This window comes from Nesoenas mayeri (genome assembly GCF_963082525.1).
Source record: "Nesoenas mayeri genome assembly, chromosome: 2".
NCBI lineage: Eukaryota > Metazoa > Chordata > Aves > Columbiformes > Columbidae > Nesoenas > Nesoenas mayeri.
In genome coordinates, this window is record NC_137543.1 from 132,902,016 (window position 1) to 133,023,911 (window position 121,896).

The window sequence follows — 121,896 nt, forward strand, 5'->3', positions numbered from 1 at the left end:
AATGCTTTGGAAGACTGCTTTTCCCCAGGAAATATTTCATGTAATTTAGGTTGAGTGAGCAATCCGTCGTATTGGGAGCAGGCAGATCTGGAGCATTGACCACCTACAAGTGCACTGTGGTGCTTCTTTGCAGCTGTTTGGTGGGGTTGTTGATGTGAGTGATAATAGATATTATGTCTGTTAGCTGGTACAAGTGATATTATGATAGAAGCAGGCCAGCAGAAGCCAGGTAGGCTTTATGGCCCTCTTCTTGTCAGCAGCAGGGCAGTATTTGTTTCCAGCCTCAATTTTGACTGTTGGTACTTAGAAGTATTTTTCTGAGATGACCAGGAGGAGTGGGACCCCTGGTCTCTCTCATCTACTTCTCATCACTATATCTGTGTTGAGGCTGAAACTCCATCACTTCATCCCCATAAGTGTCACTTGTGCAGTATTTCCAAGTATCTTGATGTCTGCCTTGAGTGTTGTCTCCTTTCCTGAGGCAAAGGACAGGAAGGTCACAAGTCTGACAGAACAAAGCAGAAGATCCCTCAAAAGTACAGGGTTTACTCCAAACACTGGGTAAGTCCTGCAGAAACTGCTAAGACAGTTCTTTTAAATTGTATGCTTGTTTTGTTTGACTTTCCTGTGTCAAAGGCATGTGCCCTGCACTAACCAAATGCTGTAGGCACCTCTGCATTTGGGCAGTAGAGGATATTTGATATTTTTATTCAGTCATCACGTTTTGTTTTTCCCCACAGTGCTTTATCAGATCTGTTTAATATTATTTTATGGAGTTGGCTAATTTCTGACTTTTTATTTGCCTTTGAAGAAGAATGTATTTCTGCATGTTACAGGGTAGCACAGCAGTGAAAGATGGCTGGGGAGAGGAAGGTCAGTAACATAATTATACTCCCTTCAAACACCTTTTCCAAAACTAGATGGAGTTTCTGGTTCTGATGCCTGCATCTTGGGGGAATATATGGATTTTCCAACATTTCCATTTTATGGCGTGGAGTAAGAACCCTTATAAATTCCATAACATCTCCAGGTTCCAGATATTTTAAGTGACTGCTTGTGAGAACAGTTACCATGAATTTCATAATGGAAATAAAATTCCAGCTTAAATGTCATCTACAGAATGGTTCAGACCCTCTCACAACTGGCAGGTTGTTGCTCTGCCGTCACTCTCATTTATGTTTGCAGAAGGCACTGCGTTTGTGCTTTTCCTCTAGTTTATTTTTACGTTCCCATCTATACTATTAAAGTTGTCCCTAGTGGTTTCTTCCCTTGATATGGGGAGAAGCTGCCCTCCTTTTTCTTCCTCTCTGAGGATTAGAAGACTATACTTATTCTCTGTGCCTTTTTCATGTTAAAAATTAAGGGTTGCTTTGAAACATCAGCACCACCGTGTGTTCCTATTCAGTCAGTTGTCTATATCTGCTTACAGCTTTCAAACTTGCCCAGGCTCTGTGGAAACCGATTGCTTTAGGACTTCTTTAGTAGATATATTCATTTATCTTTGGTTTATCCATGCTGATTCTTCTTGCCCACATCTGATTCTTGCATGTCATCGGTCCTACTCAAGCCTAGTGGCGTCTAAAGGTGTTTGCACCCAGGCAGAGCATAAACAAGTGGCCATTTGATTTTCTAGTCTTCAAAGGGAGGAATGTGTTATCTAAGTTTAAGTCATCCAGATGTGTGCGTTTATCATTTGAGCTGCATTTTGCCCTTAGAATTCTTCAGTTAAGGGCGCACCATCAGCTACTGTTTCAGGTAGTTTTCTTTAAAAAAAGAGTCATGACACACTGAATTATAACAAATATAATGACATAGTGCTACAGAAATCACTAAACCTTAACCAGTTGTTATGAAACTATTAAAACTCACTCACACAAACAAAAATAAGAAAATAGGTAAAGGAAACAGTGAGTGTGAATATGTACACAATGTAGTTGAAAGCTGAAATAAAAGGAGAGAAAGGGAGACAAAGTGGTCTCTGCTGAATGTAACAGGGACCTGAGTGTGACTGGAAGAGCAGCAGCACGGAGGGAGCACTACAGATGTGCTCTTTGGTGCAGAAGTAACAGCACGTGACCTTGATTTCTGCAGTTATTCTGAATTATTTTTCTGTCCTGCTTTTTGTATCCCATACTTCTCTCGGGACTAGTACTGAATACTCCTCCTCTCCCTCTGTCTTTGTGGTGTTTCCAGGTGCTGACAAGCTACTGGCCTGTTTGGGATCTCCAGAGACTTCGTCCCTACAAATCTGGCTGCTGTGATTATTTTGGGGCTCAAAGCAGTTTTCCCTGAGGACCAGAGGAACTGTGCCAGCAGATGTGGTTTGTGCACTTTGCACAGGCTGCAGGGGGCACCAATGGGGGGTCTGAACTCCCTGTGGAATTGGGGATCCCCTGCCCTCCCTGAGGCGAGGGGCTGTGGGAGATGCCGCTGCACAGGGGCTTCAGCATCAGCGGTGCGGGAGGGCAGATGTGTCTGATTGCAGGGCCAGAAGCTGAGCCGAGGGTGATAAAATGTTTTCCCCAGCCTTTTTGGAAACCTGGGCTAAGCTGTGAAGGAGAGGGAGGTGAGATACCGAGTTAAGTGAGAGGTGATCTGTCACGAGGCAGATGATGTTTCTGTGTTGGATTTATTTAATTTTGTGTGTTTTGTGAGAGGAGAAAGAATTCAGGATGTTCTCAGCTGGGTGCAGGGTGAGCCTTAATGGTTTCTTCCGGAAGAGTTTTACAGGTTCAGAGGTTTCTGAATTCACTAATGTCTTATGCTCAATGCAAAATGCAGGAGAGATGAAGTCTGTGGTAGCAAGAAGAAATATAACATGATTTCTATTAGTCCCAGAATCCCACTGCCTCAATAAAACCACAGAAAAAATGTTTCTACAGGGTGTTTAAAAAAGATAGACAGACTCAATTTGACATCACTATATCTTTGAAATTTGATCCATCTTTTTGAAACACCCTGAATATTCAGAAGGTGAGAGAAGTGTGATCTTCCAGGTCTATCCATATACTGCTTCCATCTCTTGATGCAAGAGAAATTTCTGGTTGTGGCAGTATAGTCTCATCTCCAGGCTCTTTCAGAAGATGTCTTTGCATTGGCATTATCCCAAGGCCCTGGATGGTAGGGACAGACTTGGTGCAGGGATGGGTATCCAGCCACATGGTAAATACCATTTTTTTTCCCCAATTAGTGTAGTGCTGTCTGTGGCCCTTGAGTGAAAGTGGAAAGTCTCAATCTCCTGTATTTGAACTTCTTTAGGTCATCGACACAGTGAGAGAGAGAGATTCTGTGACATATTTTAACTTTTCTTCCACTGACATGTCCTGTTTATTCCACAAACTATAAATTATCTTCCTGCCCACTTCCCTTTAGAGTATCCTTCAGTATCATAAATACCATCTATTTCCTCTTGGGTGGTCTTGTTGATACAAATCTAACTAAATTTTAGAGTAGTTGTTCTCAATTGGTTTTTATTTTTTCAAGGCTGCTGCACCTGGAGAGGGACCGATTTACTTGAAAGGTTATTGATCTTTTTCCCAGCTAGACTAGTGGGTCTAATAACATAGGTCTGCCTACAAACCTTATTTTGGTCATATGCTTGGATACTTGGAAGCAATACTAGTTTGTTATTTCTTCTGGCATAATTTATGGCTGTCAGCATTATGCAAATATCCCAGCAATAACTAGTAATGATATGGAGAGAGTTGTGTTGGCCTGTCAGCAATGTTCCAAAACTTCATCAGGGAAAAATAAACAGAAAATTCTCAGGCAACCGATGTGCTGGGAGAGACTGCAATGCAGATGCATTTTATCATTATGAAGTTGCCATGATACACGAATTTGTTCATTCTGGGTCAAATCTTTCTCTTTTTATTCCTATATGTTTTTAAATCAGATAAATTGGGTGTTAGGGGAGTTCTGGAGCAGTTTGCAGTTACCCTGCAGTCCCATGGGGTGAAGGGTGCAGACACTCGGGTCTTGTAACGCCATCAACACAAGTGCCAGGGATGACTGTAGGAGGCAGTGGCAATCGTTAGCATTGAACTGTTAAATGAGACACTTGGACTGAGGTAATTGAGTTTCTGGCAGCCTGAAGTCATGAGAGTGACAGATCCAAGTACCAAAATGTTACCCGTCAGTCTGCAGGTGTGTCATATTAGGAGCTCCAGCACCGGCCTCTTTCCTCATGCTGACTGGGAGATGATGATGGATCTTGGCATATACAGTCCACCAACAGCTCTCCAGTGCATAGGGGACATGTCCTGCATGTCTGCAAAATGGAGCCATCCATGTGGTCCTGCTCAGTGACAGCTGAGACTGACAAGTGCATTTCTGTCTTGCCCCTTGTGGGACAGGTGGCAGGGAAGCAAGCACGTACTCCTCACTCTCCTTGTCTGCATTGCCTCTGACTGGTACTAAGGATACTGCTCTCTCAGCATGGACCCGGTGCCCCTGGGCAGCAGCAGGGAGGTGAGACTCCAACCTGCACAGCTCCCACTCAAGCTCCTGAGGTCCCTCATAAGCTCAGGACTTCCCTATTGCAGCATGAGTAAACTGGAGAAGAGAAACCCAGAAGGGCCTGAGCATCTGAAAGCCTTGTCAGCGCGTGGTGTGACATGAGCAGCCAGGCCTGCTGTGGGAGGAAACCATGGCCGCCATCGTGCCAGTAATCAGATTTCTGCTGGGAAGAAATAGCAAGTGAGCAGGTCATCTGTGCCAAGGGCCAAACACAGGTTACACACACAGCCTGGCAGCGCTCGCCTGCCTGAGTCACGAGTCACGTCTTCTGCAGGTGACGGCATTACTTGCCTGCCCTGGATTTGTTTCTGTTGACGTGAAGGTGCAAAGGTACATGTTGCTGGTAAGGAACTGAGGATCATTTTTGCTTTCATATCACAGCACAAAACAAAGAGCATGATGAGGAAGCAGAAGCTGACCCCGAAGGGATGCTTTATCCCTCCTCCATTTTGTAGCTGGGATATTTGCTGAAAAATCAGAAAATGTGTCTTTTTTTTTTTTTTTTTTTGGAAAGGATGTACTTATGTAATTTGACCTAATTTTGGTTCTGAAAAACCGACGCAGCTCAGCCAGCACTCAATGGTTGGCTCTAATGAACCCGCGTAATACTATTTGTGGTTCTTTTTGAGGGCAGACCAGTTTGTCTTAGCCCACAAGCCTTATTTTAAATAATCAGAAGCCCCTTTTTTAAGTGCAAATGTGATTTTAAAAGTAGTTATTCTTGCCCGTGAACATGATGGGAACTTAACGCTGAGCCTTTGAGGTGCCAGAGGAAGCACGTTACAATTACCAGGCAGTTTACTAGTGCCACAGTAAGGGCGTTTGAGAGTGACGGGTTTTGTTCTTTTCCATGTGCTGTTCAGACAAACCCAGCAAGGCTGAATTATCACGTGCCCAAAGTCTGTCACCACTCCAGGGCTGAACCTGCTGGTTCAAAAAGTTCACCTTTGGAGCAAACAGAAACCAGAGTTCAGCAACCCCACACCCTTACATCACTCAGAGTAAGGGATGGGGACACATTTTCTTGCTGTCTTTGCTCCTCTCAAAGTGCTGCTCTGTCACTGCTCAAGTGCACAAGCTGTCCTGAAATAAAATTGTGCTGCTCAAATACAAGAAGCTAATACACTTGCTTCATGCTGTGCACACACACACATTTGAGATCTTGTTGAATGCTGCCTCACGCCTTTAAATGGATTGGTGGGGGGAAGTTTTTAAAAACTTGAGAAAATGTCACTTGAACCCTTGATGGGGGAACCAGCTGATGATGCAAGAAGCAAAAGGTTTTTGGTGTTTTCAGACAAAATATTTTATAATTGTATAGTACTTGAGAAAAACAAATACATAAGTTTTGTGAAAATGACAAAAACCATGGGAGCTAGCTAATATGAATCCAGGGGAGTGGGAAAAGCTGAACTTCTGTGTTGTCAAGGACTGTATGTGGCTCAGAGATGCTATAGCGAGTGCTGTCTGTGTAGTACTGAGAGGCTGGAGAGGTTCTGTTGTAGCACTGTTTAGCATAGTTCATGCTTTTTGTATTTGTGTATTTGTATTTGGCCTGCTCTCAGGAGTTGGAAAATGATGAGGCAAGTTCCTTACCTGTTGCTGTTCATGTGCCCAACTCTCCATTTTATGCCAAACAACAGGTATTAACTGTTTGGTACCTGAAAGTCCTACCTAAGAGTGTGGCAAGGTGGGTCACAGGAGAACCCACTACCTTGTATCTCATAAGGAAGACTAGGAGCCCTTCTGGAGGGTGTTTCTCATGCCCCAAAAAGAAGTGGTAAAAGTAGAAGCTTCTCCTGTGCACATGTGCATCCATATAGCAGGGTTTGCCCTGGGCCATGACTGGCTTTCCAAGGCATTCCTACCTTATAAAGTTGTTAAGAAAATGAATGTCTTGAGTTAGGCTTGAGATTAGATTTGACCTTTTCAGAGATTTTTTTAAAAGACTTTGCATCTCTTAATGCAAAAAGCTGCAGAAGTAAAGCAATGCATAGCTTAGAGGTATTAAAGGAATCTAAAATCAGTTTTAATAGCTAGATGATTGTGTGTGTTTTCTTAAAGCAGTTGCCCAGACATGACGTACAGCACAGGAAGGAGAAGGCTAAATCACTAGTTTGTCTGTTTGTCGCCTCAGGTACTAGGTACTGAGTAGGGTAAATTCCAGGTAAGTGATTGCATTTCAGGCTAAAAGCTTCTACAAAAAAATTCTTCAGAATCCCAGTGTTTCATATTTTCTGAATATTTTTATTAAAAATAAACTTGAGTAAAGCAACTAATACTTGCAATGAAACTAAAATATATTCCAAAAGTTTTGAAGTTAGAAATTAGATTATTCACTTAGAAAGAACTCTCATGGACTGAAACTGAGTTGCAGTCAAAATATTCTGTGTCTAATTATGTTCCCTTTAGTATTGCTTGAATCACATCCCTAGAGGTGTTTAACAGACACGTAGATGAGGTTCTTAGGGACATGGTTTAGTGCCAGTGTTCTTGGCTGGACTTGGACCACTTGGCTTGGTTGGCTCTTCCAACCAAAATGATTCTATGATTCTATTACACCCATCTTGTAGTAGTGCAGTAACTTTCTCACATGTGAACATTTTAAACAGCTTTATTCAAGAATAATTTTACATTTTATAGAATTTTATTTATGTATTTAAATATATTTAAATGTCACGTGATTCTAAATATTTTGCAATAGTATGTTATTTATATTAAGTATACTATAGCAAGCATCTTAATATATTATTTAGAATTAAAACTAATGTTCAAAAATAGTTTTTCATTTTTAAATCTGTTTTGACAGCAGCATGAATGGACAGGGCCCTAATTAGAAAGAAGTCATTACTAGAGCTCAGGGTTCTTTGTTGAGTGAACACATTCATCGTTTCACCCATATCTCCTGTGTTCTGAAATTTTTAAATATTAAGAGTAACTAGCCCCCCTTTTGCATGAGGCCCTACAGGCTTGGACACACCAGCAATGCAGTTATCCAGTAGATGCAGCAAGAAAAGGGGACTGTAGCAACAGCTTTCAGATTTCTAACCAGTGCTTTAACTGAGGGGCCTAGAAATCCCAGCTCACTGCTGCATGCCAAGGACCATGCGATCCCTCTCATAGAGAGCACCTGCATGCCAGAAGAATGTTTTACAGCAATATAAATGGGGGTCAGTTAATACCTCTGCTTGATTTCAGGAGGGAAGAGTCACCTTCGAATTCAGTAATTCCCATTTTAAAGTGCATTCTATTGCAATTTATTGTTCAGTAAGAGATACAAGTATAGTTCTGACATTTAGATTCCACTGATGGAATATATTATGTGAAGTGTATTTTCTATGAAGTATATTTTTATAACACAATTGGCTCCAGATTTGAAGAATATATTTAGCATTGACTGTAACTTTCATTTCTCTGGCAGAGAAACATTATTTCAAGGGTTGTGTTAAAGAAATGCTTTGGGCTGGGGATGTTTTTAACTGAAATGAAGATGGCGTGAAGGCTTCCAGGGAAGGGTACTTCACCTGAAGAGACTCACATCAAAAGCACTGCCTGGCCTCTAAACCACAGGCTTATTGCAAAGCCTGAGCATTACATGCATTTGTATTGAAATTCAGTCTGATGCAGACCAGGTCTCTGTGTATTCATACTGCTACCTAGTTCAGTTTCTGGCATATATTCAGAATACCAGATGAAAATACACAGGTGCATGAGAAGTCTCCATCTGAATGGATCTCAAAGGAAAATTCCTGAAAACCAGAATCAGAAACACTTACTGCCTCAGCAAAATACCAGGTTCTTTTGCTGGGTGAGGGCAAGCAGAGGGAGGTTTCCAGGAGCTAAACCTGAGACATGATACAAACACAGAAGACGTTGGGCTTTGGGAGTTGCCTGACTGAAAACTGGACAACTCCTGTCAGTCCAGAATGCAACTCCTCACCCTGCTCTGAATGACAGGTCTCAGCGTCACCAGGAGCGCCATCCTAAAAACACCTGTTTCTCTTGAACACAACAAGGATAAAGAGAGCCTGGGACAACTGCATGAGCGATGGGCACCTGGCCTGTAGGTACCTGAGCTTCAGTGAAGTGGTTCCCAAGAGAGCACTTTGCTCGTACCCGCTGCACGCCAAGGGCATGGCTGCAGCCGGCATCCCGGACTTGCTGCCTTTTGCCACCACGTGCCAGCTGCTGCCAGTGGTTTTTCTCTCCAGCAGTCTCACGGCAGGTACATCTCGTGGTGTCCTCTGCATGTTATTCTAGATTGGCACCTTTGAAATCAGTCCAAGTTTTAGATTATATGGAAAAGTAGTTTTACATGCATCCAACTGAATATTCATTAGTACCTTAGAAAAGCATGATTTTGAATTTTAAATGTTTCTAGCGATAGTGGCTCCATATCAGTAAAGACTCACTGCTACCACTTCACAGATGCAGAGTTTGTGAGCAGAGGGCCCCAGATCAGTAGTGCCTGAAAAAATGTGTTTTCTGTAGTAAAAAACACTGAAATGGAAAGCATGCAGCTAATGAACCAATTGTGCTTTTTAATACAACTGTCTTACTGTCTCCAAGTTACTGGAAATATCCACATTACATATTTCCCCTTTCAAGGATCAATACCTGTTATAAAAATAAATGCTGTTACAGATGGAGAGCTGGAAATCAACAGCACTTGATTTTCACTTGTCCTATGCTGTTGTCAGTAAAGCTAGATACTGAGACGAGACTTAACCATATGATGGGTGGTTTGCATGAAGTGTTGACTTTTCCATAGAAAAATCCATAATATCCGTTAGCTTATTGGTTCTTAGTGACAAAATACACCACTTCATTAGTTAATTATGCTCTTTCATGCTTTTTCTCCTGTAAGGATACAAGCCTCTCTTTTCTAAACCTTACTAATCCAACTACTCAGTTATCATGTGGCTTTAACTCTGTTTAAAGGGAAGGATGCAGAGCATTAAGTAACACATTCTTGAAGGGAAGATTGCTAAAAAGAAGACTCTGGGCTTGGGTTTGAGCCTTGTGTACATGTACAAACCTTTGCATCACGTCCGTGCAACACCATAACCAGGTCCCAGGCGATGGAATTGTAAGTGGCACCAATCAAGGCACAAGGTGAATTTTAAATTATGTAGGATGGGTCTTGAAAAGTTTGTATATTAATTTACGTATTTCAGTCAAATATCTGTTTGTAACATCACGCCGATGTAAACAGATTTCAGATTTCACATGTAATGACTTTCTAGTCATGTATGTTTTGAAGCCAGTACTTCTAAAATGAGATGCTCCTTCTTGCAATATTTAGCCATCACCAATAACTGAGTGGCCTGAACTGAGAACAGTGTATTACTCTACTTCTCATTTGCATAAATTTTGTACCTGCAAAATTAGGACTCTGCAAATTTTTCTTTGAATTAATTAATGGAATGAATTAACATTTGCTGTGGAATCTGTCCAAAGTTATGTGAAAATACAGGCATAAAGATTAGACAGTGATCCCAATTAGCTGTTGATGCTGATTTTGTGACAAGTATGAAAACAGACTCCTGACATTCTTGTAGATTTTAACTTGAAGAATCATAAAAACTTTGGCAAGCGCAATTTAGAAAACATACTCACTAACACCAGAAAACTAAGATATAAAAGCCATTTATTCAAAAAAATGTGGTGGTGTCAAATCACATACACAAGCCAATATTGAGCTACAAACACAGACCAAACAGTTCTATAAACAGAAACTGGAGTGTTCATATACCATAGTACCTGAAAAAGACCGTTAATAAAAAGGAGTCCATAAGTATTTCATTTCACTTTTTCTATATGGCTCCTTGCTGAATGTCTTTGCCTAAGTTAGTGTACAATGAGCCAGAGGTAGAGTCCCAAGTAAAGTATCTAATGCCTCAGGGCTCCATTAAAAACCTTTATTCTTCTAAACAAAAGGAAAGCCTAGCCTATAGTTTTCTGTATGACGCTGAAGTAAAGCCTCTTTGCTTGAACAGTACGGCATTCCCAAGCGCATTTGGCATTAACCTAGATTGAGACTGTGCTTTGTTGAACCGTCTCAGTTCTCCTCCCCTTCAGACTCCGACTCTAGAAGAGAACAAAGTAAAATACTTCACGTAGGTTGCACAAGGACAGTGATGTAATTCAATACAAATAAGAAGATATCCTTCCAAAATTCAAATGAAAATTCTCTTCACACCTACTACTTCCTAGGAAAGGTTGACAGATTAAACAGATTAAGCCAGAAAGAAATGCGCAGCTGCAGAAGACGCACATCTACTCTGGGCCCTCCGCGGTGGAGACCTTCGTTTACAGATCTGTCACTAGAGTTTTCACCAGACCACTGTGAATTATTCTGGTCCTCACCTGCAGAGCCATGCAATGCCTATCTGACCCGAGTTTAATAAAGGATTGGCTTTATTTGCTCGCTTTTCTAATCTCTATGAGTAGGCGATGCTATCATCCAGGAAGCACTCTGTAAACTCTTTGCTCTGCAAATATCGATCAGCATCACCATCCAGCCTATCTAGGATGGTATATGTAGTGTTACCTTACAGCAGGTATTAAATATCTATAAACAACATTTTTTTATCATTTGTATAGAATAAGATAGAAGTAATTAAGAAGTAGAACCACGAGAAGTACAAGAAATTTAGAAGTAGGAACATACACAGTGCCTTTTATCACGTAAAGCTACTTTGCATCATGCTGTATTTGTGTGTGTTCACCTGACAGGAAAGGGCTTGCTGCCAGCAAATATTACACATTAGATCAGCTTTCTCAGAGCAAACATGGTCTGTGTGTTCTTACAGCAACATTTGGTCTCCATTTGTACTGGACTTTGTAATCAAGGACAGCTGGCAGAGGGGAGATGCGGGAAAAGGATAAAAGTACAGAGCAGCAGAAAGGCATACAAGCAGAAGATTAAAAGGTGAAAAAATGCTTAATTAGACCAAGATTGCTAGTCTGAAGTCTTAAGTGTGAAAGGATCTACCACTTTATACTGCTACATGCACATGTGAATTGCTGGAAAGTCTTATCTTGTAATTACTACTAGGTATTCCCTCCAAGTTTCTAAAACTAATTCCATTAAATGTATGCAAATGAGCACTAATAATTATATCCCTTTCTATTACACATGGATTGATCTTCTCAATTGATGTGGAATTCCTTTTCCATGCAAAAAACGTAACTTAATTATTCAGGACAAACTGATGTGTCTTCCTATGCAGAACAGGAAACTAGTTCTCCTCCACAATAACCATTTTAAAGCAGCAAACACAGAGCACGTATCTCAGCCTGCCCATTCAGCTCACAGCGATTTCAGCTGCAGTGGCACAGGCAGGTTTACGCTGTGTTCACGTCGCCAGTGCAGATGGTATAAGCAGAAAAGGCAGCAATACAGAAAATGTTGGGCTGCCATGCTAACACACCAAGGTACATCATGTCATCATCGGTGCTGCGTTCCTCCTACAGAAGCTTAAAGAATTTACCTCCAGAGAAGTGGTACCTGATGACTTCAGGACTTCACAAGGACATCATAAACATTAAAAAGCAGCAAGTGTTTTGGGCTCAGGCATGACAAGAAACAATATGGAGCAGTCATGCCTGCTGTCTTCTAAGCCTGTGTACTTCATATGCTGTGCAACTAAAATCTGAAAAAAGAAATTCTCTTTGCCAAGAGACTACCATATTTCTTTAAATGAATCCGTACCTTCTTCAGCGTTTTGCAGCCACTCCACAAATTTCTTCATCTGGTCAAGAAAAACACTTTTGCCTTTAGCAACGTGTGCTTCTTTATACCACTTGAGGATAGCTTCTTCACTCAGAACATCAGCTGAAATACAGATCAGAGGTTAGATGATTTTGAACATCTGTGTAGAGATTTTTTTTTTCTTCAAAAAGGCAGCCTAAAATAAGTTAATATAATCATTGTGGAACAAGCTTTGCATGAACTATTTTAGGTTACGACTACAGAATATCTGATTCATATAAGGGATTCCAGATGCAACAAAGCGTGTAATGTATTAGGGCTTAAAATGAAGTACCAAATATTGCGCTTCTGTAAAGGACAGTTCTCTATTCATCTGCTTTAAATACACTATGTAAGACAGTTGGATTAAAAAAAATTTAGTCTGCACATCTTAGAAGAAATACCATGCCTTTTCTTGCTGTTGAATCACAGAACTGTGCATGGTTCTAGAAATCTGAAGTGACAGACACCTCCTGATTAAACAGTGAAAAGACAGCCAGGAGGGATTTTTTGCAATCATCGCCCCCTAAAGGCTTTATATTGTTTTAGCTGATAAGTTTTAAGGCCACTATTCAGACCACGCATTCTAAGGGACCAAATCAGATAGCCCAGCTGACATTTTTCTGTCAAGCATTGAGAACAAAATAGCTGTCGGTGAGGGAATGCGAGGCTGAGGGAGATTCAGAATACAGAAATCCTAATAAGCAGCAACAACACTTATTGTTTCCAACAGATGCAAAGGTAGGGCTAGCAACAGACCTCTAGCCCCAGGAAAAAAGCTCCCACAATCCAGCCAAGCCAAATATCTCAGTAACTGATGGCTGCGGAAGCAAAATCTGGGATCCAGAATGGCATTTTGGCAGTTATATAATGCAAGAGGCAAGAACAAACAAACAAAAAAACACCAAACTGTACTCGTTCTATAAAAAGACCCAAGACAGCTTTCTACATCTCATTAAAATTTCCATTCTTTTTTTCTTTGAACAAACAACCCTCCCGTGCTCTACAAAACCAACACATTTCAGCGAAGTTCTTCATGGCTTCCTTGAGCTCCTTGGTGCCATCCCACCCACTGGATATTTGGCTGCCAAAGCACCGACCCCAACCATCACCTTCTGCCTAAAGGTTTTATTATAGTAGATGTGGCAGGCAGGAAGAAGGCAAATTCAGATAAATGACACCAAAACCGCAAAGCATCTGATAAAATGAGATGGAGAAGACATATTTCACATATGCTGTTGAATAATAAACAGATGGAAGCAACCAGAGATACATTTGAACTTAACCAAGACTATCCCAAGACATCCAATAGTAACTGAATATGAAGTCTCCCTGAAAATTTGGAATTTCGTGAGTGCATGTGGCTAGAAGTTACCTTGTCTCAGACACTCTCCAAAACAAAACCTCTTCTGCAGTTTGCTGCAGCTGACAGTAAGCCGAAAACAGGGGGAAAAGGAGAGGGTGCTGGCTCTGGGCTTTTCCCAGTACGTACAAATTTGTGTTTAGTGAATCCTACAAGTGGCATATAAAGCTGCATCTTCCTGAAATCACAACCCACCACAATGGACTTTTTCTCCAATGCAAGAGAAACACTGGAGCTAAGAAAAAGGTTTCAAGCATGTTGCATTGAATACTTGCCAGTAGTCTTTAGCAGCAGCTCAAAGACATTACAGCATTTAACAACTCAGGCTTTTAATTTAGCAAACCTGAAAATATTTCACATGGACTCCCATGAAACTGCACGTAAAAGCTTATGTATACCACAGAGTCCTACAGTTCACACAACCACATCCGCAGAATTACTCAAGGTGTGACACCTATTATGATCCTTAGGAAGAAGCAAAGAAAATCAGGAGAGATTTCAGGAAAGGAAAAATAAACGTAGAACAACCGTCTCCCAGGGCTCAAGCTAGAGCTCTTGGGTGTTGTGGACATTTAAAAACATGAAGTTGCTGTATAGAATAAGCTGCAGAAGCCCATTGCTGCATTACAGTCCATATTACTATACTGTACAAGGACACGCCTCCAAGTAGGCACATATCTCAGTCCAGGAGTAATAGGATTTAAGTTCATTTATTTTATTGGCAGACTGTCGGCTTGATGTGTTTGTTGCCAAAGAAGAAGGGGAGAATCTCTCCCCTCCCTCCCTAAAACCTGAAACCTGATAATAGCAGCATGTAATCTCACTGTGTGCCTGGAAGATTAAAACATTCTCGAGTCAGGTGGATGGAAAATTTGCCTGTATATAACTCCATAGCAATAAGCCTCCTACACTAATAGGGAAGAACAAGATGCATTGAACTACAAAAAAGGCAACTGCAACTCTCCTTTCATTTCTGAGAAATATTATTTGTAATACATTCATGCCTCCAGTGCTCCTAAGAGATGATACTCTCCTGTCAGCACAGAGATGCTCAATTAAACAATCATGCAGGACAGGCTGAAGTTAATCATACCTCGAGGTTGCTTTGAAGCAATGGGAACACTCGGGGATACGGGAGGAGGAAGAGAATGATTCATTTTATATAACTATATATATACATAGTTATAGTTATTCGTTATTAAAGTTGATTTTTTATATATATATATACACATATATATTTTAACGGCTGAGGCTGAACACCGTGGTTTGTGGGGGTGTGCACATCATTTTCACTACAGTCCCAGGTGCTGTCAGCCCCAGAGAGCTGGTTTTCCTGCAGGTACAACCCAAACTACCCACGGCCAGAGCCTCCGGGGACAACCCTCATGGAAGGAAGGAGCTGCAGAGCAGAGACTGAGGAACCCAGTGCCTTTACTGCAGGGTTAATTGGAAAGTTGCTTGAAGTTCAGGTCTCAGCTTTGTATTGAATCACCCAGTTCAAATGAATTTCTGCTTTCAACTCAAACTGCATAGCCGTTGGCGATAAAGGGAAAAGCAAACCCTGTCAGCTGCCAACATGGTCAATCAATCTCCTAAATTCAACTCTATTGCAGCTAACCCAGCTGCGAGGACAAAGCCTTAAGGCAAGGGCTCTTTCAATGCCAGGAATGTCTCTCACAGTACAGTCAGGGTCTTTACGGTATATTTTCTTTTGCTGGGAAAATTTTGCATCCAGTACCAAAAGGAAATACTTGAATAATGACGATATTTAAAGATAATTGTGTCACACTGAAAAACAAAACCTGTGTATTGAGTGGAATTTGAAGATTCAGTCCTTGTAAGCACAGGATTCCTGCAGCATTTGAGAAGCCAGTCTGCATCTTTTGGTTACAAGATCTCTGTGCTGCAGAAGAGTATCTCTGAGGCCTAACGACAACGATGAGTGCTACTACACATGTACTTGTGTTCTGCTCCCCTTCCATATTTTGTAAATGTTGTCTTGAATTCTAATGCAAGAGTACACAGACACTTTGTGCCTGCTAAGGGTGTCTGCTGTTCAAAGGGTGAAATTCCTCATGAAAGGAATGGTTATTAATTTCAATAGCATCAGTATTTCACATTTGAAATTTCCAGGTCGGACACAAACTAAAGGAGATTCTGCAACTGAATACAATTTATAGAGTGTAATTCAATGCTTATTTTACCCACAATTAAGGGACACACTGAAACATGGAATGGACTAAAAACCAATATACACCTTAGAGCCCATGCATAACTAGCAAGAAGGCTGGCAAACTTAGCAGATGTCACTCAGGAGAATTCAGTCATTCTTATTCTGCAACTGGCTTTTAAATTATTGGTCAAAATGCAGTAGGCAGGTTTATAATTGCACTGGTTTTAAGTAATAACCAGAGAAGCAACATCATAGCCAGGGATCAGTACAGAACTGGACAGCTTGTTTTCCTCTGTAGTGTACCAGGAACATAAAGATATAATAATAATAATAATAATAATGTCAACAAGCTTTAACTGACTATAGAACTGCTTTTGCAGATTATACCTACAAGCCAGTAAGAAGCTGCTACCACATAAGGAAAAACAGGGATTGGACTTTCACTGGGGGAAAAGTGGATATTCCTCCTTGTTAGAGACAGAATTAAAACAAACAAACAAACAAACACCACAGGCTTTCAGGCCTTCTAGATGCTAATGAACCTAACCATTCCCATCATGTTTGGTGTTTCCATGTAACTCCCAGGAAAGTAATCCAAGGGCTATTTTATGATGGAAACATGGGAAAGATTTAAATGCAAGATGTTGGACATGCTGATGAGAGTAGTCATGCAACTAAATTTGTCAAAGCATGGGTGGCATTTGGTGCCTGTCATCACTGATGACTATCTTCATGCCCAGGAAGCACTCCCTCATAATGAGTAACAAGCAAATAAGCTGTCCACATTCATCCTGGTAGACAGCTGAATTTCTCGCTGCACATCCACAGATACTTCAGATCTCTATATTTGTCACTAGAAAAAGCTCATTAGGTCCCCTGAAACCTCTCCAGTTCCTGTGCAGGTTCCAACTGAAGCACAACAGAAAGGGGCTGCTCCCATCTGCTGCTCCCTCATCACCAGCATAGCCAGTAATCACTTTTGGGGACTGTTCTCCTTGACTAGGAAAGAGAAGATATGCTGTTATCAGCAACTTATCTACAATAAAGTGTATGTCTCTAAATAAAGACTTGATGGCTTCTTTCTAGTGGATATGTATGAGCTGGGGAGAGGACAAGAGTGAAATCCACCAGCATGGAAATGAAGCAGAGGCAGGCAGCACTCGGTCCCGGCTTTCGGCCATCAACTTCCTCACAGCTCTGGACAAGCCAGAGCCATGGGTGGTTAAAGCACAATAACAGCACATGGGAGAAACAGGAATGGGAGGACTAGCACTCCTGGAACCTTCCCTGGTTAACGCCATAGCATGTCCTCACCTAATGGACACTGTTTGACTCCAAAGCTGCTTCAAATAGACTTCCTTACCGTGTCCAGCACTCAGAAGGGCCCTACGGCTCGTGGCCATACAGTCAGGCCAGCATTTGCCAGCAGGCAGCAGTCAGTCTGCCAAATGGGGCAGATCAAACTTCAGCCTGCCCGGGGCTGGGAAGGGCCGGCAGCCGTGCTGTGGCACGGCCACAGGCAGCAGAGAGGCCGGGGCTCCGGCGTGCTTACCCCAGGTATTCCCGGTATGAACACAGTATCGCGTGTGCTGGACATGCTGAACTTATGGCTTCCACTGACAGGCCATGCGGTTGCTCTTGCAGGCTAATACAGTCATGAATTTACAAAAATTCTGAAGGAAGTCCTACACAGAACTGTTTCTGCTTTAACCATCACTTGTTGTCTGAGCGTACAGCAGTTAGAGCAGTCACTCACTGTGTCTGAAGTGAATTTTCTTTTTCCAAGAAAACTGAAAAAAGTGTTTGCTGCAGGTTGCAGTTTGAACTTTGTCCTCAGTCATTAGCAGTCTTTACAATTTGCAGAATTTGCAGGCAGAAGAACAAGGTGTATCACCTTTTCATTTGATCACTGAAGCCATGCTATACTGACACAAGTAGAAAATAAATCCATCTGATTCACTTCTGCCTTCTGTAGCCATTATTTTAACAGTCTGAACTTGTTTGCCTTGAATATGCACCTGGACACAACAGGGTGACCAAAGATCAATACTGGGTTTCTACTCCTGCTGATTTTTCTCCTTAAACCATTTATAGCAAAAAGTCGGAACAAACTGGCACCCACCTATCACACGCTGTGCAAGACCATTAGTCTCTATGACAACTCAATCTGAGTTAACTTGCAAAGAAGTCAACTTCACAATAAAGATTAAATCCCTCAAACTATGGCACCTGCAAGAAACCAGCAGGGAAAGTAAAAGGGAAAGAATAATAAGGAAAGCTCCTCTGGCAGGGAAGAAGTAACAAAATCTTCCTGCCAAAAAGGTTTGCACTTTCAAGGTTTCTTAAAACCAAGCTCTAATTTACCTTTTTAAAACTGCCAGGAATTTACAGAAATGTCTTCCTAGAACTGGTTTTATACAAGGATTAAACTGCACTTGACCAGACTGTGGATGGTGCTTGGATCCTGCACATGCTTCCGGACTACAGGATAAATGCAACAAAGACAGAAAAGCTTGCTTCAGCTTTTCCTGTTGCCACATGCTCCTTCGAACTACCAAAGCATAAGTTATTCCAGAGTTCAACCTCCTCATATGCAATACCTGGAGAACATCTGATTCCTATGGCATCACAGGTGAGTGACTGGCACAGAGAATCCATGCACAGTATACAAGAATGGATATAGACTCTTACCTTTATAAAAGAGTACCACTATCTTCTGAAAGGCTTTCATGAAGTGGATGTTGTCATAACAATACTCTTGCACCTTCTGGAGAAGAATCAGCTCTGACTGGCCTTGAGTGCTGAACACAGCAAGCAGGGGGGCATATTGCTGAAAGGAAGACAGGGTAGGAAACAAAATGCATGTCAGTATAATGAGAATAAAAATAAATAAAAAACTTTTAATGTCTGTATCATGAATTTCATCCTTGGAAATCTGTTTCACTGAAACTTTAGATTTACGTGCCAATTGCATTTACTTAAACACATATACATAAATATCAATGAGCTTTTGTAAGATTTGCTGCATGCTGCGAGTTAAAATTCAGTACCAGTTTTAGATACTGAATTTTGTAAAATCAATTTATAAAGCCCACATCTCAGAGTACTGCTGTTCGTACACTTCACAAGGCAGGATGATGCCGATTCAGGAGTGATGATGCTTTATTGATGTTCATAACGTAAGGCATCCAAGGATGAAGGCTGTGAAAATACAAAACCCTAGTTTCACAGGGGTTTCAGAAGTCCCAGGAAATTGAACTAATTTAAGTTATTTGAGATAACTGTGATCAAGTGTCATTCTTTTTCTCATTATCACCACCAGAGTATCATGATAACCTTTGCCTTGGTAAACGGCAATGTTTTCAAAGCACAGAATTAACTGCTAATGTTATTCGGACAAGAGAGTAGCAGTAAAAACTTTGCTGTTATGCAATTTTTTTCCTCTTATTTCAGATTTTAAAATTAGAGATTATATTAAAGGACCATATCCTGTTCACTCTTTCCTTAAAACCTGCAGTGTTTATATCCATCTCTCCAGTCTCCCCTCCTCTTTGCCTGTGACAAGTCCAGGTAAGACTGCAATCTTAAATGAAAGGTAATTATTAAAAGCATTTTTCAGAGCTGAAGGGAAGACCTTGATCTTCAGAGCCCCCAGCCAAATATATGTTAAGTTTACCATTTAAATTGTTTTTGTACTGCTCAGTTCAGCCTTGCTTCATCATTTTCAGTAACACTTATCAGTTTGGCATTTTTCAGCTGGATTTGCAATGGCCTAATGCAGCAGAGTTCTGGTCTGTGCGACCGGGGCTGTCGATGGACACCGTCAGGTACCAAACCACCCGTCACCAGCAGCACTGATGGGCACTTTCAGAAGAACATACATTTCAGGACTTCTTTACAAGAGGGTAAATTCTGAGGGTTTTACTCAACATGATCCATGAAAAAAAAAATATTAAAATGCATGAAAATCAACTAAAGTTTGAAAGTCTTTTGCAAAATTATTATTAGCTATTAATTTAAAGAAAGAGAGTGCAAAAAATCACAGTGGAACTGTAACAAGAGCAGCTAGGCAGGCAGACAGTACTATTACTTGTGGAAGAAAACCCCTTACAAAGTAACTATGAGAAATTACTAAATGTAGCCAACACCAGAGGCTGAGTCCTCCACTTCTGGCAGGTATAGCCACACCTCTAGAAAAAACGCCACTGTTTTATAAAAGCATTGCAGCACTTGTGCAGGCTTTAGGTAGCAGACTCGCTCTTTTCCCCCTTTTGGCCCTGGAAGCATCCAGCTGGTATCTAGGTAAGTTGCAGGGAGGCAGGGCAATATATACTGCTATTAAATAAATAAAATGCACCAGCAGAACTCACTCCCATCCACAGGTTTCTGAAGTGCTGCTGTCTCTAAGTGTTAAGCAATTTATAATAAAAATCCTACCTTTAGGGTTTGCCACATCTGACCGATTCCCTTTGCTTTCCTCTCGCTCCTCAACTGGCACAGACTTACAATTACAAGTTTCACAAGTGTCTGACTGACTAAGAAACCATAAAATCAGTGTTCTCTCATTGCTGGCTGAGTTAAGTGGCGTTATTTTCCATTTGCCTCGGGTTAGGTAGCAGCAGGCCAGCAGCTGCAGCGTCATGAATCTCACATCACAGGCTTGCTAGCAGCGCAAATTGTCTGGAGGATTTTCCCCACCGATGGGGAACGTCTCTTCCCTGCACTGGAGGTGGCCTAGGGGCTAAGCCCCAGTGTCATGGTGAGGTTACTGGGGCGATGAAGAGCTTATCCTGTAAGATTCTGGGTTTAACAGCTTGCCCTGTCTCCTCCTGAGTTCAGCTCCTGCCGTGTGCACGGCACATGTGGCATTGACTGCTTCATGGCTGCCCACCACCTCCACTAGGAAGCCACCCATCCAAGAACAGCTTGTTAAGAACTGTAAACTAGGTTAATGTTCTGTGTCTTGATATGTCTTTTCAGGGGCCCCTTGCATATAGTTTACTAAAAGAAATCTAATAAATTCAAGAGACTGGTACCCACATGTCCAAGCTTTGGGAACTGTGCTTTGTGAAAGTTACATGTCAGGTACAGCCATACAAGAATAAATCCCACCACCTGGCATGTCCCATGTCAAATACGTATTTAAACACATCCTGACGTGCACCACCAGGACAAAACAACTCTATGATTGTTTCAGGGCACATTGACAAACAGGAGGGCACAGAACCAGGCTCTGTGTCACACCAACAGTGTTAATCTGATTTCTGGAGGAGGCTGACACATTGGGTCAGACGAGAGTCCAAAGAGAGGAATCCGAGATCTGTCTCTACAGAGGATGTGAAACAAATGCTGTTCGTTTTTGAAAAATTGAATGTAAAGAAGCAGCTAGCAAAGTCTAAATTTCTATTACTACTGTTTTTGTTAAAATCCTACCTGTAGCTGCAGATAGTACAAAGTTGTCCTGTGTTTTCAGACAGTGCTAACTAGAAAGACGCCTGTCTCATATAGGCAAAATGCCTTACCTAATTTAGTGGGGTTACATACATAGCTGATGGCTTGGGACAGTGAGATTCATATGACTAAGCATCCAGTCAACAATATTTGCACAAAGCCGGCTATGTTTCTATTTTTCCCATGTTCAAATATTCAAAAAAATATTTGTTAATTTGCCCTGCAGTACTAGACAGTAAATCTCAATGAATACTCTGTTACAACTCAAAGAGATATGATCAATTTTTACATCAAAAGAACAAGAAAAACAATGTCTCTCCTCCTCTGGAAACTATCTCATCCCTCTAATGCTGTTTGGGTCACTTGAGAAGACTTCAAGGCATTCAATTTTACCATCAAAGACTACAAAAGATCGCAAGCCACTGCATTTCTAGGATGGCTGGTGTTGCTCTTGGGAAACCAAATTCAGATGAAAGGACAGCAGTAGTAGGAGCTAAACCAATGTGGGAACTCCAACAGAGGCATCCAATATGAAGAAGAAAGGAATTCAGATCAAGCTTAAGATCCATTTTACCATAAAGAATGAAGCACAGATTGCTTCTAGCCTAGGGCAAATCTTTGCAGCCCTGGCTGTGAGGGAGTATTCTCTTGCTCATGGTTTACTAGCTTAAAAGGACTAATTCTGCTGAAAAGCCTTTTTGCCTCTGTTCTCAGTTCAAGTGTCTTGCACCACACAGTTCCTTCAGACTTAGATGAGGAACACCAACCACTGCAATGACTCCAATGCCTCTGCATTGTTTTCAGGTTTTGGGTTTTTCTTCCGCTTCAGGGTCATAAGAGTTTTTCTACCACCATAAAACAGTGACACTGTGATTTGTCATCACTTAGCAAGCTACAGCCCGTCTCTCTATGCATTCAGTTCTCTTAGCCATAAGGACAGTACCTGGATCAGAGAGTAACAACCCTACACAATGCACATGCTCTCAAGCCAGCTCCTGGCTTACTAGTTGACAAGTCAACGAGTATCCAGCTCCCACAGTCAACATCAGTGAGACTGTTTCACAGATTCTGAGCTCAGCAGCCCTGCCTGGATCTAACCAAGCTCTGTGCAAAGCCAGCACAGGTGCCACCTCACCATGCTCCCAAAACTTCTTTGCTTCTGGCAAAGACATTGCAAAGGCAGTTCCTGCAGGCTTCCTAGTCAGGTCGCAGCACAGCTGAGCCTCAGCACTTGCTCAGTGCTGTCCCCAAAGCAAGGAGTCTCTTGGGATCCGGCACGCCGAGAAAGTGCAGTGCAGAGGTGCTCAGGCTGTGACCACCTCAGCTTGCCCTGGTTCTCCGCACTGTGGCTCAGGGCATTCGATAATCTGAACTACCTCAGTTTTGCATTAATTTGACTACAGGACTAGACACAAGACACTCCAATGCTTAGTGTGCTCAGTGTCAGCCCTCAAGACTCTCAATCTCCTGGATTTAAGCAGGCAAAAACTTGACAGATGTACAAAGTATTCTCTTAGTTCACTGCAGCCCTTCCCCTCTTCACCCACACACGCACCTTTAGGTGTTTGAGGGCTTGCTCTGCAACCAGCTCTTCCTTCTTGTTCCATTCCACAGCATTCATGACACAGGTCCACAGGAGACCGATCACTGCTGGCTCTGGCAGCTCATTTCTCTTCATTTCCTCTTTTACATAAAGCACTACCTGCAGCAGGAAATAAACCAGGAATGGTGCTGCCTTACCAAATACTTGCAGTCATTTACAAATAACACCACAGCACAGAAGTAAGAAGAAACAGAATTAGAACAAGAATAACAAAAAGGAAGCATTTAGCATTAGCAACATTACTACTACTTGACTACAAGTTTTGTCCCTCCTCTCCAACCTAACAGTTAATACAGTTAAATGAGAGAGATTCTCATCAAGCATAACTGAAAAAAGCAAACAAAACAAGAACAACCAAAAAAGGTCACAGTAAGTTGCACTTGTAAATCCAGAGGATGTTTTGTTGCTTTCTTAAGCACAGGGTGAACTGATGAATAAATTAAAATAATTTTAAGAAAAGCAGGAAAACTATGAGGTGCTCATATCTGTTCCTCTGTACCTACTGTTGATTCAAGTCTTTCACTATGTTCGTATAAACAGAAGTTGTAAAAAAACCCACTCTTTACCTCTTTAATTGGGCATTCCTGAGAGAGACGTTCTTGTAGCTCTTTTTGAAGTTCTTTACGAGTCCCCAGTGACTGCTGAACTCTAAGGAAATCTGAGAGCTCTTTTAGACCTGCTTCAGTAAAATACTTGGCAAAATGGTCCACATTCTGCCGGTTGGCTGGAAATAGTTCCTAAAAAGACAGAAATGCTCACTGTTAAATAAATAACCAACTGTGACTCTTGACAGAATGGAAGGAACATTTTTTAAGAATGAACAATGGGAATCACCTGGTACTGCACTTAAAAAATTCAATGCTTGTGTTAACACTGGAAAAGTCAACACTTTGTTCATAGTGTTGTTTCATTAAAGTGGAAGGCAAAACGATGGAGCCTAACACCCTCTCCACATGAAATGCATGTACTTACAAAGACCTGTGACCCTAAGATGTCGCTCAAAACAGAGAAAATACACCTTTTACAGATTCCAAGAGTTTTGCAGGGAAAGTACAAAAGAATAGATGGTAAAGCCATTATATGCAAAGCACACATACCAAGCCCTCCCAGTGTGTCCATACATTTACCCCTTAAGAAAAATACATTTGCAATACACATATGGCCCCGGCACCCTGGCCTGATGTCGCTACTCTGCTGAGCAACCATTACCACTAATGCATCATTCAACAAACATCTCAAAAGCCACTATGTACTGTTAACATTAACTCCTGTAGGCATTTCTGACTCAAAGACACCATCAACCTATGATTTATGGAAGTCCAGCTACTTAGAAAAGTTATAATGATTCTTAAAAATTGCTACAGCAAACGCCCCATCTTGGTAATGAATCCACGGCACTTGCCTACCATCCAGTTCTTGCTGTCTAACAATGATTTGTGGGATAGATAACACTTTTTTTACAAAGAAGCTAGAGACCCTCAATCTGTTTCCTTACTGAAAATGAGATTAAGAAGAAACTTTCATGAAGACAGCTATGCTAGGCAACATTATCTGATACATTATAGTTGTTTAATATAGCAGCATAATGAAAGCCAACAGCTGAAAGTTTAAGTCAGTCAAGTTTGAAACAGAAATAAGACGCAGTTTGCTTTTCTTCCCCCTCTCTAATAAACAGTGTAATTAGCCCATTTCACAGCTTTATCGCAAATTACTTATGACTTGGACTCTTCGTATCAAATACAAATTGAAGAGATGAAGGGGTGGCGGGTTTGCTTCACTTCTGAAAGATTCTTGCCGAATCATAAATTATAGAGGTAGAAACAGGAAATGCTGCTGAAATTCTCCAGGCAGCGCTACACAGGATGTAGCACATTTGATTGGATTATCACAGCAGCAATCTTTTTGAGGATTAAAAAAAAAAAAGCCCTATTGATCTTCAGAAAGACACTGTGAGAGAACGGCACACAAAACTGCTGCATATTCATATATCCTCTAAACAGCTCAGGCCACTGCTACAAACCCAGAACACAGGTTTCGAGTTCAAAGGCTGACAGCCTTCCTGCATTGCTGCTACCAGGTCTGCTGGCACCACTGCAGGACCAGTTGTGCTGCCCAGATGGCTGTTGCTACAGAAAATGAGCTTACTGTGCTTTTGCTATACTATTTAAACACTGTCGCTTTGGAACCTATATTATAATCACAACCCTTTATAGTTTATTATTTACAAAAGTAAAACATGTCTCAAAAGAACCACAAGTCCTCATGGACAGTTGCAAGTGGTGTGTGTTTTGTTAGCAGTGGTTAGAAAAAATCCTATGTAATTAATGCCCAATCCCTATATATGTAGTCTCTCAGAAGGCATATAGCTATAGAAAAAATAGAGACAGAATGTAAAAACATGTGGTATTTAATATTCCTGAACGTGTATCAATGCTACAGCCATAACAATACTGCTGTTATTCAAAATATTTAAAAAATTTAAGTCAGTCTGATGGGGAGTTAACAGGCTTACAACAGACTACCATCTGCATTTTATTTCCTTCTTGTTGAAAATACGTTGTACTTACTAGCAATCTCTTATCGAGGTTGGCTTTTCTTAAAGCAGAGGTAACAGAATTGGCATCTTTCTCTGCCATCCATGCTTTAAAAAGCTTTACAGCAAAAGAGGCTGCAATCCCTGTTTGAGAAAAAACACAAAACCATGCTTCAGCACTTTTCAACATGAATTAGAGATGGTTATAAGAAGTATAAGGTTACAAAATGGTTACAAGCACAAGGAATGAAAATACATTTATGACAACAGGACCAAACACGTAGAGATGAAATGCTATTTTTTTTCTTTAATCCAGTATTATTTTTCTGAAGTATGCTAGATTGTTTGAAAAATCTTTTCGTTCTGTATTGCCCACCACTATTCAACTGTTCAAAGATTTTCTTTGCAGTTGTTTTTCCTACCCTCCCTAATTTACAGACTAAGTCCAATGGCAAAAGGAAAAATTGTGTTAAATCAGGAAATGAAGGCACAAAATAACAAAGAATAATCAGAAATAAGAACTGAAAAAAAAACCCCCATATATTCAAACAGCATTTAGGAAGCCCTGGAATAGGGTTAAATAACTTTGCAGCTTCAAGGTAACTGATTGTACCCTGTCCTCCTAGTAGCTGGTAGAACCAGGCACAAATGCTATTTTAAATTAAAAATTCCTTCCTCAAGGCACAACTTAATACTTTCTGCATTGGATCGAAAGAACTCCTCTTCCCCTAGCTGTAGCTTTCCCGAGGGAGCTAACGCGCCATTAGCCCCACACCTCCTGTTTCCCCCCGGCTCGCGTTCCTGGAGCAGCACTGGTTCCTGGAGCTCTGCTCCGGCATCTCAGCTGCAAGTGGCAACTGTGGAGAGCTGGAGGAACCTGCAAGGTCCGGGAGACCCAGCTCACCCTTGAGGAAGGTCCCCTCTAGGCCAGCTACACTTCTCCATACTACACTCATCTCAAGATTTACAGTGACACTGAGGGTGAGGATAATGATACCGGTATACCATACTACACTACAGCCGGTCATCATAATTTTCTGCTTCACTCCCAAACAGTCCTGAAGCTGCAAGAGCTAGATGAGACCTACTGGTAGGAAGCAGCTTCGTCATTCTTAGCCACTTTATAGATAGAGATCCATTCTTCTTATTTCTAGGATACACTGGCTAAATGAGTCATCAAACAAGAACAGCAGAGCAGCATTAAGCTTCATTAACATTCATTACAGATCTTGACTGTTACGACAGTTTTGGCAACCTTATTGCAAGAGCTTAGTCATAAGGCACAGCCCTTACAGAAGCACCATATGGAACTATAGGTGCACAATGCCATGCAAGAGAGGTCTACAAATATTACTTTGGGCTTTTTTCACGTTGTACAGCAGGTTCCAAGTGCAACCAGCAGGATGCAGCCATCACAAGTAGTGCTGGCTGACTAGTCAAGACTGACAAAGACTGGTCTACCAAGAGCAGACCTAGGTGTAATGCCCACCTGTAACTGCTAAACCTACAAGAACAGGTCAGCATATCCGACATGCTCGTAAGTTCAATACCACCAAAACTGAGTGGAACACTCTGGTCTCTGTCACCAAGCACTGTCCCCAAGAGCCATGTCCTAAACCGTTTTTCAAGTTTTAGCTTAAAACAAAACAAATTTTATACCTGTACAAAGAGGGAGGTTGTTCTACAGCTTCCCTACCCACACGTTTTCAAACTTCTAATTTACAGTCCAAATTTATCATCGGCCACTTCTTACGCTCTATTCATGTGCTGCCATTGCCTTTTCCTTTAAGCAGCTCTTTTCTTTTTCCTTTTTTTTTTTTTTCTTTTCTTTTCCCCCTGTTTGCAGAAAGCTGCTCCAGCCATTCATTTCATTGATTAACCCCATTAACCGTTCTTTGCATTTGCACTAGTTTTTCAGCATGGGTGACAATAAGGGCACACACAACCCTGCTGAGGTTTCAATGCTGCCTAGACCTTTCTGTGTCTCTGGTAGAAATATGTCAGCTATCCCCAAAAGACATTTTTTTCACATCTATATATCACAATAAAAGTAATGACGACACTGAAAAAAGGGTAATCCTAAAATAAATCAGGTATTTGTCCCCAAACTTGATGGATCTCCTACTAGCACTATCTGTCCTCTCTCTCTTTCAACCAGTTCTTTGCCAACGTTACAATTGCCATGCTGATCAACTGCTCCCTCAGATAATTTTTTCCTTGTGGATTTTAACCTCACTTGCCTGCAGTATCGATTTTTGTAAATCAAAGTATAAAGCTTATTTTTATATGATCTACCTGTTTTAAGCCTTAATCTTTTTCCCGTTTTTCATTTATCTTTGCATCTTTAATTATTCTTCCACAAAAGATCTATTCCAGAACACTGATTGACCAACCTTTTCCTGAAATGTGACACAGGTACATTTTAGTATAGATAAACCCAGAATCAACAGTATATGTAAACTCCTGACAAAAGTCTAGAGCGCCTAGAAACGTAAGTGTATAATGCAAATACAATTTGTTCTAGGATCTGTATATAACAACTGTGTTCTTTTAATGTTAAATTTAAAATATAACAAATTATGTGTGTTTTAAAATTTGGAGGTAACAGATGCCTCTTGTCTTCCCATAACTAGACCCATAATAGACTCTGATTTAAAAACACTGCAGGCCATCACCCTAAGACATGGATTAGTGCTTTTGTTTGAATTTTCTCCCAGTTCAATTCTGATTCCGAAAGCTGTGGGTGATGACAGAGCAAAGCTGCAGCTGTGGCTTTTCTTTCTGCAGCATTTAGAAAACAAATGTAATGGTTAGCATGCTGCAAATGACAACATGAAGTTAGAACACTTCTTTTTTTTAAATGAAAGTTAGAATACATTTTAGCTAACATATAGCTCTTTAACAAAATCAAAAAGATTTCAGGAAAACCTGTTTGACACTGACGGTGCATTTGCAATTATCCCAGGTAGTCAGTAACTAGTGGAGAAAGACACTGGAAAAATCAGGACTCCAAGGTAGCTATAACTAACTAACTAAAGAAAAACTCTCAAAAAAAAAAAATCATCTCAAAAAAGCATTATACCGTAAGACTGAAAGAACAGTTACTCATTATGTGGTAAATGCAAATCCATGGGAAAGTGTATCAAACACTGATCACTACTGGTATGAAGGCAAAATGGGGGCTTGAATCCTTTTTTACCTTCTGCAATACCCAGCTGGCCTGCATGTGCTCTCTGTCCCTCTTCACGCTCAAATGCACAAGATATTTGCAACACTTGAAAAAAACACTAGTAGGCATATATCAGGAATAGATGTTACAGTTCACACTTTTGTAGTACCACTATAATGCATATATTCTACAATTCTGCACACATGTGTATAACTTCCAGAAAACATAAATCCTTTAGGATTTATTTTTGGTTTTGTTGCTTTTTTCCTATGTTTGACTGCCCTCTTACTAGATTTCACAAAGTATGTTGGTTGTTGCTGTCTGTATAGGCTTCTGCTTTAAAATACTGATTTCTGTTGCACAGTTGAAGGCTTCCAATGTACAAAATATGTTGCAATAAAATACAAGATAAAGTAAGAAAAAAAAAAGATTGTATAGAACATTACCTTCTTTGACTATATTGTCAGTGAAGAGGCTTGTTAAAATTGTAGCAGGAAGAGTCCCGTTGGCTAACAGGATGCCAGAAAGCATTGCCAGCTTTGTCTGTTCTGTCTCAGTGAAGGCTTTAAGAAACAGCAGAAGCTGTGGATCAGACAGGAAGGAAAAAAAAAAAGATATATTTGAGCCATAGGCAATAATAACAGGTAGAGATGAATATTAGCAGACAGTTTAATTTCTTATTTCTCAACAAGTCCCACTATAATTAATAACAATCACATCAAAATCTGCCCTGAAGCATGGCAGTGCCATTTCACTGATCACTTAAAATTTCACTTTGCATAAGGATGCAAGCATGTGCAATACAGCCTTACTCAGGGAGACGAGGCCTGTCTTCTCCAAATATACAGATATATGTGTAAAAATAAAAGTGCTCGCTAAAGGCTTGAGACCCACAGAAATTACAGGATCACAGACCTGCTCATTTCAACAGGCTGACAGGCGCCTGCACATCTTCAGACCAGACTAAGCCCCACACAGTCACAGTTCCTTTTCTAGCTTGCAAAAACTATTACTCATGTGAACAATAAAAGGATGAGAAAGTTTCCTGTTTTCCTTTCGGGGAAGGGAACAGAGTGCAATTACAACAGATTTTCTATTGGCTAAAATAAGAAATATATTTCAAGTTCAGACATTCTTGATGCAGCTGGCAAAGGACAGACAGGAACAAAAGCTGCTCTAAGACCTTGCCATTGCCACTACTAATTACAAGAGGAAACAACCAGCCTGAGAAAAAATGACAAACCTCTCCATCTTAAGCACTAGAAAATCTGAACTACGCATTTACCTCTTCAAGTCTGAAACCAACAACCGAGTCTATTTATATATCTTAATTTCATGTTAAAATAAAACGAATGACTTGAAAGTGTATTGATGCAGCACAATTTCTTTTCCTTTACATCGGGAAAGAAGTTCCGCGAAAACAAGATTTTGTTGATAGCATTACTGTTAACAGTAACATTTTCTTAACATGTTGTTAGCAATCACAGTATGGCTGATGGGAAAAAGGAGGTTAGAGAGCAAAGGGCAGCTTCATTCATTGCAAAAAGCTGCTGACTCCATCAGAAGCTGGCTTACAAACCGACCATCAGGGAAAAAAATATCTGCAGACATCCAGGTCTGAGTTGAAAAGGAATTCTCACTTCCTTCAGCTACCAGAGCTTTATTCAGCTACCTTCTGCTGTCATGACACCCTTTTTCCTTCTCCAAATGAGCAATAGATGCAATCAAAGCAGAGCAGCCCATTCTGATGGAAAATTCCCACCCAGTCTCCAAATCAAGGGTATTTTTTAATTACCAAAACCTACTCGTAGAAAGGGACAGAATACCAGATATGTCCCTGTGCTTGTTCATTACCACAGACAGTGAGAGCTCCTCTCCAAGATATCTAAGCAGCTTATCACTAACTGTAAAGCTCTCTGAACGCAGTGACATTTTTAAAATCCGGATAACTAATCAAGTAAATTATTAAAACTCATGCAGTGTTTTATGAATAGCTCTGCTCTGTATCAGTGAACAGAACTGAAAAAAACCCTCATTCATATGGTAGTACTTACATAATAACATCAGCTTTAAATTACAGCTTGCACAGGCCTGAATGATTCAACCACAGTCAAACCATTTAGTGATTTTTAAGTGAGCTTCAGCCAAATGATTGCAACATGCAGTTTTAGCTTAAAATAAAAAAAATATAAGATCTCCAGGTGTAATTTTATTTCAACAAACTGTGACTCACAGCCAAAAATGTAAGGAAATTTGGGATGCAGATGAATGGAATTATTATTTCTAAACATATGGCTGAGAAACAAGTGGTGTGCTGTACTTCTAAATGCAGCAATTAACTGGTATACATAATGGTGCAAGTAAAGGAACTCCAGGGCCACATTTAATGGGAAGACTGAAAACATTTTTACAGTATTTCAGTATAAGCCTAGCATAAAATGGAGGCCTGGGGAATTAAAGTTTTCTCTATACAAGCCTTAACAACAACACTGTATCAAAATGAGATCTGCACAAGAAAAGAGAAAACAGCTTTAGGTTTCTGTGTAGCCTCCTTGACTCTTTTTCCTTCTGCTCCCATATAAGCAACAGATGAGCATTTTGATTAAAGTGGTCCCACTGACTACCGTAACGTGACAAACCAGGTTTTTGGCATACTTCTGAGCTGCAACCTCCCTAGGGTTTTGTCAGTAATTAATAAATCATGAACAGTTATACCCATTTATGTCAGACTTGAGTCATGAAAGCAACAACAGCAGTAAATGCAGCTGCAAGACCAGGGCAATGCAGTTCAAGGTGGAGAAGGATCCTAAGAGAACATCCAAACATTTATTGACTCTTGTTTCAAGAAATCTGTGTTTGTCCAAATGTTTTGCAAGGTATGAGATGATGTGTCTGTGAAGTTCACAGTCTCGTCCTCTTCCCTTTCCTTTGAAATGTGCTTCTTGCAGGTCTCTTGGAATGAATCTGAACTAGGGTGTTCTTGAACAGTACCCCACTGCAGTATGTTTTGAGCAAGAACCTGGGTTCTACACATCTCCTACTGCTTAAAGTGCTGATAGTGTTACTGCATAATTTGTTTTACTAATATTTTTTTTAAAAACTCTCCAATAAACTTAAATATATCATTTTCTGCTCTTCAAGGATATTATTCTATATTTCAAGCAACTGTGAAACATAGGCTAATTTAGGGGGAGACTGAATGATAGGAAAAAGACAAAACCTCTAATAAACCCATTTAGAAACCATCAAAAAGAACAAAATGTTCGGTTCGAAGCTGTCGCTTCAGAATTTTATTGGCGATTACTTTAAGAGCTCTTCTTTTATCGTCACAATTACAAACCTCAGCAGGGAAGTAACAAAATGTTCAAGTCACTTCAGAATAGTACCAAACCACCCACAGAAAGTTCTCCCAGCCGATGCTTCCCTGCTGTGAGCCAAGCACTGCCATTACTGCTTTTGTTACAGATACAAGCTGATTCCAGGCATAAAATGCGCAGTTCTGGCTCACAATTTTGTATTTCTATCATAGCTATAAGAGCCCCCAAGTATTTAAGTGGGAGTTCAGAATGCCTAATAAGCACAAGACCAGACTTAATGTGCTGTTCCATGCTATTTTTGTCTTTAAAAGAAAAGTCTTTTAGGCACAAATTCTGGGCATAAAAGATAGGCCCAAGTAAAGACATGCACACAACATTAAAAAGCATACTAGAAAAACAAGTGCTTCTGCTCTCCCTCTTGCAATCTGGAAGCCTTAATAGTGAATATTAAGGAATTTCATCTACACAGGGAGTGTGGTGCCTTTTATATCTTGATTATCTGAAGTGGTCTGTTGCTTTAGCATCTGACAGTCTGTCACATCTGTAGACAGCACTGAACTGTCAGCAGTGGAGAAAGCAGTAGAAATCACAGATACTCGCTGACTGATTCTTGCCTTTCATTTAGCTGACTTAAAGCATCGCTGTTTACTCCCCATTTGATCTCAGAATGTTAGGCTCCTCTTATTTCGTAATTTTCAGCTTTAGAGTTCTTCCATTAGGAAAACAGGAATATGAACAAAGGATCTCATGACATCTCCCAGTACTTCACATGCCCTCATATGACTCAGTAATATTTACTACTGTTAAGACCAAAAACATACTTATCTGCACTTTATCCCAATTTTTTAAATAAAAAAACCTATACAGAATGCTCCTTAGGCTCACAAAAATACTACACAGACAAATAATGCTGCATGGTTCACCCACTGACCTGGGCAGAAATAGGTATGTAAGAAAGATGAACAAAAATTTGGAACTGAGAATTTTACTCAAATTATTGCAAAATGTTGTCATAGGTCTATGCAGGCACACTGGTGTGCTGGTTTCACTGAAAATGAGTTAATTTTCTTCATGCAGTTAGAAACCTTTCTTTTTCATAGCTAGCACACTCATTATTTGGACTTAGTTTGAGAACAAGAGATAACACCCCTGGACAGAGTTAATGTTTTTAATTGTTCTGGTCTGAGAGCCAGGGACACTCTGAGTGCTCTGCGCACAGGTGTGAGGCATTGAGGAAGAGGGACATGGATGGGGCAGAGCTTGACTGACATCCTGAATGATCAATAAGAGGATTCCATCCCATTAGCGTCATGCTTCCTATTTAAGGAGAGTTGGGATCTTTGAGTCGCTCTCTCGTTTCTTCACCTTCTTCAGTCTCTTTTGTCAGAGCCAGGACGTTTTGGGAGGGTTCTGTTCAAGGCGTTTAGTTTGGCCTTTCCTGCCTTTTTTCCTCTTTTCTCTCTCCGGGATCAGTTGTTGAGACCAGGTGCTGATTCCTGGAACTGGCTGCTCGGTGTGGATGGAGTTTGTGAGGAAATGCATTGAGTATCTTTTATTTTATAGTCTATTTCTATTTTATATATACATATATATTTACTAGTAGTGTATTAGTATTTTGTTATTTTATTAAACTGTGTTTATCTAAACCCAAGTTTCTCCCTTCCCTTTCGATTCGCTCCCCTGTCTGGGGCATAGCGGGGTGAGTGAGCAGCTATCATGGTTGTATTGCTAGCTCGGGTTAAACCATGACAACTGGGCAGCACTCATGCAAACGTAAGCTGCCTATATTAAAAAACAGTAGGTGAGTAATGCACTTAAAAATCCTCGTCTTCTATCGAAATTGCGTGCATGAAACAATTTAGATGTAAAAATGTAGATGTAAGGTTTGCGTATGTCACTAGAAGAATAATTTGCAATCTTGTGGGGAGAGAATTAAGAAATAAAACATTTGAACGCTGGAAGCACACACGAAAGGGAAAGATTCTGGGAAATAATAACAACAAAATATAATCATGACAAAATGACAAAATTATGAGCTAGAAGATATAAAGCAAATACTTGTACAAATACTGCCATCTAAGACAGTCTTTCTTTAAAGAGAAGTCCCCCTGGTTCCCATCTGGTTCTTTAGAATGAAAATGCTGGTATGGCCTTGTTTTTTTTAGTGTGACTTTCCAGAAGATGAGTTAATTTTCCCCCAAGTGCTCTAGCTGCCTAATGAATCTACCAGAAAAACCACGATTGCTGGGACAATGACCCATGAAACAACATCGAGGAGTTGCTCTCTGGCTTTTCTAACCATCACCTAACTGCAGTAGTCTTTGAACGATTAAATCGTGCAGAAACACCTTCTAGAAACATTAATGTATCTATGTTGTGACCCTTTTCATGGGCAGCTGCTCTCACATGCATTACTGCACACAGTGATTAAAGTATTAAATAGTTAAAAACCCAGCAGCCTCATCAGTGAGAAGACAGCCACCTGAAGTACAGGCCCACACACAGAGAGGGAAGCAGAATCACAGAATGTCAGGGATTGGAAGGGACCTCAAAAGATCATCTAGTCCAATCCCCCTGCTGAAGCAGGAACACCCAGACGAGGTTACACAGGAAGGTGTCCAGGCGGGTTTTGGATGCCTCCAGAGTAGGAGACTCCATAGCCCCCCTGGGCAGCCTGTTCCAGTGTCTGTCACCCTCACTGTGAAGAAGTTTCTTCTCATATTTAAGTGGAACCTCCTGTGTTCCAGTTTGCACCCATTGCCCCTTGTCTTATCATTGTTTGTCACCGAGAAGAGCCTGGCTCCATCCTCGTGACGCTCACCCTTTATATATTTATAAACATTAATGAGGTCACCCCTCAGTCTCCTCCAAGCTAAAGAGACCCAGCTCCCTCAGCCTCAAGCACAAGGCAACTACGACCAGTCCTCAAGGGTTTTTGAGGCAATGACAGCACAGGTGCAACACACAGGCCCAAACTTTCACAACCACCTTCCCAACTTCTACATTTTCAAATAAACTGCATTAGCCAAGGAACAGAGTGCACCTGGCACCCACACCACAAGTCCAGGCCGAGACTGGCACCAGCACTAAGGGTGACGATGGAAGAGCAGATGGAAAAGTTACCCCCCAGCCTAGGACCACGATGCAAACCTCATCTTGTGATTTCTCATACCAGATGTTATCTGACACTGAAAACTATACAAAAAGCCTGTACATAAAATTGAGATTTGCAGTCTGCAGGGTGAACAAGCCCTCTCTGGCCCCATGCTGCCAGGGCTAGGATGCATCCAATGGCTCTACATGAGCAGCATGACTCCAGTCACGCTGTATCTCAAACCATTGCTTCCTCTGAAGCTACCATATAGTTAATCTTCACATCAGAGGCACTTGTTCCTCAGCTGAAGAGTCAAATTATTATATATTAATCATAGTCTCATCTTGTCACTGAGTGTGCCAAGAGAATTCTTAGAAACTTAAAGGATTCAAACCAAGCAAGTCAGAGAAGAGAGAAGAGGCGGCTTGAACTGACATGGTATTTGCTTAATATGCTGAACACTCTCTGCAACTTGAATGCTATGAGTCAGTGCTTCTCATGTCAATGATTACAGTAATTAACAGCAAGAACACTAGATTTGAGAGGGCGACAGAGGTAAATTTAGGTCTTTAGAATGATGTACTGAGCAATCAGCACCAGTTAATAGGCATGCTGGCCACAAGCACAAAAATAATTTCCTATATGAGCAAGAATGTATAAATCAGAGCCAAATTTACTCAGCCACTAGAGGTGGTGGTGAGGCATCACACTCCAGGCTTATCCTCACTTGACCCTCGCAGCAATCTTTCAAACATTTAAATAATATAGAAATACACGTTTATTCTTCTAACAAACATGGCATTTTAGTCACAGGACAGGTTTTGCCATTATCAGCATGTCTGTTAACTTAGAGTGTAGCAGTGTTTATTATGTACTCAGACCATTAGAAAAATATATTTACATCTGTTACTAGGAGCTCAAAATAGACAAAATAAATCTGTGTTTTGTTTTTCAAAAACTTCTACCCATGTTTCTCCTATCTCCTTAGAAGTCAGCATCACAAAACAAAACAGTATCCACAAATATCCACTACAGTCTAACCAGCAAATCCTGAGTACTCTGCCAGTGGTGATGACTTTTTCTTGCATATATCTATGGCCTCAAGTACAAAAACTTGTGGCTAGGACTCATTCCACAATGTAGGAGCAGTTTAATACTCATACATTGAGTTACACTCTGCAGAGCAGATTTGCATTTATTCTGTGGGAAAAACCCACAGTAAGCGGTTCTATATCAGGACAGTAACATCTTCCCTCATTAAGAACTATATCCCTCCAAAGCACATTGAAGTTCTGCACAGAAAAGCCTGGGATAGGAAGGTGAGTTTGGTCAAAGCCATCAAAGGAAGCATTAATTCAGAAGCACTTTACATCAAGTGCTGCCAGCAGTATTTCCACAGAGCTAAATTTGCAGACTACAGCTGCCACCTGTAGATTCCATCATCTTTTCCAGCAGAGCTAAATAAAATACACGAAAGTGCAGCATTTGTACATATGCAATTATATTAGACACAGGATTAAAACTATTAATGTTTAAAAGGAGACTGCCACCAACTTTACCTTTTTGATTTCATCTTCAAATGCTTTCTCCAGATATTTGTATCTCCTGATGAGTTTATTGAAGACCTAAAGATAAACACAGATTAACAGAAAAGGCAAAGGGAAACATGACTGCCACTACTGAATCCATAAAGAATATCTTTGATTAATCCATAAGACAACTTATCCTTTTTATCATCTCCACAGCAGGAAAGGAAAAAGAAATAGGAAGCACTGATGGTTTCTCACACTGTAGTTTTAGACAATGTTTCTAGGAAATAAGCAGCCAGCAGTATTATATTTCTGCAGTCATCTGTTGCGTTGTCTCTCTCAGGACAGACCATGAAACATCCCTCTATTAGTTTATTTACAAGTGTAGCAATTCTTGCTTTATAAAGCAACGTTTGAAACCGAGAATTGACTGCAGTTTGAGAGTTTTCTTTTCCATACTTCTCAAAATGTTATTCCTACTCTACTTTTCACCCTGTCCATGGACTGAAAGCAGGGGAAAGGAGGAGGAGGTTAACTCTGCACCCTTCCCTTGGCAATGCAGCATTCAGGTGTAACTCAGAGTGAGGCCGTCAGATAACACTGCTGGGCATCTTCAGGAGATGGAGGATCTTTGTCAAATCCACTAACACGAACACTTATAACAAAACACGCTATCACCAGGGAAAGAGGAAAAACATTTGACAAAGCTCTTTTTACAACAAGTATGTTCTTGGAAACACTTGTTCTCCAGTTTTCACCATTTGTTTCCCATCATGCGGCTACAGATTGTGAAAGCAGAAGCAGCGCAGGTGCAGGCTGCGTTCAGATGGAAGAAGAAATTAAATAAACAAAAATCACTGCTCTCACTACTGTACAAAGGGCACAAAACATATAACTCACTGTCACAAGTAAAAAGGCTTATATAGGGAACAAACGACACTATTGTCAGGCTGGATGGGGCGGGAGAAGGGAGAAATTAAGTTTAGAAAGTTTCAACTTGCTTTTCAGAGAAAGTAGAATACATCCAGACATCCTAAATGGTATTATTTTGGCTCAGAACAAGAGAAAAATTGACTTGTGCCCATGCTGAGAGGCACAGCAACACAGAATTTTAATAAAATAAGGCATAAAATAGAAGGAAGATGAAAATGTAAGCTAGCACCTTGTTCATATTTCCAAAGAAAATTTTGCATATTTTTAAGTCCCTGTAAATGACAGAAGTACAGTTTATAGGCAAATCATTTGCTAAAATATCAACGGTAGCTTTAGTCTTTTTTCTTGAAGACTTTTCACTCTTTGAATTGTTTCCATGATTAAAACCACAAAAAGCAGCCACATTACCAGTTCATTTGGGACTCAAAGTAATAAACTACCTAGAAGATAAAGAAGCTCTAAATGCTATTTTAGCTTAACTCCACTTTTTCATAATACAATATGCATTAAAAACCTAGTAAAGTCAATAAGAGGATACATCTCTTCATTCAGGCATTAACTACAAAATGTTCACTTATTTGGTGGCTTTTGGCTTGAAATGCAGCTAATACATTGAAAATTCCACTGCTTCAAATCCTGAAGCCTTCTTTTCCATTTTCCAACACGCAACCTTTTATTTTAAAATTAATTTTCTCCTTGGAGGACTGGTACTGCCAATTTTTTATTATTAAAGTATTAACATTCCAGAAGGCAGAATCAATGCTTTTACTAATAACAGAGATTTCCCTACGGTAGAATACCTTGTTTTAAGATAATATACAGCTGATACACAAGACGAATCGATTCTCTTTCCAGAAAAAAAAAAAGTATAATTCACTTCTTGAGCTTATCAAATACACGTGTTTAAAGGAACTTGCCGCTATTTAGCAAAAATTCGTTACCGATGCAGATTCTGATCCCAGCTCCTTTTAAATCAACCGGGCACCTTTTCAGCAACTTACCACCCTCAACACCTTAGCAGGGACAGTGGCTTTTATGTTTTCAATTACTGTCCCCAGCACCCTAATAATAGCTAGTTATTTAAAATCTAAATAAGCTACTTAATTAACGATAAACTTTTGACATATGGGAGTCTCAGTAGTATTGCATTCTTATGCAATCCTACTTGTATCCAGAATTGTCTGGTGGCTTTGAACTTTCAACAGAATTCTTACTGTATTTTCTCATTTAATCATTATCTTCCATTAAAGAGTTATGTCATGTTAGCTTCTCTTCAATAATGTTTTAGGTTTCATTGCTTTTTGTGTTAACTTCACATAGGCCCATTTGTGCCTTATTCCTGCAAAAGGAATTATATATCACATATGTAACAGAAATGAAAGCTCTTGGAATATATGCCCAATTCCTAACTAGTTATACAACTAAAGGTCGTAGGCGTGAATTTTATAGTTTTTGTCATTCATACACTTCACGTGTTTCTAAAAATGTGTTCACACAAATCTTTCAGGCTGCATACAGAAAAGGTCAACAAAAATAAAAGGATGGTGTCTAAAAATATACTGAACCAACAGCAGCCTGAAATAAGTATGAACGCTTTCTGTAAAGTAAAGCATTGCTAGCTGTGATCAGATTATCTTAGACATCCTATTTTCTTACCTAAAATTTAGAGGTTAGGGCAGATCACTGGTTAACTGGATTTTCAATTGCCCTGTAACCAGCCTACTGCTGCCTAGACAGTCTGCAGATGTTCCACTGTAGTCCTTCCATAAATGGAAAACAGTAATCAACCATGCCTTTACTGACCTGAGCATAATTTCGGATGGCATCATGATCTTCATCTGCAAAAAATACACAGTGGTTGGTCATCTTGGTCTTGTCATTGTCATCAATACGTGTGCCTCCAGGAGCTAAAAGAAAGAAAGAAAGAAAGAAAGAAAAAAAAAGCAAGAAACGATTTCTCTTTAGAATATATTCTATAATTGTAACATTTAATAAATCTTGTGTTAGTATCACTGAGGCAGAAGGCAAGGGTAAGAGCTAGCAGGGGAGAGGGGGGAACAGAGAGCCCGAGCTGTGCGAGGCTGTGGTGTTATCTGACAAAAAGGGACAGGCTGGCTGATACGCTGCTCCTTGGATCACACAGACCTCACAGGACTGAGAGATTTTGAATATCAGCTGGTTTTGAGAGCACTGAGTGTGATCAAATAAGTATGGGTTGAAGCATAACCCTCACACATATTTTAATTACTGCTTTAAGTACCACAATAAAATAAATCCTTTCCAAAGAGAAGAGTATTAGCACGCTCTTACTAATTTGAGGACTTCCCCTCTAACGCTTACCAGGCCTGTGTAAACATTCAGAACACTGCTGCCAAAGTTTTCTCCTGGCTTATTTTGTTGAGAGCTTTTTTCCTAGATATTTCCACTGGCTTCTGCTTCCTGCATTACCTCAAGTTTTACAAAAACATATTTTCTTCTTACATACTAAAGAGCAGGAAGCAGGAATCAAACCAATGTGACCAGTAAAAAAAGCCAACTTATTCAAAACACAGAGGAAGGTGAAAGGTATGGTTTTGCCCAAGTAATGGCACATGAACATGCACAAAGCACTCCTTGTTATCCTTCACTTCTCTCGAGCTAACCTTTGTTGCAACATATAGAAAGCAAGCTTTGCAACAGCTAATAACCTGGAAAGTTATATTATACTTTTTTATGCTAACAAATTCCTGTTTCCCCAAGTTAGTGTGTCTCATTTTTTGTTTGCTGTTGCATTTATATGCTATTTCAGCTCAGACTGAAGGCTTCTCAGAGCAGTATCCATTTGTTGTGATATTTGCAAAACACCTCACACAACCAAGCCCCCAGGTATTACTGCACTACAAACAATAAACAACATGATGATATGAGATGCAAGAAGCATCTAGATAAGTGAAATTGTAATACAGTTTAGAATTTGCACTTTCTAAAGGAAGACAGTATCTAAAAAGGAGCAAGGCTGATCATCAAAATTCTAGATCAGGTACACTGCAGGTTACCTAGCATGCTGCCAGCTACCAAAATATCAAAGAGTGTGTCGGCATAGCGGCGATAATCAAGCCGGGAGCCTGTTGCATCCAGAAACTTGGCTATAGCCTCCAGGTCACTCCCAGCTTCATTGAGGCCTTGGACAATCGTATCCCTGAAGACTGTGGGTTCAAATTTCTCCTTTTCATCTGGAACAGAGATAAAGGAGAAGGAAAAGGAGAGAGAGTCAATTTTTAAATTTCCTGTTAAAATCCTGTACCAGCCAGCAATTGAAATGACCATGGCACATAAACATATTCTTACCATTCACACCCAAAGTTTTTTTGTTTGGCTTGTATTGTCTCTGGCAATTTTGCAGTGTTTACCCTCGCCTCCTCTCCTCCTCCCCCCCCCCCCCAATACCAAAACACACACAAACATATGGGAATAAATAAAGGGGAGGAAAAGCAACTACTGAAATTGTTTTCAAATTTCACATTTTTACTTTTCTTGTTAAACATATTATTGAATGTGTGTATAATCACGCATTGCTAAATCTGATAGCAGAATAAAGGGAATGTCAGTTATGTGCACATAATCTCACTGTAGGAACACTCCATTTTTCATTTCTTGATATTTTTCTTTAAACAATTGTGGTCAGATATCTAAAATGTTTTAAAAAAGGCAAGACTTCAGGAGAAGATGAGATCAGGGTAGCCGTAAAAATAGTTTTTGCATAAACATTTAGGACCAGGCAAGATAGTGTAACCAAGAATTTATCTTTCATATTCACAGACCTAAGCAGCGCAAAGAACACAAATACAGCAGTCACACTGCATTTTCTACAGCTGTCCCTGGCTGAACTCAATCAAGGCACAGTCTGACCCCCAGACAACATCCCTATGTCAAGACCTTTAGTCACAACAGATGTATAATAACTGCAACCTGCAGATAAAGCTGGGCAGATTTACCCCCACCTCCTGCTGCTGCTCCTTGCAGGCTCTTAACAGCTCACCACAGACACTTGAAGTTTCTTAACAAGTCCTGGCTTTATGTAAGGACACATATTATGAAAAGCTTGTTAGCATCAAAGTAACTTTCAACTTCAGAAACAGACCTGTGAGTTGTTCCGTGACACTTGAAAAACAAAACTGGTTTGTTATCACCTGCTAACACAAATGTTGACACAAGTTCTTAAAAACCTGCACATACTATTATCCAGAAGACAAATGCAGAGATTTTGAGTTACTAAGACGAATGAGGATTGGTAAAATTCCTGTCTAAACATGTGCTAATGCAGTCTGAAATGCACCAGCTGTCCCAGGCTTTTTGGGAGAAGATGCTCTGGATATTACACATTGTCTGGCTGCAGGTTTCCTTTTCCTGCAACTCACAGGACAGCTTTTTATCACAAACATTAACCAAAAGCAACCCCCAAATGACTTTGTTTTCTGCTAGCCTTTCTTCCCCCAATCTCTTTTCTCCTGCCACAATAGCCTTAAGGCAATTGAACAATTATTTTACACACAATGCCAAATTTTATCAGTTTTATTATTTCTAATATAGACACATTTCTCTCTTGTTGTTCTTGCACGTACCTGGAGTGCACTCATTCTACCTTCTTCAGGGCATCACTTGCCCATTCTCTCCTTCTTCCAACACAACCCCTTACTCCACAACCATTTTATCTGGAAAGCACAAGCAGTGCCTCCCCACTCACTGTCCAGGCCACTCAATGGACTAGTTAACTGGTGATTCCAAGGAGCCAACAGCAGCTCCACGGTTGTCAAGCACTCAAGAGATACTGGAAAAATGAGACATCACCTTATTTTCCAGAAATTCCCTGCTATGCCTAGTTGTTAGTGCCTTGCTGACTCTATCACTCGTCTCCAAGCAGCTTGCTGACCCATCCCCTGAAGCTGACCTCCTCAGACCAAAGCTGAGGATTACTCAACAACGTGGGTACCCAGGTACACACTGAGGAAAGCACTGGTTCCCAAACATAGCTCGCCCCAAAGTGATGCACACCATCACAGTGCCAACCCAGCTTCTCCCGCCATGCTCAGCTCACTACAACAACCTGAAACAAGCAACAAACCAACCAACCTCCAAAAAAAACAAGTATGTGCACTTCAGGCAGTTTTATTTGCAAACCAGAAACGCAGCTCCACCCATAAACAAGTATCTGAGCGTAATTATTCTCTTTTGGGTTACCAAAAAAATATGTATTATTTGCAGGATAAAAAAATAAAAGCCTGATGACTCATTAACTAGTAAGAAGACAGAGTTCTGTCTTAAGAGATGTGTTTAAAAACTAATCCTATTTTACTTTTTCAACTCTATTTTGTCTAAAAATGTACAATGCCCACATCTAAACTGAAAAGTGTTATATGCTTAGTATCATGGGTACACAGTGCTTAATACAAACAAACACCATGATTAATATTTCTTAGCTATTTTAAACAGCTGCTTCTCGCGCCCCAGAAATTCTCCTCTCATCTGGAGTATCCTACTATTTTCTTGTCTATCACAATCTAAAAATTTACACAGGAAGAGGAGGTAAACTCATTGCACGAAAAATGATTTATAATTTCACTGGAACATTTTCCTACCAAGCTAATGTACTGAAGAGGAATATGCTGATGTAGTACAACAGGGTGAGTAAGAAGCCATCATCAGAAGTGGTGACAGTATGTTGAGCTGTCAAGTACATAATTACTGAACAAGCACAGTTTCAATCACAGGCTAACGGAGGCAGGTGTACCTTGCAGATGCGACTCATACAATATCCAGTGCAGCAGTGCTATACACAGCTTTTCATTTTCATCATGTTCCCAGATCTTTATTTCCTTTCTTTTGTGTCCAAGGAAATCACAAAGTACATTTATACACCCCTCCTTACAAATAAACATTAACTCCTCAGCAGGAGGCCCACAACTATATTTCTGTAGAAGAAAAATTAGATGCCCTTTTTGGCCCCTCTTCTTACTTCAGGTTAATGTAGAGGTGTTAATATTGACTTCTTACTAGATAATTTTCTTCCTGAAAGTAACATGCCTCATTTTGCTTAGCTTCTTTTTTAAACTGCCATTTGCTTTTCAGCACCAGTTTTTTAGCAGATATTAACTGTATGTTATCGATACCATGGGAACAAACCTGGGTCTCAGCTATTGCCTGTCAAGTTACTTTAAACAATACACACTGTTTGTTCCTGTTAATGCTTCGGGAAGCTTTTTGCCCTGCAGGTATTTGTCAGCTGTCTGGATACATACATTTTCCTTATTATCTACTGGCAGTTCTGCTATTCTATTTCAGAAGACACAAGGACATCAATTTGCATGCATGCAAGTACAGCGCAGTCAATACAATCCACATTCCACGTATCTGCACCATAAGCACAAATCCCAGCCAGATGCAAACTACCGCTGACCCCCAGCAAAACGTAGTATTCAACAGGTACGGAGACTATACTAAGAACGAACAAAACTATTTTCTTCGCCTAGATCGCTAAAAACTCGACATGGAACTGTGAGATGTCTCCTTCCCTTGGAAGGTGCTTCCCTTTACAACATCATTTTTCTTCCTTCAAATCTTTTAAAAGCCATTTTAATGCCTGATGCTATATATGCTGGAGGCAAGGTTTGTACCTTTTATTAGGTCAATTAATGAAGCTGGAAAGAGTAGGAATTACAAGCTTCTCCTTCATAGTTCTCTCCAAAAAATATTTTAGACACTAAGTACCCTGCCAAACTTTAAATAAAAAAAAAAACAAAAACCAACAACAACTCTATTTCCTTTTTTTGCTCTCTGAAAGCTCAAAAATTGTTCAAATTCAGAGAGTAGTTGCAGCTAACTGACCAGTGACAGAGTTCATATAGACAATTATTTTTCTTAGGCTCCCCACAGATCTGCACATTTCAGATCCTGCTCTCTACCTGGTATACACAACAAAACAGTCTCCGAGGACTGAAATGTCATGGCCAGACCACAGCCACTGCCCTCCCTTCCACCTGCGTGACATTTCGTGACTCCCCGAAGTACAAAAACCTAGCAGTATCTTCTAGTTTAAGTCTGTGACACTGCTACGATACATATACAAACAGAAGGGAATGAACATTCTAGGAAGCCATTTCTCTTCCTCAAGCCCTCTGCCTCTAGAAAGATAACAGGTATCTACAATATTTCTAAGCAGGATCCTCAAACGTTAAGGCAACCAGAATTCTGCAATTTTTGAAGAAGAGATTTTATGCTTTAAGCACAAAGAAATGCCTCCCTGTTAAAATTTCTATACTAAAGCCATTTAATATCCCCAACCTCACTGAAGTAATCTCTCAAAAAAAAAAGAAAACAACACCCCACTGAGTCTTTTCCTTTTTCCAGGTAGTCAAAGAGCATCTAGTGTCACTTCCCATCACTGTGACAGAAATTCATAGACAGGCACAGAATTACAAATACAAGTTCTTTATTTATTCTAACTATTACTTTTATTAAATAGGGAGCCAAAGACCAAATCAGTATTAGGACCCATTATGCCAAATACATTGCAATACATGGTCTGAAAAGGAAATCTTTATGAGAGAATATTTTCTAGGACAATTTTAGCAAAAAGTATGTACCATAACTGATCAACATAGATTGAATCACACATTGATCAATCCAGCAGGATGTATATCCAATTGCTTTTACTGGTTGATCTGACAGAGGTTTCTCTTTAGGGATCGTTAATTCTACTCCTCTAGTTCCATCTGTGCTGTTGCTAGTTAATGCAGCACACAGCTCCTACTGCACAATGTTCTGGACCATGCCAACACAAAGTTAATCCTACTAATTACTGAAGCATTGCGACAACTAATTACCAACAATATAGGTTAATTTTTTTAATTAGTTATACCTGCAAATGTTGTATGCACATCATGGAAAGGACGTTTGCAAATCAAGAGACCACATCAGTCAAACAGAGGAAGCGATGTGTGCAAGGGAGGAAAGATGGAAGAAAGCTGGCACTGGTTTTTAATATGACTGAAAACAAACTATTTTGCAATTCTCATCCAAACTTCGTGACCATTCTAGATTTCAAGACATGCACTCAGCTCCTCAGACTCGTGACAGAATTCATAATTTTCTGGGAAAGGCTGTGAAGTCTTTTTGTTTCATCCACACTGAGAAAATGCTCGAATTTCTTTTACAACAAGTTAAGACCAGGTGTTAAATTTTCATCAGAAAGTCAAGACAGAAAAAGTTTGTTACATGACAGACAGAAACCCCATGTATTTGTGCTCTAATCATCTGCTGTTGAAACAGCAAAATATCTAAGCCTTCTTTCCACAAACCAGACAATCATTTATTAAAAATATTTTTTGCTCTCTAAAGCATGACAAAAGCACGCTGTGTACAGTATGAACAAGCATCTGAGAATAATACTCACTGTACAGAATATGTGGATGATTGATATAATTAGCACTACTTTGCTTTCTTTAAAAATTGACGCAGTATTGTACATAAAGAGAGTGCTGTCCATGTTTACAGAAAAATAAATATCACAATTAATAAAACTGGACTTATGGTAATTGTTTTATTTTAACAACAAAGAAAAAAACCTACACTAACAAAGCAGAAATGATATTTATGAAAAAGAAGCTTTCTGACCTCTATTGTTACAGAAAGCAGGGCCAGTGAGATGATCTGACTGTCTCATGGAGACAGAAGGTGAGAGCATTCCTTTTTACATGTGAAAAGTTCATTTATAGATATGGCATAGATTTGAGTTAAAGTAATAAAAACCAAAAATTTTTAAAAAAGAAGGCCAGATATTTTTCTTTATGCAACCTTTAAATAGAAGCTCCTATTTTGCTTTTTTTTAGTTGAAAGGAATATTTTACAAAACACCCGAAACAAACATCTTACAAGTTTTCTTCCTCATGTGTAGATATACTACAAACTCTGTTAGAACCTGATTTTTAACTGAAGTTTCTACAAGACTTAATAACTAATAAACTCAAATTTTCTGAAAGTCCTAAGATACCTAGAAAAAATAACAAAATTCACAGCATAGTTAAAATTATCATCTGTACTCTTAACATGGCTGAAGAGGAGATAAACCTTAATCCTACTGAACTTTCAGTTATTCCATCTGCCCTGTTGCTAGTACTTTTAACAAAGAGGAAAATAAAGTAAAAAATGTAACAGAACCTACCCCTCTTCCTAGTTTTGAACCGCTGGCCTGTTAGCACCGGCTTCTGATTCTTATTCATAAAATTTCTGGAGAGGAAAAGAAAAATAAAAAGAGAAAAGTATATTTTTACTATGGCATTTACAGACAACAGTTTAACTTAAAGGCAAAACAAACATTCAGTGTAGTAAAATCCCAACACATGAAAATTCTTGATGTATACTCAAAGAATAAATCACATTCTCTTACAAGACGAAGAGCACTATGATCCCAAGAATAACTGTGATGAGATGTGCTTCTCTCAAAACCTGGCTCTTAGCATCCCTGTACAAAACCCTGAAGGCTCAAACTGGGGCAGGAAAGCGAAGGCGCCTCTGTCCTTTCTGCTGGGCAGGGGTACAGCAGAGATGCAGCAGCATCTCATGGGGATGCTCGGGGGCACAGAAGCCCCCAGGACACAGGACTGGAACCATCCTGGTGGGGCTGGGCACAGCACGGGTCTCACCATCATCAGACAGACCCTCAGGGCTACAGGCCATCCTGCTGAAGACATTACTAGGGTCTAACCACAATGTTTTCACCAAGCATTACTATATCATAGTAACTTCTAGTTCTTAAAAACATGTACGTGTTGTAAAAATAAGAAATGATAACCATATCTCCACACACCAATTTTGTGTATAAATACACAGTTGAGGACATACACAGCACATCATGTAACAAAAACAGTAAAAATGCTGGGCTTATATTACTTCAGATCTTAACAGTGAATCTCAACATGCAACATTAAAAAATTTGGGAAGTTATCATATATTAATGCCATTTTATCTAAAGAAAACAAAACTATTTTTCAGCTTTGTATGTAATCAGTTTAATCACACGAGACGCAGCTTGTGCAATGAGCAGCTAAGCAAACAGCTGAATGCAAACAGCAGCGAATACAAGAAGCTTTGCAGCACGTGGGAATTGTCATGGGTCATTCCCTGTCCTGCCAACAGCAAATGCCAGTGCTGGGACTTACAGGCCACCTATTTCACAACCTGAAGGTCTTTAGGTCACTGTTACATACAATTTGCTCATCCAGAATAGTGTCTTACCATGCAAGAAGCTTTGTCCTTTGGGCACGTTCTTCTAATAACTTTAGTTTTGCAAAAATGTGTATTATTTGTATTTCTTCACTGCGGACTCAGAAGGTCTAGTTTAAAAGTACACACGCATTTACCAACACTTCTTCCTAGCATAAGGGAAACTCAAGCTCTGTGGCTAGAAAGATGCCGACCCCACATTACTATCCAAGTTAATGCTCTCCCTGGCCCTGCAAGTTCATTTAACAACTCTGTTAACAATGCTCTAGCTACCCAGTATGTTCCCATCCAGCAGAAAACCTCTTCTAGCTGCAGCATCACTATCCGGCCACTTTTGCAGCATTTCAAATGTTTAACTTGGCAAACCACTGCTTTCTAGTCAAGGTCTACTATTTATCTGCAATCAGAAACTGCCCACATGCACTGGAAATAGCCACTAAAGTTCAAGAGTCAAGATCGGTTTTGCTTCCTGCAAGTCATCAAAAATAGAAAGATGCAACAAGCAGTTAAACTGAGATTTAAAGCTATGGTTTTAACAGACCAAGAAGCGTTTAAAAAAAAACGCAACACTAAATAGCCTTCTGGAAAAATGGTTTGTCCATCTGCAAAGAGAGTTAAAAATGGCAAGCCAAGCGCTGTAGGATCCAAACCTCCCATCCGAGCAGAGCTCAAAAGCCTCTTTCCCCCACTGAGCTGTCTCAGTGGCACAGGAACAGGAGGTGCTTTTAAAATTAATTAGGCAGATAATTTAGCAGTCAACAGGGATAAGCAACAGCCCAGCCTCTAGCCAGTGACCAGCTAGATTTGACGTATTTATCTGGTTTGTCTTTCTGGCCTTTGGTTATTTGTAAGAGACTGATCTATAAAATATAACATTCGCCGAGGTTTTTCTGATTGTATTTACACCTGATGCTGATACCTTACTCCTTGTTCTGGGTTTAAAAAAATGTTAATTTCAATAGATTGCAGAAGGAGACCCTAAGGTTCAAAAACAAAGTGTCAAGCAAGCCACACAGCAGGTAAGAATTAACCCTCTTGTCACAGCTCTTTCAGAGCACAAACATGCCATCGGGCTGGCATCAACACTGCCCATCTCCTTCATGGGAGGAGGACAACAAAATGAATGACACCTGACACTCAACCCAGTCATACTGGTACAGTTTCATAGTTGCTATGAAATATATAAATGCATATGCTAGATTTCTAGTTCTAGACTACTCCTTTCCTTTGATACAGTGTCTTTTTAAACTGCGAGAAGAGTTGCACACACATGAAGCTTGACTATCAGATTTTACAACTGTTCCCTGTGAATATGCCCTCTAAAACAGCTGGGAACAAGATTAAAAAAAAAAAGCAAGCAGTTACAGTAAGACTCATCACTACTGGCAGATTTAATGACTACACAGGTTCAGGAAAACAGAAGAGACTTTTGAATAGTTAATTACTGGGAACACAGGATCTGCCGCCTTCTATATTTAACTTTAAATGCACCGTGCTCTAATCTGCTGGAGAGAGAGTCAGGCTTTATGAGGCGCCCCCTCAAGCACTGGCCCAGGGACAGCACCGGCACTTTCATCACGAAAACGCAGCGCGAGCCTGCGCAAAACCAACCAGTGATCTGTACCACAGCCCAGGATGCACCTACACTGCAAATGACACCAGGTACTGTAAATCAGATTTTGAAGTGCTGTTGCCAAGTATCTGTAGTTTAAAATCTACAAAAGTGAATGCAATGAAAAAAGTTTTGTTTGTTTGTTTTAAATCAAGAACACACCAACAACAGCACAGAAATGATGGCTGAAAATCATAAATTTAAGGTGGCAGCATATAAACTTGCACAGTACATTTGATTGTATTGCTGTGCGGCCTGCCTCTCAGGTGTCACGTAGCCAGAAAGCCTTGAAATCATAAAAGACCTTGAACTATTACATATATTCTCCATTTTGAAAGGTACAGGATCTGGGTAGGTCAAAGCCAAAGGCAAATTTTGAAATGCCGGCTAGAGAAGTAATACTGGCTTCAGAGAAGTAAACATCCTAAGGATGGGTAAGAAGGAAATAGCCTCAAAAAGAAAAGCTAAACCACCAGTCAAACTTACATCTTGCAGCCCAACATCCTATACGATTTGCAGGAATAGCCAGCGGGAAAGAAAGCAAGAGGTGTGGAAATGATAGCTCCTGAGCACACTCCGTTCGCAGATTCCACCATTCTACAGAAGACGGGAGAGGCTCGGCAATAGATACTTCACTCTGGAGTCTCCTTTGGGATCCAGAAAACCTCTTGTAAACAACTCGTGTTCAAATATCCATACCTGAATACCTTTTATTTTATAAGCAGGGTGACCCAAGCGGGAGATGTCAGACAGCAGTACAGAACCAGGCAACACACTCCAGAACAGGCTCATTTTCCACACAAACCTGAAAGTATCTAAGCCTGATGGTAACAAACTTGTATCTACAAAATTCATCAGAAAAATTAAAAAATGCATGACAGAACAGTTTCCCAAATTTCACTCCCACTCTTGTCAACGGGCTTCTACAAAACAGATTCATACTTAAAAAATACGAAGTTGTTGATTTGGTACATTCTCCTGAAACTGCTTGAAGTCCACAAGTTCAGTTTTCTCTGCAGTTGCTTCTCATTTACATGCTAAAGACCCTAAACAGCTAAAATAAAACTAGGGGTCTTCTACAGTGGTATATTAGATCTAGACATGTATGATATAGCAGTTTCTGTAATTGACCAATACTTCTCACACAACTAATTCAAATGGTAACAGTATTAACTAATAAAATTAATTTACAAAACCAGCAACAGATTAAGTAGCAGTTACTTCAGAGCTCTGCCGAGCTTGAGCTTGCTCAACAAGTCAGAAAAACGTAGCCTTTTATCTATACCACAAGGAAGTTCTTAAAATGATCAACTCCTAAATTATTGAAAGCCTTGGTAAGGCTGAAGTTTCTAGCAAGCTAAAATACTGCAAACATTTGTTCTTGGAAACGTATTGCTCAAATTGAAACAAAACAACACAACAAAAAAAACCACTGAAACCTTTATCCAAACGAATACGATTTTTCTAAGCATCATTTTACACTTCTTTTAACGGAAGTCTCAGAATCACCTAAGACTCTTCAAACATTAACACATTCACGAATTCAAGAACAGTTGCTTCACAGCAGAGAAACCTCACTGCCCTAGTTATTTATGGAGAGAGGGAAATCAATGCCAGACAATATTAAAAAGAAAAATCACAAACAAAAAACTGTTCACTACAATTCTCTACCAAGATTTTAATGGCTCTCTGTTCACATGGCACTGTAAGAATGGGCAGGCGGAGACCCTGTGTGCAGCCCACCAGTGGGCTCCAGCATCACTGCTCCACGGGATGCTGCTGATGCTGCTGCAGGGACTCGCCGATGGCATTTGACTGACAAGGTGCTGGAGAGAGCTGCCAGAGCACCACCAACACAGCACCACCAGCTTTCACAGGAACAGATGCTTGGCAGGATTTATTTCCATCTCTTTCCCTTGCTCAGACATCATGCAAGACAGGAACACTCATCACAAAGTCAAATACAATAAAGCATGATGGGGAGAATTTCTTTGAAGGAAAAATCCCAACCCACATATAAGATCAATCTTTTTTCCCTGAAGAAGTGGGATATCCAGGACATTAAAAGGCTTTATTGGGTCTTTTTCATTCAGCAATGTTACTAGGCATTTTCATCCTCTCACTGTTACAGTTCCAGGCTTCGGATGCAAACCTAAAGAGGGTTTTCCTCTTCTTTCAGCAACAAGCCAAGGAATCATGTTAAAAGCATATTACCGGATTTGAACAGCATGGAGGAAGAGCTGCCCTTGAGCTTCTGCTGGAGAGGAAACATGTCAGCACACAGCCAGCAGCACTCTGCTCCCCGGGAAGTCAGCAGGCAGCTAGACTGCGAGCTAACAAAACCTTTAGGTGGAAAACTCCGATATCATTACTGGTAGAGATTAACAGAGTGATGTAAGGGGACGACAGGCCGGAGCGGACGCAATGCAGCCACCAGTTCTCGCCCAATTCTCGCCAGGTTTCCTGCTTTCCACCCGGACATGGGTCCCCCGTGGGGACTCTGGCAGCTCCTGTGTTTGCACAGGCGCTTCCCAAGGCCTGGCAACACGCATCGGTCATGCAGCCCACACAGCTCCTGCAGCGGTCACCACAACAGCTGTGAAGCATTTTCTGCTTTAACACACTTTTAGTGCTCTCATAAAGCTACAGAACCCACCCCAGCTGCTGACATTTCCCAGGTCCAGTCAGTGTGAAGGAAAAGCACTTTATTTTACACACCCGAGGCAGTACTTTGGCTAGCCCACAATGTGAAGAGCGGTAGCAACACTCCCTACATTCTGCTAAAGCTCACTTTGATACTGCTGAAAAATAAGGTGATCAAAAGCTCTGTTTGCTGCTTCGCAGGGTCCCAAGTGCTGAGGACGAGACCAGAGCAGCACTAAGAAGCCGCCTCTCTCCTCTGTACATCTGGGGAGCCAGCAAAACCAAGCCCTTACACTTAGTGAGACTCACCGGGTTTTCTTTATGCAGGTTGACTTGTGCTATTTCATCACCATTTTCCATCTCTTACCCTCTGTTCCTAAAACACAGGGTTTTTTTTTAAGAAGTGACTAATAATCTGGAGGTCTGTAACTTCAGACGTGGTACAAATCAGCAGGAAGGGCAGCACTGGCAGCCGGAAGGTTTATCTTGCCATTTTGCCCACAGAGGCCACCAGCAGAGTTAAATGTTTATGAAACCTTTACCCCAAAGGTTTCACTCATTACAAACAGTAAAGCCAGAGCGAGGCTCTTACCACATTAAAATCACCTCACTGATTTTATTGCACAAACAACCTCAACGGCAACATGCATGGACTAAGCAGCCACATAATGATGCGCAGGGTAAATACAATCAAGCTTTTAGTATTTACATGAAAAAAAGGATACTGCTAATCCACATGTTTATTACTGAAAAATACATCTTCTGTTAGGAGTTAATTTTGCTTATGACATTACAGCACACGACGCAACTAGATATTGACCTTTGATTTCGTACTTGGAAGCATGCCCTAGTACCCGTGGCTATCATGTGTAGTATCTCAAGATAGTGTTGGAGCAGGTTTTAAGCACACACCAAATGCCCTGTCTTTCCCAAAAGAGCCTTCCAGAAGCTCTTACAGCACCTAATATTTATTTATTTATTTTTAAAATCACGGGACTGTGCTTTTCCACAGTAAAAAGTAAGTGTCCACTCTAATAAAAGTAATTGTCCTTTATTAGCATGCCTTGTGGGAGAAAGAAAACAAAAAGATTAATCAAGTGGAATTGGTTTAATTCTGCAGCAAGTACAAACAAATACCAAAAGAGAAAGAAACTTGCCACACATTAAGTAAAAAATTGTGCTCATGCAAGATTCTCCATCCAAGAATTGTGTAACCTGTGAGTAGTCATACAGCTGAGAAATAAGTAAAACCAACTAAAAATGAGAAGACAAACACAGTGAAATTTGTACCATAAATCTTGTCACCTAACTGCTAAACTGAGATGCACGGGAAGATGTTTCTTGAAAAAAAACTCAAAAAACACAAACAAACAAACCATCAAACCCCAACACTGCCACCAATTAAAGTACAATCACACACTGCATCACAGATCTAGCCCACTACATGTATTTCAGGACAGCAGATATTTCTTAGGTCCCTCACCAAGAATTGCTACAGAAGTGCCTCAGCTGAATAACAAGGTAAAAACAAGACAGAAATCTCCCATGACCAAAGCACTCGAGATGCACTTCACAAGGTCAAGAGATCTGTAAATTGAACAACCAAAGCAATGAATTTCCATGTCTTGCAATCAGCAACCATATGAAATAGGCATGAGTCAAGTCACAGTCAGTGGGGGAAAAAATCTTAATTATTGACAGATAAAAATACAAGTCAAGAAAATGAAATAATACCTGAGGTTGACACACACAAAATCTTATCTTTCAGTAACAAGGTTTCTTTCCACAACTAAGAGGAGAAAGGTGTTAGTAAGGAGCTTTTCTCAGACTGCTGAGAGCTCTCTTAGGCTGTTGTGCTCCTCACTGAAGTACCTGAGATAATGGAGATGGTGTATTGCTACATACCCAATTAACATTCATTTTAAGGTGATGGCTAGCCATCTAATTCCAAGCTTGCATGCCCTGCCAGCGGGAAAACCTCTTAGAAAAAGAAGGGGGGATAAAAAGGATCTGCAGAGATCAAGGTCAGGTTAACTTGAAAAACAAGCAGTACTCTTTCAGCGCTTACAAGGTTGTGGTTTCTTTTTTCCTTATGCAATATACCACTTTCAATGGACTGTGCAGATGTTAGAACAGGATTCTTGAATCCAGAGGGACACTGGATGTGCTGTTTATCCTGAAAAAATATAACTATCTCAGCAATTACTGTAAGAGATGGTGTTCCTATAGGAAAAACAGTGCAGCTGAAACTCTGCAAAAACATGATTATAAAGGTACTGCTGCAGCTTAGCTAAATTCTTCACTAATGTTTGGCAGAGAGAGTAGTACCAGACACCATTCACAGTGCACTAGCAAGAAATCATTAATGGAGGCACTTTATAGGGGTCCCCTGAGACAGGTCTCCAATAAACCAAAAAAAAAAAAAGCAAGTATTTGGAAGAAAGCATGTTAAAAAAGAGTTCCAGGCAATGAAATCTGTGAGACACGAGACAATAGAAGAACAGCTCAGTAATGACAGCCAGTGGCAAGAAGAGCAGCTTTCTTATGCAGGGTACCACTCCTCTGCTCAAGTCCACCCTGCTTCTCTTTTTTAATGTACCAGCCCACTGAAAGTTGTATTTTTACATTATCGACCCTAGTCGATATCAAATATCAAAACAACAAAATCAGAGGTGTGTTGCTTCCATTTTTCTTGCTGCCTCAAAGTTCTGAACAGCAAAAGCAGAGGAGATCACTGGTGTCTCCAGGATACAGCACTGCAGCATTTGAAAACCCGTAAGTTGCCTTCAAAGTTACACAGGCTAAGCTTAAAAATGAAAAAACCCCAAACCCTAAGTGTGCATTCTCCAGAAAGTAATGCCTCCCAGTTGCTAACAGTTTATTATTACATGAACTAAATACAGTAATCAGAGGAGGGATGTATTAATAGCCAGCACCTCTTACACACTTGCAAGCAGTGAAGGCCATGGCTTTAATAAAATGACAACTGCTGTAAAAAGACAAGCAAATTTTAACTCAGAATTCCTTACTTATTTCTTCAAAGCACATACAAGAGAAAGGAGTTAACACATGGCTTTTTACCCACAGGATAGTTAATTAGCTTCTAGATGCTTGGATTTTGATATTTCTGGCTAAAATGAGATGGCACAAAGAGCCAGCAGTGGAAACGCACAACGCTTTGCACCATGTCAAGTATTCTAAACACACCAGCTAATGCTGATTATGCTGTTAGCAGCATTCACTTGGCCAGAAAAAGAGTCCATAAATGACCCACATGGAAGCCTGAAAGCTCTTAGATGGATTCACGGAACAAGAGTCTAGCAGGGGCTATTAAACACAGGGATGATACAACCTTCTGAGCTGAAAATTGCTGTAAGTATGACAAGAGCATGAAAGAAACAAATGTAGTATTCCCATCTACCTACCTATATTTTTATAACGTCCTTCTCGCACACACTTTTTTACACCTACGCAACTCTACAGGCCACTTTGAGAGACCAGGCTCTGGACTAAAGGCCAATTTCTCCCAGTAAGTCAAGCTTTGGTCTGAGATCAGGTAACTTAGAGGCATCATGTATCCCACACAGCTCCTTCTCACTCTGTGCTTTGAGAAAGGCTCTCTTAAGTCCATAAACACATCAGGCAAGCTTTACTCACCCACAAGAACACTCTCCACTGCGGAGTATATGACAACAACACTGAGAGCTGGGTGGGAATTCAGGACGGGCAGGTGAGGAGGAAAAGTAAACAAAAATCCCAAGAGGGCTGACCCAGGTCAGCCTATTGTGTTACTGATTTTGTAGGAAGACTTTAGATTGCTTCTTTTTGAGATTACAGCAGACATTCAAACTAGTTGTTTTCAGTGTGTATACATACATATATATATATACACACACACATTGAAATACACAGTTGACCAGAATGTCAGAATTAAGAAACATTGCCATGAAAGGAAATCAAATAAAGTAACAATATAAATCACCCGAGCTAGAAGAAAACACAGTAATTAGCCTGTTGCCTCACGAATTTGTATTAATTTTCCAGTATTAGTGTCATGTGCTAACAGCATAATCACATTACAAAAAGCTAGTAGGAGTTACTGAGTGAGAGACATCTGCCTCACCCAGATGTAGCCCAGGGCAGATATACAATATTTTAAACGACTCCACTGGAGAGGCACCAAATCCCACCTGTGGTCAGTACCTTTTTACACTGCAGCAGTTCCTGAAGTGCTTCGTGTCCACACACTGGGAATAGACGTATGGACAGCTGTCAGTCAGCTCAGCGCAAAAAAAATGACAGTTTAATGGATGCTATTAGTTGTAAGGACCACTGCCTGTTTCACTGTCAATCATTTTAGGAGGCAATTAGCAAAGCCAAAACCGGTATCCACTTCTCCTGACCAAACACCCAACTGTCAGAACCCAAAAATGGGGAACGTTTGACTTAACTTTAGACATGAATTGACGGCAGACACCTAAGTCTGCCCCTGCAATTTTTGGCTCTTTTCACAATCAATGGAGAGAAGTGAACATCTCCAGAAAATAGCTTATCTAAAATATTCTGCTTGCCCATCTCCAGGTGGGATCTTAAGGGAGTCTCTTGTGAACCGTTTCACAGCTTCAGGCACTTTTTAGATATTTGAAGCAGATCAAAACTTCCTCCAACAGTTTCTACAACACTACAACAGAAATTCACACCTGGAGATTGGCAATCTGTGTGAGAATCTATAGCTCAGTGACACCTAAAAAGAGTTTAATCACACAGCCAAAATTAACAACAGAAGGATTACTAGTGGTATATTGTTCAGTTCTATAGTTAATTCAGTAGACCTGCTTGCTTATCTTTCTGAGATGTTTCACAGAGTTTCCATTGTTGGACAAGAAGTTTCAAAATCCAGCGTACCACAAATATGCTGAGAGAATAGGCTCAGCGTTAGACCATAACCACCCACTCGTGCCCAACCCAGTTTCTGAAGCCAAGCATTACTGCTGGAGTTACGGATTTCTAACCAGAAGAGGTTTAAGATCTTTTTTAATAGGCATAAAACCTCACTATGCCAGCCAGTCTGGCTTCCTTCGGCAGAAAGAGCACACAGCCGCTTTTTGTGGCTGTTTGGGCTGGATCAATGTCAGCTCCACACAATGATATTTGACACTGTTAATAGGGAAACCTATTTTCCTGTTCACAGCGTTATTGTTCATGCACTGGAAAGACCGATGTCAGCAACCTACTTTTGCAGATAACCTAATAAAGGGTCCAGGGGATGTATGTCTGTCTGTAGGTGTATGCATACAAAAGCACATGTAAGAGAGTAAGAATGCCAATAAAAGCTATGTTAGATTTCTACAGCTCACCTCCAACAAGGATGCAAGAGGTGAATAAATTAAAAGGTTTATCAACAAGATAGCTAAAGATGTTTTTTCTTCTGGACTGAAAAAACACAATGAAAGGCTTGGCTGGTTTCTCTGAGGACTTCAGAAAGATATGCCAGTTAACCTAGGGCTTTTGAACCTCAATCTAGAAAAGGATTCTACAAAATACATTAACTTTCAGTGAAAAAAGGGCAAATACCTTTCACTGATATACTTCCTGTCCTTTTGAAAGAAACAAGCCTTTCAAAAGCCAAAATACCATTAACGGCTACTGCATCTATTGTACAATTACGAAAACAAAACAACAAAAAAATTATTTCTAATTTTAAGAAGTGAACTGATGCTAAATCCCAAAATGTAGATCTGTATTGTCATGGATACAGTCAAACTCTCAAAGTCAATGAACTGACTGTTAAAACCCATTCAGACCAATGCATTTGCATCCCACATAGAATGTTTGATACACTCTGTGGCATTGAAAAACTAGAAAACCTAGCATACGTTCTCTGCTAATGGAAGATAAAATGTAAAGGCAGAAGTGCCAAGCTAAATTTATTTTTTAAAAATCTAAAATGAAACAGCAGATGTTTAACCCGACTCTCAACCAGAGGCTTTGCAAAAGGTGGTAATTTTCCTTTAATCTTGACAATGCTGCAAAAACAGAGTTGATATTTCAGATTAAGAGTATGTTGATATGAACCTTCATTAACCAATTCTTGAGAACACTAATTTTGGTAGCTATTCAGTAATCTAAAAACCTAGTTATTAACAGAAACTGAGTAATTTATTACAAAGAACAAAATAAAAGTTAAAATGATATTACAAAGAACCAATGGGGAACATCTTGCTCTGTGCTAGGAAGACAGTGCCATTTTCCCCATCACCAACATCTTGCTCTCCCTCAGCTTCAAATGATTTTTTTGTGTTGCCTCCTCATATCGTAACACTGCTTTTGCACCACTGATACCTACCAGGTCAGACTGAAAAGGTCAACAACTGTTTAAACTGACAAGACAAAGGGAAACAGGAAAAGAATCGGGCCTTCCCATACCAGGGAACAAAAGCAAATCAGAGAGAGCACAAAGCTACTAAACTAACCCCAGCATCAGACAGGTCACCTGTGAAATGCTCTGGCTTGACGCATTTGGCTTCAGAGACCTGTGGACCACTGCTTGCAGGTGACAGTTAAAGAATCCCACAACTTCATCACAGGAGAGACCAGATAGTCTGATGCCTCAATGATTTAGCAACATAGGTCACTAAACAACCAGCCCACTGTCACAACAAAGGATCTTGGAGGCACAACAGCAACACAAACTGACACACTGATGACAGGGCACACTGGGAAGAAGGCACTTTTCAGCATAGACCAATAGAGACTTTAACAGAAATAAAACAATTTAAAATATAAAGCCCTTCCTTTGTCTCCTTTGCAAGAGTAGATTATGAGTATTTTTTTCCTTCCTCTAATCCAAGGAAAAATCTTGTAATAGAGTTACACAAAACAAAATAGCCCAACTCAAAACTCAGCAAAAGACCTCATCCAGGTGTTTGAGCAGAGGTGAAGCAGGTTCTTCCCTGTGCTGGGAAGTGACCCAAGGCTGACACGCAGGATAATGGACTTTAAGGGCAGAGCCAAGGATTCAGGCAGCCCTGGGGACCTGCTGACTGGGGCCTCTTTTTTGCTGCAAAATGTAGGGAAAAAAATACAACAAAACACTATATTGGACATAATATGGGATTCAACAGCGCAACATGGGGCTTCAAAAGCACTGGCTGATGGTTTGGGGATCCTTAGGTCCCAGTCACAAGAAACTATGCATTAAGATAATATAGTCAAAGCAGACCTAAACAGAAGGGAGACTACCAGCCCAGGTATCAGGAGCAATCTCAGAGAGGTGCAGAGACATGGGACAAATCCAGCAACAAGACTCTGATCAAACTCATCAATACTGGCTCATACACAGAAGGTTGCAGATCAAGAAGAAACTTGCTATCTGTTCGTCTTTTGGAAGGGTTGACTTCTCATTGAGGGTTTACTATTGGGTATTATTATTGAGTAATATTATGAAACAAATAACATACTTTGTTTTCCTAATTTCATATTACTTTAGGCATGAATGGCAGTGAAAATAAATGACTAGCCCTGTATCTGCTAATGCTCAGTAACACATTCCCAAGATTTCACCTCCTGTGCCTTATCGGAAGAAAAATGACTAATGTATAACTTGAATGCACTGAATGAATATTCCCTCTTTGAAAAAAAAAAAAAAAAAAAAATCTAGACAAGCAGGAGTTTTTATCTAAGGAAACAACCTAAAATGAAAGGATCACTTGCACATTACAAACTGTCAAGCTGCTTAGACTTCTTTTTCTGCATGAAAATACATTTAAGGAAAACACATGAAACAGTGGTTACTACAATGAAGTACAACCCCAAAGGCATATTTAATTGTTCTTCTCGAAGTAGCTGAAGGAGCTGTAGATGGGTGTAACTGGTTGGGATTCAAGACATCACAGGAGGTGCTTCCTTCTTGTGTCCCTGACCGACCTGTCTGTCCCAGACTGTGTCTAGCATTTTCCTTGCCTGACCTGTCTGTCCTCAATTCTAGTTCCCACCAGAAGTAATTCATCCTTCTTACAGGCTGACTAAAAGCAATAATCCTTGTCCACTACTATGAGTCTGCAATAACTGCAAGCAATTTCTATACAAAACTTCTCCATCTGACCTAAGAATAACTTGGATTTTGCAGAGCAAATTGTTATACAGGACTCCAAAACATGGCTATGTATGAAGTACTCAATGGATTTAAAAATTCCTATTAAAAACTCTATGCAAATTCTACTGCAAAACCATATTTCTAATTTCAAAATCTCTTAGATGCATAGCAACAAACAGCTCTTTTAGACAAAGTCCCTATTATGGTAGGAATTACTACTGATTTACTTCCTAGAAGTATTTTCGTGACTTCTGGGAATTTAAAAACCAAAATACATACTTGACAAAAGATTATTTGTTCTATATGGCACATGTAAGGAAGTTTTTTTTACTATATTAAAACATACTTAGTGTTAAAGGTGTATCTAAAGATGGAGTGGGAACAAGAATGAACAATAGGAAAAAAACCTGTCATGTTAACAGCCATTACCCAGGTTTCATCTTCTGTACAGACTCATGACTGGCTCACCTCTTAACTATAATAGTTTCTTTTTGCCTATGAAGTATGCACCAGGCATGTCCCAGTCTTCCAGCCTGACCTACACAAGCTGCCACTTGCACTGGCCCAACCCAACTGCAAAACTGAGCCAAGATGGAAGGTTTACCAGAAATATGTTACAATTATACTATTTCCCTTTATGGTGCTTGCACTACGCAACCTCACTTCCCACAAGAACAAAGCTGTACAATCCTGAAACTCAAGCGTTTTGTTCTGCTCTTGGTTTTATAGCATGTGAGAACCTCGAGGAGCACAATGCTGCTGTAAATAAGGCCATCACAGCATTGTACTCTCCCTTTGGTCAGTGGACTGTCTCGACTTTGCTTTTTGTTTTGATTTTTGCAGTTTCTTACAAGATCTACAGCTAGATTTAAGCAGTATGGTATGGCAAGTTGAAAAGGGTTTTCAGGTGTGGCAGAATATTATTGCACTCCACAGACTTCTCTCTTGACGGATAAGCAATAGATTTTTTTTTTTCACTTGTTAATTTTCCTCTCACACACCAACATTACCTCTGAGTGATCCCTGCATATTCTAGTTATCTTTGAACGGATAATTACTCTTTTAAATTAACAAGTAAGTACTGCTGCAGTTGAGAGGAGCACTCGTATTTAATCAACAACAGGTCACATGGAAAAAGAAATCAAATCCACAGGACAGCCATGGCAGTGCACAAGTGAAATTTATTGCATGTGACGTATCAGAATGGAATTACTTTTCCTGCAGGTTCAGGCAGTGAGATATAGGTGACGGCCTATTGCCTTATGTGCAACACAGACATAAGAATTCTTTAATTTGAATAGGAGGAATAAGGACAGAAAATAAGCTACGTAAAAAATGATGTCTCTTAAACTGATGTGAACTTAATAGCACATATCCATTCAACACATAATCTTATTCCTCTGTCCTAAACAATTCCCTTAGGCCCACAAACAGATACATATATCTGTAGATGACTGCATTATTTAAGCAGCATTTAAATAATCTTATCATGCATTGAAAAATTACTCATGGATTAGATCTAATTAGATATGTTTAACCCAACTGCCTCCACCATTCTTCACCAGATAAAAGGTTTGTCACTAACTGCTGACACATACGCTCCCAGAGACTTCATTTTTCCCAGCATCACACTCACGATTCCCAGAAGGTGGAGTGGGGTCTGTATGTGCTGTTAAGTTTCTCAACATCCTTCTACATGGAGATATATTTGCTTTACAGCTTTATGTAATTTTATTTACTTTACATCTCTTAAGCTTTTAATTTATTTTAGCAACACTCCTCTGAAAAGCCACTGCACATCAACTCTTGCAGAAGCCGTGCTAATGCATGCTTGGGTTATTGCCACCACTGGCAAAGCTTAAGTGGGGAAGAACTTAGTTTTGCAAAGGTGCTCAGCTGGGCCTCTGATACTTATCGCTCTGCAGTCACTAAACACATCTCAGTCCTTCACCAGCAAAGAGCTGCTTGTTCTATTACACTTACAAAAAAATTAAAGTACCTCCCTTCATGGAATTCATCTGTGTGAAACAATTTGTTTAAAGCTTGGATTTTTCTTATCAAATAGAAACAAAATGATTCAAAGTCTCATACGAAAAACCAAGTAGATGTATTGTCTGAGCAAGTGGTTCATATCAGGACCATCTAGAACAAACAATTAAGAGAATATGAAATCAAACTGGAAAAGAGCATTTTTTTTCCTAAATTACAGATCCAATGTTGAGTATATAAATGGAGCAAGGCTTACACTTTTCTGGTTTTGTTATGGAAGCAATGCTGATTTATTTTCTTTTTAGTTTTTAATCACATAGAACAAATGCACATTTATCTAAGGCACTCGCATTGCTCTCATCATCACAATACCTGAGCACTTGAAAATTCCTTCTTTGCACTGTTAACCCTCATCATTTGTAGGATGATTATGTGGGTTGGCCTTGCATGATTACCAGCTGAAGATATAGCGAAAAAAAAGCGCATATACTAAAAAATTTACTTTGCAGCCTATAGAAATAAACTTGTGAGCAGTTTTCCCTACAGAAACATCTATAGAGATCGTTGCTATGCTGGCGATATTCTAGGTGTAAAAATATGAAAGCTTGCTCAGCTCAGACAGATCAGGTCTAGGAGCAAACTACGAACACTTGTGCTAAATCAGACTAATAAACCCTGTGAAGAGAACTATACCATTACCTGAACCTTCAAGCCCCAAACTGGGTACTTTCATACTGCTCTGTCCTGTAGTTCCTGCTGGAGAACACTGCTCACCTCTACTCTGCTTACCCAACGGTCTTTTGGGAGATGCTTTGATGTCCTTCTGCCCCATAAGCTTTAGAATCCTTCAAGTCAGTGTTCAAGAGAAGATGGAGTGAGTACAGGTCTCACTTTGCCAGACCCTGGATATGGCTGGAGTCAAGTGTTGGGATTTGCTCCTGAATTTGAAAGTGTAGAGAAAGCCTAACTTGGTGCAAGGTCAACAGGGAAATGGTAGCAGATGTAGATCTACACCCATGTCTCATATGAGCACCCTGACTATAGGAACACACTGGCATTCAAAGAAAACACCTATTGTGTTCAAACGTGTATCGTGCTCACCAGCCTCTGTCTACCTTCAATTATTCTTTTGCAGTCTTTTTATAATCTACCTTTGGGTATAAAACAAGACTTAGCGACACCGACAGATCATATCACAGATTCAGTGACTATCCTGAGATCCAAAATGAAACTTAAAAAAAGCCCCAACACAGTAACATAAAAGTACTTAAGGAAGTCAAAGAGTTATACGATACAAATTAATAAGGTAGAGGGGAAAGTAATCTATCCATAGATCAGTATCTGTGAGATCTGAGAGGAAAAAACAGAGGATGTTTCTAGCAATAAAAGCCTTGAACTTGCATGAACTTGAACTGATCTAAATGAATAATCCTATTAAACACTCCTCACTTTGGCCAGGATATAACTATCAGGACTGGAGAGAGCAGGATGAAAACCCAGTGAAGGTCTTTATTAAAGGCTCAGCTGCACGTGAAGGAGATTCTCATAGCCCAGGCCATGCAGATCACAGAACCATTTTACAAAAATGCACTTGAGAGCCACCTGAAATGGCTTTCACATAGAAACTATTAAACAGACTTAAGACTTCAGCTTGGCAAAAAGGCAGTGGTGGGGGATAATACAGGTCTGGCAAGCCATGGTTGCATGTCAGGGGTGAACAAGGAACAATTCTTCATCGCCTCCCAAAACAGGAACTGGGGGCTGAGGGTGACGAATCAAATGAAACTGTGAAGTAGCAGGTTCAAAACCAAAAAGAGGTCTTTTTCAAGCAGCTGTGGCAGTTATAACCACAGGATGCTGCAGATAGTTTACCTAAATTAAAAAAAAATCCACTGCAGGTAATCCAATACAAAGGTTCAGCTGTGAACCAGTGGGATGGGAGATAGGAGAATAAGTAATAGGAATATCAGTACTTGTTTGATCTGTTATTTTTCCCCAGAGAAAATGCAGTGAGTCAGACCAAGTATCTGATCATGCTAAGCCCTGGCATAGAAAGAGGCTACAGGATCTCTGACCCCCGCTACCATGAGCAGAGCAGCAGAGTACAGGGCTGTAATTCAAGCAGCCTCCAAGACACACATGAAGCTTAGTCATTTGACAGAAAACAGCCTGAAACCAGTGAAACCAGCTCAGCATCTCCTTTGCGTCTCTTCCACATCCAAAGACTGAGAGTTTCATGGTACAGTTTCCAAGGAATAAGGCAGTCCCTCTCCCCTAGCTAGACTCAAGAAAAGGCATTTATTGTATTGTATATTGTATTACTAATACTCAATGAAAGAAATCCTTGTTATTTTCTTGCATGGACCTTGCTCTCGACAGCTGCAGAAAACATCAGGTGTTTAGGATCACCTACACATGGATTACAACAGCCATCGTAAATTCCCAGGAACAGAACTGCACACAATAGAAACAGCAAACCGGAGAGGAAAAAATGTCACCCCAAAATTTGCTTCACAAATCAAAAGTATCAGACGTATAATCTGATGAGGAAATAAGGAATATTTTATATGTAATACTTATCATTTGAAACATAAACAATATTGAGTCGCAGTGAGGTTAACGCATCTTTTTCCCTCTGCAATAACCACAACTTAAATTATTCATTACCACACAGTAATACCCATAACTAAAATAGGTATAACAACCAGATACAGTAGATAAAATATATTAAAGGGCAAGGCACAACAGTACAGAACCTACATTTTCAGGTTCCAGTTCCACACCCTGACACAGACTCCATACTTCACCTTGGAAAAACAATTTGCTGCCTCCATGCTTCAAATTCAACACATAAAATGGAGGCAACGCCACTTCATTACCTCATCACGATCTTGCAACAATAAACTGAAGATTGTGAAATGTCTGCAAACTACCAGACTGAAGGTCACACAGAAGCCTTCCATAGGTAAGAGCAAGAAACATTTTTAACTTGTGTTAAAGTCTTATCACTCTTACAGATAGAGCACTCCTGCAGCCTTAAGTAAGCAAGGGAGCTCTATTGAGGCTGTCAAGGAAAAACTGTGTGTGTTCCTTTACTCTATGAACTAGGGTGCAGTGAATGTATTGCCATTCTCACATTTAAAAAAGGAATGTAATATGCTTACTTTTGTACACTGAATGCCTGACAGTTGTGTGGGGTTTTTTTTTAAATATCACAAAATTTGTTCACAGTGGGTAAAATTCACACCCTGCGATGAACCAACAAAAGCCCACTTAGCCCCTCATTTCAGCCTTCATGGTTGAGCTGGTGACAGACTCCCATGAGCACGACATGGGGATATCTTCCTGGACCAGAATATACAAAGCACTTTTGTCTTGAGGGAATTTCCTTCCAGGCACTTTTGTTTTCCCACAAAAAAAGTCAAGGGAATCTGTTAGAATCTGAAGTCCAAAGCAATCTTTCTTATTTACACTTGTTGATTCAAATAAAACTAGATGGTGGTACATCCCTGTATTTCTGTGATTTCTAAAATCAGGAAAAAATACAGAATTTGACTGTTTTGTTAAAATAAAATTGCACCACATTTTGGTTTTCTACCCAAAAAGTTATAAAGATATACTAGACTCAAAGAACGTGCTTTTCTATGAACCAGAAAGCAAACAACAGGACTTCAACATTTCAGAAAGTCAGTTAAGCAGTTAACAAATGTAAAAATCGAAAATAAAATTCCAATTCAAAAGATAGATTCCAATAAATAAGCAGCCATGAGATGGCCTGCAAGTATTAATTAAAGAAAAAAAAAATCAGTTTGCTGATAAAGCTATGCCTTCAAAAACTAGCTACAGGAAAAAAAAGGGATTCCTTAAAATAAAGGATATAAAAATTACACACTGGAGAGTAAAACAAAGGAGGGTTCAAAGTGCCACCAAGTACCGGGGTTCTGCTTTTCTCTCTCATACAAACACATGCAAAAATCGAGGATGTTAAATCTCAGTCCCCGTGCCTTACTGGGGATCTGCAGATAATCCCTGCGCCTCCCAAGCCGCAGCTGGAGGAGTGGAAAGTTGGATCCGTAACAAAGATCTTTTTTCCACCGACGGTTTAATTTTAGAAAGGCGCTAACAAAGGCACGGCTCTAAACAACCCTAAACGCGTTATTTCCCTTCCCAATTCATCACAGTCCGCTTCCTTTAGCAGACACGATGTCGCGACACAACCAGGGCTTTATTCGGCCGCTTCAGCCGAACAAACAGCGTTTCCTGCCTAGAAAAAAAACAAACAAGCAAACAAACAAACAAACAAAACATCTCACAAACCGATGCCACAAAAAGGCAGAAAGCCACCTCTGCGGAACGACTGCCGGGCACCGGGGCTGCCCAGCCGCAGGTGCCAGCCCGCACCGCCGCCAGCGGACCCAGCACCGCCCGATCCGGGCCCCCGGGGCTTCCAGCGGGTTCCCCTGCTCCGCAGCAGCGCCCGGGCCGCGCAAAAGCCGCGCACGGCGGCGCTTCCGAGCGCGCGTTTCCTCCGCGGGCCCCCGCTCGTCCCGCCGCGGCGCCCGCCCGGACCCGCGATGGCCGCCGCGCACAGGCCCCGCGACTCGCCCGCCCGCCCGGCGCTGCCCCGCCGCCGACCGCCCGGGCAGCACAGCCGCGGAGCTGCGCGGCGTGATCGCCGTGGGGAGGCCCACTCGTGGGGGGCACCTTCCCGCCCGCCGCACCTGTCGGGTGGTTGCGCGGTCCGGGGAGGAGAGGGCAGGCGCGAAGGCGACAGCGGCAGCAGCAGACAATGGAGGAGCGAAGGACAGACACATTGATACACGGGCGCCTCTGCGCCCGCCCCCTCCGCCCGGCCGCACCACTCACTGCACCTCTCCGGGGGAGAACGGCGGAGGAGCCAGAACGCAGCCAGAAGGTGGGGAGCAAAAGAAAAGCAAAACTCGTTTCTTAACTTTAAAATGATGGACAAGAGAGGAACGGTCTCCTTCTCTCCGGTAGCGCCGGGCTGGGAAGGCGGTGGAAGGGGACAGCCGGCACTCAATCTCTCCCACGCCGTGGCGGGAATGGTTTACCCCGCGGCCGGCCCCTGGCGGGGCGGGGCTGTGGGAGGAAGTCGCCATGAGGAGCGGGGCGGGCGCTGCCGGGTTCGCCGCAGGGCGGGGGTGGTTGGGGGCGGTACCGGGCCCAGGCTGCTGGCGCGGCCGGGCTGAGTTCACCTCGCCGGGCGGCGCCGTCTCGGGTCCACCTTACCGTTTGTGGGAGCCACGGAGGCGCGATGGCTCCCCCCAGGAAAGGTGACCTGAGCCCTGAGGAGAAGGACTTGCTGGGAGTGATTGCCACAGGTGAGCCCGGCCTGGCTCTGGCCCCTCTGCGCGGCGGGCGCTGGTGCTGCCTCCGCCGGCCTGGCTCCGGCGCCTTCGCCTCGCCGCGGGCTGGCAGGGCCGGCGCCCCTTCTCCGCCGCGTCGGTTGTGCCCGAGGAGGGCTTGGAGGGCCGGGCCGCGGCGGGGGTGCTGCAGCCGTTACTGGCCGCGCCGCCGGCTCCCGCGGGCTCCTCTCAGCCCCAGGCCGTCGGCACTGCGGGGCTCCCCAGGGGCCTCACACGGGCCTGCTGGCCTTCCAGACCCTCTGTGGGCCGCGTCCTCCTCCTGGTGGGAGAGCGCTCGCCGAGCGTGGGGCAGGCCTGTGCCGTCCAGGGAATGCCGGGGGGCGGCTTGCCAGGCGCGGGGGGGCGTGTGTGGCTGTGCAGCACAGCCAGGGCAAGCCCAGCTGTGAAGGTCTGACTCTGCCAAGGAAAGTTTATATCTTTCTTATGTGTATTCATACTTGTAAAGTACATTGGCGTTTATCTAACGACTTGTATTAATGTGCTCTGCAAAGCCATGTTTTCTTGGGGATAACCCAGTTCTTTAGCCTGTTACAGTTTTCCCTTTATGCTGTTGCCAGAGCAGGATGTCCTTGCAGACAGGATGTTCTTAAATTAACATATTTTGAGCTTGTCCAAGGTATTGTGCACCTGTTATCCCTTGGACTGTTTTAGTTTGCATTTCACGTAACTGTCACAGTTTCACCATTTTATGTGACACATATGCTTACTGCTCTGGGGCTTTCTGTCCCTCTTGCTCTAACAGTTTGATTTCGTGGTCTAGCAATGTGAATTTCACCGCCCTGTCTAAATAGTTATACTCTAAATGGTATCTTGAAAGTTATGGGCGATGTTTGTTAGCTGGAGGTAAGTGAAAAACATGTATTGCACTACATATATTTCCACATGTAGTTTTGAGGCAATTTGAACCTATAAGAAATTGTAGTTTTGGAACTTCACTCTCAATTATATTAAAATGTTGCTTTGTGTCAGAGACACAGGCCATTAATTTATTGTAGATGAGATTCAGTTTGATTGACTTACTTTAATCGGAGTTGTAGGTCTTCAGTTTGTAGACACTTCTGTCTAACTTACCTGATTGGCTTCATAGGATAACTCACTTTAGAAGGGACCTCAGGAGGTCTCTAGGCCAACCTCCTGCTCTAAACAGGTCAGCCGTGAGGTCAGATGAGATTGCTCAGGGCTTTAGCCTGTCTGGCCTTGAAAACCTCCAAGGATGGAGACTGCAGTGTCCCTGGGCAACCCGTTCTGCTGCCTTACTGGGCTCATAGTGAAAATGTTTCTCCTTGTATCCACTCTGAAGCTTCTTTTCTTTACAACTTCTGCCTGTTGTCTCTTGGTTTCCTACCATGCACCACTATGAACAGCCTTACTCCAACTTTAAGTTCTAGCTAATTCTAGAAGTTTGACTTCTGTCAATTTAGTGTCTTGTTTGGAAATCCTTCAATGTTTTGTCATATGGAACCTGAACTTGTAAATGCAACTTCACTTGCATTAAAATTTACTTGGAAGAGTTGAAGACTTGCTGTTTCTGATGTTCTTCTTTAAACTACTCCAGGTCCTAAGAAGCTTTACATGTTTTACATCGATATATATATGGGGGTGTGTGTATGTATGTATGTATGTAGGTGTTTGGGGTGACATTTTGACATGTATTTGGTGACAGTGCTCTGTCAGTCAGTATATTTTACTGCGTCTTTATCAAGTGTGTGAGATGATTCAGGTGACTGGCTTCTTTCCCTAAAATAATTATTTTTTAGAAAAAAATGGGTAAAGAAACCAAAAGCTTTATGAAAATAAATTATTTCTAGTATTTGAAATTTATTTTTGAAAGAAAATGAGACAAAGCTGAATTCGCAAGAGCCGCTTTGCTGAAAATATCCTGGAAGAGCCCCTCCTTGTGATATAATGAAGATAAACATGAAGTCTGTCATTAAAATAAGGAATGTAATGCTTATTTTTATTAAGCACATAACTGCTGGAAGAGCTTTGCTTGTCATTGAATCAATGATCAGAAATTGTTAATTTGCAATAAATTTAATTCCCCAAACTTAGACTCTTTGAATGTTCTTTTATTTCGATTTGTTTGAATGTCTGTTGAAGTTGCATTGACATTACTGAATAGGCCAAGGGCTTTAAATCACATTCTTAGATCTGTGGCTTAACTGAAAGGATTCTTTTAGCAAATATAAATACTGTGATAATAATATAAATAAATATAAAAATACAAAGTCATGACCTACTTTTCCTCATACTTCTTTTTTTTTTTCCCCCAGAGTTCAGTCTACTTGTGCATTTGGCAATTTTTAGAAATGTCACTGATCAAGTTATCTCAGTCCTTGCCCTTTCCACCTCTATTGTCTATTACCAAAAGCAAATTCCTTCCACATTTGTGGACCTGGGAGGTGGAATGTTGCAAATTTCAAATTTAAACAGGAAATGGGATTTGAGTAAATTATAAAGCATGTTCCATTCTGAACAGAAAAGTCTTTGAGTAGGATAATTCCCTTTTTTGAGACTCTAGGTAGCTCTTTTAGACGTAAGGTGTTCCAAATGAGTATAGAATGTGTTAAAATGCTCCCTGTCATTTACTGATTCAGAATTGTTCTGACGCAGTTTATGAAGAGACATATGAGTGCCTTGTTCTTTTGTGTGTGTGTGGATCAGTTACTTCACATAAAATGGATGTTTACTTCTAGTGCATGCTCGCAGACTGCTATTTGATGTTATGACTTCTTTCTCAGCTTTTAGCTTCTAGAACAGAACACTGGTTATTCCTAAACCTTTTCACTAAGTGCCATTGCTTTATTGGTGGTTAATCTATATCTCAAGTGGTTAATCTACAGAGATTTCGATTCTAATCAGGAAGGGAACTGATATTTTCCTCTTGATTCACAGTTTATTCCTCTTCTCACCCCCATTTCTCTGGGTTTTTTTTTCCCCATTAAAGGAAACACTGAGGAGGCTGGAAGGCTACTGGGCAGCAAGAATGTCCGTGTCAATTGCTTGGATGAGGTACAGTGAAACTACAAGAATAATACTGGGTTTAGCAAGGAAAATACGAAGTCTGAAGACCTTCTTGTTGTCAAATAACATTGCTATACAGGCTCCTGGATATCAGTTATTCTGAAGCTATTTCTAACCTGTAGCTGAATAGTGAAACTTTGAAGAGCTGCTTTTTTTTTTTTTTTTTTTAAGGGAATTTAAAGATTAATGTTACTTGAAGTACTACACTGTTTGTATTTTCTCTCAAGTTCCAGCATGATCTTGGGTGTCTGTAAGGTAAAATCAACACTGCAGCAGGACACATGGGGCTGCTCCCTGGTTTCTTGTCACCTCCACCAAACTGTAGTCCCTCTGCTTAGATATCAGCAGACTGTGTGGGCAGGGAATACCTGTCCCCATCTCACACTTGCATCTCATCACCTAATGCCTTTTCTTTGCAGAACCATAAACATACGCAGTTAGTAACTAGGTCAGAAGTGGAAAACACTGTCTTTTGCAGAGGCAGATGTGATGGACATGTAGAAGGTAAAATCCTTAAGTGCTGTCTGAATCTGGGAGGAAGTTTGTGGAGAAAGGAACTTAATATAATGTCTCTATCTATTTCCTCCTCTTTTTTTTCTTACAATGTGTTTTCTAAAGCAGATAACATTAATATGGAGTGGAAGAAAAACTGCAGTCAGCCAGCTTGCATGTTTGATCGGTGTGCAGTTTATCAATTTAAATGTCAGGTTGTATTTTTCCTAACTTTCATAGGATCCCTGGGAAATTCAGGCTAGCAGGGACCTCAGAAGGTCAGAACCCTCAGGTCAGGATCTTCAGAAAGTTCAGCCTCCCACTCAAAGTAGCTTCAGCTCCAAGGTCAGATGAGATTGCTCTGAGCTTTATCCTGTCTGACCTTATAAACCTTCAAGGATGGGGACTGCACAATATTTCTGGGCAACTTGTTCCACTGCCTTACTGTGCTTATGATGAAAATGTTTTTCCCTTATGTCTGAACATCTATTTCCATTTAGGCTCATTGTCTCACCGTCCTGCCACCTTAACTGAAGAGTTTGGCCCTGTCTTCTTGATGATCTTCCTGTAGGCACTGGCTGGCTGCTGTTGGGTTCACAGAATCACAGAATGTTAGGGACTGGAAGGGACCTCAAAAGATCATCTAGTCTAATCCCCCTGCTGGAGCAGGAATACCTACATGAGGTTACACAGGAATGTGACCAGGTGGGTTTTGAATGTCTCCAGAGTAGGAGACTCCACAACCTCCTGAGACAGCCTGTTCCAGTGCTCTGTCACCCTCACTGTGAAGAAGCTGCTTCTCATATTTAAGTGGAACCTCTTGTGTTCCTGTTTGCACCCGTTGCCCCATGTCTTATCATTGGTTGTCACTGAGAAGAGCCTGGCTCCATCCTCGTGACACTCACCCTTTACGTATTTATAAACATTAATGAGGTCACCCCTCAATCTCCTCAAAGCTAAAGAGACCCAGCTCCCTCAGCCTTTCCTCATAAGGGAGAAGCTCCACTCCCTTAGTCATTTTTGTTGCCTTACGCTGGACTCTCTCCAGCAGTTCCCTGTCCTTCTTGAACTGAGGGGCCCAGAACTTGACACAATATTCCAGATGTGGTCTCACCAGGGCAGAGTAGAGGGGAAGGAGAACCTCTCTGGACCTACTAACCACCTGCCTTCTAATACACCCCAGGATGCCACTGGCCTTCTTGGCCACAAGGGCACAGTGCTGGCTCATGGTCATCCTGCTGTCCACCAGGACCCCCAGGTACCTTTACCCTATGCTACTCTCTAACAGGTCATTCCCCAATTTTTACTGGAAACTGCCCATATGCAAGACTCTACACTTTCCCTTGTTATAGTTCATTAATTTTTTCCCTGCCCAACTCTCCAGCCGGTCCAGGTCTTGCTCGATGGCAGCACAGCCTTCTGGTGTGTCAGCCACTCCTCCCAGTTTGGTGTCATCAGCAAACTTGCTGGCAGTGCACTCTATTCCCTTATCCAAGTAATTGATGAATATATTGAATAGTACCAGTCCCAGTACTGAGCCTCGAGGGATTCCACTGGATGCAGCCAAAGCCATCTCTTCTTCAGGCTGAACAAGCCCAGTTCCTGCAGCCTTTCTTCACTGCACAAGTGCTCAAGTTCCTACCATGTCTTGGTGGTACCCTGCTGAACTCACTGCAGTTTATCCATGTCTTTGTTGTACTGAAAGGCCCGACATTGGACAGAGTGTTGTAGCTGTGGTCTCATGAATGCAGGAAAATTATCGCTTCATCTACTGGTTATCTTCCTGGAGCACTGTTAGCCCTTTTTTTGTGCTGCCAACAGATCAATTTTCTGATTGTTCTTAAATACAATTAATATTTAAACCTTAATTTTTAATGTATGAATTTCAACAAGCTTCTGACAAACTACTCTAACCTTTACAGTAAACTTTAGGAACACAAAATACAGTATTATTATATTTGCAAATGTCCGTTATTGTTTGTACTTTAAAAGCTTTTCTTGAATGTAATTGCTGAGCTAGTGCTGAATGACTGCACTCTTGATGCAGTATTAGAGCAACATGCAGGATTACTGTTGAGAGGATATGGTTTATTAATGGAAACTGTAACAAGTTATGCCTCAGGCTATTGTTAAAGAATAGTATTAACAATACTTGCCTAATGCTCACATCTGACTAAATACACCCAAGGCACATAAGGCTTAAAAAGTTCGTGCAATGGACTTCTTGCAGTGTCCGTTCTATCCCCAAGAGTGGTGTGTGATGATGCATATTTAAATAGAAGGGGTTCAGATTTGTTTAGGATTCTCAATCCATCAGGCATTTCACATCAACTTTTAGAGTTTTTCTGTTATAAACCATTTTCCCTCTCTGTTATTCTAATATCTATACATAAATAGAGTGCGTGAAACCCCAGTTAAACATTAGCTTCATCTGTTATTCAGCATTGCTATAACTGGAGTCTGCTTGAATGCATCAGGTCTTATTTTCTTATGCTGCTGACTTAGCTGTTTATCCTGAAATTCAAATTATCGTACTACTGTTACTTATTTTATTGATGTTAAGAAATGAGGAAGCAGCCCTGAAAATGCTTAGATATTGAAAAGGGAGCACAATTCAGTTGGGAACTAAGAACTCATTTCCTTCCTTAAAGTTCTTTTTACATGAGAGAATCCACGAAATGAGCACGGGTTTAATATAATTCCTCTGTGCTACAGCACGCATGCAGTCACAATTTAATGATTTCCACAGGCTAGAGAATCCAGAAGCAGACTGCTAAATATTGCACTTCCTCGTTTAAAAAAAAAGAAACACATAAGATGTCCCTTTAATTTTTGGTTTGACCATATATTCTAACTGCTTAGGTCTGCTTTTTTCTAGATTTAAAAACTACTGACAACACACAGTCTATTCTCTATGTACTTTTAGACAAGGACCAAGTCACATCTCAAACAATTTCAAAATGCATTGACTTCTAAAGTTTCTTTACTAGAGTTTTGTTTCTTCAGTAACTGAGCTGTAATCATGGTTCTTTCCTGAATCCTTTCCAGTTATTTCAGCTTCTTCCTTCAAAAATGGAGGCATGAGCTGGACACACTGTTTCAGCTTTGCTGCTGCTGTTGTTACATGTATTTAAAGAAATTCTCTATTTGCCTTTCTTGCCCATGTGCCAAGACTCGCTCACCCTTCACCTCCTCTGATCTGCAGTGCTCCACTGGGAGCAGTAGGTCACTTGAAAGCAGAGTAAAACCCCTTTATTCAACTTAGTTTCACAGATGCCACCTTCCAGAAGGTTTTAATGTCCCGCAGATACAGTCCTGTTTTTTTCCCAGCATCTTTTCAGACCAAATAATTGTTGTTGTTGTTCGTCAAAGAAAGGAAAGGTATTTTGGCTGTTTATGAAAACAAATAAATAGATAGCTTTTCCACAAAACTTTGTCTTTAAAAGTTTGACTCTGGCGCCTTTAAAACTTCAGAGGCATTTAAGTTCAGATGTCCCAAGATATTAGGACAAATAGATGAGCAATGGAAATGGATGCAAAATAAACACAAATATATTTCATTTAAGGCACACTGCTTAGTCATTTTTTGTCCTATTTTATGTGGAGTGGTTGCTAATTTGGAAACGTAGTGTGGAAGAAAGCGTTCAGGATTTTTCTTTCCCCTGGGAGTACAGAGGTTGTAAATAGTGTTGACGCTTCATGTTGGCAGTTTGCTGACTTTAACTCCATCCATTTGCAGGGTGCGGCTAAGATCTTTCAGATTATTATGGAAAGGCAGTCTAGAGGAAGCATGTGGCATTTCTAGCCATGGTCACATTGGCAGTTCAGGCTGCAAAGGAGCACTGTAGTACCACAATCCCACAGCTTCTGCACATCAGGTGGAGAGACTTGACCTGAAAAGGCTTCACAGTTTTGTGTATTTAAAATAATTTGTAGGTCATTCATAATCTTCTTATATATAGAACTATCATTTGGCATTAGCAGCATTACTTTTTTTCTCTACTTTGGTAATTCAGCTGTTCTCTTCTGTAATAGAATACATCTTTCTGGAAACAGTCCACTTCTAGATGCTAATTACAGAACTGAATACTTTCTGGGAATCACAGCAGCAGCCAGCTTACTAGTTTGAGACGTGTAGCTTTGCTCATACTGATAATGTTCCGTGGAGAGCTCTTCAGTTAATCTATCTTGCTATTCCAGTATGAACTTCCTGTGCTAGCAGAAAATACCCAGATCCTTGGCCTTTACTGAGGAGAAAGAGTTTTGTCATTTGATGTTTTTTAAGTAGTATTTCAAAATACATAAATGGAAGAAAATTTGACTGCTACTAAGAACTGTCTGTTTTCAATTCAGGTCACTGACTGATATAGACTTTAACTTTTCATCACTGCAGATGAACAGAAAGATCATCAGAGAAATGTAATGTGTTATATATGTGAAACCAACAGCTCAGCAGGGTCGCTAAGAAGGAGAACTATGGCTATGATCGACATATCTACACTCACTAACAGTATTTCTTATTCTAATTAGTTCATACTTGGTTATAGCTAAAATTTTCATGTATGTGTCTATTCACTAGCCTCCAAAACCAGCTTGTAGTAAGTTTGAGATAGGTAAGGGCAATCAACGGCAAGCAAAAGCTTTAAAGATGAAATTTCTAAAGGCTTTCATGCAATTAAAATTCAAGTAAAGTATTTTTAAACTAGTAGCATTCAGAACCATTTCTGTTAAAAATCAGAGACATTTTTACAATCCAGTTCCAAATACCTATTTGAATTAGTCTTAATTACTTGGTTTGATTTCAGTAGTGCTCTTCGTTTTTATTTAGGAAAGTTGATTTTTAAGACATTACTCAACTAGTATTTCTGTGTTCTTTTTGACACCAGCTCTTTTGGAATAATTTTTTTCCTTTTTAGTAACTTTCCAAATACTGTCTCAAATAAAAGCCAAATCTCCAGTCTGTGTTTAGTTTGTAATTTTCTGAATGAATAGGACTGTTATAGTTGCCTGAATCAAAAGAATAAAATAAGGCACTTTTTCCATGTTAATGTGGGGCTGAGTTCCTCATTGCAAAATGAGCTGGGAAAGGAGGAGGTGGATGCTCTAACATACACATCAGCATAAAAGTGTCTACAACAGTTTCTCAGCTGGAGTTTTTACTGTCTCTTTTAAAAATTTTATTTTCTAGTTCCACTTACCCAAATCCCCTCTGACTTAAACTGCAGTTAAGTAGCTGGTATTCACACATTCAGTGCCACAGTGCATGCCAATACCTGCCGAGGGAGCTGCTCCAGTGTGATCCAGCCCACGTGTGCCACATCTTGGCCACGTTTCCACAATTGAGAAGAAGGATCAAGTGAGGATGAGAAGTGCGAAACACTGGGAATCTGGGGACTGCCAGATTCCTCTTTTCTCTTGAATGACACAGGTCTATGTGGCTACTTCAGTAGTGCATCATCAACACATTCTCCACAAAACGATGGCTTTTAAAAATATACATGCATCATGTCTGTGTTCTTACACAGTCAGTATGAGTGTTTAAATGCTGACAACGTGGTCAGGTTTTCTGCCAAATAAGCCCAGGTGACAGGGATGAGATATGGTCTTGTTCCCTGGTCACCCCTCACTCACCACCAAGATGGGAAATGTTAATTTTGCTCCCTGTAAACCATGTAACATCCCTGCAAAGTAAACAAGAAACTGGGAGAGATCAATTTTTGTCCTAGGCAATGAGGGTAAAAGACTGGATTTTTGGTCAGAAGAACATCACATAGTAGCTGCTAGAAAATGGATTCTTCATCCTTTGTTCCATCCTGGAACAATAAAGTAATCTCTGTGCTTAATAAACTGTCTGTTAGTTTAGTCTTTTAAGTATGTTGTATTGACAATCCAAATGTCATCTGTCAGAAAACATGGTGTTGATGGACCTGTCTTTGAGATTCAGCCTGACAAGAATATTTGCAGTCATCTCATTTTCTGCATAGGGGCATAACACAGGATACCGAGCTTGTGTCTAGCCTGTAACTTTTTTGTTTGCTGTGAATATGAAAGGCCGATACTCGTGTGACTTTAAATCCATTTTTCTAACAACTGTACATGTTTTCTGCTTGGTATGTTTTTCTGATCCACACCACAGCCTGACACTTTAAACATGTAAGCAAAGGCTTTTAAAAAAGGTTCCCAGGAAGAGGGAGGGACCAAAAAAAGCGCCAGCACCAAAAACCAAAACAACAACAAAGAACAAACAAATCAAACCACACCCAAACCAGCCCTTTATTTTCTCCTATAATCAGACTTTTTTTTTTTTTTTTTTAATTGAAGCAATTGACATTCAAGATATAACCAAACTTAAAATTGTTTTCTTAAAGTTCCTTTTCCAGTCAAAAACCTTATTGTATTCATACCCTTACAGCAGTACTTTTCTGTGCTGCTAAAGGAGGTGAATCCACACTATGACTACAGACTGGGATTAGCCCATAAAAATTGCTGTCAACATAGCATAACACATAACACAACATAGTTATATATTAGGATAGAAAGCCTTTGTCAGTCCACAACTGAAACCTAACAGAAACAATCACAAATTTGTTTTATGCTTGTGATGTCTTCACATCTCTTGCTTTTTTAACAACAGTGTTTATTGCAGTTTACCAAAATATTTTGGGTTACAAAAATATAATGCCTCAAGTAATCATTTGTTATTGTTTTCAGTTAGAATGGAGAATAAAGAAAATATAATGCTTTAAAATTGTTATTATAATTTTAACTTTCCCAATTTCCCTCACCTTTAGGAGTTTTTTGAAAATTATACTGACAAATTTAACTCAGTTAGGTTTTATTCTATCATAAGTTGAACCAAGAAATATATTAAGGCTCAAACTGAGAGTTTATTTCAGAGTATCACATTACCATGCATTTACAGAGCCGCAGTAATGGTGTATGTGAGTGTATTCACACAGACAGCCTTAACCTGAAAAAAAAAGGAAGAAAATCCCATTTTGATTTCCTTCAGGGACAGACTAAAGTACACTCCCTTTTATTCAGTGTTGGAGAATGTTCTCGGGCAATTACTATGTCTTGGCTGATAACATGAATCCTGACTTGCTGTTAAGTGAAAATAAACAGCATATTGGAAAAAAGCACATTGAATTCTAAAAATGGCATGTCACGCAATTTTCTCAAGCAGAAATGTGCTTCTCCCTGCCCTTTGAGAGGGAGAGTGCCTGCACTGTCAATTCACCCTAATTCTGTAAACTACCCCTAGGGTTTGCCCAGATTTGTGTTTATAACTACACCAGTGCAACTCTAGTAAAAACTCAGCGCCTCGCTTGCCAAAGCTGAGCCTTTTCCTGCGAGCGCAGTCTATCAAAAGGCAAGGTGTGAGACAGTGCAGTTGTTAAAGTCTAGTTAGGGCTGTGTGTCTGAGCAAGGGCTTTCAGAGCACTGGCTGATGGAAGAGCACAGACACAATACCAAAAAGGTGGAAAAATGGGGGAGAGGAGGGTAGCACAATTACCAGTAATCACGGCTGAAAATGAGCAAGGTGGGTTTCAGGAACTGCAAGTCTCTGTAATGGCAAAAGCGACAAGAGCCTATTCCTAATTTTCTTGTTGCTCATCATATCATGTGGGGAAGGAAAGAAATAACTTAGGAACCTAACAAATTTTCTAAAACAAGCTTTTGCCACTGACAGAAACATTGTCTTCAGCACTAATGTCTTATACAAAATGCCAATGACAAATCGGTGGTACAGGGTTTTCTTTTATCAATTCTGGTCTGTTTTCAAATATATAGCAAAGCATAATCAGAAAAGTGACATGGAAATGGCAAACTTACTGTATGTTAGTAAACACGTTTTTTCATCAAGGTTTTGTGAGTTTTTTTGTTGTTGCTAACTTAAATATTGTGAGGCCTAGGCAGATCCACTCAATATGTATATACAAGTAAAAATTATCGATGTTATGGAGATCAAGAGATAAAACTATTTATTTTTTGTATGCTACTTCTTTTTTGTGTTGTTAGCATGGCATGACCCCCCTAATGCATGCAGCATACAAAGGGAAAATAGACATGTGCAGGTTGCTGTTGCGACACGGGGCTGATGTTAACTGCAACGAACACGAGCATGGATACACTGCCTTGATGTTTGCTGGACTTTCAGGTAACTTCTTACTGAACTTAGCTTACTAGTTTTTATGACATTGATGGGTACAATTTGCCATAAATTAATTATTTAAAGGAAAATGGCATCTTTTGGTTATTTAGGTTTACTGTTACTTATATGAACCAGGCATATATGTCAAGACTAGTAGAATCATCAGGACAGTGGAATAAGATAGCTACTGTTCAGGCTTGTTTCATATAAAAATCGGCTTTGTTCAGAATTTTGAGACATATACTCCATTTTGTCTTGTTTGTCAGATCTCAAAATTCAGTCTCCTGTGACTATTTTCACCTGAAGTAGGATACATTCTGTATAATTATACTGTGTTACACTGGAATAGATGCTGCACCAAACTGCTTTTTTTTAGGATTATGTATCGGTAGCCTTTACTAACATTTGCGGCTTGTCAGAACAATCTAGTATTTTTCAAATTTTGCCTTTTTCCTATGTTATTTTTGAAATTATCTTGTGGGATTTTAAACATGTATTTAGTAAGTTTTTTAAAAAATGTTTTATCACAATAATACTCACTCTTTTACATTTTTTACTTGAGGGTGCTTATAGTTGTATGTATCTTCTCCTGTCTCAAGTGGTGGTTTGCAGGTTTCCACTTGCTATTCTTTTTCCCAGATGAAAGGAACAATTATTTCCTCGAGTAAGAAAAATACATTACATAAAAAAAAACATAGTTTCATCTGGAGAAAAGATTAGATTTGGGAATATTAAGTTATTTTAAATATCTTCTCAACTACGCCACTTACATATTCTCAAAAAGGAGATTCTAGAGAAGTAAGATTTCTTAGCAGGCAGAGTTTAAACTCTGCTTTCTTTCATCTTAAGTATAAAAAAAGAAGGGCATATGTGTGTATATGAACTTTAACTGGATCATCAGATTGCTTTTCTGCTAAAACTTTGGTAAAAAGATTTGGGAAATTTCAGTGTTCTGTGGCATTGAGCAACATCAGAGCTGCAGCAGATAGATGGGAACAAACTCTCAGAGGTTATTAAATGGCTGCAGCTTTATGGAAAATGGTGGATTTTTACCATTTTCTCACAGCTGAGCTTTTAACCTGTCATCCCAGGTTTGAATGCTTCTGAATGTTGACTTTAAGGTCTGTTATCTGTGAGTGCAAAAGGTACATAAGCACTACTGACGCATTGCCTTTGTTTTAAGATCAGAAATACTCTTTTCCGTCCACAACCCTCTTCTTTGTTTAAGTTCACTTTTCTGTACTTAGCATGTGCACAAAACCTGATACTGTAAGAACACCTTTGAAAGCAGAACCAGCACGAGTGGTGACAAGTGTCCTTATTAGTCTCTGAAGGGCACCAATTAAGTCATCTAATCTTCCCATCAAATTTTAGCTTCATTTTACTTGGTATTTAGCCCAGTCTGAACACCCAGTTCCTGCTGCGGAGAAAGGAACAATCTGTTCTCTTCTCTATGCTCCTGCTACATAATAGTACTGAATTTGTTTTTCTTCTTAGAATAGCAAATGTTGTAGTTGAACTGTCAAACTAGATTACTAGAATTTGCTTCTATACTGCTGTCCAGAGGGACCACGCTCTAGTGTATGCATGACTCCTATAAGCTTCAAATAATGACATTAAGAACACTTATTTCCCTCAGTGCTACTCCTGCTCTTCAAGACATTCACCCCATGTTTTTCTACAACATAAAGAATTACAAGTTATTTTATTTTATTTTCTCTCTCATTCCCTGTATCTTCCTTCTGAATTCAGGAAACAAAGAAATCACCTGGATGATGTTAGAGGCTGGAGCAGAAACTGATGTTGTCAACTCTGTGGGAAGGACAGCAGCTCAGATGGCTGCTTTTGTGGGTAAGGTGAAAGTCTGTTGTGATCTCCTAAATTCCTAAAGAAGTAAAATGATAGATAGAAGTCTCAGACCCTGTTCTAAGGTAGTCAGTATTTATGGACCTGAACTTGACAAGAACAAGAGAAAAGATTTGTGATTCCAGTATGATGTGTGATCCTGGGCAAAACATGGAACCAGGCTTTTTTCCATTGTTATGTTTCTTTTTCTTGTCTTGTTTCTTTTTCTAAAGCCTTTTTACTTTTTTACCCATCTTGACAATGCTGGGAGTTTCCTGGATGAATGTTCCCAAATATACAACTTTTTCTCTATTTCTAGCAAGGGTGTGTGATAAAACATTACCAGAAAAAGTGGCATAATTTTAATAATTCAGCTATTGCTGTCCAAATGACCTTCCCAACAACCAAAAATGAGACCTGTATTTTTACTTCAACAAAACCTTCTTGTTTAAGTGCCTGAAAACTCTGTTTCAAGTCTGTTAGGTGTTCTGGACTCAGGAACCTGCCTTGCCTTTTAGAGCTACTTCCTTGAATAGTGAGTTAGTGCAGTTTCAGTTTCAATGATATCTCATTCTTGTCTTTTAAAGAGGAAAAGATTGACATTACTCACTTGAAGTTCAAGCAGCAAAGCCTTAACTATTCACTTAATATGTCAGAGAAGTTCACTCCTATTAATTATGCTTTGGATTTGGAGAGTCTTTTCCAATGTGATGCTGAATTATTAGCTAAGGGGGAATATGGTCTCCAACATAATTTTGGAGAATCCTTGTTTAAAATCTCATCATGTCACCAAGATAAAATATTTTGAGGCATACTGAGATATGCTGCTCTGCAGAAGTCTGAGTGTTGGAATCCATTCCTGTTCTTTTTTATTCTCTGTCCAATCAACATTAATTCATCTGTCTGTGTGTGGGAAGTGAGGATACTTCTTATCCTGTCATTTGTCTTACACTGTGCTCTATTAGCTTAGAACAGTCCCTTCTGAAACAGTGGAGAGTTTTAAATGCTGGAATTTGCTTGGCTATGTCATCTTCTACTGATTAATAGGATTAGTGCCAAGATAAATCAGTTTAAAGAATGTGATCCTGAACTGGAGAAGCAAAGTTTTACTTTCCCTTTAGCCAAGTAATCAATCATGTTGTCAGATGTAGAAAACAAGAAGGGGGTGTTACTTCTATCACGGTCCCTTTTTTTTTGTTAAATTTTAAGCATGGTCTGTTCTTATAATTTCTCCCACTAAATCTTTAGCACTATCTGTTTCAGGTCTGAAAACTTACAAGTCTCGATGCAAATGTCATTAATTCTTGAAAGTGCAAAGCGGAGAGAACCTCTCTTGGCAAATTTTAACACCAGGATTTCACTATTAGTATAGTATAACTTTGGGGAGAAATACCTGTTCTCTTGGTTTTGGCTTACCAGGGAGGGAGGGTGCAGGAACAGGACAGTGTTCTCAAAATGAATTTTTGTGAAGTCCTTCCCTGCTGGGAGTCAATAGGTTACACTTACTGAGCAGAAAAGTTGCGCTTATCAAATGCCTGTTACCACTGCAAAGCGTATCCCGCCGAGCTCCTTTGTGGGTAGTTCTCACCTACATCGCTTGTATTAGATACGGATTTAGGTCTTTTTTTTGGTTATGTCATTTCATTGGTGATTTTTTTTCTTGTGTGCCTTTAGGTCAACATGACTGCGTGACTGTCATCAACAACTTTTTCCCGCGTGAAAGGCTGGACTACTATACTAAACCACAAGGCTTAGATAAAGAACCGAAACTGCCAGTAAAATTAGCTGGGCCTCTACATAAAATTATTACGACTACTAACATGCATCCTGTTAAGGTGGAGTAATACGCAAATTCTATGTGTTTGTTGGCATGGGAACTGTTTCTTTACATCAGAAAGCATTCAGCTCTTCAGAGACCAGTTGAGATCAAAAGTATTATCCGCTAATTCAGATGCTTCTGCAAATGAGAAAGAATTGGGCTCAACATTTAGACATGATTAAAAAGTGAAGCTATTTCAGCATCTATATACACCATAATCTCAAACTAAGATCTTCAAGTGGAGATATTCATGTTTTTTACATCAATAGCCATAAATAGCTTTCTTTTTGGCTTGCTTTTTTTATTAGACCCACTCGAAGTGGAAACAGAAAACAATTTCCTGTCTTAACAAAATCTCATTGTTCTCTCAATGCTCGTCTCAGCATGTATCTTTCTACCTTCATCACTGGTTCACCATAGTAACATCTGCTGCTGTTGTTTCTGAAAGTATGGGCAAGTGATCTTTATTTTTACTTCCTAGTGTATTTGCTGAAAATAATGTTTACTCCTCCAGTGTAGTTCAGAGAAATTAATGCACCTAAATTCAAAGACAAGGTCCTTGGGTTTGCTATTCAAAGTCAGGAATTTGTCAACAGTTGCCAAGCAGGTATCTGCAACACATGCAAACATTAATGCATCCGTGGCAACTACTTCAGCGAGTAAAGAGTCTCCTCTTAAAATGGTGAGTTCAGTGCTTTCCTAGTCCACCTGAAGTACTCCAAGATTATGTGAGGTTCATGCCTTCTGTGAAACTGCTTAAATCATGCAAGTCCACTTTACTTTAGGTCAGGGGTGTCAAACTCGTTTGTAGAAGTAGTTACATTTACACAGTCCTAAAATTACATTCAGCCCTTTTAAGGCGACCACAAGGCTGATGTGGCCCCAGGTGAAAATGAGTTTGACACCCCTGCCGTAGGTGTTTAAAAGGAAAGAGATTTTGCAACAGTGTCCAGTAGTTTCTGTAACTCTTTCTTTTTAAATAGTTTTTACTCTTCAGGTTCTTCTTCTGGGAAAATCCTTATTATTTTTAATACCAGACTTAATTTTGAATACTACTTTTACGGGAACTGTGAATTACCATACACTAAACAGTAATACCAGATAATGACTGAAAAAAGAAGAGGAAGACTGCATAAGATGGAATTAGAGGAATATTAGAAACTCCACTAAAATTTAGCTACGATGAGCTGTATAACCTTTAATGCTGATGCACAAGTTCAAAAACATTAGTTCCTCATTGGATTACATTTTCCTCAATCTTTCTCATAGATCGTGTTGCTGGTAAAAGAGAACCCTCTATTGGCCGAAGTAGAAGCACTGCAGAAATGTTACAGGGTTCTGGATCTAATTTGTGAGAAATGTATGAAGCAGAAAGATATGAATGAGGTACTTGCTATGAAAATGCACTACATCAGTTGCATCTTCCAGAAATGTCTTACGTTCTTAAAAGAGCGAGAGGATAAACTAGATGGACTTATCAAAAGGTACGTATTTCTACCTAGAGGTCTGAAGGCTTATGCATGAACCAGCTTTACAGATACGCAACAAAGACAACTGTAATAATTGATCGGATTGTCTTGGATAAAGGCTCTGCCAAGTACATTTTTAAATAATCCCGGTTACAGTCACTTCAGGGTGGCATTGCCTCCCTTTTTTCTGTCTGAAGGGACATTGTCTTTTCTGGGGTACAATGGAAACATACCTAGTGCTTCAGTTCCTTGCTGGAACCGGTCAGAGCTTGGCAGTCACACACCAGGAAACAGCAGAGAGCGACGTGGGGTGGAGACAAAGGGGAGTGACAGGCTTGATAAAAGAATTTCTCAGTGTCTGATATGGATCATCTGGGAGCGTTTCTCGTGCTCTCCACAAGTCATACAGGATGAGAGTATTTTCAAAAACACTTAAGCAACCGAGAAGTGCAAATCCCACTGGCTCGGGATGAGACTTATACGGATCTTCAGAACATTCTCAGAGTTACAAAACCAGCTGCTTGTTCTTAAGTATCAAAGTAAATGTCCTGGCTTTTGGATGGATCACATTCCCCATAGACCTCCATGGATTTCTGTGTGATGCTGAAAATAAATTATGAAGTCAGCTTTCACATACTGAAATCAAATAGTTCATTGGTGGTCCATCTAAAAAAGTAGAAGCCAACCAGATAAATATAGAAACACTAGGACTGTAACACATTATTAAACATTAATTAAAGCAGAATTTGCATCTTAAAGTATTATGTATTCTTCTGTGTTTATTTTTACAACGCTCATTTTTAAACACAACAAAGCATTTTGCTGCTTCAGTCGGATGTAGATACTAGTCTACCGGTAGATTATTATGTTTCTCTGTGTGGCTCAATTAGTAAGTAGTGGTTTCAGAGCATACATTTAGTTATTTTCTATTTCATAATGATGATCCATTAGAATAAAAATAATTTCATTTGCATTTTAAACACTGTTACATTTGAAGTTGTCAAATTATTTCGAATTATAATTCTTCTCTGAAAGAGGACAGAGTCAGGAGGACAGAGCACAGCATGCTGGATATTTGTTCTTGAACATTTACTATGTGATTTCTCATTTGACTTTGGTTTTTAAAAATTTAGTCTCTTGAAAGGGAGAGATAAAGATGGTTTTCCTGTATATCAAGAGAAGCTAATTCGAGAAAGTATCCGAAAGTTTCCTTACTGTGAAGCTACATTGCTCCAGCAGCTTGTGAGAAGTATTGCTCCTGTTGAAATAGTAAGTTTTGCCTATCAAGAAAATACTTTCCAAACAACTTGCATAGTAAATTCAGTTTAAACCAAGCCATCTTTCTGTTTTTCAGCTTCTGCAATGTATTATATTAAGCAAAGGTTTTTGATGTCCCTGAACTCTCTGGCAAACTGGCATTTTATTTTACATATTGCAGGAAAATGCTCTAAAATACTTCAACTAGTAGTTTGTTTTCCCGTGTCTATAATGAATGCTTAAAAACTTCAGCTTTTAAAGAAAATTATAACTATGTCTATGTCGGAGCTTTCTTTTCCTACTGTGAGATGTCTATTCAATTTTTCTTTGCCAATTTCCTTTTATAAATTGTAGGGTTTGCAATCGTTTTTTCACAATGTCTAAATTCAATTTTAAGATCAAATAATTTCCTAGATTTAATGCATTTCTAGTGTACACATAAAGTTCGTAATACATGATGGTAGAAACAGAAAATGTTCTGTGAAGCTCCTTTTATAACAGGGAGAGTAAAATGTGTAGCTAAATTAGGAAATCAAAATTACAAATTAAAAAATCTAACTTCAGTTTTCCCGATGCACCTTGGCTGACACACTTATCACAGTACTGTTAATTAGTTCATAATAAATCCTACACAAGAGTTGTTATTCTTTTTAAAAATGCTCTCTCTGGCCTCCGACAGCTACATGTTATATGCACCAACACTGGGGAAGTGGAACAATTTTGTGATGTGTTTGGATTATGCTGAGTGAATTAAAAATAGCCTCCCTCTTAAGTGGCTCCAGTCTACTGAACTGTCCTGAGGCTTAATGCAATCCCTACTGTTTGTCTAGGCCAGAAAAATAAACACCATGTGGAAACATAAGCCATCATGGTGCATTAAGACTTGCTTTAGAGTAAACATTTTCCTTCCTGTCCCTTTTATCTTACAAGAGCTTGTAGCCTTTTGTGCCTTCTCCCTTTAAAGAAATACAGTTTATTGCATTGGATTTCTGTCCATTTGCAATACTGGGAAGGAGGAGATGCTATACAGTTTTAATTGTCTGGAAGGCCTTGACCTTTGGCTTGCACAATTACTTTGAATTCAGTCTGGGCATCTCAGTGCTGTCGTAGTCATTATGATCGTGTATATTTCTTGGTAGCCCGACAGTTCAAGGATTTACTGAGAGATGGGGCAACTTCGTGGTTTTTTTTTCCTCTAGTGTTTACATCATTGCCTGAAAGAAAAGTCGTAACTTATGGTTACCAGCATAATATACTAAATCTTGCTGCTTGTATTGCATGGGAAAGATACTGCAAATAATATCAAAATAATAATAGGTAAATAATTGTTTTGAAGATTCTGATTTCTGACCATTTGGTCTGTAGTATCTGGGTGCACTGAGCACAATAGTGTAGCAGTGACAAGCAAAATATCTTTGTATGTGTCAGCACAGAGACTAATTTGCAAAAACCTGCTACAATCAGATGACAGCATGTAAAGAACAGAATTCATTGATAGTATTATTGACAATTTACAGGGTAAAAAAATGTAATTTTAATCCTCCTTTCTATGGAAGCTAAGGACTGAGTTAAGTTTATATACAAAAATGTAGCTGCCTGTAGAACTGTTGGGTTGTGCATGTGAGTTGCGATTTAGTTCTATGTTCTTGCTGCTGTGGCATCTTGAGTGAGACCGCAGCCGGTTGCCTGGAAACTCGCATTCCTTGTTTTGTTTCTTCTTGTGTGTCCCTCTTAATGGGAGTGCTGGTTTTTCACCTCCTGACCACCTCTTGTCCTACCTTTCAGGGTTCTGATCCTACAGCTTTTTCCGTACTTACACAAGCTATTACTGGCCAAGTGGGTTTTGTGGATGCCGAATTCTGTACAACTTGTGGGGGAAAGGGAGCAGACAAAAGATGCTCAGTGTGTAAAATGGTAAGAATCCATGAATAGTTGTAATGAATCACAAAATATAGCGCCACCAAGGTGCTGAGGATTTTGAATGCTTGACTATTTACTGTGTAGATTTATGAGTCGCACGTATTCCTACAATGAAAATGTGCGAGCCAGCTACCTCTGGGAGAGGTGCCTGAAATTCACGAGTAAGAGCACTTGGATTTCCAAGTGTGTATGTTTAAGAATTAAGAAAGAGTAAAATTTCTGTATGTTTACAGTTAACAAAGTAAACTATTCTTTATAGAGCTTCATGTAGCTTAGAATCACTTCATATGACCTTAAAAACTGCTTTAAAATACCATTAAGTAATATACATAGGGAGATTTAATTTGGCACATTAAGAAATACAAGAATATTGTATTTTTTTTTTAATACATAAAGATGAATTGATAGCTCTGGTAACTTTCAGGTGATGTACTGTGACCAGAACTGCCAGAAAATGCATTGGTTTACCCACAAAAAAGTCTGCAAGACCCTGAAGGAAATTCATGAGAAACAAGAACTAGAAGCTGCCAAAGAAAAAAGGAAACAAGAAAAAAAGGATAAAAAAGGTTGGAATTTGTAGTTTGCTTGCTGAAACTAATGCTGCATTAACTGCACCACAAGGAGGAACAGTAAGAGATCTTAAAATCTGTAACAGCTACGCTTGAAAGAAACACCTTTGTTGTAGCATAGTAGCATACATGCATTTGTGGAATTCTGGGCTTTCAAATTACAAGTGCTGTGTACTTTCTAAAATCTGGTTTTTAATGCTAGAGTTACACAGATTTCTGCAACTAAAGCACTGTGAAGTACACTGCACGGTTTCAAAATCCAAATCTTTAACCAAAATCATGCTGAAGTTTCATGCTACTCTGCCTTTTGTTGGAGGCATTAGGACAAGTTGGATAACAAGAAAGCAGCCCATTCCTTCCAGTTGCAAAGGTTAATGCATCAGTTAATTATCCTGTAATACTTTCTTCATGATCAGAGTATCAAGTTGTGTTGTGTATTTGAATGTGAAGAAAGCAAGCATTACTCTAAACTGTTAATGGTGTTTTTCTCCCTTCACAAAGCAGATGATTAATACATAATGACAGAAAAAACACTGTTTCACACGCACGCTCCCTTAACTTATTCTGATACCATGTTTCTGTAAGTGAAATAATACAAAAATTGGAGGTGAAATCACTTTTTCTCTTTTACAACTTACTAGATTCCCTTTTCCTTGTTTTAAGGATCATAGAAATGCACTGGTCAACTCACACTTTTCTTATAATGGCAGCATCCTTCACTTCAGCTGGACTGTGAAAACTATAGCAGGAAATAAATTAGTAATAAGTTACTTACTGAAGTTTTCAACAGCTCCATGTGATGATCCTGTTGCAAGAGTTGCTGTTGGATGACATCAGGATGACTGTGGAAGTTGGGGACAAGGATACCAGAAATGGCACACAGCAAAACGTGAAGAGCTGTGAGCAGTGTGGAACCTCACACTGGTGACAAACACACTTGCAGGTTCATGTTAGCTGAACGAGTCAGTGGCTGGGTACAGAGGCAGAGACAGATCTTAGTGGATGGCTCTTCTCCCTCCCATCCTTAAAAAGGGAAGCTGACATTTTTTGACATGTTACTACTCCATTACCTACATGTTAATCTTCACTAACTTCTTCACCTGCCTGGCCAACACACTGTAGACCATATCAGATTATGCTCTGTTAGCAAGACAGTGAATTGCTCTCAGCTTGACGTTAGCTTCTGAATGGTGCTGCATCAACGGTCTTCTCACCAACAGCAATTTTTAACTAATAATACCTCCTACAAATCCTATACATTGGGAGTGGGAAGTAAAAAAACCCAGCAGCTGCAACTACAAGCAAAACAAAGAGTTTAAGAGTTTCTGCTGTGCAAAGGGTGAGTGTTACGTCAGTGTGTGTTTCAGCTTGTGCCTAAGGCAGTTGGCTGCAGAGCCAGGTGAGACCTCGGCAGGGCTCTGGCAGTGTTGTGGCTGGATGTGACACGGTTTTCAGCTGGCTGTCAATCATAACAGAGAAAAAGAAACCGAGATAGACTCCTTCCAAAGGTGCCAGGGCCCCCAACTAGGCTTCCCCCTCTTCTCAGAATTGCTAGCACACAAGCCCTACTTAGCAGAATCAAGGCAAAAAGTTACTTGACTTTTTTTTTTTTCTCTGAAGACATTGCTTTTAAAGTAAAGGTGCAGTGGGTGATTCTGTTCCATGCAGTAAGCTTATAAATTTTAGGATGACGCACATCAATCAAAGTTCATTGTGGTCAGCTGTTCATTAGAAATTAATTTCTTCAGTCTGTAACATGCAAAAATGCTTCCTACATAATAATGTGAATGCGTTTTTTTTTTTACTTAAAAAAAAAAACGCAACAACAAACCAGCCAACAAAACCCAACCAAATGACCAAAAAAAACCCAAACCACACACATAAAAAACTAACCTGTACTCTATGTTTAACCAGCCTGCAGCCATTCTTTGTAAAGCTAACTGTAAGAATAGTGTCAATAAAGCAAGTTTGAATCGAAAGCTAAAAGAACTGTAGTGTCCTACTCTGCTCTTCTTAGCATTAAAAAGAAGTTTGGCAAAATTGAAAATAAATTAGTGAGAACTTTGTGTAGGGTTGTTTCAGAGTAATATTACATCAACTTAAGCAGAGCTGTAGTCCCTAAAGGTTTTTTTGATGAACCTTGCTGAAGTTAATCATTTTTGTAATTGATGCAGAGTCTCCTAGTGTTAGTTACTCTTCAACAAAAAAAATTGTTTGTTTGCAGATGGGTTCATTGTTTACTAATGATGCAATTTCTCTTTTGCTTAGATGCCATGCAACTAGTAGAGGGTAGTTCTACAAGTGAAGAACAGTCGGATCCTGGTCCAGATGCCACCAAAGAAGTGAATCCAAATCATGCTACTGAGAGAACAGAAGAACCTGAATTTACCAAAGAGACGGAGGCACAAGCCCTGCACCCTGACAGTCCACTGCAAAGTGAGACTGGCTTATCTGACATTGCTCTTCAAAAAATACAAGATTCTGAAGAGTAAGAGGAGGGTAGGAGGGGACGAAGTGTTCTGGCTACGTCCCTGTACCTCAAGCGTCCTAGAGAACTTTTTATGTTGACCATGTCCCAGTTCTTTTGGCATGGCTTTTGCAAGAGTCCCTCTGAAAGACAGCATGTCTCTGCTTATCTTGAGATGAAATGCTGGCTCATTTGTCCATAAATTCTTAAGGTTCTGTTGTAGATTGTCAACATAGATATTTCTTATCTGATAAAAATTAGAGTGGCATAGATCCATCTGCATGTATACCACCAGTAAGCATAGTAAAGATCTATGACTGTGGTTAATCAGCCACTTGGTGAAAAATAAAAAGCATTTGATTTGGATTATTCATGTTTTCAGAACCTAAAATCTATTTTAATTGTAATTTTGGGGGTTTTTGCAAGTACACAGAACTGTAGTTAAAAGTGTTTGGAAACCAACTGTTAAACTGTTTTTTTGACACCATTTTATGAAGCTTTATCTGAAAGAATTCAGTAGCAGTTAAGTTTCTGAAGATGCTCATCTGTACTGTAAATATTTTTGACTAGTGAGTGCACAACAATAGTGTCTATTTTGTGGCAATTTTATTAAATGATACTGCTGTTTCAGATGTCGTAAGCTGACTGTGAAATATGTGTTGCAACAGAATTATTTCACTATTGGTCTGGTCAAAAATATTCCAAGTTTGTTAAACTCTAATGAAGGGAAGACCAGAATGATTTAAAATATTTTGACTGACAATAATAATGGTTTCTAAGTCGTAGCTTTCAGGTAAAGATGTCTTAGAGCACACTGGGATGGATGTCACTGGTCGCAGTGAATTAAATGGGAAAATTCCTGTGTGCACTGACACAACTGGGATTTCACTTAGGCTTTCAACTGAATACTGTATCTAGAAAATAGTTGCCCTTAACTGTGCTGTTTTCACTCAGATTTACTGCTGTGTCTCGTAAAATCAATGGGAACGCCAGAACTGAAAATACCACTTACTGCATAAGGATGGCAAAAATTGAGATATGTAACTGTTGGATGTTTTGAACATGGCAATATCCTTCAACTTAGAGGAATAAGGACCATCCTCAGAGGAAAGAGAGGAAAAATACTATTAATTTTTTACTATTTAATATATTGAAAGTTTTTGTTTAATATTTTGAAAACTGTAAGAGCGAGGATACATAAATGCACCTGTGCAGGGAATGTACCCATGTTTTAATTTCAAGGATTATTAAATTGTAAAGAATAAAGGGAAGTTTTTTAAAAGAAGGAGCTGCGTGGCAATTTTCTTTACTGCATCTGTAACACTATTAGGACATACGGTGACATTCTTGTTTTACATGCGTGGGTCTCCTCTAGCTTGGGTGTACGAGTTTAATTTCCTGACGACTGGCAAGCAAGAGATGTCTGCCTGGAACTGAAATATGGAGTCACAATGTGGTCACTGGCCACTCTTGGATACCTGGGAATGCAGAAGTACTGCCGGTTCCCTGTTCTACATGTAGCACTCGGGGCTCATGGGGGCGTGTTGCTCTTCAAGGTTTCTCTGAAAATGCAAACCCTTTGGCAGAAATGCTTCAGGATTTTAGAACTGTGTTAAAATCCACATCGTAAGTCTTGCTTTCAGTCTGCCAGCCAGCACTTCTTGATGAGGAAGAAAAGCCCAAGCAATAGGAGCAAGTATGAACATTGGTAGTAGATGTGAAGCATGGGATTGTTGATGCAGATTCTGCAGTTGTGTTTTTTTCCCATTCTAACTTGTAAAGGCCTCAAAGGCACTATGAGCAGAGGCTGCACAGCGAGTATGAGGAGAGCAACTGCAACCCAAGTTTGGGTCCCAGCGCGCACTGACGCTCCAGAGCTACCTCTGCCTTCCTCAGCTTGAGCTGGCAACAGCTCTTCTGTTGGAAGATCATGGTCAATATGTCCATAATCATGAATTGGAAAAAGCATCTCATGTGACATGTTACTCAGAAGACAAGTCAGAGGCTAAATAAGGGTTTTGATATGTCAGATAGCATTGACTTTAGGGCTTTGGCAGAATGGTGAGAGGAGGATGGGAGGAACTGTATTATTTTCCATCTATATGCACATCTCCCACCAGCTGCCTTATGGTAACAGGCTGTAGAAGCCAACAATGTAGGGTGTGGAGCCACAGCATCACACAACCCATGTGGTTATAGAAGAGAGTGTGTTAAAACCAGTCAGCAGCCTTGGGCTGGTGCACAGTGTACGGCAAGTCCTGGCTCTCCAAAAGGAGCAGTAAGCAGTGGCCTGTGTCGTGGGAGAACACGAGCAGCCACAGCTGGGAGCTGGCTGTCAGCAGGCAGAACTCACGGTTCCACTGCAGTGAGACCAAAGGAGTATTCACATAGAACTAAGAGTTCTCAGTGCATTCGTGCAGCACACGAATCAGCACATTGAAACTTGAATCCCTGTCAGAAATGAGAAAAGCTTAATGGTTGCTCTCTCATACCTGTATTTTGAGGGATGAAGACAAATTACTGCTAGTTAACACAGTAAGTCTAATTCTCCAGTAGAAACTATATGGAATGAAATTATTTATCCTTAGTTTCTTAAAAATTAACTTGCTGTTTAGCTTTAATAATTTCTGATAACAGAAGTATGGTAAGAATTGCATTCCAATCAACTTTTATTGTGACACTTCCCCTATTTATCATTTGTTTTCTTAATTTATTCACTCTCCATATGACATATCTGATGATAAAAGGAATGTTACACTACTACTTCTTTTTTGCTGAAAGTTCATTTAACTAGATGCATGTTTTTGTGTACTGGTTTTATAGAGATATCAACTTACAAGAGGCTTGCCTTCACACTGCAGAGAAGAAGATTTTTTTCTTACAGAAGAAAGTCCTCATCTGAATTGGATTGTCATCTTCTTAAGAGGTTCTTCCACTTTGTTTTCAAGCCGTCTTTCTTGACAGGTGGCTACTTTGTTCCAGTCAACACAGGAAAATTCCATCACAGATCTTGTCATTGCCCGCACTAAAACAGCATCTTCGGGGTTCTCAAACGGTACTCTGCAAAAAGAACAAACCAGTCCGCATTATCAGAGGTTTCCAAACTACTTTGGAGGTAATTCACTAGACCCGCTCTATGTAGAAAGTGGTTGGAAGTCATAATGACACTAAGAGAGGGGATTTGAAAATCTTAAATAATTGGAAGATTTCCTTCTGTTTACCAATTTAAGAAAGCAAAACAATATGAGAAAAGGTCAGAATCACAGGATTCTAATAAAAAAAAAAAAAGCCTATGAATTATTTAAAATAAATTTACAGTAGACTTTTAAATGTTACTTTGTTTTCACTGCTTTTTTTTCCCCATAAAAATTGTAAGTGTTGTATACTTTTAATACTCCGATTCAATGGAAATCGTAAAGCTAATTTTATGATTTCATAGTGGCATGATACCCATTAACGCAAATGCACATTTATTTCAATATATTTCTATTAATTATTAAATTATTAATTCTTAAATAACAAATTATTAAATAATTAATTATTTATATTAACTAGCCACCGTGCAAATAGTCCTTCTCCAAGCTCTGAATGCAGACCACTGTGAGCTTGAGTTGTTCATGTGTCCTGCCCCACCTGCAGTCTGGGAGAGAAAAGTGGCAGGCGCACAACATCGACAGAATTGACAAGGGCTTCATGTTAAACCAAAACCTTCTCACTCCGATACAATATTAAAATCTGATCTTATAAGAACTTATTTCATAAAGATGTATTTGTAGCAACACGCACCTAATGTAAACCTAATGTTTCCACTGAGTATAAGCCACTGTGTCATGACAAGGTACCTTGCGAAGCCTCAGCATCTGCATAAGCCGGAGGAACCTTATCAATAAGAAAAGCAAACTCCACTGAAAGCAGCTAAAAATTCGTTTTTAAGCATAAATTAGTTGGATTGTAAAGAGCTGTACTCAAAATGAGCAGCTGTATAAAATCAGACTGTTCAAGGATATCATCATATATAGGCTTTTATTATTTCCTTTAATAAATTTTTCAAATATTTTCACATGAAAAGCTAGAAACTAAAACCAAGCCTGATATCTAAAGTTTGTAAATTTACCCTTATAAAGACAGCATCTAAAAATGTCATCACATTAAAATGCAACCTTTATACTGCCTCAGTCCAGACACAGAGATAACAGAGGTAAGTTTTACATTTACTTCTATGATTTTGAAACCAAACAGAATAAAAGTAACAACAAGTGCAGACTGAAAAAGTTTCATTCTACAAGTCATAATATTTTCCGGAGTATGTATTTCTGAAAAGCCCGTCAGGAGAAAGTTTTCTGGGGCATAATGAGGAACAGCTATTCTGATGCCCTAATATTTGAAGCATGTTTTTTCTAGTGATCAGTATTTGATCTTATAAATAAATAGCATTTTTATATACCCATTTCCAAATGTGGAATCCCTTTCAATATTAAATTTCAGACAGCAGCGGGTAAGTTGTCTCATAAGAATCGTATAGAGTTGCAACTATTATAAATACAAAGACTAGAAATGTTTTCAAAAGCTCATTTTTACTGGATGTTTTAGGTACAAGAAGAGGACATTAAGTAAATACTTCAGAGATGCAAAAGAAAGCAAATTTAAAACTTACTTACTTACTTTTTGGTGTGATTTCCAGATTTCCAACCTATAACAAAAAGTTCAAATTAAGATATTAATGGCTGTAGAGCCTTTTGATGAGCTGATCCTGATCCTAAATTACTTGTTCAAATAAACTGAAAACTAGCAGATGATTTGAAATGTTCAAGATCATATTTTATTAAATCACTGGGGAAATGAGTATCTGTTGTTTCTGGGGGGCTTTTGGTGGGTTTTGTTGTTGTTGTTTGGGGGGTTTTTGTGTTGTTTTGTTTTTTGGTTTGGGTTTGGTTTTGGTTTGGGTTTTTTTTGTTTGTTTTTTGGGGGGGCGTTGTTTTGTTTTGTTTTTCTTTAGGTTTATGCAGTTCTTGTGTTTTATTTCCTGTAGGTATACATTTCCATGCATTTTTTTTTCTATAACAGAAAAATGATGCCACTGTCTATATATGTGAATGTGCGGTAGATATAAAGACAATTATATGCCTACTTTGACAGATATCAGCAAAACAAATGTATTAAATATGATTAAACTATCTTTTTTTTTTCCCCCAACCTTTTCAAAATTACACTACTTTCAGGTTTACTATTGTGATATATACATAAAAAACCAAATTCAGGTACTTTATTGCTGTTCTAAACTTTATCTACACTACCATTTAAAATGCTACCATTTCAGTCATCTATGCACAATATTGTTTTTCTTATCTTTAAAACATACAAAAAGCAGACAAGATTGTGTGGGATTTCAAGGTTTGTTCTGGATTGTGCTCCAAGGCACAAGGCTCCAGGTGGTATTCGCTGTGTTTCTTGTGCTAGGATCATGCTGTCTTCCAGATCTGAGTCTAAGAACTCTTTAAAACTTACTTTATATGCTATTATAAGGCACCATTAAAATATTCTCAGCCTGGAAAGCATAAAAAAGAAACTGCTTCCAAAACTAGGCAAGATACGTGAAATTTAAAACGTTATTTAGAAGAAAATACTTCCTTTGATAAATTATTTTATAAAAGCACTAGAGGGCATCAAAACTCTATGATGCTGATCACTGCGTGAGCCTGGAAGTGTATTGAGAGGTTTTTAATTAAATAAAAGTAAAACCAAACACTCACAAGACACATATTGAAAAAAAACTATCTTCACAGACAATTCTGTAACTACAGAGAGTGACTGGAACTTACTTGCCACAATACCCTTAGAAGAAGGACTCATTGCCTGTTGCTGCTACTACTCCTTGCTTTATGAAGCAACTTCATTGAGTTCCCGATGCATTTATACTTTATTACTAAAACCAATAACTTTTTATCAGATGAATGACAATAATTTTTCCTAATTCAAATAATGTAAAAATGAATGCTTTTCCTTACATTATTATAAATACCTGAGGGCACTGTCAGGCTCCTGTCTGGTTGAGCGCTGGCTCTGCGGGATCCCAACGGAGGCCCCAGGACTGTACTCACTCTCTTTCCAAAAGCTATTGGCTGCACCACACAAGACCTTTCACGGTTATAAAGATAAAGCGCTGACTCCCTTTCTCTTTGTGTAATTGCTGTTAAAAGGAATATTAAAAAATTGATATTTTTTCTACTAATTTAAAGGTCTGCTATTATCTATCCACATACAGAAGGTGATTCACTCTTTGTTGCTGTCGTTGTGCAGTTTCGTAATAATAGCGGTGTAAATCTGTGTAATTTCACAACTATTCAAAATGAGAACATGGAGTGATACTTTCTAAGGCTTTAGCGTGAAGCCCTGTCCAATAAAATAGTTTTTTCTTTTGAATGCCATAGGATCAGAAGTTTCAAACCAAGAAACTAGAAAGCAAGACTTTTCATGCCCCTTAAATGTGATCTACTGCACAAGTCAGTAAAGATTGGGAAGTTTCTTTACGAATAGCAAAAAACAAGTCCCGGATCAAGGCCAGTTCCATTCCCACTGCTCAATTACAGTGAAAACTGTAGGAGTGCAATCAAAAGAAAAGCTTAAAATTTTCCTGTTTTGCACTTTAAGTCAAAAATAACTTCAAATTTTAAATGAAGAATTTGAGAATATTAAGTCTCCAGTGGAAAAACAAGGAAAAATTATACCACTGTCTATATATGTTAATGACTGCACAGTAGAGATAAAGACAGTTGTATGCCTACTTTGATAATTATCAGTGAAACAAATAAATTATCAAATATGATTAATCTATCAAATAGTGGATTTTAACTTCAACGACATGAACTGCATACTAATTTAGTAATTCAGCTGTGGAATAGAAGTGAGCTAAAGGTTTAGAACACATAACTAACTCTGGCAGAAGCATTTTTCATTCAGGGAAGTTTTAAAGTCATGGTGTCTAGGGGGCCAATTAGGAAGGAACTGCTGTCGTCATGCCTGGAGGTAACAGGAGTGCGGGCGCATGTCTTGTGTAAAGGTGACAGCCAGGACTATGCTGTGGTAATGTCCCACAGATGGTGAAGAAGCTTTGCAATGTTAGAGAAACAGTTCACTAAATAGAAAGTCCAGGGTTCAGCTTGATAACAAGTTAATACCTCAAGTCTTAAGCCAGGACTGATTACAGTATAACTGTATTTAGGAGATTTAAGTCTAGGAAGTTTTATGGAAGTGTTCCTAGAGCTGTAAATGCAACACATATTTTCCAGCACATTAAGCTTGAGTCACAGCTCCCTAGTCAAAGACAATCATTAGTAAAACAGCCTGACAGACATGCTAAGCACATGTAACACGAGATCAAATATCCAACAGACTGGAGGTACCAGTGCAAAACGAATGTGTAAGTGAAGGGCTGTGCGGTCAGATCTAGCAGCTCCTCACCAACCCCTGACACGTGCTGTGGCCCTTCCACCAGCTTTCCTGTGTGACAGAGCCACAGGGTTTGCCCACCCCTGCATCTGTCCTGCGGCTGCCTTGCTCAGGTCCTGCATCCTCATTCTCCTCGAGAGCGAATTTTCAAGATTCCATTACTTCTCCTTGCTACTTTCTTATGAGGTAAAGCTGGGGTAGGAATCGACACCTTCATCAGTGCTTTCCAGTAATTTTCAGTCCTTCTGCCAATCACAGAGCACTCCAAAGACAGAAATCACCAAAGCTGATTTTCTGGGTCCACTGTGGCATATTTATAGATTGACTGGTTTATCATCTGGCTATTCTTAAGGCTTTTTTGTCCCTTGCAGAATTTACAGTAGACAAGCTGTGAAAGATCTCCTGATGATTTATAAAGACTTATATTTCAAAGTTTGGTCACCATGTACCTCATCAAGAAATGTGCATACACCTATTTAAACTGTACAGAAACATGTAGGTAGCTGAGGATATTATCCATATTTAAGTAAAGACACTCACTTATGTCAATATACCAGTTTGGAATATTATGTCCAGTTCTGGGCCCCTCAGAAGGACAGGGAACTGCTGGAGAGAGTCCAGCGCAGGGCAACGAAAGGCTGAGGGAGCTGGGTCTCCTTAGCTTGGAGAAGAGGAGACTGAGGGGTGACCTTATTAATATTTACAAATATATAAAGGGTGAGTGTTACGAGGATGGAGCCAGGCTCTTCTCGGTGATAACCAATGGTAAGACAAGGGGTAATGGCTTCAAACTGGAACACAAGAGGTTCCACTTAAATTTGAGAAGAAACTTCTTCTCAAGGAGGGTAACAGACACAACAGACACTGGAACAGGCTGCTCAGGGGGGTTGTGGAGTCTCCTACTCTGGAGACATTCAAAACCCGCCTGGACACCTTCCTGTGTAACCTCATCTAGGTGTTCCTGCTCCGGCAGGGGGATTGGACTAGATGATCTTTTGAGGTCCCTTCCAATCCCTGACATTCTGTGATTCTGTGAATGCACAAATGTAGGTACATGTTTCTAAGGACAGGCTTTTAGCTATCTCACCCTTAAATATATAGACCAAGATAAACATGCACAATTTACATAGAAAAAGACAGAGATCAAAAGCATTTGACAAAGGAAGCCCTTTATGCCATGCAAACTCTATTTGCTTGACAAATCTTGCAAAAAATGGTATCTGTTCATTAGACCTTTTGCTATATCAACAAATGCATACAAAAGAACAGGCAAGATTAAATCACCTATTTTTCCAAACTGATTAAAATCAAAAGTAACTGTCAATGCCTTATTAGAAGGGGAAAGCAATCCTTACCCTTCCTGTCAAGGAGCTGCACTGAGGGGAGGGCATGTATCACATACAGCCGGTAGTCTGCATCTTGTGCCAGAGGGTTATGGAATAGGTCTGCAAAATGTATACAAAAAAAACCCACCAAATATCACAAAAATCAAACCTTGAATTACTAAACTCAAGTTGTTCTTATGTTGGGTAAACCAAGCACAGGCTCTTTACACATGCAAAATTATCCAACTAAACACAGACTGCAAGAATTGGCTTCTTGTAGAGTATGCAAAACACCACAGGCAAGAACTGAGTAAAGGTGCCATCGTGTGCTCCATACCTTTGAAGGTTTTTTTCTATTTTTTATGATATACAGACAAAACCACTAAGTGTTTGCTGTTAGTTTTCTTATGTGTTGTTAGATGATGCTTATTTTAAATAATAGCAGTCTTTTAGGTGTGACACCTTAAAGACACAAACTTTGTAAGGAGAGAGAGTTATTAAAAGCAGATGAGATTTAGGACATGTAAGGCTTTATCACAGTTGATATGAAGTTTTTATCCCATAGACACAATATAAAATGTAAATACCCCGTTTTCTGGTGTTTTGACAGATGAGGAGTTTGAAAACTCAAGAAACATAAAATGTTTAAAAGCACCTACGTTTCTGAGTACCTGGGTCCTACTAACTTATATTGAGACTTGAGGTACTAAGACCCAAAAGCCCATTAGCAACTTAACTAAACTACTTCCATTCAGACTCACATTACCTGAATAACGAAACCTTTGCACCACAGAGAGAGGTATAAATGCCATGTTGCTGCTTGGCCAGATACGGAACATCTGCCTATCTGACATGCCACATCAGTGTGTTTCATGACAGTGATATCTGAGGTTGATTAAAATAGAAATGGGCCCATTCCCAGATCAGTTAACAAACAAATGTTGTTGAGCATTGTTGTATTTTGTTTTGTTTTTAAAATGAAAATATAATAATGCTATTTTTCTACTCATACAAATGCTATTCTTCTGATACAGTAAAAATAATTAGGAGGCTGCTACCCTGAGATCAGAGAAGCGAAAAAGAAATTGTAAATTAATAATTTTGACAACTTCTACCAAGATCTACACTGGTCTGCTTTTCTCTTTTGGAGGAGAGGCTGTGGCTAATATTCACTCTAGGGTAAAAATCCTGTTATATGTAATTTTAGCAGTTTAGGGAAGGAAAAGATGGTATTACAGAAGCAAAAAAGAGATACTAGAAGAAGAAAAAAGTCTGGAAATATTCAATACAGACTTGTAAACTACAAGATGCCATTTCATGTTTTTCAGGATAAGTATGACCGCCAAAGAAAGCTCAGTGCTTGATGCCATTTCACAGTTATTCTGAGGGTGCAGTAAGGCTGGAATGGGCATTTAGTATCTCCTACACAGAAAAAAAGCCTTTTCACATATTCAGAGGAGAACTTAAAATATTTTTATTCTTAAAAGAAAAAAATAAAAATCACTGTACTTTGAAAGTAGCAAGAGACCCACATGGTGGCAGCAAAAGAAAGATCAATTTTCACCAAACAACATAGTGTATAGCAATATTTTCTAGAAAGTGTTGATCAGAAAGAATATTACATATATATCGGTCAGTTCTTGAGTCAACAAAATATGTGATAGCATTCCAGAAAGAAAAATGTTTCGGAAAGGTCTCTAAAAGCAGGCACATTTGGTAGTGGAATGGAATGAAGACGAAGAGAGATTTTTCCAAGGTACACATCAGGGTCAATACTAAGTACTTTTGGTTCTGGATGCTACTTGGAGCATGTCCCCTTTCATCAACACTGATTTGTAGGTTTATTTCTGAGTATATGATTTTTTTCTACTGCTCATTCTTACAATAAATCAAACCACTGTATGGATCAAGAGGGTCTTATTTCACAGAACATCTGGGATCAATTCTTGGCTCTGCTATCTACTTTCTTGTCAATATCATGCAATTTTGTGTCTACAAATTAGGGATAATGCTTTCTCTCTCCACAGCTTTGTCTGTTTTCTCTATTTGGAGTGCAGAAAAACAGTGTGCCTAACCCACATGGGGCAGAAAGGAGCTAATGTGGTAGAAACATATTGAAGAACAAAAGCAGTTTTCTGAGGTCTAGCGGCAAGATGTTATCAGTTGTGGATAATAAATCAGTTGAGGCAATTTACAGAGTACGTAACAAAAATCTTGGATTCCAAAAAGAAGATGTGAGCACAAGGTGAACCCACAAAGAAACCCTCCATATCTCCCAAAAGGCAGCAGTTGTGAGCAACCTGCTCAGTAAATCTTTAGAAGCTGAGTGTCTTCCTTAAACGCCTGCTGAAGAATGGTGGTGTGCTACAAATCCGGTGCAGGGCAGTGACTAAATATCACAAGACAGTCTTAAGGAAGATAAATGCAATGTTTTGGCAGCTGCATGCTACTTCTGAAGTGAAATATAATAGTGTATTAGACTGGTCCATTTCAATAGTTCTAATGTCCCCAAGTGCTACAAATAATAAAATGTTATTATGCATCCAAAAGTTCTGTTGAAAGCTAGCAAGTGTATTTTTTTAAATCGGATTGTCCAGCAATAAAAAAGTTCTATGTCATAACACTGAGAACTCTCCCATTCCCAAAAGAGTTTTTCTTTGATAAAGGTTAATTATGAGCACAGCCCTTTTCAAAGCTACAGTGTGCAAATTCTGTACCCATTTCCCACTTCTGAATATTGCAAGTAGGCAAATAAATTATACAGTAATATGGTACAATATATAGGATATGACTTTGAAATTTTATTTTGTTCACTTATTGCTGTCCTTTACTTCAAATAGGACAATGCCTTTTATTGAATGAACTGAGTCCTGTTAATTTAAAACTCATTATTATGAAATCTCTTTGAAACAAACACATTGACAATTTTTTCATTACTGCAAAGGTCAAAAAAGAATTCCTATGAAGTTAAGGTTACTAAGTTTCTTCCACTGATTAGCATTTACTTTCATATCTTTGAACTAAAGAACAATTTTTTTCATTAGGGTAGATTAGTAGATCTATATATTGTTTGATAGTTCTCTTAAACATTTGTGTTTCTATGGTGGTGGCTAGTCCAGTATACGCCCAGTTTTCACTATGTCTTTGTGACTGCCACTCATAATAACTCAGCAGCACTTTAACTATCTGCTGTTTGTCTTTATTTCCCACAGATGGCTGCAACACGTACAACAAACTCCTGGTGCCTGCTGAAGCCCCCTATTAATTGGTAGGGCTATAACATTAGACTCAAGTGACTGCACCATTCATACACAGGATGTTTGTCCAGACTTTGCATAATCACTTCCAACAACTGCATTCTTAAGCAGACAATTTTTTTCAATCCTGCATATAATGAAAAAAAATTACAATAATTTGGCTGCATGTTCTCTTCCTAAACACTTGATTTGTTTTTTAATTTTTGTCCCAGTGTCAAGTTCAATTAAAAGTGTACTTTTCAAGCCATATTTTCCTTTCCTGCAATCAGGCCTTCCATTTTTTGATTGCATAAGGAGGTAATGGCTTGATGACATTCACCTCCACTGATTGTGTCACTAAGATGCAAAACTTGTTTCCTGTTTTTTCAAAGTACTGAGCGTTTGGCATGACCTATGGTGACATTCTTTGAGGAACCATGGAAAAAGACACTTTCAATTTCAGTAGGTTAATAGCATATAATCCTACTTTCCCTGGAGGCTAATTCTTACATCATAACTTAGTGGCGCCAACACTGTCTTGTATAATTTCATTTGAAATTTCAGAGTCTAAACTACTTTCATTTCCAGAGAGTATATCAGAAAGCATGCTACTTAACAGATATTGTTATATTTAATATCTAAAGTATATTTATTCTTAGGGTCTAGAAACCTACACAGTATGCCAAAAAGGTGCAGAAAGTTGTATGAACAGCAGAACTAATAAGGCAGGACTTTAGGTTCTATAACCTATCACTCTCACTCTCAAACAGCAATAACACCCGTTTTTCAGTTCCTTTCACCTCTGTGATAATCTTGCTCTACTCCCATGTTCCCTTACAAAAAGGTAGCAGTAAACTGCTTTGAGTGCCTCCAAGCTCCAGGAGATGGGCCAGCCAGCAGCCAAAAAGAGTGAACTTCTGAAGGCATTTGGCAGCTTTTCCTTAGCTGAGGTACTCGCTATGGAATTTTCATGAGCTAGAGATCTCTTTTTTCTGTCTAATTTGGCTGAAACCGATATTTAGTTTCAAAAGCTACCAGCAAATGATGTGGAAACAGACAAGAAACATCCTGATAAGAAACACTAAAAAACTACTGCTCAGCGTTCTGCAAAATAAAATAAGGTATTACTTAGGGTATGCAAGCTTATCTTTCCTTTCAGTTCCTTCACTGTTTCGACAAGTTTTTGTAACTGGTTGTTGTGAAGAAACACAATCTGTAATGCACATAAATGTTTCAGAGCACCTGAAATAAAATGAAAAGCAATTAATTATTCTCACCATACCTGACTGCCTCTATTTGATAATTACTTTGTTACGCTGTACGCTGAATTTGATATTCTAGTTATACATCTCTGCCTTTTGGTAACACCTTGCATGAGATTAGTAAACCAAAAAGAAATTATCAGAGATTGCAATATGCCTTTTGTCTTTCTAGTAACGTCCTTTGAACATATGCCTAACGTTTTTCATCTCAGTTCCTTCCATTTGTCCCCATCACCCTTGCTTCAACAAATCAACATCAACTGTATCCTCTCTTCTTCCTCCCTTCCTTCTTCCTATATCACAGTAAACTTCGATTAATTCATCTTCACTTCCTTTTACCCTTGCCTAATACTACCTTTGTCTCACAAACAATAGTATATCCCTAATACCACCTTTGCCTCACAAGCAATAAATAGTGATTTCCTTAGAAAATAGTTCCAGTTCAAATAATTATTAATGTATTTAAAAGTTATTACAAAATATTGTTGTGGCTGACCCACACTACGTGTTCACATCCTCATATCACCCCAGGCATAGATATCTCATTTTCCAAATTCTGTGCAGTATTTCTCATCTACATTTCTCTACTAATGATACTTGGCCCTTCTGGTTGCCCAGATCTTATCTTCGGTATTATCACTTGTGCCCATGTGTTTGTTTCTTTCAAACATTCTTTTTTTCTCAAAATCTGACAGGAACTGATCAACATCATTTCTCATCCCAACATTTTATAGGGACAGAGAAAAGTAAAATATTAACATTTAAAATATCTAGAATATATACAAATTTATAATGCTTTGGCTTCTTCATTCACAAATTCACTAGTCTGGTGAAGCCACTTTAATATACAAGAGCAAGCAAAACTGAAATAGAAGTGTAAGAGAAATGTGATTTTACAACAAAATTTTTGAGAAACTTTGCAAAATACTTCTGATTATAGAAATAACTATATCTTGAAGAAACTGCAGAACCTTAGTGACTATCTTACAAGTGGGACAACTTATTAATCTATTACCCTTTTATTTTCATGTTAGGTCTGTCAGCACTGCCCTCAGCTTTTCATCATATAAACATAAATGGCTATCAAAAGGTTCTTCTATCAGCTTACAGAGTACCTGGTCAGCAATGGAACTACAAATCATTATGTAAAAAGGGCTTTGCATGTTTATTTTCAATACGAAATATAGTAATGTAAGATCAAAAATATTTTACAATTGCTTGACGTTAAAGTGAATGACATCTCATCCTTTAGACCAGGATAAATATATCATGTTATTGCCACTCAAGCATGCTGGAACAATTAAATATCTAAGAAAATAATTAACATGTATTGTTATTCATACATAGGAGCTTTCAACCATTAAAGTACTTGCTGTTATCCACTTCTATAAATCTGAATGCCAATGGACAGTATAGGCCTCTGCTCAACAGTCTAAAACGGGAAGGCGGGTACCTGATATATCTGTCAGTTCGTTATGGTTGAGATAGAGTTCAGTCAAGCAGTAGTTTTTGATCAAGAAAGTTAAATCTTGGATCTGAAATTAAAGTTAGGAAAACTGTTATATGCCAGTATAAATTTGACTTTGGAGAACATAAACATGGTCTCTTGAAAACTGTTTAACTATAGGTAGTTTCTTACATTTCTGTTTAAGGCTTTTGGTTTAAGGATTCTCTTGACAGCTAAACAAGCTACAAATTAAAACATCCTGTTAATGATTATTGTAATTGCAATGTTTATTGTACCTTGTGTAGTGAAAAGGCCCACCCACACCTACTGTGCATAGCAGTGTTTCTCTATCTTTGACACGTTTGGAGTGTTTTAGGATATTCTGGAATTTATCATGATGCATTTTTATGGAAAGAATAAATATCTCAAATCTTCTGAGTTCAGAAAAATATGCTCTCCCTATTAGAGCATTTAGCTAAGATCTCTCCTAAGGAAAGCCACTGAGCAGCTTGTTCACACAAGTTATATAGACCAACTGAAGAATGCTCTTTGTTACTGCTTAGGTAGGAAGGTAGAGATCTGTGCGAAAATCAGATTGATTTATCTTTTATGGTCAGCAAGATTAGTTCTGCTTAGTCACTATGCCATTTCCTCTTATTCTTTAGTGTCCTTTAGAAATAATAGGGAAAGCCTTATAATACCTGTGATTTTAGTTCAAGCTTTTAATGCATCCATATTTTTGCCCTTTTGTTTTTTTAATCGTTGGACAACCACAGGACTTTCACAGAAGTCAACATAAGATAGTCTGTAATTGATGTTAGCCTGGGGCAGCAGATATACATACACTCCTAAGTGACACAGAATGTAAATTTACTTTTTTCTGTTGCTCACAGAGCTATTTATTTACAAGCAATTCTGGTGTTTAAGAACTTGAGCCCATTGTGTAAGTCATGTAAATTACTGTACAGTAAGATATTTAAAAGCGGGTTATAAATTCGTGGTTATTATCACTTTTCTTGCATTTTAATTACCAGTGGTTCATGGTGAAGGTTTGGATTCAATTCAACCATTTAATAATGGTTGGCTATGTATTTGGAGATTTCCAAATAAGCTAATTCTACTGTCAAGAAAATTATTTTATGTAAGGTGTAATGTGCTTAGACTTGGCTAGAAGCTGTAGTGTTTGGAGATTTTGACAGAGCACTGTCTTAAAAGTCCTACAGTATATAATAACTATGATAATCTGGTTTTGCACAGATGCAGAAAGAAAGGCACATGGTTTGTGTGACTGATTTAGGACCACACAGTGCATTGGAAGCAAAAGAAATTAATGTGGCCCAATGTCATACTCTAACCACTTGCTTGTGAATCTCTCTGAAGTCAAACATGTTTAGGTGACACAACAGCCTGCATTGACAGAAGACACCACATCAACCCCAGCATTTCAGTGACTCTTTTTGTGCACAGGGAGAAGCACATTTGAAGGAGTTACATGTCACTCGTGTGTGCATGAGGGAAAAAAAGAGCCTCACTTCATCCACCAGCCTGCCAGGAAATAAAACTCAGCATGTCTGCAAGGGTATAAAAAAAAGAGCTACACATTTTCTGGGGTCCACTCCTTTCCTGGAAAACCAGGCCAGAAGTTGTTATAAGAACACCCCGCAGCTGTATCACCCCTCAGTCTGTTCCAAGAGCTGCCCACTCATGGGCAGGGTATTCTTGCTACGAGTTACACTGGGAAACTGCTGTCCCAGACCCCAGGTATTGGTATGCGATCAGGCAATTTTGCCAGTAACTTAGTTTTAAATATGCTCAATCTTTCTTTAATTGCTAACGTGTTAGCACAACACCTCAGCTTCTTAAATACACAAAATTTACAAATCTGATGTGAATCCAAAGGAAAATATATCAGCTTATACTCTGCAATTTAAAACAAAATACTGTTTCTTCAAAACTGTCATATTTAAATCAGTTGAATTTGCCTGGAAATTTAAAATAATTTATTATCTTGACTTCATGTTAAAAAAATCATGAAATAGTAGTCAGGGAGTATAGATGAATTGTTCTGCTCTTTAAAGGAATACCTTATTACCTTATTGTTGCTAATCCACAAATACCTTAACCTATGAAACCGTGAAAGACTTGGGATACTTCTTAGTCCTCTGGTGGAAGAAAAACAACAAATTTCTTAACATTAATGGTGCTTAATCACTTTACACAGTTCAACTTCTTACAAATAATATTACCCAAGCATTAAAAAGCCACACTTCTGTAGAAATCATAGCAGAGAAAGACACAAAGAAGAAGATGGCGAAGACAGTGTAAGCATTCTACACACCTGAAAGCATAACAAAGTAGCAGGTGGTAAAGAAATGGGAACAAACTAAGTGATAGATTATTTTTGTTTCCATAATGGCATTTATTTGTCCATGGAGCATGAGTCCAGTGTATTTTTCCGTTTGTAGAAACTGCTCAGAACACAGGAGAGGTTTGGTATCCTGGGGACATAAATCTAAAAGGAAAATTGCACAGCAATGTATATTTCTCGTTATTTTTCATAGCAGTGCATATTGTGAAATCTCTTGCTCTATTTTCACCCCTCTTCTCTCCTGTCCTGACATAAACTTGGTATGTACTCATATTCATTAACAGTCTTGTTTTAAGTCAAACTGCACATCCACTGAAGCTGGAACTATCTCCCGTGTGCTGGTAAGGTTTTTTTTTTAATTGCGTATCTAGCACTTGGAGATTGCTAATGCACTATAAATAAAAAATTACCTACTACTCAGGGAATATTAGTGAGCTGCCAAGTAATTTTCACTAATTGGTCCTCCTTACTTTTCATTGCTTTAAAGAAATGTTCTTGATTTCCTCTAGAATAATTATAGATGACCTTTACACGATGAATTTTAATTGACTTAATAAAACTTTCCTTGTGGATTTTAACATATTGCAAGACTAGGGCCAGTGTTTCAGAAAGAACTAACACGATTGATAAAAATTAACCTCACATCATGAGCCTAAAATGATCTGCTTGTTTTCCAACTGTGAAGCCTAGTGTCTAGATTCCCAGGTTTTTGAACTGTTCATTTGGCTTTCTCAAATAACCCATAAAAACGAATCCTGCAAATACATACATACATGTTTATTGTCACAAGTAACCAGAATATACGTTACTGCAAGTAGTAAAGCCAAGCAGATGAGGGCTGAGAGGACATAAAAGAGCTACCATCTAATTCTTCTGTATAGGTCTACCTGTACACTCCTGAACTATTTTTTAGGTAGCAAAATTTCCTCATATTCTTTGTCACTGCCATTCTACACCTAGTTTACAGGTTTACATTTTAATTGGCTTTACTCTCTCTCTAGTAACAGCTTCATCTTGACTACCTCCAAGACTTCCAAGCCTTGATCTGTTGTGGTGTGTGCTGTTTTTGTTTGTTTGTTGGTTTGTTTTTCCCTGGTATTAAGGCATTTAATTTGCCTCAGGGAGAGCTTAATTCCTCTAACATTTTAATAGAGCCTGTCCCTTTCTGCATGCCTTCCAGACTTTGTGTGTCTCTTACAAACTGATCCTTTCTGGCCTGCAGTGCTCTTTTCCTACCTACTGCTAAGTTAATCAGTTTTCCTAGGATGACAACTCTCAGTGTCCAGAACTATATATTTTCATGTCCATTTATTAGTAGTAGTTTAAAAATAGAATCTCATTCTCTCTAATTTGATTGACCTATTATTTTTTCATTTTCTTATTTTAGCCAGCAGAAAATTATGTCAAACCAACAGTTAAGGAGGCATGATCTGATAGTGAGATTGGCTGAGATTCAAGGCTTATATACACTGATATAGAATAAAAGGAATTCACTTCTCTCCAATCATCAAAGAAGCCAGCTTGCATCATCGTTCTCAAATGGTTTCATGGGAAGACAGATCGCTTCTCTATCTGCCATCTGAACATTTCTTTTTATTCCATACCAAAAAAAAAGAGTCAAAGCCAGTGAGTACACTTAAGTATTTAAAATCAGAATATACGCCTATTAGGACTGTATACACAGTCTTAATTCTTTTATACATATGCATTACAATAATTTTCTTGTATTGTTTAGAAAAATATATACGCATCTTGTAGTTTTCTCTTTATTTAAACTTCTCCTTTAGATTGTGATTTCTTCTTTCTAAAATGCATATTTTAATAATTTTGACAGTAATTCTGTTTTACTGTTTCTTTTCACAAAGCATCAAATACTTTGAGTGTAAATCAGGAGATAGGGAAGGAAATTAAAGATATCAGTGGACACACTTAGACTTTCAAGATGACTTGATTTCTATAATATTAAACACAGGCTAGACAACACTGAAATCCTTTAACACCTCTCTTTTGCACTCATAAGACCTAGAGACCTTGAAAACCTTGTCCCTGAATTATCAGACTACATTAGTTCTTTATATATTATATCAACCGTACAAACATGAGACACAGTTGCGAGGCTTGCAGACAGGTATGCAACACTTGGAATTATGCCCTGGCCAGAAATTCAAAGTATGCTTTTCAAAAACTTTGAAGTATGCCCTGTCACGTCTCCATCTTTCTATGGTAGCCTCTCAGCATGTTCGTTCTCCAGTTTACAGCCCTATCAACCTAGATCACCCACAGGCTCATGAAAGCCTTGCCTTCCTTCACTTACCATTGTTTCTTCTTCTCATCTGCCCTACATCTTAAGCTGTTTCATAAAGCTCTAAGAGGAGATCAGGTCTCTGATCAGTACTGCCAGACCCAAACAAGTGTTCTTGTGCTCACTTCATATTGCCCTGCCCTCCCTTCAATTCTTAATGGTAGAGACGCAGGTAATTTCAAAGGTGCTACCAATGAGTTTTACTGTTGCAATAACAGATTTCTTCAGGGAGGTCAGAAATTTGGCAGTTTTTAAGACTGGGCAGGTCCTGTGTTTTTTCATTTGCGTTCTTGAGACTCTTTTCCACCCAGCCTTAGGAGCCAGTTACAACAGGCAGAGATCAGCCCATTAAGTCTCACTCCTCTGCTCCCTGTGGTAGAAGTTCATGCACAACTCTCTGAACTTACAGACCCTCGAGCAATCCTGGGTTGCTGGAGAAAGATTGTGTGTCTGGGGCTGAGGCAGTTAACTATTAATACTTCACTGTGAGTGTAGCTCTGCTCTGTATGACAGCACATCTTCACCATTTTTTCCTACACAACATATACGGACTAGGTATAAGCGTGATTTACCGATGTTTCACATATAAATGATGTTCAGAGAGCATCTAATACGGAAAGCACTATGACAGGCTAGCATTAACTGTGTGCTCTACTTTTAGTAAAAGCCAAACAGAAAAACATATTTTACTTACTGTCCAGCCAGATATAATATTGAGACATCTATGTTCCTCTTAATGCCGCAGATCTTCAGCTGTTTTTCTACTGCCTGACAACATATAATACATTTGTCAGTATAGCATACTGCATAATCATAGATTCATTACAATGTATGCATATTGTGTCTAAATTAATATGCGCACCAAAATTAATATATGCGTCACAGCATCTTGCAAACGATAATGTAGTCTAAGAGAGATAAAGAGATATTAAATTAGCAGTCTTTATTTTAAACTGATAAAAATACCCCAACAATTATGTTGCATTAGTTTTCTTTTCCTGTGGAGAACCATAGCTCATAGAAATGAAGTAAAAAAGTAATGTCTGTTGACTGGAGAATGAGCTGCTCACTCAGGTCAGTACATGTGATCAACAAGAAAACTGCTAACCTCACAATACAGTTGCAACTTTATTTTATGCAACTTTATGTACACGGTGTTTTAAAATTATGCATCCAGAAAACTCTGCCTGTACATTTAATGTTGAAAAGTGTAGATAGAATTTTATTTTCAGAGTATATTATTGATGTCCTGTAATTTGTAAAAGCAATGAATGCTGGTAGCATAGGGATTATGGACCTCAGTTACTAGTGGTTGATAAAAAGTAAAATGTCAGGAAAAAAAAAAAGTTTTACTACACAAGTTATCATGTTCAGACATTGTTAAGATCACTATTGTTTGAAAGACAAAATTGGTACAATTTTGCAAATACAAAATGGCTTGGAAGCACTGATGGGCATAGAGACTAGAATGGTCTCTATCGGCTGCACAATAACTCCAGCGTGTTCTGGATGTACTGAACATACACAAAATAACCGTGGGTGCACTTGCAGGTGTGCTGGACCTGCAGCACTTTCTGAACAGAAGCAGGAAGGAACTCGGGACACCCACACCAGCCACTTCCTCCACAAGCTGATGTTGGGACAGGGGCCGCTTGCCCAGGAACTCGGTGCAGCCAGCAGCCTGGTGGCAGCTGTCACACAGGGAAAAGAAATCTATGACAAATAGCCGTTATTTTTCTTTCTAAACAAACAAAACCTGCAGACGGAACCAGAGGTGCTGTCTGGAGAACAGACCCCGGCGGGTCAGTGTCTGTCCCCACCAGAAGGCGGCCTCCAGTTGCGCCAGGGGAGGTTTAGATGGGATATTAGGAAAAATTTCTTCATGGAAAGGGTTGTCAGGCATTGGAACAGGCTGCCCAGGGAAGTGGTGGAGTCACCATCCCTGGAGGCGCTTAAAAGGCGTTTAGAGGAAGTTCTTAGGGACATGGTTTAGCGCTGGAGTTAGGTTATGGTTGGAGTTGATGATCATGAGGGTCTCTTCCAACTGAAATGATCCTATGACTCCATAAGGTGTGGGCAGCCAGCCGTGCCCATAGGAACACATCCGCCACAGGAACACGGACCCCAGACGCTGCGTCCGACAGTCACACCTGAAAAGGCTGCGTCTCAAGAGCTGCACTTGTCAAACACCATTAACTGAGATCGCCTCACTGCCCCCCGCCTCGGGAGCCTCCTTCCTTCCCAGCCAGCCCCGGCTCTGCCCCCGCCGCTCCCGGGAGCTCAGGAGTGCGGCTGCTCCCGGCCAAGTCCTTCCCACTGAGGGCAGCTGCCTCGGGGAAGCCGAGCCGCCCGCTGCCGCCCCAGGCCAGCCGGGGGTGCCGAGGCCGGCCCGCGCTGCCAGGCCGGGCGGGGGCGGTGAGCTCCTTCCGCCGCCGCGGGAGGACCCGAGCAGGCCCCCGTTCGGCCTGCAGCACCGAGCTCGCAACGCGCCTCCGCGCCCCCGGGCCGCCAGAGCGAGGGGGCGAGGCCGGCGCCGCCCGCTTGCGGAGCCGGGCCGGGGGCGCTGCGGGGGCGGGCTGGCTGCGAGGGGCCACGCCAGGGGCGGCCGCAGCGCGGGGCGGGTAGGCGGGGAGCGGCGCGGGGCCCGGCGTGGTGAGGGGAGAGGCCGCTGCTGCGCTCACCTGCACAGCGGCCCTGGCGTCCGCCGCCATTTTAGAGCCCGTTTGCAGGCGGCCGGCGAAGGAGCGCGAGCCGCGGCCGTGACAGAGGCGGCGGTGGCGGGGCCGGCCCGGCCCCAGCGCTCCCTTTAACAGCGAAATGGAGCCTGAGCCTCCGCTGGGCAGCCCGCGCCTGGGTGTTAATGCGCACAGCCCGCACCTGGGCGTTAATGCGCACAGCGCTTCGTCCTGCGGGAGAGCCGGCACGGCTGAGGGCGAGGGGACAGACCCGCGCTACCTCTGGGGCCTGTTCGCTCACAGTCCTGGAAGATTATGCGGCCCTGTTTTGTTTTTAAAGCTACATTTTTGTGTGGGTTTGTGGGTTGTTCTGAAGCACAAATCCCATGTGTGTGTATGTATATATGTTACTTGCAAATTAAAGTCACAGGTGTTTTCCCTATAACTAATGCACACCGTCTGTGTTGCTGGTGTGTAACTTGCACATGAGCTCGGTGCCGGTGCCGGTGCCCGGAGCGGGGCTGCTGCCGCACAGCGCTGGGCCTGCCTGAAGAGAACCGCAACATGTTTATGGCATCCACATCTGCAAGCAACTGTTGCCATGTTGTTATTTTTATAACCATTTTACTGCGTAGCACAAGCTGAAGAATACAAAAAGCTGTTTCCAGGGTGTGTGTGCGTGTGTGTGTGAGCGCTTATGTGCATGCGGGACAATAGAAAATACTTGAGCAAGCTACAACAAAAATATGTCTGAAAACTTGGAGCTTTATTTAGAATTTAATTTACACAGAGCACTCGAGTTAGCAGAAACAGTCATTCTAAATTACGTGCAACTGATACACAAAGAGTTGTGTGTGCAAATATATGAATGTGCTGTCCCTCATGGAATAAATTACGTGCATGCCTTTGCTTGTTCAGACCACTGAAACTAGACATAGTGTGTGTGATGGAGGAATGGAACTACAGTACAAGTATTACATCGCCAATATCTAATTTTCATAGAAAAATTGTGTGGGTGGCTTCCGTTTCAGCTAGGTAGCTTTAAAGAAATAGGAAAATAAGAAGGAACAGGCATCTTAAAAGTATAAACTAACAACAGAAATGTCTTTATTCACTTATTTTAGCTTCTAAAAATATTCCTAGGGTATTAAAGAACATAAAAACACAGTATGTACCAGAGAAGAATAAACTGGCACACAGATCCATATTTTTTTCATTTTACATTTGAGTTCTGTGTTTTAAGCCAACACTTTAGAATTGTGAACAGTGACATAGTGATGAAAGAAAAAGTCACCTTTAATAATAACATTGTCTTACCAAGTAGTCGAATTAACAAGATATGACAGGCAAATTCAGTAAAGTATGGAGAGGGAACCTCTAGAAGATGCTTTGTTGCATTCCAGCCCAGAGGTGACATACATGGGTTGAGATTTGCTTTGATATGTTTTCGTGTTTTGAGGTGTTTGTCTCTGTTGATAACTGGTAGCTACAGACTTAGTCTGGGTGCCTAAACAGAGACTGTTAAAAATCAAATAAAGTTAATCTCTTTTTCTTTCTGCATCCATGAGCTGACACTTAAAATCCCCACTAAGTATAAAGGAACTTGGGCAGAAAATGAATATTTTTGTATTCAGACTGAACTCTCACCACATTTTATATTGACTAGGTGTTGTCCTTTTCCCAAATATGTAACTTATCACCTGTTTAACCCTTTTCCCAGATTGCTGTGCATAAATGAATACATGGTCACTTGTCCTTTGGAATATTCAGAATACAGATTTGCTATCCATGTTTTTTGAAAAAGTTCTCATTATACTTCTGTGCTAAAAACACTCAATTTGTACATACATGAATACATAGAACACGGAAGTGTGATCTTACAGTGATAACAGAACATGAAAATCGGGGAAAGCACAGACTTTCTGTTTTTACTGACAAAGGTGGTAGGACAGAACAGGAGATGATTCATTTTGTAAACCATCAACACTGGAGATGCCCAGAAGAGTTCATCTGACCCAGATTAATGCCTTTGTTCCCTGAAGTATTTCATACACTCACAGAATCATAGAGTTGTTCTGGTTGGAAAAGACCTTTAAGATCAAGTCCAACTGTTGACCTAATGTTGCCAAGTCCACCTCTAAACTATGTCCCTAAGAACCTCATCTATGTGTCTTTTAAATATCTCAGGGATGGGGACTCAACCACTGTTCCAATAATGACAACCCTTTCAGTGAAAAAATGTTTCCTAATATCCAATCTAAACCTCCTAGTGCAACTTGAGGCCATTTCTTCTTGCTGCTTGGCAAGAGACCAACACCGTCCATGCTACAACCTCCTTTCAGGTAGTTGCAGACAGCGATAAGGTCTCCCCTCAGCCTCCTTTTCTCCAGGCTAAACAGCCCCAGTTCCCTCAGCTGCTCCTCAGACTTGTGCTCCAGCCCCCTCACCAGCCTCATTGCTGCTCGTTGGACACGCTCCAGTGCCTCCTGGTGCATTTGAGTGTGTCCATGCTTCAACCCCACACGACCATTCGAGGGGATTTGTTGCTGTATCACTGCAGAGACCGCATTACAGCAACAGAGTTTGCTTGGGATAATAAAAGTTCAGATTAAAGCTGGATTAAAACGTAACCTGGCTCTGTCCACACTGCTGAGCCCCTGTGTATGGGCTTGGCTGCTCTCTAGTCCTGTCTCTCATGTTCTCTGTCCTCTCTGGGGAAATATGGTGGGAAGAGTTTTATCACAGTCTAGCAAGTGACACTTGGACAATGATTAGGCGATGAGCTAAATCATTCTACCTTTTTTTGTTTGTTTTTTGACTTCACAATGATTTCGATAGGGCTTTACTGAAAATCTAATAGCACAATGGCTCTCCGTAACTTAAACTATTGCTCAATAGCTGTGAAAGATGCAACACGGTAAAACTCGTGTCTAATATGTGCTATTTTTAATCACTGAAGTTTACAATCTTCAGAATTCAGTTGTTCTTTGCCTACAATATTCTAATTAAGTTTTTCAGGGTCTGTATCTGATTTATGTTTTTCAAGTCCTATATAATTTCTAAAAATTACCATTTTGAAGGTCTCTATTACCATTACCATTACCATTACCATTTTGAAGGTCTCTATTTCTTTGTATATTATACCAGTAAGATTTTTGTTTCATGCAATGTACCAAATATTTTAAGTAAAATGTATTTCATTTCCTACAGATAATTTAAACTACTTGCACATTAGTCTCACCTTTGTAGCCTTATTGACCCTTGATTGAATGTTGTGTTTCAGTGCATCTCCCTGACAAGGCCTGTGTTCTTACAGCACATTTATTTAATGTAAAAAGAAAAAATTTAACAATGAAAAAATAGCAAGATTGCACTAACTGTTTTTTTTTTAATAAATAGATGCAATACACACCATTACAGTATGGTTCTTGCACAGTTCTTGACTGTCTTCTATAATTAAGTACTTCTCAAAGGTACTGTGCTTTATGGCTTTTTCACAAAAGGAGTTTTTAAAAACTGCATCTTCATTTTATTGAATCAACTAATTTATGTTGGAAGGGATCTCTGGAGGTCATCTAGTCCAACTCTCCAAAGAAAGCAGATCCTACAACAGAATTATTTTCCATCTCACATGTTTGTACGGTTCTGCATACCTACAGAACATCCATCAAAAAATAAGAGAATTATCTGGGACAAATTTCATATTGCCCGTGTTATAATAATGCTACATAGAAACTAGCACAATTAACTTGCTTTTGACCTTGTAAATAAATATCACTTGGAAAAGTCTGAAGTAAATGTGAAATATTGTAGATAAATGCATATTACCTTTTTTTCTTCTTGTTACCGGAAATATTTTATCAGTGTTTATCAGGTGAAACCCTGAAGCCTGAGGAAATATCCACAGGATGTCCCACCTGCATTCCAGCTACTGCTCTGCAGGAGTGCAGGTCTCCCCTCGGTCCAGTAGCTGCAAGTCCTGTGCAGATGTTTCAAATACTCTACGCTGTGTAAAGCACTGAGGCATTTGAATGACTTCTCTCCCTCATACTATTAATCTTGCTGAGGACTCTGACAGCATCGCAGTAACCCTAACAAGTTTAGGAGCAGAATTTTGGGAGATTTTTTTTTTTGTTTTTCCCTAATAAATAATACAAGCTTGACCCTGTATTTAAACAGTTTAGACTATTTTCAGTTTGAAGCTAGTGATTAATTTGAATGGTTAGAACACTGTCTGGGAAACAGAAGACTTGGATTGTCTAGTTTTTTCTACTATTATGTGTAATACAAATTGATATATGTCACACAAAGATGTAAGGGAAGAGGGCAAAATAGTCCACGTGCAGCATATGGTGAAATTGTCCCAGAAGACTGCATCATATGGGTGAACTAACTCATTCAAATCCAGCTTCAGTCTGACTTGACATGTGAATACAACTCTGGAGAATAAAGCACCAGCACCACAAATGTGACAGGCCTGATGGAGAAGTGTTTCAACAATAAAGGCTCAGTCTTATTCTTCTATCAATCAGGACAATTTGGATATATGATTCATTTCAACATAACCAACTCTTACCTTTGTTCTCTGGCTGTTCTGCGTTCTGGAGTGTTCCTGCGGTTCAGCTTTCAAGTCTGTTTGACATTCAGAAGTGAAACTCTTGTCTGCTGCAACTCTTTTATGGGAATGTAAACAATATTATGTCCAATGATCTTATCACTCTAGTATCAGAAATTTACATCCTAATGTTTCAAAATGTTGAATGTGCATTTCCATAATGTTTTTTATCTCTCTTAACATAAATACATACATATGTATAAATCTCCATTGCTATGATCACATATGCCTTGCAGAACATGGTAACTGGACATGTTGGTCTTCTATAATGTGCAAGCTTGGAATGCCTGAGCCTTCATGGGAAGATATTTTAATAGAGAAGTTATTATAAAAGTGTCGCTGTTAGTCATGTAAGTAAAACTTCCGTATTCAGTACTTGAAATCAATCAACTATGTTAGTATTTTTCATAAAAACATATTATATATGTTTAAAACTTTAAATACTGCTTCCTAACAAAATTGAGCACCTTAGCCTTTAAGTAATAACTGTTTCTAAAAGGATAATGTCTGCAGAGCTCTCTACATGTAGAAGTCAATACTGTTCTTACTGATTTCTGATGGCAGCATGCCTTTTAATTCAGAGAATTCTTTGTCACCGGGCTGGTTTCATAACCTACATATATTGAAAAAAGCCCTTTTCATTTTCAACTAATTATTTCATTATGATGGCTGCCAAAGTAATTTTCAGATGTAAATGGCTGGTACTCTGTCTTTTTAATATGTTGGCAGTGAGTCTAAGTGTACATGGTGCAGGACTGTGTCATGCAGAGATGCGCCCAAGCAGTTCTGGGTGAATTGCCTGGGGTGTTGGAGGGTCTGTACCCATTGCTGGCCCCTCAGCACTATCTGTGGAAGCACGAGGGTTCAGAGAACGTGTTCAGGGCGTGTAGGCATTCTCAGTAACAACAGCCACAAAAGTGTAGGAACTTAATTGTTCAGTTAATGTCATGAAGATATAACACGGCAAATGTATGTCCTGTGGTGTATTCATACCGTAATATGAAATACATGCAAATGATTATATGCAAATATAACAAAAAAACTAAAATCTGAAGAAGAGTTTGAGTTTATAAATGTAAGAGCTTGCATGTACATTGATTCAAGGGAAAAGGAATGCAATCACAATACCAGAACTCTTGAAATTACTATCTTAATCTTACAAAAAATTTGGATTTATATAATACTGATCATGTATCTTAAACTAAATATGGGATAAATTATGTTTATTGGCTACCTGGCACTGAAACTGGTTCTTCATGCCTTCCGCCCTGGGGAAAACCCGGACTCATCTGTCTCAGATTTGATATTTTGGGATACTGTAACTTGTGTTTAGTCTGTCAAAGCTGTACTGATGTACGCTGTGTGAATGAATTACTTACACACTACATTACTACTTCTATTCTTATTCTCTAATGATTGCCATATACTCAGTACTGTACCTAAGCTAAAGTTACTAAAAAGTAGCTAAAACTATTAAAATACTTAGGATCAAATGACATCTGGACACTGTAGCAGTGTATCAAACGCAATTAATGGATAAATTCTCATTTGTCTCTTGAATCTGTGTACATGGTGAAAGCCACTGGTATAATGCTGTCCTGCACAGAAAATAGGATCTAGGCCTGGAATGGACCTTCTAGATCAAGTCCACTATTTTTGTCTTGCATTCATATAATCACATTCATAAATTTTAATGTTATTGCCAATTAGCAGCAGAATGAAAATAGTGTAATTGTGTTTCACAAATGTTTCTGATTCTATTTCTTCTTTCTTGCTGTCTTGCTTGAGAAAAAGGGAGCAGGTAACATTGAATGATGAAGGGGTGGAGAATATGCTTGAAGACATCGTAATGAACTGCAAGATTCTCACAAACTACATTGTTGTGATTGGCTTTTGAGGTTTTTCTACAGCTGGTGGGCATGATGATCTCACTGACATGTAAGAAGAGTTTAATAATTTCAGATTAAAGTTTTCTTAGGCCCGTGCTCTCATTTTTCATATTATTATCTTGCAAAGATACGTAGAGGCATGGTATGTATACCAATATGTATTGTCATTGTTTAGGCCCATGACTAACAAAGATATGTGTTCAACTTTGCAAAACTGTACTGGGGAGATAAATACTGTGACAGTCATAGCAGAGCACAATTTGAATCCAGTATAGACTTTTTGGAGCTGTCAAATGCAAAGCAATTACTCATACTATGTGAATTATGAAGAGTTTTAAGATCACTACTTGTACTTCTAGGTACATTGGTACCTTTCAGAATCTGGCTTTTGTGCCTGTCAGGCTAAGTTTGTGATTTGTTTTTAGAAAGACGTGTACATTTGTAAAATCACATACGGGTAGAACCCACTTCCACTTTTACAGAAATATCTGTGCTTTTAAAATAAAGTGATAGATGTGTTCTGTAAAGTGTACCAGCAGACCTTAAAAGCAATTGTCATCTTAGAAAGCATCATATAGTTTGGTGTATAAACTGCTTTAATCCATAATACAGCTTTCTCCTAAGTATATTTGGTAATTGCTCCAACACCCACAGTAAGCTAACTTTTGCTTTTTTATTAGCGAAGTGTAGTACTTCATGACTGTAAAATTTCTAAGTGGCAGCTGAAGTATTTTCAATACATTTCCTGTATTTATATTTCCCCAGGCTCCCACTAGTTTGATTCCTTCTCAGACAAATGTTTCCAGTAGCTGCAGGTGTCAGAGCTACCTGATTGTTTGCCTTGAGGAAACAGAAGATTTGCTGTTAGTTAAAGGTTATGGATACAAGGAAGGTCCCTATTTTCTGTGTCTGCTTATTGGTGAGCAGGAATAACTTGTGATTAAAAAGTGTATGTCTGGTGAGACAAAAAAATTCTTGTCACACACACACACATTCATCCATAGCATTGGCTTATGTTATTTTAGCTCATTCAAGGTGATAAGAAGATTTTAATGTAAAAAATATTACTCAAATACACGGTTTTGTTAAAGCCAAAGATTTTTAAGAAGTTCTAGTGATCCAGGAAAATTATGTAACTTCAGAATGGAAAGGAGAATTGTAAGAGCTGAACTTTTTGATTTAAAAAGAAGGACTTTGAAACAAAGCATTTCATATAAATGTTTAAAATATTCCATTTAACAAGGTCATTGTTCAGAATTTTGAAATACTTTTGAAAAATGGAGTGGATGCCTTCTAATTATTTCTTTGTTTCCTTACTATTAGTAGTGACATAAGTTTGATCTTCCTTTTGTCATTCTGTTTTCCAGGACCATCACCATTTTGTAAGACAGTTCAGAATAGAGCTGGGGTTTATTTGCCTTCAAATTACTCTATTTTGTATTGATTCAGTGTAACTGTGTAAGATACATAAAAACCACCCTGGCTAAACTAGTCCACATAATCAAGAAGAAAATAGTGTATCTAGAAGGATAACTTTAATTCTGGCTTTCCCCAATTTTTTAAATCTAAGCAAAGAACACATATTTCATGAAATTCATGCCACACTATCTATCACTATATTTACCCAGTTTTGGTTCCCAATTTGATGCGCTTTTTCAGACTTTCAGAAAGCAACAAACATCCATCCTTTGAAAACTGTCTAGTCCTTGTTACTTTATTTCATTCTTTATTCCCAAGAATTTAGCTTTTACATCCTGTTCCAGACTCCTCTATCTGAACTGCAAACATACCCAAGTGCGATGAAAGAAAGAGTCAAATTTCTAAACTGCAAGTGTCAATCCAAAATTAATAAATTCTATTAATTCTGTGACCTTAGTAACTGACATTCATAAGACAAAAATATAGTAGCTTGGGATAGAACTAGGGATCTCTCAAATAATTCTCTAGTGTTGCAGCTTCCCTTTGGTGCTCTGGGACTAGTTCTAGTAAGTTTTTAAAAAATCCTAAAAATTAATGTTCAGCAATCTGATTGACTAAGAAAACTGATTTATGCTAGGCATTTGGGAAGGTGGCATTAGACAGTTGCTTGTAACTCTAGCCATCTGAATAGCTTTCAAACCTAGTTCTTGGTTGCACCTTGGAAGACAACAAAAAATGTACACATTTTCTGAAACTATGTACACTTTATGTTTACATGTAAATGCCTTGATCAAAATATTCTGTAGGTCCAGGAATAAAATATTGTCTAGTCGGCAGTGGGATAGTTTTCTACAAAATTTCCTGTGTCTCACAGTGCATTGTTGGAATTTACTTGAGTTGGATTTTTATCTGCAAGCTTTTTATGCAGTACTATCTTAACTCTCAGTACATGTCTAAAACACATACTATTAGAACATTAATATATGCCAGTAAATCTTATGTTTTTTAATGCTAATGCTAGGTCACTGGTTAGCAGTGCTGAATATTTAACTCCTTGGTAGATGGAATTGTAGTTAAATACTGTTTTTCCCAAATTATCACTAGCAAAAAAACCCTACCACAAATAAGAACAACCTAAACTGCCATTCATTGCAACTGGCTTTCTGTTTGGTTTTTTGTTTGTTTGTTTGGTTGGTTTGATTTGCGTTTCCCCCCCTCTCTATTGCTATGCTAACCACATATATAAACAGCTTTGGCATCCAATGTGTGTGCTAAAATTAAACAGCACATCCTGAACAGTTTTCGCTGATCTTCTCCTATACTGCCTAAAAGAACCAAAGAAGTCCCAATTAATGTTGTAGAAATAGCTTCAACAAAGGTACAAAGCAGCTTCTCATTATGCTCTGACTCTCAGCAGATGCATTTCCATCAGTGGTCCAGTATCACTTATGCTATTTTGTGTCAAAAGGATAG

General features: G+C 39.6%; 3 protein-coding genes across 6 annotated transcripts; 1 reads left to right on the top strand and 2 right to left on the bottom strand.

Moving 5' to 3' along the window:
• Positions 1-10,169: 10,169 nt before the first annotated feature.
• Positions 10,170-67,046, bottom strand: BZW2 (basic leucine zipper and W2 domains 2). 3 transcript variants are annotated; one of them, XM_080340735.1, is made up of 12 exons: positions 66,988-67,046; positions 46,636-46,700; positions 40,475-40,651; positions 39,243-39,346; positions 36,537-36,602; positions 29,013-29,148; positions 25,432-25,541; positions 23,431-23,601; positions 22,817-22,963; positions 18,502-18,640; positions 12,236-12,358; positions 10,170-10,608 (listed from the first exon to the last, which is right to left on the bottom strand). In XM_080340735.1, exons 2-12 carry the CDS (start codon positions 46,691-46,693, stop codon positions 10,580-10,582), a joined length of 1,260 nt encoding a protein of 419 aa, XP_080196861.1. In that variant the 5' UTR covers positions 46,694-46,700; positions 66,988-67,046; the 3' UTR covers positions 10,170-10,579. The 3 variants fall into 3 exon arrangements, with proteins under 3 accessions (XP_080196861.1, XP_080196860.1, XP_080196862.1); XM_080340734.1 differs by lacking the exon at positions 66,988-67,046 and adding an exon at positions 66,757-66,921; XM_080340736.1 differs by lacking the exon at positions 66,988-67,046 and adding an exon at positions 66,353-66,643.
• Positions 67,047-67,199: 153 nt separating this feature from the next.
• On the top strand, positions 67,200-91,688 carry ANKMY2 (ankyrin repeat and MYND domain containing 2). Of its 2 annotated transcripts, none has more exons than XM_080340732.1 (10): positions 67,200-67,377; positions 70,370-70,434; positions 78,961-79,099; positions 80,846-80,944; positions 82,613-82,773; positions 84,027-84,241; positions 85,360-85,495; positions 87,269-87,397; positions 87,828-87,969; positions 90,241-91,688. In XM_080340732.1, the coding sequence occupies exons 1-10, from the start codon at positions 67,311-67,313 to the stop codon at positions 90,462-90,464; spliced, it is 1,377 nt and encodes a 458-aa protein (XP_080196858.1). In that variant the 5' UTR covers positions 67,200-67,310; the 3' UTR covers positions 90,465-91,688. The 2 variants fall into 2 exon arrangements, with proteins under 2 accessions (XP_080196858.1, XP_080196859.1); XM_080340733.1 differs by having other exon boundaries at positions 88,763-90,368.
• Positions 91,689-93,333: 1,645 nt separating this feature from the next.
• On the bottom strand, positions 93,334-112,536 carry LRRC72 (leucine rich repeat containing 72; the record flags this gene model as incomplete). The annotated part of the gene is made up of 10 exons (XM_080364206.1): positions 93,334-93,499; positions 95,102-95,129; positions 96,459-96,626; positions 99,241-99,330; positions 103,575-103,688; positions 105,162-105,243; positions 107,248-107,317; positions 110,520-110,593; positions 111,435-111,516; positions 112,037-112,536. The coding sequence occupies 10 exons, from the start codon at positions 112,534-112,536 to the stop codon at positions 93,334-93,336; spliced, it is 1,374 nt and encodes a 457-aa protein (XP_080220332.1).
• Between the last annotated feature and the right edge of the window lie 9,360 nt (positions 112,537-121,896).

Coding starts and splice junctions, on each gene's coding strand:
- BZW2 (XM_080340735.1), bottom strand. CDS start 46,693: ATGAATAAGAATCAGAAGCCGGTGCTAACAGGCCAGCGGTTCAAAACT. Junction 36,603..39,242: donor CCATCCGAAATTATGCTCAG/GTCAGTAAAGGC, acceptor GTTTATCTTTAG/GTCTTCAATAAACTCATCAG. Junction 23,602..25,431: donor ACCTCGATAAGAGATTGCTA/GTAAGTACAACG, acceptor CTGTCTTTTTAG/GAACTATTTCCAGCCAACCG.
- ANKMY2 (XM_080340732.1), top strand. CDS start 67,311: ATGGCTCCCCCCAGGAAAGGTGACCTGAGCCCTGAGGAGAAGGACTTG. Junction 70,435..78,960: donor GTGTCAATTGCTTGGATGAG/GTACAGTGAAAC, acceptor TTGTGTTGTTAG/CATGGCATGACCCCCCTAAT. Junction 79,100..80,845: donor GATGTTTGCTGGACTTTCAG/GTAACTTCTTAC, acceptor TTCTGAATTCAG/GAAACAAAGAAATCACCTGG.